The 143,461-nt window shown below is 40.6% G+C and overlaps 3 protein-coding genes across 4 annotated transcripts; 2 read left to right on the top strand and 1 right to left on the bottom strand.

The window, feature by feature from the left end:
- Window positions 1-57,424: 57,424 nt before the first annotated feature.
- Window positions 57,425-66,229, top strand: ANKRD1 (ankyrin repeat domain 1). The gene is made up of 9 exons (XM_010117564.2): window positions 57,425-57,504; window positions 59,108-59,287; window positions 61,181-61,318; window positions 61,409-61,516; window positions 62,200-62,298; window positions 63,429-63,527; window positions 63,671-63,769; window positions 63,935-64,033; window positions 65,300-66,229. The coding sequence occupies exons 1-9, from the start codon at window positions 57,478-57,480 to the stop codon at window positions 65,408-65,410; spliced, it is 960 nt and encodes a 319-aa protein (XP_010115866.2). The 5' UTR covers window positions 57,425-57,477; the 3' UTR covers window positions 65,411-66,229.
- Window positions 66,230-68,540: 2,311 nt separating this feature from the next.
- Window positions 68,541-87,124, bottom strand: RPP30 (ribonuclease P/MRP subunit p30). Its single transcript, XM_086752608.1, has 11 exons — window positions 87,014-87,124; window positions 85,982-86,037; window positions 85,600-85,656; window positions 84,818-84,892; window positions 84,213-84,284; window positions 78,425-78,514; window positions 76,197-76,313; window positions 72,657-72,686; window positions 72,196-72,233; window positions 71,035-71,114; window positions 68,541-68,987 (listed from the first exon to the last, which is right to left on the bottom strand). The coding sequence occupies exons 1-11, from the start codon at window positions 87,093-87,095 to the stop codon at window positions 68,878-68,880; spliced, it is 807 nt and encodes a 268-aa protein (XP_086608734.1). The 5' UTR covers window positions 87,096-87,124; the 3' UTR covers window positions 68,541-68,877.
- Window positions 87,125-94,042: 6,918 nt separating this feature from the next.
- Window positions 94,043-128,775, top strand: HTR7 (5-hydroxytryptamine receptor 7). 2 transcript variants are annotated; one of them, XM_086752355.1, is made up of 3 exons: window positions 94,043-94,569; window positions 118,322-119,068; window positions 128,677-128,775. In XM_086752355.1, exons 1-3 carry the CDS (start codon window positions 94,043-94,045, stop codon window positions 128,711-128,713), a joined length of 1,311 nt encoding a protein of 436 aa, XP_086608481.1. In that variant the 3' UTR covers window positions 128,714-128,775. The 2 variants fall into 2 exon arrangements, with proteins under 2 accessions (XP_086608481.1, XP_086608482.1); XM_086752356.1 differs by lacking the exon at window positions 128,677-128,775 and having other exon boundaries at window positions 118,322-119,647.
- Window positions 128,776-143,461: the final 14,686 nt, after the last annotated feature.

Below are 143,461 nucleotides of genomic sequence, written 5' to 3'. Positions count from 1 at the left end.
GGCGGCCCCCAGCGCCGTTCGGGCGCCGCTGGAGCTCCCGCTGGGCTGCGCCGTGGCGGGGCACGGGACGCGCCGCCGCCGCCCCACGGGCTCCGCCAGCGCCCGCCGCCGCCAACCGCCCTCTCTCAGATACTGCGCGGCCGCCGCGTCTGCGCATGCTCGGCGGTCTGGCGGGGGTCCGGGAGGCGCATGCGCCCCGGCGGTTGCGCATGCTCATTGAGACGGGGAGGGTAGCGCCCAGCTGCTGCCCGTTCCTGGCCCTCACCGCCCGCCGGAGGCCGGTGGCGGAGCCGGTGTGGGAGCGAGGGGCGGCGGGCTGGTTTCGGGCAGCTCAGCTCAGCTGGCGGAGGGGCCGCAAGACCGTCGTCCGCCCCGCTCTGACGTGGGGGGAAGACGTGACCGAGTGGGGACCGGCGGAGTTGTCCGCCGTGGCGGCCGCGGCTCCGCTCCCCTGCCCTCTCCTGGAAGCGTTATGTAACCGGTGGTTTCTGTCGCCGCCCCGCGCCGAGAGCCCGGGGGCGGCGGGACGCTTCGTCTGTGCGGGGAGAAGGCATTAGTGCCACCGCTTCTGTCGGCGGCCGCGTCTGGGGACGGCGGGCCTCGCCTCGGGCTGCGGTTCCCTACCGGGGGCACTTGCCCTCTCCGGCTCCTGCCCGAGGACCGGCCCCCGCCATGTAACGGGGGCGGCCGGGGAGCGCCGCTGCCCCTTTCCCGCCTCTCCCCGGGCAGCTGCGGCCCCCACAGGCCCCCGCTGGTGCCGTCCTGGGGCTTCACTTGGTGACAAGAGCAGGACGTTGCCCCGCGGTTAGGGACAGCGACCCTCGTGCTCCTGGCGCACCGGATCAGGAGAACTTCAGAGTCTGGGTGGTACGCAGGCACCGTGCTTCAAGCGTGCATCGTCAAGCGGCGAGGTTTACTGTTCAGTGAACAGCTGCTGCACAGAAATAACGGTATTAATCCTGTGTGTGTAGGTAAAAGGCCATTGCAGCAACGGGTGTTTTCTCCTTAGTTTATTTCTGCTGTGCTGATTGTGACTCATATCCTTGGTAATTTCCAGTGGAAGAAGTAATTAAGAAGAAGAATTAATAAGACCATAACACGATTGGATGACATTACTCATGTATTCATTACTTCTAATTAAGCAACTCTTTTTACTCCCATCCCAGAGTCAACAATGGCAATAAATGTAATATCAAAATATACATCACGAGAGCTCTTTGCAATAGGAATCCCCAGTTTGCACTCAGTATGCACCACAGGAATTTCCCTGACTAATTTTTACATGAGTAAGCTTCTCAGTCAAGTTTTCCTGAGATTTAATAATAAAGCACTCAACTTCCCCATGCGGGTAACAGAATCAATATTCCTGGTAACCTGCTTCATGTTGCCTCTTGCATGATGTTTAGGATAAGGTCTCTTGCTAGAACCATTTCCATGCCAGCCAGTAGAGCAGCTGGCCAGCAATCAGGGCTGCTGATGCTACCTTACAGCTGAGCATCCACCTGCAAGTTAGCACCTTGCACAGTTTCAGCTTCCATTCTTAGATGGAAAGGAGGAGAGTGGTTTTGAAAGACACACTTTAATCTCTCCGTGATGCTTTCTAAGTAGCACTGCATTAAGAAGACATATTATCTAGGGAAGAGTTCTTTTGTGCCTACTTAGAATCATAGAATCATAGAATAGTTAGAGTTGGAAGGGACCTTCAACGGTCATCTAGTCCAACCCCCCTGCAAGAAGCAGGGCCATTCCTGACTAGATCAGGTTGCTCAGAGCCTCATCCAGCCTGGCCTTGAACGTTTCCAGGGATGGGGCATCCACCACCTCTCTGGGCAACCTGTTCCAGTGCTCTACTTGCTTAAATCTTTTTTCCTTTTTAGCCACTTCAGGTCTTCCTGGGAGCACTTACCAGGATATCTGAGTTTAAGATGCTTTAGCATCATCTGACCAGATCGCAGCATAACATTTATTTACATATCAATGTGCCCTGTCAGTAAGTGGATATTCTGAGGCTTTGCTGGTCAGACTAGTGTTCATCTTTACCATCAAGTCAGCTCTTGGTTATTACTGGGTTTGTGATAATCAGCCAGATTCGTGATATCAGAGCAGTGTATTCAACTCCTTTGAGTTTATACTCAACAGGGTTCACACAATGCACAGAATATTTTTAGAGATTAAAAGAAACTTCACTGAAAATAAACTGGGCTGTCTAAGCTGTTGAATCAGGCTCCAGATGTCTCTGAATTGTTTTACCTGGGTCATATCCTTAAAGGTTTTGGCGGGTTTTGTTTTGGGGAGAGGTTGGTAAGTAAAACTTCTGGCTATAAGCTATCATTTACAGAAAATAGAGAATCATGAAAGAACAGTTCCAAAAAGAGACAATGGTTCTTTGTTTATCTGAAAAAAAGGGCAGAAAAAGAACAAATTCCTTCCTAGTCCTTCCTGTACGTGAAGGTACCTGAGCACTCAATGATTTTACTGGAAAACAAATCCTTCATTAAAACTTCTGAGAGCTCCCCTGTTTCTGGGAGGTATGATAGCACTACATTATAACACCTAGACAGAGGGCTGGCAGTGAGGAACAACTGATGCCTGCACCAGAGTCACGTAAGAAACCGTACCAGAAGATAACAATATTCAAGGTATTGTTACAAGCAGAGAATGTAGCTACCAGTGATGGTCTAGACATGGCAGGATAGAGCTCAGAGCAGATTAGCCTTTTTTTTATTTACTAAGACAGCAAGGAAAGCATGCAATAAAACCAACACAAAACACAATTCAGTATTAAGATCGTTCTCTCACCAAACATTCTGTCTACCTAAATGATGGACATGGGTTTCCCCTTTCAAAGTTTTCTTCAGAGTCAAGAGGGCCACAGATTTAAATGTGAGTACATACATATAATATGTAATTGTAAATTTAGATGAAAGCTTATCTTCTTACATGTTTGCTTAGCTCCTAGGAGACACCAAATAGCGAGAGATTAATAAAGCACAAGAGTTGGTACCACTCGCTCTGTTTGTTGCAATGTAAGACATAAAGGTCTAAATCTATTAAGTCGCTGTGAAAACCTCAAATACAGGTTCCAGTTTTATTTTGTGTCTTAGATGATACTGAATTTTTAGTGTAAATAGCTTTTACAGCTTCACAGTAGACTTCACATACAGCAGAAAAGGGTTTGTCTGGTTCAAGACTCAGTTTTCTAATTATATTTCTTTCACTTCCTCTGCTGATTTTATTTCTAGAAGAGTGAGGAGCCTTAAACTACTTCCCTGGGTCTCTCTTTTTGATCCCAAGCTTTTTGACATGTAGGTGTTTCCTCAAAATGGTGGTTTTTACAAGCTGTCAGCTAATTGTGATTAGAGCAACAGTCACATCTGGATCTCTTCTTCTGATGATGCATCTTTGGAGAACTGGCATGAATGTGGTTCTCAACTGTAAAATATGTGGTTGGGAAATATTTTTTTAAAACTAAAATAAGCAAAATCAAAGTATTTAACTTGTTTCTCAGCAGTTGCTACATTTAGGGCTGTAAGTTAACTTACAAGTCATTAGCAGATTCTGTCTGTCAAATAAGCCTACGTAATTTCTACTGAAGGACAAGAGGAAGCCATAACCTTTTGGTATACATTTATCTTTCAGATCCCTGGCTCTTCGTTTCTGACTTAATATACATAAGTCTCAGTGGGTGCCCTCCCTACCTCCCCGGGAATATTGCCAGGGTACATTTTTCCATTTCCAAAACTTACACAGGAATTGGAATTCATGGCTTTAAAATATCTAGCATTAATTATGCAGCTTTCTTAGGAGCTCCCACTTGCTAGAGTGAGTGATGAGGCCCTCTCCTCCTTTCATCTAGAATTTGACTACTAAGCTATCTTATTTGCTAGCAGAGTACTAGGGCACTCCATGACTACTTCTCTTCAAAGAGAGAGCATCATCACTCTTGACTCCCTATTTAGAACCATTATGCTATTTTAAATACTATTTAACGCTATGATTTTGCCTTTCAGGCATTTCAGTTTCATTCATTGTGCACGTTACCTTGTCATATGCAATAGACTCTCCAAGCAAGGTTATCAGTTGTTTACCAGTCAGCTAAGGGCACCCTTGGGTTTTAGTTTTACCGAGCACAGCTTAGTGGTACTCTGATTCCAGAGGATCAGCGAGACTAAATTGTGAATTCTGCTTTTTGGTGGATATTTTCAACTTAAGCAATGTTTTATTTCTATGGTATAAATGCTGAAACACACTGACATATGAATTACATGGCAAAAAAGAAGTGTTCTCTTGCCTTTGGACTAGACTGAGAGAGTTTTCACTCAGTTGCAGAGGGGAAGGAAGAGGTGTAAAACACCTGCTCAGCCTGGCTTCAGCTCCAGCAGGAGAAGTTGCCAGATCTCTCTGTCTTCTGTCAGCTGGAATAGCTGCCTCATTCCAAAGCTGCTACAGAGCCTACCACAAGAAAATGTAAGAGTTTACTTTCTCCTCAGGACAACACTGTTGAGATCAGTGGGCATGTTTAATATAATTGATTGGTGCATTGTAAATAACTGACAAACATAATCTAGCCAATGTCTGGTACTAAAGACAAACGGCTCTAGTGTTGGAGCAGATCATAAGCATAGCTACAGAAACACTGGGGCTGGACCCTCAACCGGATCTTCAGCACTCCTGCAAAGGCAGCAGAGCCTCCACAGACCTGGTCTAGCACTTTTGAGGCAACTCCTATCTCATCTCCAGTCACACCATTCCAGAAACTTCCTCTATTTCTTTCCCTTTCACTACTTTTTTAACTAAACCATGCTCTATAGCTTAGTATTATTGTGAATCATTTTAGTTTAAATGTCAGGGAAAAGTTGTTCCCCAGCAGTAGTTTAAATTTTGTCATTTGATGCAATATGAACTAAGGTGTTGTTACATTATAAGAGACTAGTAGAACATGTCATTTTGTAGGCAGGATAAAATACCTGTGAGTGACTATGGGGTTTATATATTTAGGATGGAGCAGTTGAGGTCTCCATGTAGATAACTAGAGCTGTGGCTACTGGAGATTTCCTTTGCAATGGGATGCAACAGTACAAGGAGAAAAGGAAAAAGAAAGACTTGTGTGGCAAATCCATCCCACAGATCAGAGATCTTCCTTGAGTTTCTTTAAAAAGAAGCAGCTGCTAAGAACTCTTCCCACAGGACAGAGCACAGATGGGTAGAAAAGTTCCTATATGAGAAGCTTTTCTAATTATTAAGACTCAACCTGTTCCCTAGCAAGTACTTAGGATGACACAACACATACAATATTATATTAAAAAATACCCATTTTTTTAGCACATACTAATGTGTGCAGTATAAAACTGCATTTTTTTTTCTGCCCCATAGCATGACATATTTTATACAATTTTTATCCCCTCTGCGTGTATCTGATGGCACCATCACTTGGAATAGAGTAACATTCCTTCAGAATGCAAGGATCCAGCAGTTTTTAATCCTGAATGATTTTTAAAACTACTATTAAAACATACCTGAGTAGTCCAAACAGTTACTATTGAGAGCTGAGATTATTGTTAGGGAATATATATGTATTTTGAAAATGAGTCAGTGAAAGATTTACTTATCAGGTGGTAGCGTACTAGTGTATTTTCTTGGCAAACTGAAAAGATTTTCAACCAAGAGATAAGGAAGGAGAATTTCACAGACCGCTCTTTCTGCATCTAATCAGAATGGTTACCAGGATATTTTGGTTTATCAAATGCATAAAAATTCTCCCACTATGTGAAATTTTTCACTCATTAAAACATGAAGAGTCTATAGCTGCAAATCTGTGCAGGAAAAAATACAGTGCTTCCATAATTTGATTTGTCATATTCAAAACCAGGTGCTGCATAGTTCCATAATGGTATATTGAGCATTATTTATTTTTACCTTGTTTTATTTAATGAGGTGCATGATCTCTTTATTTTTGAGTTCTGCTATTTACAGATGAGTTTATAGCAAACTGAAAATGTTTTAGCCACACGTCCAGTTGTTATTTCTCCTGACTTCACTTTGCTTAGGCAGAGCTGCCTCTGTCCTGGCAGCTCACCTGCAGCTTCATGGTAGGCAATGAGAGTAATCACAGGTGGCTTTTATTTGTTCAAGACAGACATGTCAACACCTTGGATTGCTACACTGAATACTTCACAGAAAACCTTACATATCCTGTTCTTTCAATTAATTTTCAACTTTGCATATGGAAAGCTGGCATCAGTATGGCTGCTGGGAAACATGGGGACACCCTGACATTCCTCAATAAACTGCATACAGGCAATTGCCTGTAAGATAGTCAGAGAAAAACCACAGAATTGCAGAAACACTCTGCCCATCAGATTAATGAAAAGAAGTTTCTTGCCAGAGGAGCATGCCCAAGACAACCATCTCTCACCTCTGGATGTTTAGTCTATAAAGATTAGGGAAGGGAGGCCATGCAAAAGTACTTCTCTCATCACATACCCCCTTCCTGCTGCTTTTGAATATGAATTACTTTCTTTGTGAGCCAACAAGTTGTTTTCTGAGTAGCAGGACTGCGGCTGCCTGCTCCCTACCCATTTTTGTCGTACAGACTGATGCTGCCCATTTTCCCAGTGCTCCCAGGTGCCTATTTCCCCTACAGGTATAGCACACAAAGCATCACCCACTGCCCTTCTGCATCCCTTACAGCTCTCCCCCTTGGAGCTAAGCACATGTCAGGGACTAGCTGGACTAATCACCATTGACTGGGGTGGCATTAATCTGGGTCACTCCCCTCTGACCAGTTGCTGTTTTTCATGAAGCCTCCAGGAACTTCATGTTCTCAGTCTCTCCATCAAACATAGCTGAACTTGTCAGTAAATTCAAACATCATTAGGGAAGGGAAGCCAGCAGATGGACAAACTGTGGGATTGTAGGTCTTATTTCCTTCAAACGCCCAGGTGAACTCCAGTTAGATCTAGCCTTAAGAATTTCTCGTAATACTAACCAAACACTTTGCTAAAATGCTGGTTAAAAGTTCAAACTACATTTTCAGTAATCTTTGATAAACAGATTTTTTTTTTTTAATTAAAAATCAAAGTTTTGAGGAAGAGCTTTGAGCACCAAATTTACAGATATCCTTAGTGACAAATCAATGGAAGCAGGTGGACATCTAAACTGAACATTGCATCTATTTTCACACAGCCAAAGCTGTAAATAGGAAGAATCTACAAGAAGAATTGGTGAAACTGAAAAACTTTACACCCCCAAATTTTATGTAATGGAAATTTCAAGATCTCATCTAAATTCCTGCCAAATTCAGGATCCATATGCACTGCTGTGGAGTTAATTTGAATTTTGAATTTAAGGTGTTACTTCTTCACTGGTGTACAGCACATTTGATAAAGACAGATTCATAGTTGTAGAGATGAAATGAGAAAGAGCAGCAGAGCATGAGGAAACAAAGACTGTAAAAAGAAGAGCAGTAGAGGGAAACACGATGCACGTCAGGTGCCTGTATAATTTAGGTTCTCAGCTGCACTGGCAGCTCCTCTACCTGTTGGAGTTAGCTGCAGGTACAGTGGCAGCAGCAGGCTTTTTCATGCGGTTAGGGGATTTCATTCACAAATTCTGGAGAGGGAAGTCAGGAAAAGTCAATGCCACTTTTTCTATCTGGCTGCCCCCAAGATCACGTGAATGAAATCTGCCAATGATGCTAAAGATCTCACCAGGCTGGATGACTGTGTAATTACTGCAGTTTCCTTCTTCCTCCCCCTGTGTTTAGTTTATGTGTTCTCTGCTACACTTTGTCCAGCCCCACATATCCTTAGTTACTGATAGAAGTCACTAATTTTAAACATACTAGTTAAGTGCATTAGAGAGAATCATGTAGACAAATGAGAGGGAAAAAGAAGCCTTCATAGTTGCTTAGGTAAAGACATTGGTGGAAGAGTAAATAAAAACGTGGATGCATAAACCATCTGGTGAACTGCATGGTGAGAAGTGGGTAGGTTCTGCTTACCCAGAATGATATCCTCATTTACAGTCTTATACCCCTACTGCGATAATCTAATTCAAGGAGGCATTTTGGAAGTGCAAGGAGAAAGGGCACCTGTTAAGTATAAATCCAAGTTTTGCATAAGGTTTTCTTCCTTTAAAAAAACCTGTGTTTTGTCTATGTATGTTCCTAAAATAGAAGGAAAGCTATCAAATACCTGTGAAACCTATTAAAAAGCCCTCATACATTAGAAATTAAAGAAATATCTTGTTCCTGACTGATTATTTCCTACGTGGAACTAAATAATTATCATAATCCACCATAATTGTCAGTAATTGCCACCACACAAATAAGCTGGTTTAGTAACTGACATATAGGTAAAGCTTTATCAACTCTATTTATGTATAGGCAGAAATATGATAGAATCAGAATTTTAAAACAAATATCCAAAACCAGGTATTTTTACTTTCAAATAATTTCACTAATATTTTAAGGTTTACATTTACAGATGGAGGTGAGCAAATTTTGCTGTGACTTTGGACTTCTTTCTGCTTGGACGAGCCCCTTGGTGATGTGCAGATACCTCCAGGGCAGCCCCTGCTGCGCCATGCTGAAGGAACTAGGAGAACCTGTGACTTGGAATGCAAAACAACACCTTCTTTCTTATTAGAAAAAAAAACAAAACAAGTACTGATCTATTTATTATCACTTTGACTCAAGAGGTTGTTTGGACTTTAAAGCCACTTATGAGAAACAACTGGAGATAGGTGAGTCCTTGCTGTGGTACCACAGCTGCCTCACTCGGCGAGGTGAAGAAAGAAGCGTGCAGATGTGACAGGATACACTTTCACTGGCGTTAGCTATGCTAACCCTGCCTGGTAGACAGAAGGCTTCTGTTTCCAAAACAGATCTTGGGCACACTTCATCAGCCCAAGTTTAATCCCTCCTGACAGCATGTCTACTTTAATGCCATCTTTCTGTTTGGGAAATTTCACCCATCTTTCCTCAACAGCTTTTACCACAGAGTTCCTAGGTGAATAGACCTAGGGGTGTGAAGTGTGCTGGACTGTTAGCAAGAGAGGTCAGATTACTTCATCTAACAGATCGGATGCAAGTCCCACATGATATTCAGCTAAAGGAGTGGCTTCATGACTAGTGTGATTAGGTGATGCAGTTCATACATGCTTTATGCTTAGCCAGACTCTTGAGGCTGATAGTAACTCTTGGTAGCCGTTACTGATGGTTTGTTTTCTGAGAACATTCATCCACTATCAAGCTTTTCCCAGTTGCAAGAGACACACCAAATGAGGGCTTTTTTTTTTTTTTTCCTATTAGCAGTAGAGTCCACATAGCTAAGAGCTTAGAGTTGGGTGGGTTTTTTTTGGTTTTGTTTTTTTAAATGGCTCATATAATCGCTCTGGCAATTTCAGTAAGCTCCAGTGTCTTGCTTCCTTCTCCCCCAATCCACAAAGAAGTTCACTGCAGCACACACTGCTGGTAGCCCACACCTCTCCTTTTCAATCCCTGCAGCAGGTCCTCATTTGTTCATCTTTACTCTCTGCAGGGAAGGTACCTTAGCTGCCTTGCATTCATTCTTCATTCAGCAAGATGTGGAACAAATGTTCAGTGACAGCCTGTTGCACGCTGGTTTAATAGTGCATAAAACAGAAAGGCTCCTGATAGCAGCTTTTGGAAATTCAGCATTTTGTATTTAAAGCTATTCAACTTTACAGTAATGCGATGGTTTGTTCTGCAGCTAGATTTCCAGAGATGTGTGGCTTTACATAAAGCAATATTACTGTATTTTTAAGACACTTTTGGATTTCCAGTGTCCTTTGTAAAATCCTAAGAAATACATTTGTTACAGATATTGCAACAGGAGAGGTTAATAATGAAAATATCCCACTAACCTCAACAGAATACTTCCTGCTCCATGTTCTCCAAGCAGTCACAAAGATTTTTGAAGATGCAAAAAACCACAGCAATTTAAATCAATAAAAATGATACATTTTTCTGGTGGATATGTATTTCTAGCTATTGGAAAACTTTAAATGCTGTTTGAGCACTTCATTACCAGACCATGTATCTTCTGAACACTGGTGAAGCTATGTTGCTGCATTAAGGAAAGAGGTGTTTGTATAAGAGGGGAAAACCACAACCAATTTTTCAGACTTGAAGATACTTTGTCTCAAATTTCCTTCTGTCTTCCCAGTCTCTCCCTTCACTCACTTTCCCTGTTACGACTCTAAGCAGTCCCATTTTTTTCAGATTTCTTTCTCCCCAACACAGGTCTTACTTCACTGTCAGTTACTTTCCTCCTGTATTTCTGTTGTCCTGCCATACCTCGGAAGGGTTATGTTTCTTTCCGTAGCCATTAGGCTGCATGGAGGGAATCCCTCCATCTCTTCCTGTGTGACTGGCAAGTGGTTCAGTGCGGTACGAAGAGGCACAGAAGCACCTTTCCTATGAAGATCTTTGGCATCTCCATGCCTGAGTTTCTGCCTTGCCTGCTGCAAGCAGCAGCTTACCATGGGATACCCCATACAGCCACATGCTCTGCCTGCTACATCAAAGAGCTCCATTTTTTCCTGGGGCTGAAGATGGCAGTGCAAACCTATTCCTATCCCTTTCTCTTAAAAGGCCTTCATAGATTTTTTTTTTTTTTTTTGTGTGTGTGTGTGTGTGTCTATCACAGGATAGTTGTTTTCCCAGCAGACTATGCAGAAAGGCTGCAGAATGCAGGTCCCTCTCCCTGCTCAAAGAGCATCCCTGGGATTGCAGGAGAACATATCAGGTCTTTCCAGTTGTTCTCCCTCCTGTTGCACTAATATCCCCATTGGCACCTGGGTCTTCTAAGCCAGCCAGGAGACATTCATGTAAACAGAACAGAAGGTAAAAAGCTACAGAAGCCAAAAGCATTCTTTTACACAGAGTACTTAGATCATTTGGGTGTCAGGCATCATTCCCTGCCTGTATTCAATTCCTGTGAAAGTTTTAAGCATCTCTGAAGACAGCAGTTAGCAGAGTCTTCCTTCTCAAGTTGTACATTAAATATAAAATATGACATTTGAAGAAATACTTTTGTATATAGTTAGTCTCTAATCTTCTAAAAATAAGCCAATCAGATGCAAATCTATTTCCCAACAGCATATAATATGTCATCTTAATATAGGCATCTTTCCAGGCAGTGTGGTTTCCCTAATAGCAAAAACCAGAAAGCTGCCCTCATGGAGGGGAGTAGGAATAATACAACGCTGCTGAAGTAATCCTTCTGCAACACAGTCAAGAAGCCTTTAGATTTTAACTTGCCTTTGAATCCTGGTTGTCACCTGCAACTGGTAGCAAAGCTAATAATGCATCTCTGAGAAGTGGCCTGCTTCAGTGCTTTACTTCCATTTACCTCTGGCGTGCTGGCTGCATTGTTGGAGGGATGCAAGTTGTGACATCTCCAGTCCTTTGTGAACACAAAGGAACTATATACAGGACAAAAACCAATCTCAACTCAACTTTCACCATGCCCAGAGATTTAAGTGAAGCAAAAGATAGGTGACAGATCTTTAAAGAGTCCCCTGCTAAAGAAAACCGGAAGAACCCAAGTGCCTGTTCTTACCTTCTATCAGTACTGTAACTAGGAGGGGAGCAACATGAAAGGGGAACATTTCTGTGCGCAAGCTTTCTCACAGTGGTAGGTGAGAGCAGCAGTTTTGTTTCAGGTATAAAGTATTGTAAGTATAAAATGGGTATGTTCTCAGTTTTACCTTTTAAGACTTTTCCTCAACACGGAAGTAATAGTGGAAACACTGGTTTTGTGTATAGAAAATAATAGGAAATCTTCACAATTTTCAGCTCTATAACACTGTAATACATTAAACAATATTTTATAACATATATTTTCTTTGACTTGATTTATGTAATGAAAATACATTTAACCTCTGAGGAAAATAAAACCCAGTAGCTCAACATAAAATAACTGGTGGATTGCTGTGGTGCATTTTCTTCAGAACTACTGAAGTGCTGAACAACAGAATGAGAATTCAAACAGCAGTAATGGGCCAAAAGGTTAATTTCATTCACAGTTTTGTTTATGCAAAAATGCAGCAAAAAATTACCCCCACAAAGGCAAAACCAATGCATAATGTGCAGCAAGGAGTCTTCTCCTTGCAAAGGTAGGTATTTCTACCTTTGCAAATCTCCCCTTGTTCTTGGATGAGCAAAGTGCATTCTGATCTGTCAAAAGCACTCACAGAAAAATGTTTAAGTCACCACAATGCCTGTGACCTGGAACGCCTACCACTTTTTTTTGTTGTGTTGATTAAACTTCATTAGACGTGAAAAAGCTGCATGCCATTGCAAAGGAGGGGAGAAGGCGACACTAACAGGCCACTTTCCAAACAGATTTCCCAGAAACAGAGCAATTAATACAGGGCCCTAGAAATGCTTTCTGTGCAGTTCTATTTGTTATGTCACAGAATGTCAACTGAAAGCTTAATGAATCATGAAATACGGCATTTTTATGATTATGTCTTCACTCCTAATCCAGATATTTCTAAATACACAGGGTATTAGTAATGCACAGACGGCATTTGGCTCTAGCTTCCCCTTGGCCAAGGTCACATAATGCAAAACAAGAAGTTCTGTGAGCAGAGGAGCTAAAGGAGCCTGGATTGCTATGGATTTTACCAGGGTCCCGAGTTCACTGGTAACAAACTAGGTGTGACTTTTAAGTGACATTTTCCTGGATTTGGGATACTCATAGCTCCTCTTGTGTGGAATCTCTTGTGTCTTGTAAGAGCTGAATCCTCAGTTAAGGGGCTTTCCTTTGTTAGGGGCACTCAAAGCTTCTCTCTCTCCCCTCTGTAGCAGGCTCTTGATGTTCATGAATCTGTAATAATATAAATTTCTTGGAGACTGCTGCTGCTCTCCAATTTGGTTAAAATTTGCTAGTGGGTTAAAAGCTGTCACAGCAGGACAGACAGATGCATGACCACATCCAAATCACATCATTGCATAAGCCCTGTTTCCTTGGAAAACCAGATCAAAAATTCCCAGATCCACAAAAAGGAAATTACAGAGAAAGAAAAGAGCAATTTAAAGAGCAATATATTTACAACAGTTAAAAAGCACCTCCTACTTCTATTCACAGCAAATCTACACACATGAAAGAATGTTCTTGAGGCAAATGTTGTTTACAGATTAAGAACATCTTAATGGCTTTCATTTATAACACAATAGTTTCACTTTTTCATACAGTAAACACAACTGACCTTCACTGAGCTACTGTGCTGGGTTTTGGCGGTGGGGAGGCTACGCAGTGGCTTCCATGAGAAGCTACTAGAAGCTTCCCCCATGCTCAGTGGGGCTGGTGCTGGCTGGCCCCAGGGCAGTCCCACTGCTGCTGGCCAGGGCTGAGCCCATCGGTGACAGTGGTAAATGCCTCTGTGATAACGTATTTAAGAAGCGGAAAAACAAAGCAGCAGTGCAGGGAGAGAGTGGGGAGGCACGGGCCTCATCTCTGGCCTCCTGTGTGGGCAGCTGTCTGTGTTGGGTCTGGCGCAGTGGTGGGGAGAGAGGAGTAAGAATATGTGAGAGGAACAACTCTGCAGGCACCCAGATCAGTGAAGGAGGAAGGGGCAAAGGTGCGCCAGGCACAGGAGCAGAGATTCCCCTGCAGCCCATGGAGAAGCAGCCCATGGTGAAGCAGGCTGTCCCCCTGCAGCCCATGGAGACCCACGGAGGAGCAGACATTCCCCTGCAGCCCGTGGAGGACCCCATGCGGGAGCAGACGGATGCCTGAAGGAGGCTGTGGTCCTGTGTGAAGCCTGCGCTTGGAGCAGGGTCCTGGCAGGAGCTGCGGACCCGTGGAGAGAGGAGCCCACGCTGGAGCTGATTTGCTGGGAGGGCTTGTGACCACATGGCGGACCCACACTGGAGCAGTCTGTTCCTGAGGGACTGCACCCCGTGGAAGGGATGAAGGTGTGAAGCACCGCAGCCTGTGGGAAGGACTCACGCTGGAGCAGTTCAGGGAGGACTGTCTCCCATCGGAGAGACCCCACGCTGGAGCAGGGGACGAGCATGAGGAGGAAGGAGCAGCAGAGACAGGGTGTGATGAACTGACCACAACACCCATTCCCCATCCCCCTGCACTGCTGGTGGGGAGGAGGTAGAGAAAATCAGGAGTAAAAGCAAGCCCGGGAGGAAGGAAGGGTTGGAGGGAAAGGTGTTCTTAAGATTTGGTTTTGTTCCTCATTATCCTACATTGATTTGGTTGTTAATAAATTAATTTTCCCCAAGTCAAGTCTATTTTGCCCACAACAGTAATTTCTGAATGATCTCTCCTTGTTCTTATCTTGACCTTTGAGCTTTTCATTATATTTTCTCCCTCAGGGAGGGGGAGTTTGAGCAAGCAGCTGTGTGGTGCTTAGCTGCCGGCTGGGGCTAACTCATGACAGCTACCAAAGGACAGGCTTCATCATCATAATATCAATAAGGCAATACATTGCATTAAAGAAGTGTTATCTAGTGAATTACATTTCTTATTGTAGAAGTAAAAAGACATCAATAAATGTCCATCTTAATTTCTAAGTATTTTTCAGAGACAACTAAGTCAGGTACAAGTATTTCTGTTCAGATAAATAGGAGAATGAGGATTCAATCTCTTTAAAGATTTTTTTTTCCTATCTTGTAAACTATACAGTTTTCTTTTACACAGTACTTTTCACTAGAAAGAGGATCAAAGCAAACTTTCAGAGAACACCTCCTTGGTTCTGCAGAAGCTTTGCTTTGGAAAATTGTCTTTGGACAATTTTATTCCCTTCCTTTTCCATCCCTGTAAGCTACTTTCTGTAGTTTCAACAAGTTGTTAGTCATAACAAGTTATCGAACCTGGAGGGTATTAGCTCTGCAGTGAAGCAGAAACAAGTAATAGATGAGGTTCTCTCCGCATAGCTTCATCACATGAATCACAGCACCCCAAGTATATTGATCAACTTACTTTAAAAATATCATCAAATTGTTAGTTCAAACAAAGATATATTTCTGATGAAAACTCTTAATTTGACATCTCTTCCACAAGAGGACATTACGTTGTTCTAGGAACATTTGTAGAGGTGATAGAGGACAGGGTTTTATGGCACCAGGAAGGCACGTTTGCCCTAAATTAAGAACTGTAATGCTAATTATGACATGAGAACAATACTTGTAGTCCTCTCCCAGCTTTACACACAGCTCCCATCCTTTCTTTTGTCTTTCCTCCTAGCTGTAGTTCTCCCGTCCCTCCCCTTTTCTTTGCCTCCTTCTCAGCCACCACTATGGAGCAGAACAGCAACTCAGACACTGTCAGAGAGCGTTCAAACTGCCCAGCAGCTGGTGCGGATGCTCCGTCATCCCCACACCGGAAGAGCAGTGCTGTGCGGTGTGATCTGAGCTACTGTGTCTCTGCAGAAAGAGTGACACTTGCTATTTGCATACATGCCAGGATTTTGCATAAACTGAAAAAAGCTCACTGTTGTTTCCACTGAAGTGAGCTTAGGTGGATGATGCTCAAAGGTAAACAAGTCTTCAGCTGTGGAACCCATCCCTGCCAGCTTTTACAGCTTTTTCCACTGCAGCTGCTGACATGACTGCCTGCACTGCACGAGCAGCACTTGAGCGCAGCAGCACTTGAGGGTGCAGCAGCACTTGAGGGGCTCAGTTTAGGGAGGCTGGGCTAAGCGCTAGTGCAGGTTAACAAACAGGAGGTAGGGCATTTGTAAATACTTGAGTTAATAGGTAGGTTAAATTTGATACTGGGAGAAGAGACTATAAACCCAGAAGTTAAGCAATCTGTATTGTCACTCAGAGGAGAAAATTACATTATTCTTTCCTTGCTTCTGAATTAGCTACAGCCTCAGTACTAATTTTTAATTCTCAAAGTTTGCTCCTTGCAATATATTCTGGCTCAATTCAAGTCAAGACTTCAGTAATGGAACGCTCTTTACCTTACAAGCAATACAGACCTCTGCTATCAAACATATTTGGAGTCTCATTTTTTCCCAGGGGTGTAACAGCACAGTTTTTCTCACCAACTGTCCAGGTATATGTAAATAGTCAGTTGTGAAGTTTGTGTGTTCAGAGAAGAGCTAGCAAAGTGACAGTTTCCAGGAGTAATGTAAGTGCTCATTATAAAGGTAGCTTTTATCACAACAATCATGCTTTGTCTTTTTAGCAGACAAGCTGTACTGATTGCCGCGGGTTTGTTTTTCTGTTGGCCTCCTCTCCCAGGGAAACAAAATCCCCAGCAAGCAGCAGCAACTGCTGTAATTGCCGAGAGCAGAAATAAATGCACATTCAAGACTGATCTGCTAATAACCTTTACCCTCCTTGCCCTCAGCCCAGCCCATTATCTGTGTTTTATATTAGTTACATGGAAGCCTAAAAGTAGCTAGACAATTCTGAAACCTGAGCAGCTGAAATCTGTTTCAGTCCCTTCCCGCCAAGGAGCTCTATCCATCTCTGGCAATTACACTATGGTTAAAACCCAAACTTTTTCACTCAACTGAACATGTACATTTTTCAAAATACACACACTGGACTTGGAGGAACCCAGAAATAGCAAGGTATTCATGCAGACAGGAATTTTACTGCTCTCATATACAGGGCATTCGTAACTTTCTTATCACATTTGAATTAGTTTCTCATCTCTAAATGGCAGTCTGCCAGTTGCCTCTATCTCTTGAACTGTTTCTTTGTATGCTAGATCCAATACAAGCATCAGCATGCATTAATATTTCTATTTTTTGCAGTGAACATCAGCTTGTAAAATGACAAATATGATAGCACAAAGCTAGAATTGAATAGAGACTGCTGATGATCAGAATCACATTTTTCCTGGTGAGAAGTGAAAAGATTTTGATGAGATCTAAATGGAGTAAAGTTTTTTGTCATATGCAGCTTTGGGGATTCAGATGAGCACTGATTGGAATTTGCCCCTTTTTTTGTTCATATGAGATGTTAAATATCTCTGCTCAGGACTCATCTTGTTTTCTTGCTAGAGGAGAATATGCTCTTGAGAGACCTTCCCCATCCCCTCCCTTGTGGTTTTATCTCAAGTTCACGTACAAATAGTTGTCTACCATTATTCTACAATTAAACATTCAGACTTGGCACCTTGGCACCAGTCTCCTTTGAGATGGAAGGATACAATTCCACATGCCTTTTAAAAATGAAAAAGGCTCTTTCATTTATACTTTATAGTTTGAACACTTCATAGAGCAGAGGGCTTATTTCTAGCTCAAGATCCCACTCTGGAAATTCCTCCTCCCCTCAACATTTTTCTATTTCCATTCAGCTGTAAGACATCAGGATTCAAATCCTTCCTTTCCCCGTTTTTCTTCCTTCTTTACACAGCAGCAGAGCTCGCAGTATAATCTGCATCAAGTGTTCCTCTTTATTCTGCCTTTATAACAAGAGGCATTTTAAGAGACATGGAAAAAAGTGTAGTTTATACTGCTTACTATAATGGAGCTGAGAGGATGATAGGCAAGAGAGACAGCAACCATGCAAAGCAAGGTTTCTGCAGGAATAGATCTTATAAGTATTTAAGCACAGGACCCTCTATTTCATACTAAGTGATAGCTAGTTAGGGGTATATAATCGAAACTGGCCAAGTATGCAGCTATATTTTAGGACAGCAGAACCTAATTTCTAATTGGAAAAAAAAAATGTTTCAGTAAGTTATTTATTTTAAACCAGAGTTAGAGCAGATAAGATGACAATATTAATTCCTGCTGCTGTCACCAAAAGCTGAGATTGTCAGGTAGGACTGACAAGCTCTTTAATTAACAGTGGGGATCTCTCTTTGGGAAGATCCACCCAGTGCACAAACTCAAATCTAAAAGCTCCTGCTGACTTCAATGGGAGTTAAGCCAATATCAGATGCTTTTCAAAACTAACATCTGAAATGCACCTCAAAATTTTAAGAAAAAAAAGTTTTCACAATAAGGCAAATGAGAACAAAACTGTATCAATGTCTATTTCATGCAGTTAGAAGGCTCACATGGAGAGCCTTGAAACATACTTCACTTTTGATCTGGCTTGGTTTTGTAGCCTTTAGCTTAGTGGATGTGTCCCTTATTCACTCAACAAAGCTGAATTTGAGTTCTGTACAGAATTTGCTGCTAGCTTCAGGATTTTAGTTACCTTCCTAGAATCTGGAAACGATGGGGAAGTAACCCAAACTCTCACCTTTGAATTTTTTTGGGGGAAGCAGAAAGTGCTGACCTTGCTGATTAATATTGTTTAAGAAGCTTTTCACTGTCGTCATGATAAGTAGGAAACAAACTTTCGCTGAGACTTGAAGAAGTGGAAGTAAAGCTCTAATTAATTTCAGGAGAATACAGATAGTCACGTCAGACAATTCTTCTTCAAGTTCAAAAGAGAAGAGACTGAAAAAGGCTTTGACTCATCTGTCATTTATGCTGCCCTAATATACATGGACTACAGAACTCCTTCTGAGAGCAAACTCAGACTAAAGAGGAATTCTCAAAGCTCATTATACGGTACTTGCAAATAAGTTGAAGTACTAAGTCTTTGATTTCTGGAGTTGCCAAACACTGGCTCAAATCCCGACCCCCTAGCACACAGCCTGCATAACTAGGACATACACTGAGGAAATCAACAGGAGAGAGGTTTTTTTTTCCTCCTTAAGAGTTCAGGGCAACAACAGAGCCACTTCACACTTAACCATTCTGTAATTGCATCTCCTATAACTCTCAAACATGTCTTTTCTCCACTGCAATGGCAAGCATGGTCATACATCTGCAGCATCCTACCCTCTTCTTTCCTTGGCCCTAAGCAAACCCTATTAATTACCCTCCATGATGTATAGTGTGGGCCTCCCTGTGCAATAGACCCAGTGCCTGCATGGCTTTGCCCAAGTGTTCAGAGAGATGGTCAGATTTGGGAAGCTGTAATTGCATCTAAAAATATTAACATTTCATTGTCTTATTTTTGTCTCTAACTTAAAGCGCTCCCAAACCCTCAGCACCCTTCTGCAATGCTACATATCAGGCCAATCCCGATGAGCATTTGTTACAACACTGGCCAGGAGGACAGGAACATTTCGATAGGAGCATATTCTCTAGCCAGGCTATGGCATGGGCAACTGCCAGAGCTGTGCCAGTTAAAAGGCAGTTCTTATGCACCTTGAATTCTGAGGAGCAAAAAGCCAGCTAACATTTTAATTCCCTTCTTATTACTGTTTAAAGGTGGGTGTGGAGGTGTTCTGGTTTTGTTAGTGAGGGGGGGCCTAAGGTGGTAGCTTCTGTAGGAAACTGCTAGAAGTCGCTCCCCTTTGTTCAGTGGACTCGGCCGGGCCTAGGGCGGACCCGCTGCTGGCCAAGGCCGAGCCAATTGGTAGCAGAATGTCCCGTGATAACGCCTCTGCGATAACGTATTTAAGTAGGGGAAAACAGGAAAAAGAGGAGAAGATGTGAAGCAGCTGAGCGGGGGGGCAGAGAGGGGGAGGCGCGAGCCTCGTGGGCCTTGCAGGCCTCACCCTCTGGCCTCCCGCCGGGCAGCCGACTGGGCCCAACTCGGCCCGGCCCGGCTGCAAGAAGTGGAGAGGAGATGAGAAGTGAATAAGATGTAAAAAGGATCCTGAGAGACGTCTGCCAGCCTGTTGTGAGGAACGGCTGCAGACGCCAAGGTCAGTTCAGAAGGAGGGGGAGGAGTAATGCGGCTCCTGGCCAAGATTCCTCTGCAACTCGTGGTGACGACCATGGTGGAGCAGGCTGTCCCCCTGCAGCCCATGGAGGTCCACGGAGGGGCAGAGATCCACCTGCAGCTCGTGGAGGACCCCACGCCAGAGCAGGTGGAGGCCTGAAGGAGGCTGTGGCCCGTGGAGGGCCCGCTGGGACAGCTGTTCTAGAGGGACTGCACCCCGTGGAAGAGATGACCCACGCTGGAGCAGTTTCACGGAGGACTGTGGCCCGTGGGAGGGACCCCACGCTGGAGCTGAGGAGGAATGCGAGGAGTTCTTCCCCTGACGATGATACAGCGGCGTAAAACAACGCGTGATGAACTGACCGCGACCCCCATTCCCTTTCCCCCCCCCCGTGCCGCTCGGGAGGGGAAGGTAGTAGAGATAATGTTAAGCCCGGGAAGAGGGAGGGGTGGGGGGAGGTTATCTTGTTCCCTGTCTCATTCTCCTGCTAATTTTAGAAGTAAATGAATAGTTTTCCCCAAGTCGAGTCTGTTTTGCCCGTGACGGTAACTTTAAGGATTTCTCCCCGTCCTTATCTCAAACCTTGAGCTGTTTTTTCTTATATCATCTCCTCCTATTCTCTCGGAGGGTGGGGGGAGCGAGAGAGAGACTGCGTAGTCTGGTCCCGATCGGGGCTGAACTACGACAGGAGGAGAGGGAGAAAGCACTTCTTTCATCTAGAAGTGCTTTTCCAAAGTGATGTAATCTGAATATGGAGGATTAAATCCTCTGCTAACATAGACTGACATAAATAAATTGCCTTAAAGCATTGTAGCTGCATTAGATCTGGCCCAGAGCTTCTTCAGTCTTCTTTTGGTCATCAGATAATGTATCACTAGTTACTTTTGGCATCACCAGGACTTCTTCAATTCATTCCCAGGAGGCAAAAACTAATACTGAGTTACACAACTGAACAGGCGTACTCCATGTGATTTACTATTTTGTGATCACTGAACACTCAATGTACGACTCTGTCTTTTTGTTAGCTTTCTCAGACTGGGCTGCCATAAAACTTAATAGCTGAGTCAAATTTTATAATTATGCAATTAAAATCAGGATGGAAACCTTCCACAATCTCAACAGGAAACAGTCTAAGGTGATAGCTTTGGTGTTTTTCTTAAAATGTACCTCAACTACCTTCTTCTTCTCTCTGGTTTGTTTTTGTTCTTGTGTTTTTTTTTTTTAAATCTAAATAAACCCATACTGTGTGGGCTGTTTACAGATTACCGGTAACATCATCAAGACTGTGTCTGATCGTTATGCTGGGAGCATACTAGACAGAAAGGGGTTTATGCATCTCAAAATGCCCCAGAGGAACCATCCTTTTAGTAAACCTCTTCAGTAGGTTCCGTAGAAACCACATGGGATACCCACCACCAGTGGTTTTCAAGAGAAAAAGTGAGAGGGAGAGACCATCATCAAGCACGTCATCAGTAGGGTTTAAGAATGTAGTCTCTCCTGCTTTGTGGAGGAAGAATGGCCTAGATTCCCCATGATCCCTTCAATCTCAGGTTGTTGGGGTTTTTTAAATGGATAAGGCCTTATTTATTCCTTTAATCCACAGCTGAGTAACTACGGGCTCCTCAAAGGTAATTCACAATTCATTTTGTGGCTGTTTTCTGGATTAGTAATTACATGTAGAAGAAAAACAAGCCTCTTATGAATTATACATAGTTATTGGTTTGATTTCAAAAGCTCTTGACACTATGGGTGTAAGTAATCTAATTAGTCTTTTGTACAACAAACCTTTCCTTTCTTCTAACGAGGACAGTGCATTTTAATTATTATTGTGTTACCAAACCAGGCCACAAATTAAGTAAAACCTGATGCAGGTGGTTGCCCATGTTAGCATATTTCCATTTAATGTAAGCACATTAATGATTAAGTTTGGGGAACACAGTCTGCACGCTCCTTCACAATTTCTGCCTCCTCTTCCACAGCCGGGGCCATGAAAAAAAGTGTCTTTCTGTTGCGAGGACAGCAAGCGTCCAGGAGACCTCGTGCACTTACAGGATGTTGTTACAAACTTGTCTGCAAAGGACCTTTCTTCTGTAGTTCCCTTGAGGGAAAAATAGTGGTGATATATCAAGCTGATTTTCGTGATACTTGGTCATCTGTCTTTCCTGCTGGTGAATAAGGATATATACCACCAGACACTATTGTGGTCACAAAAAGAAGTTGATAACATCTCACTGACCTTTGACTACAGCCCTCACATCCTTTTCTGAGACAAGTACTTCACTATAGTCATTGGGTGCCAGGTTTTTCTTCCCTTATACAGCGGAATAAAAAAAACCAAAAAACCACCCTCCCCTTGTCCTTACAGTTAAGTATTAAGGGCATCTCTTATTTTTCCTTTGAGGTCATAACTTATTAATAGTCTAAAAATACAAAATTTTGTTTCTGCTGCTTACAGCAGATAATGCATCTTTTGTCATCCTCAGCCGTTGGAACTTCCTTGTGTCCTACCAGGTGCAAAGCAACTTTAGTTTTGTTTCTTTCTTCTAATTAGAAAGGAAAAAATAGATCAGCTGGCAATCATTTATAACACAACTCTAATAAGAGGAGCCCAGGGACTATTATTTCATAAAATTAGGGGGCTGTGAAGTTAAGGGCTGGTCTAGCAAGGGATCAGATTTGTACTATGGGTTTACAACGCTAAACTGTGGGCTCAGAAGCCTGAATTTTAAGAGACTTTATGCAGTTTAGCACAGTCCAGAGTGCTTGGGCAAACATGTGTTTCCAGTGCTTTCAATCTAAATTAGCAAAGGAGAGGAGGTCAAAGCTGAAGGAAGAAGCTGTGTTTTGAGTTTGGTGGGTGAGGAACACTGTGAGGGCAGGACAGATTCCCAGGCAGACCGGAGCAGGAAGAGGAGATCACAGCTTAACATGCAGCTGGATATGCTGTGAGCTGGTAGCAGGTAACCTAAGGACAGAGCTGATGACATAGAGTTTAACTTATCAGAACAGTGAAGTTAAGAGTTATTTTTCTTTGACTATCTATGTTGCTTTCCAACAGTTCCGTATGGCAGCTTAGCATTCACTCTCCCTTTAGCATCAATGGCAAGTCTCTGCTGAGGGGCCTTGCATATAGTACTGCATTTTCAAACTTTAAACGATAAATCAAAACAAAAAGGAAACCCTCATGCAAAGATTTTCCTTTTGGGCTTTATAAAACAGAAAACCTGTTCAAAAAAGTTTCCTCTTTCTGCTTTACCATTTTTTTTTTTTGTAAGTGCTAAAATATTCTTATATGATAATATAATTCATAGTATTCCTGACTGTAAAATTCTGTGTCAGCCCAAGTTGTGATTTTAACCTTCCTCCTGAATGGGCAAGGCTAAAAATTAAGTATTTTAATCAATCTATCAAGTAAAAAATTCCACATCTACAATTCAACACTGAAAGAAGTCTGTAGTTTTCTTGCATTATCTTGTTTCACAGCAATTATCAGAATACAAAAAGAATTACTGAATCACTTAGTTTACAAATTTGGCATTCACACCAATGAATGCATAGAAGCTTATTGTTAAATAAGTTAGCTCTGATTAAAGCAAACAACCCTTTTCACCACTGAAACTACATATGCATGAAATCACACACACACACACTTCTCTGCTGTTCTGAAAGCATTGCGAGAAGAGTGCTTTAGGAAGCACATAACAAGTGAGCTGGGACTGCTTTAAGGGTTGCACAGATGTGCAGGCTGGGGACGGAGGCCGTGCACTTCCACAAGAAACCAAACAGTACTGTGCCACTGTATAAAAACTGGAAGAAGTTATGACTTGGATTCCTGTGTGAAAAAAAAACCTCAGGGTACTAAGATTTGACCTGAAGCCAGTACCTGGGACACAACTGCAGCCAGAACCAGAGAAAAAAGCCCCAGAATAAGGCTCGATAAGCTTGATCCTGCTGTGCCCCAGATCCGGCATGGATGCATATTCAAACCACAAAGGAATCCTATTTGTTTGACTAGCATCTGTTTGGCTAGTCATCCTAACACACTGACCTCTCCCATCTTCCAGTGCCCCACAGACACTGGAAAGCTGGTTATGGACCACAGTCAGCACTAATGCTGCACACAACTATATTTATGTTTATTTTTCCTCATCTAACCTGCAGCTTTTGTTCAGCTTTCCTACACAACACTATGGCTTGATCTGCTGCAGTGATGGGTATAAAGGTTGTAGAGGGGACAGGGAGATGTGCTGTCCTGTCCTTAGCGGAGAGCACCGTTAACCTTCGTTGCCCACTGGAAGTTTCAAACAGGGATTTCTATTCTTGTCATTCTGCCCCACAGGCTTGAGGAGAAATGGTTTTGCCAGTGTTTACTGGGACCTCCTCATCCCCTTTTGAATTCTTCCTTCGAGCCTCTTTTGCTTTAGCAGCAACACAAAGCTGACATCTGTTTGGCACCTGGACATGACTGCGCTTGTCCCCCATGCAGTGGTGGCTGCCTACCATCCTGGGGGCCCTGGCTGCTTGTCTCCCTCACCATCACCTATCTGCATGCCCGGAGAGGCAATTCCAACCCCCTGCAACAGCTACTAGCTTTATACTCTGCACCTGGGCAGTACTCAGTGCAACAGGACCCCAGGGAGCAATACCAGCTCTAAGAGTGGTAATCTCAGCCCCATCTGAGGGAAATCAGAGCCTCTCATGGGGCAGACTCTTAATACACATAAAAAGAGCTATCTAAATCTTTAATCAAGTTGGGTCACTGGAGGTTGTTTGAGTTCATCATCCTTTAGATAAAGATTTCAATGCCCAACACGTTCAAAGGCCACAAGACCTACTTCTGGCTGGAGTTCTGCAACTGATATTGGAGTTGAAGTTATGAATACGTTCAGTAAATATTTTGTTGAAAAATTCCTCCATTGGGAAAAGGAAATTGGCAGAGAAAGCTTTCTTGAATTCACTCCAGATTTAAGTTTCAATGGTGACCAAAGAGATAAAAAAAAAAATAAAAATCAGGAACTCAAAATACTTTGACATTTAGCCGACATTTCTTTTGAAAAATGCCAAATGAATGCTAAAACAAAGTAAACATTCTGCTTTTGAGTCAAGTGAAACAGTCACAGGTAAGGACGTCTCTTGCTTATTTTACTGAGAAAACAAATCCAAGAGAATTTTACTTTGAGTCAACTGAACATTTTTCTTGGATATTGCAGCTTAGCCACTGATCCAAAAGCCCCTGCTTATTTAGGCAGCTCTAATTGCAACCCACTCCCTTGGCTTGTTTCTAGAAGCAGAGCTCTGAGGAGGTTTTTGTTGATGCTCAAAGGGGAATGTTTCATAGGCTCAATTATAGGAGAAACTGCATTGATTAAAAGGAAAAACACCTCCATGTACAATTTAAGAATGTAAATTTAAGCTATCCTTTAAGTTATCCTAGTTGCAGAGCCTATTTCAACTGCATGGACCTTCAGGAGAGGAGGTACTCCTTCACTGCCAAGGACATTTGTAGAGCTGAATGAAGGTTAAATGTTTGAATAATAACTTCTCGACAACAGAAGAACTTTCCAAGTAGGGTAGACACCTTTCTCGCACAAAATGTTGATGATTATAATTGGTGGAAAAAGGGGGTAACTCATTGTTTCCACAACACAAATTTTATTGGCAGAAACAATACTTATCAAGCAACTGTATGAAATCCCATATCCTTGGAAGTCTGTCCTTTCAGAATTAAGCTGCTAATATAGTAACTTCAAAATTCATTGGTTTGTCTGAATTTTTGTCCTGCTACCTTAGATTAAGTCCATTTGTAAAAATAATGCACTTGTTCAAATGTAAAGCTACAAGAACAATTTTAGAGTAGCAAAAGCTGACTAACATTAAAAATACATTTGGAGACCAAGAAAATTTATCAGATCCATGAGAAGTGGTGCTAGTGCTGTCATGCATTACCGAGGCTTTTTACTGCAAATTAAGTTGGGATGAGCAGTAATTATTCTAACTTTGGAAAACAAGAAGATACTTTTAACAGCTGATTCAAATACTATTCTCAATCCAACTTGTAGGACTAGTAAAGATTCGACAATAACTCAATAATCCTACGTAGATGAGACACCTGTTGCATTGGTAATTTTACTGCAGCTTCTATGTCTTCTGCCCCTACTCCTGTTTCATATTTTTGTTGCCAGCAGTAAACATATACCCTAATTACTGCAAATAAAGAAAAGTTTAGCTTTGTTGGTCCAACAGAAACTAGGTGCAGTGACTATATGACAGTTTTCAGACAAATAAAAAACCAACCCTCATAATGCATACATCAGCTCTTCTATTTCTGCCTCTTACAAAAGATTTTTACTTGTGCATCTAGTGCTGGATTGTGTGGAAGAATGAATTAAATTTGGCTTTGAATGCAAATCTCAGATCTAGAAGAAAACCAGAGTGACCATTACTGAAGTTTCCTGTTTAATCTTCCCCTTCCGACCACAGAAATTCACTGCACACACGCTTGTGCCCTGTAGCTCTTTTCTTGTACACTCTGCTTTATCAGCTGGTGCTTGGGAGAGGATACCTATTACTTTGAGGTGGCAGCTCATTTCTGCTCAAGTTCACATGAGTTGAATGCATTCCCTTTCCCTCTGCAACCTTAGGCTTTGGTTTTTGGGGGTGGGGAAGAGGAAGGGGATGTCAGCTGGGCTGCTGTAAATTGATTTAAGAAGTTACCTGAAGTATCTCTCTTTTCTCCCCCTTTCACTTTTTGCTTTAAGTTCAAACATGATATTTAAAAAAAAAAAAAGATGACACATGGCAACACAAACTATATTTTCTGTTACATATTACCAACAGATGAACTGCCAGCTGTCACAAACAAGTAACACTTAGCATCATCTTTCCCAGTGAAACTGCTCACGATTACAGTTTTAGTGGTTGTTTTCTAACCAGATTCTGAAATATTTATTTAAGAGTCACTGTTTTGGTGACTATTCCTGGCATTAACTGTAGACTCTAGGATAGCTGCAGAAAAACAAGAACAATGTAGACCTAAATTGACATAGTAGTGAGTTTTAAAAGTGAAATGACCAGTCACAGAACCCTGCCTTGCATCATCCCTCCCGCTTCAGTTTCAGAGGGTGTCAACACACGCCTACAATACTGTGATGTACTTTAGCATGAGTTTACAGCCATGTTATTTTTAGGGAATTGCTGTTGGGTATTAAGTGAAATTCCCCACTCCAGCCAGTCCTAGTTGCTTTATTTAAAGGAAGGAGCTGCTGTGAGCTTCAGTTCCAGTTCTCTGCCTGTGCTGTCCCACTTGCATCCCCAGCTGCTGTTCTGTTTTATGTCCCGCAACTTGTTTATAAATTTGACATCTATCTAATCATTCTGAACTACTTAATAAGAAGTTTGCATACCTGTCACAACAGGTGCAGAGGGAAGAGTCTTGGAATGAAAATACAGAATGAAACATGGAAATGCCATTGAAGACACTAAGCTTTTTTGTAAGGACAGCATGGGAAAAACAGCAACTATTTTTCGCTAGCATAAGGACCATCTGCTTCAAATAGCTACAGATGCCATGCATGAAGTTTTGTCTTACATGGAACTGGAAGAGAAGCTCTGCATCTTTACTGTCAGCATGGGCCATGACCCTGCAAACATGTAAGTACTCGTACTCCCAGAGCAGCCAGTAGATATGAAGCTGGGCAAAGCCATGGGCCTTTTTTAACAAACTAGCACTCCTGTGGCTCCACTTTCCTGCTTTACCATGCTACGATGGAGTGCCTGGCACAAATTAGCAGAGGTTTTTCTGGCAGTCTTTGTATTACAACCGTCACAGGTAGAAGACTGTCAACTTCTCAGCAGCCCACTAACTAGAATTCAGGGGATATAATGATAAACACAATCCTGTTGCTTGCTTGGAGGCCAGTGTTGCCTGCAGGTAGCTGCATTACTATTATTATTTTGAGGCTGTTGCAATAACTGTCCTTTGTGCACAATTACTTCCCTTGCCGAAGGGTAAGCCCTTGCCTCTCATCCTTTTGCAGCGTCAAACCACTACATAAGAACAGTAAGCACAGATCATCAGCACAAATCCAGTAGAACAAGTATAATTTTATGCTTTATTGACTTACTGGAAGGGCTGATTGCTAAAACAACATGCAGATCACCATGATAAAATGCAATTATTTATTTGTATTACTGTAGCACCTGGAAGTCTCAGACAAGAATTCCTGTTGCAGTGCCCAAGGCCTTATTTGAGGGACTTACTCAGCTGTTAGCTAAGTCTTATCCCTTAATGAAGGCAGGCATGGTCATTGTGTGCAGCAGGTTCAAGTGAGAGCAAATTCAACTGCCTGGGACTTTACATAGCTGTAGCTCTATTAATGGATTTGTGCAGCAGAGGATTGTGTGATCGCACAGGAGAAGAGTGTTTACAGGGAAGCAAAGGGCAGAGTCCATGGAGTCATCACAGCAGTCAAATGAGATTTAATTACTTTGGCAAAACATGTATTTTAGGTGTTTTCTCAGTTTATGTCCCCTCTTTTCCACTAAAGTGTGTAATAAAGAATGAGGTAGATGCATAGTGCAGTTGTGGCATGAAAATAATGTAGAAAAATATTTCATTTTCAGAACTATGTAAAACTCTTCATTTCTAGTTGTCTCCATTTTCTTTTCATTTTCCACAGTAATCATCTTCATTCTTGCCGGCTCATCTCTGCAAGTTCATACAGTACCTTAAGTGGAACATCTGCTTATCACTTATTATCTTTCTGCTCATTTATTCAGGGTTCTAATGGAAGCAGGGCTCAAAACAGAAAAAATAAAATTCTTTTCAGTTTTAGTTTATGGAAGGAACATCCTCAGCTGGGAACATCTCAGTTCCTTCCAGAAGGAGCGATCACTTTGGAGCACACCTTCTCAGCAGATAGCCAAGCATACATCAGTGGAATAAGCTACTTTTCTCCTAGTTATCCGTACTTGCTGGAATCTCATATCAACATTTAAACAAAGAATGAATGCCAAACATCACACGTAAGCAACATTAAATGCTTTGCATTTCTTGTCTTATCTCTTCAGAAGTATTTTTAATGGAAAGAAGTATTTCCAATTGTTCATATTTTGGCATTTTATGTTTATTGCAATACTTTTTCTTGGCAGGAAAGCAACTGTTGTCTGCACAGAAAGACAAAGCTATTAGAAGCAATTTATCCACATTTATCTTGGTATTCATCTGGCCCCTGGCTACATGAATGTGCTCTGATACAATAGGATTTAGTAATCTGCAAAAAGATTTAACAAGTGCCAACCAAGAGAGCTCCCTAAACAAACCTGCATACATGACCAATCAAATACACAATTCAAAAATAGAAACTCAGTATAAGGTTAATAGAGTTTTATGGAAAAAGAGTCCTCTGTTTCGTTACAGAAATCCCTGAAGAGGGAAGGAACAAAGGAAACTGCTTGATAAATAGGCATAAAATTTTATCTTGGAATAACTCAGTAACTCAGGAATTCACCTGAGACACCACATACTCAGGTTCAAAACCTTACCATGTCCTATTCTGACAAGAGCTTTGAGCCTGTCTCTTTGGCCATGGAAATACCCTAATCAGCAGCTATCTGCTGTTCTGCTCTTGTATTCTGGTAGTGGCAAGAATTTAAGGAACAGTAAATTTCCATGAAAAGATGAGATGAGTCTGTTTTAGTGAATCAATAATTTTGTATGGGAAGGCAATATATATGTTAAAAAAATCCTTATCAGTTCTACTGTCAATGACTCTAAGGGACTTCAGAGCCAGGGTGTGCAGAGGGAGGCTCTGCTCAGGCATCCTGCAGCAGCCTGAGGCTGCCAATGCAAACTTTCCTGCAAGAGGAGGTCTCTGCTTTGCAGAAAGCTCTTTGAGAGGGTGGCCAAGTGGCTTTTGGGTCCAGTTTAGAGGCAGTAGCAGGAGAAAGACCATAGAAAGCTCCTCAGGAAGATCTAAACAGAAAAACAGGATGAAAACAAGGCAGGTAATAATCTGTCCTAGTGGATATTTAAGATCTGAGGGACTGCAGGAGAGAAAAAGTACCTAGTTCTTTATTTGTAGGTAATAGACTCAGGTTATTTGAGATTCTGTGATTTGGATTTAGGCTTGAGAGAAACAGAGGTGGAGAGAAGATAACATTAAGACTCTGAATTGTAGCAGAGTAAGAATCAAAAAGGGATGAATAGCTAGGTGGCTGCTATATGAAATTTACTGTGGGCAGAGGGGAAAATGGGAAGTAATCAAAGTGAAATTGCCACATGTGCAGCAGCAGAACCTAAAGCATGAGCAATAGAGGCACAAGAAGGAGAATAAGCTTATGTTGGGTGAACTTGGAGTTATTGGAAATTGAAAAACTAGAGTCTTCAGGGAAGGCTTAGCCTCAGTATTTTAAAATGAGAGCAGAATATAATGAGAAGTTATTTGGAATAGAAGGAGAGAAATTGCAGCACCTTCTCTTTTATATTAAAGAAATAACAAAAGAAAGAAGTAGGGAAAGCCAAGGAATAACACTTATACATTTTCATTAATTATAAAGTTATCTTAAAGAAAAAAGATCATCAAAACAGGGTAAGAACAGCCTGCAGCTAATTTTCTGTGAAGATCTTAAGACGCGACATGACCTCTCACTCTTTACTTTGGGCTAAAGGCTGTTGCCAAGCTCCTACCTTCCTTGAGTTGGGCATTTTGATAGCTTCATATCATTACCATAAAAATTACTTTTCACTTGACCTGGAGACAAACAAGACTGGCTTTTACTGCAACAGGAAATACTGGTATTGGTCTTGCAGTGCCGCAGAGGTTGGCAGCAAGAAGTTTTATCCCATCTTACTCAGGGGGCAACACCTTGGGACAAGCATATAAAAGGTTTTATCATCACTCTGATTAGTGTCACAATTTTAATACTACAGCTTATTCGCATGATAATCACAAGGGAGCTTTATTACAAGATCACCAACAATTACTGTTGGAGGCAAAGTGGGGGGGGGGGGGTCCATAATCCACACAGTAGTGCACACTTGAAGCCTGATGTTGGCTGCTGTATACTTAGCAACAATTAAAATTCACTGAATTGAAAAAGTCTGGCTGCCATATCAGTACAGCCTGCTGCAAAAGCATAAGCTGAAGCAATGAGACTTGTCCTGGTGGATATTGACTGTGAAGCTGAGAAAACATAACCTGGAATCATGGGACGTATGTAAGCTTAAGCTAACTGTGTTTTCAGTCAGCCACAGAAAGACTGGAGGCAGCCAGACCAAAGCAATGCCACAGGAAGGACTGCACTGTGGTGATGGGAGCTCTCAGAGCACTAAGCAGCTGTGCATCATGCTTGTATTTTCCATCTCTTTTCCTATGTTCATTATATGGCAAGTATAAAGGCTCAAATTTTGTTCATTATGGGATGTCTCCAATACAAGAGATGTTTAAAAACATTTTCTCCTAGAATAAGTTGCCAGAATGTTTTCCACATTGCAAATCCCTGTATCCTCTAAGCTCTGAAGCCTGTCTTTTGGAAATTAGAAACATTCCCAGGAAGGTTTGTCCCAAGACAGATATCAGCATGGCAAGTTTCAGCCTAAGTAGTTGCTTATAGTTTTCTTAAAATTAATTTTAAGAGGTACCTTATAACAGCCATTTCCCCACTAATCCTTCGTGAGTCAGTTTGCACAAGTTCAGCATTTTCTTACCATATGTCTGCCATCTACAGAGAGTACCTCTATGCCATTCCTATTTCTCCTACCTATCACATCTGGTCTATGCCAGGTTATCAAAGCCCTTGAAACATAATGCGATTAAAGAATGGAAGGAAAAAGAGGAGTTGTTCTGACTAGGACAGGCCAAATCTATGATGAAGACTTTAAGGTAAATATTTTCATAGCCAGTTGTTCACCATTTCAAATGACTCATCCTTAAGAAGATGAATCACTGTCTTACAAACAGGTTGAGGGGAACCTGAAAACAACTTTTGCATCATGAGTAGCAAGCTGACTTCTCTGATAGCTACTGTGCCCTCTCTCTCTTCTCCTCCCACCTCCCATTTTAGACACCTGCTCACCATAGTCTTCGCAGGCAAATTTTCTCCTCTCCACTTTTTCCCTCTTTTACCACACTCAAACCTCATTTTAAAAAACATGGGTGAGTGCTTTCTTTCAGGAAACACTACCACATAGCAAAGCACATTGCTTATACTCTGGTAATGCTTGGAGGCGTGCTTTGTACAGCTGATGCCCTTGACCCACAACCTCTCCATGTGTCGATCCAAGAAGATCAAGACACGCCTGAGAAATCTCATTTAACTTCCAAGAACAATTTCAGAGCTGGATCAACTGTTATATTCTTTTTTTTAAAAATTGAATTTCTAAGATAACCAAAGCAAACTGCTTAATGCCCAAAATAATTGGGCACCAATTACCCAAAGCACATGGATCCATGGAAATCTCTTCAGTGCTGTTCTGTCTAGGTTCCTACATCCAGCTTATCAGCTGAGCATGTTACAGCCTGGCATTGGAAAACAGAGCTAAGGTCTGTCACATGCTGTTCATTCCCATCTCTCCCCAAGACATGTGCAGTAGAGTGCCTTGTTTTGGTAGGTTTTTCTTCCATGAGCATATACATACTGCTATATGTTTGTGTTAAAGGTTGAAAGATGCATGCCTTGTTCTTGGGATTTGTTTTGTTGAAAGCTGCAGTGTTCTCTAGCTTGCAGAAGAACATGTTTCATTGTCTCAGAGAGTGTCCCAGAACAGATTCATCTCCTTTGCAAACTTCCACGTGACAGTGCACTTACTGACCATGGGAGACCCGGAGCCTTGGCTGGCAACTCAGCAGGATGCCAGTTGAAAGAGTCTAAGACAGAAATCCCTGTCCAGTGCTACTATTGCTGAAGTGCATGTGAACATGCTGAAGTAGCATGAATGTGCTGAAGAGCACAGATGCTCTGGGCAGATACACAGGAGCTACCTCTGTGCCAGCTCTGCTGGTGCCTCCAGCACTGTGGGACAGTGTAGGTGTACAAAGCCAGATAAACTTCACAACAGAAGCAACATCCATGCAGGGCAGCACTCAGATCAGCTGGTGTGGTGCTTGTAGCTCTCCTAACAGCTCCACTGCTTTTGGAGTCCAGGGGAATAGTCACACTGCACAGAGCTGCCCCATGTGAAGTCCAGATGACAGTCAATAATAGCTGAGTGTGTGGGGGGGGCGGGGGGGTTAGCTGCGTAGTCTGTTGCGTGAAGCAGATACCTTATTTTGTTCTCAAAGGGTGTATCTGCATCTGTTCCCATCACAAAACATGACCCCCATTCAATTTCTAAAACACTCAGAGGAGGAAATACTAGGAGAGTTGCATGTTAAAAATGAGGGTCTGCAGAAACTTAGAGAAGCACCACAATGTGAAGTGAGTGCAGCAGAAGGATCACTCCCACCCTCAGAAAGCTGGTGTCGGAGAGGTCTCACTTGCTATGCAGTGCGTTGAGATGTTTTGTTCACAATGAGGGGGCCATGTAATAGGGTCGTTGCTGTACAAGACGACGAGATTGAATAACTTCTCATCCCCAGAGTTTGCTAACTGAGCTCTGTTGCAATGTAGTGCCACTCTGGGAAAACCTGAGCTGTTTTCTCCAGCAGGCTATTAATAGAAGTTCCTCTCCCTCTTTCACTGCTGGTTAGGGTGCAGGGCCCTTCTGCCTGTGCCCTTCTCTCCCAAGAAGCTCTGCAGAGCCCAGCAGGGGCAGAACTTCAATTTTTCTGCTCCTGGAACCTAACATCAGCAGACCTCACCTACTCCCCAATACTGAGAAACAAAAGCATTTTCAGCACAACAGCTAAAATTCCCTTTCCTCCTCAACTCCTCAGCTTTCAGCATCTTTTCCTTGCATTGAGCTAACAACAAAGTTTTCAGATGCCAAAGTGTTTTCCAGTTAAACTGAACTGGTTTCCCTCCTCCCAAAGCCATCCTTGACATCTTTCTACTTCACATAGCAGCACCACAGGGCACCAGCTCAAGTCTGTTCTTCTAAAACACCCTTTAAGGCATCTCCCTGCAGATGCCTGAATCTGAACTGCAGATGTCTGCAGGCACAACCTACAGTGGCAGAAAATTAAACTCCCAAGCAACACTGTATGGGTTTGAGAAGGGACCTGCAGTATCTCGTGGCCTAAAGCTAAAGCTGTATAGGCTCTGTCAAAGATTAAAGCAAAGGTTTATGCACTCAGTGGTCAAAGCTGAGGATGGACTCAGAGACTGTTTAAAAAGTAAAAATTCAGTTTATGGTAGGGAAACAAAAAGAGGAATACCACCACGATCTTGCCATGAAATGAGTATGCCCAGTAGGTGAGTATTTACACAAGATGTAGACCACTAAGAATCAGTCCTGTGACCCCTCAGATACCCCTTCTCAGAAGTGAGCTCACCAATATGCTCATACAAGCCTCCAAGATGTACAGCCACTTTACACCAATAGATGCTCCCGCAGCCAGAGCCTCTAGGCAAGTTTCCTTGATAAGTAAAAGCAAAACAGACCCCCTTTCCCTCTCTTCCTCTTGTCCTGGCTCTTACATTTCATGTGGAGCCACAAGAGTTTCTCTAACCTCTCTTCATCCCCAAAGCCTGAAAGTAGGTAATGACTTTAATGAAGTCCCACCAGAACCCCAGAACTGCAGCTGAGCTACCAAAGATGCTACACACAACAGGAGTTTGTGTAGGCCAGTGGTTTGCCTTCAAGGAAGAGAGACTCCAAAAGACTGCAGTCAGGCAGAAAGACGGATCATTCCAGAGGGCCACACTGGTCTGTCAAGCCAGCTTCCTCAGAGCAGAGTACATCAGCTGGCATGAACTTATGCCAGCCTGCGTGAGAAATGAGCCTCCAGAGCAGCATTTGTTATCATCATGCAGAGGAAGCACATCCCTGCAGAGATTTCATGCTTCTTACTATTCACAAGGAACCTGACCAGTTACATTATTATTTCTGCAGCTTGTCACATTCATTTCCCCACCCTCCATCCCTCCTTTAGCACTCTCCCACAGGCGGTGCATTCTCATCGTTATGGAAGCACTGGACTTGCTTGCCTATGTCATAAGTACTTCCAGTTCAATCCCCTACTCATCTTGCTCTGTCTACTCCAGTGGCTTATAAATGGCTTTTTGCTTACTTGTTTTAGGTAAACAGATCACCAGATCATTCTCCTGGAAGCTCTTATAGATATGCCATGTTTGGAGAAGGCAGTACAGAAATAGCTGCATAAAAATGAGATGAGGGGGTCTCTATTTCCTGATGTCATTTTCGTAGCAAAGCAGTCAATATCCCATTCTGCTACAGAGCTTTCCATTGCAAGACCTCAAAGAAGTGGTTTTGACTTAGAAGTAACTGAGTGGTGAGAACTCAGTTAAAGGAATAGAGAGCCTTATCTTCCCATTTCTGCCACAGCCTCACCCTGCAGCCCCTGGCAAGACCTTGGACTTTTTCTTGTTTGCTTGTTCAGCTCTGCTTTCATGTGCCTCCCTAGAAAGGTGGCAGAGAGAGGCAGTGTTAGCAGCCGAGGACACTTTTTTTTCATGGTGCATGTTTAGCACGAGCCTCAGAGCAGTAAAAGCAGATCCTCCTCCATACGCTTATTTTGGGAGCCAATACTTGATCAATCCAAGGCTGTATTCAATGTGTGGTTTTTCTCTAACAAAAACAAAACAAAACAAAAAACTCTAAAGCCATCTACTACTTGTTACCAGTGCTGTCAAGTTGAGTCATTTTTATTACTGTCTTAAAGGGTAGGTGGAAAATCATGTGGATCTTTACTGCTCCAATAAAATGAGCTTTATTACAAGCTGCTATTATCTTTTTGTTCTCTGTTCAGCATATGTTGCAATGCTATCTGACATCCACAATTTATTAATTTGTGTAAAAGAGGTATTTTATAGCCTTGACACAGACACATTGCATTTCCATGAAGAAAACTGATACGTGGGATAAAACAAAACAGCTTCCAGCACCGGTCTTCAAGTCATTGATTTTAATCAGAACTCACTTCTGCAGGGCTGCCTTCAGAGGCACCAGTGAGAAGAGATCTCCATCCCTGGAACTGCATGTGCTTTTCCTCCACAATGTTTGCTGGGCAGGCACCGAAACATGGGTCCACAACTTCCATATCTCAGACCTGCCAGGAGAGCTGGCATATGAGCAGAGCAGATGTAAATGGTGGGACATCAGAGTAAATGAAAACAAGTTTACTTCATTTGCAGCGAAGGAAGAGTGAGGAGAAGGCACTCATGTCTCACTTCATGAGACTTCCAGCATGAAGCCAGTCTAGCCCTGGCTATCATCCCACACTGGTTCAGACTCTCAGCTTCCTTTGCTTTGCAGCAGATCAGCCTGGAGTAAGCAACCCTATGAACAAGGACACTCTCAGATGGTCATGCTGTGTTAGACATTACATGTCTTCATGTGACAGAATTGTATATAGAAAAGAGAATGGAGAATGACAAGAGAGGGAGGAGGGAAAGATTCCTACAGAGCAAGATGGCATTGAACTCCCAATGGTTCCTGCCCAATTCTCTTCAGAGAAATGCATCTCAGTACAATGCTTGTATCAGGGCATGCAGTATTCCAGCTCATCTTTTGCCTTTAAAAAAATTCAAATTAGCAGGTAAATACATGCTTACAGGACAATAACCTGAACCCAGAGTAAGGCAGCCTGGGTTGGGGCTGAATTCAGCCACACCACACCCACCAAGGTGCCCTCAGAGCCATGCTCCTCACATGCCAGCATCAAGGGGATGAGGATGCCTGGGGCAGACAGGGAGTCTAGACTCTCCTGCCCTGGGGTATGTGCAACCCTGCCAAGGCCACGCTGAGACTGTTTAATCCTATTAAAGCATAAGCTGGGAGTACATGATACTCATTAGAAGAAAATAGCTTGCTTTGTTCCCCCCATTATTGATCTCTAAAGGCAGAGCTTGCCACCCCATTTCACTAGCTGAGGAAATCCCACAGCCCAGCTTTTTGCTCCCTTCTGAAGGCACAGGTCTAGGATCCCTGCTCAGCACAAGTGCCAGAGCTGGAGCACATGCATTTCCAAAGCGGATTTGCAAGTATGAGAGCCCAGCTAGTCCTCCAGCTACTGCTTTACAGGCAGACCTCTGCACACAGAGCCCATCCAGAGCCAACAGCCAGTTGTCACTGTCCCCACACCGGCCTTCTCTCTGTTAAAGTAGCAACAGATAAAAGCAGGTGTGTTGTCTTATACCCCTTGTGCTGGATGGTCCTGAATCTCTTGCTGTTGCTGCTAGCTTTGTGTACACACATGAAAGTCACAGGATGCAACCTTTAGGGCAAGGTGGGGAGGAAGGAAAAAAAAAAAATTGACTGGTTGCATAAGTCAGCAAATAAATCTGGTCAAGAAGAGTAATAATTTTTCAAGAAGTGGGGGAAAAGGTATAGGAAGATGGGCTGTGCAAACTCATCCAAATTTATTTGTGTGTGGAAAGCGCAAGAATTCCATAGCACATGAAGAGATCTCTTTTGTAGCATCTAGCTCAAGCACAGGATTCAAAGTTTCCAGTGGTTTTAGCTGTCCTAAACATTAACAAGTTTAACAGATTAAATAAACTATCTGAAACATGAAGAAGTTTTCCTCTTCCAAAACTGGTTTTGTTTTTTTTTTTTTAAATGATATTTGTGCTGCACCGCAGCACTCAGGGTTGATTAGCTATCACCTTACTAAGGAAGTGATGAAATCAGCATTGTTACTTTTATTCATTCCACCTATAATGAGCTGAAGCAATTCCTCCCACTCTCATGCCATTCAGCAAGACGCAGCCGTGCGTATCCAGGTAACCGCTGCTGCGGCCAGCTCTGGGCTGCCAGATGTGTGCCCAGGGACACATCTCCCAGCAGCTCATGAAGGGACAGGGAAGGAAAGAGCCAGCCCTCCCAAAACAGTAACACACCTGCACCTACAGAAGCCAACGTGCTTGTTTGCCCATCTTCCCCAGAGAAGCCTGGTGAGAGCATCCAGATACTGGACTGCTCCCTGTGTACACGAAGCTGTGTAAAGCAGAATAATGGAATAAAACTCAAAGAGAAACAGGAGAACGAACAACAAGGGGAAGAGAGACATATGCATGTAATGAAGAATTAAGTGTGTTTCATTCCTTCATGCATATTTCCTGTCTTGTTTCTCTGCATCCCCAAGTACTAGAGCATTGCCTCCCTGTCTTCTGACGGCAAAAAGCTCTGCCCCTCAGTAATAATCGTAAACCCTGTTATTTAAGGAGGCTACCAGCTGATCCTGCTTCCCTTCCCCCCCCATCAACTGAGCTGTCATTCTCCCCTCCCCCTTGACACTTGCCTCAGGCAGCTCCCCTCTAGATCTTCACTAAGAGTATTAATTCACTGTGCCGCTGAAGAAACCATCACCACAGACCTTTCTGTACTGGCTGTGTTCACTAACAGTTTACATAGACAAAGCAGAAGTCCCTTGCTCCCTATATCCAGGAATGTGCTTTAAAAAAAAGTGGCGTTGTCTAAAACAAAACATGAACATAATCTTTTTTTTTTTCTCCACAAAACAAAAAAAAAAAAAAAAACAAAAAAACCAAACAACATTACACAACACCCTCTCCCCACAGCCAATTGTGAGTGGTTTTTTTCAGAGCTGTGTAGTCAGTTGTTTCTTGAGAAGATGCTTTACATGCTCTCCGAAGCAGTATTCTTACAATCCCACATATCCTCACTGTTGCTATGGAAATCATTCCTCCGTAAGCCAACGTGCAAATGCAGGTCTCATTGCCGAGCACAGAGGCTAAAGGTGGGCATGAGTCAAACTCTTTGCTGTGCGTTATTGCTTCGCAGCCTCAATGCTGCTGGCGATCGGGGGGAAGGAACAGTAAGTGCCTTAATGGGAGCACCTGTAACATGGAGCTCTGGGGAGAGCTAGCGGGGTATTAGCAGACTAGAGGGTCACAGGGAGGCTGAGCCCAAGCACAATTGAGTCATCCAGCTCACCTGCTTTGGGTGCCACAGAAGGGATAGGAGGTACAAAGCATCATTCGTAGCATTTTTAAACATTTGAGGGGGAAAGTAAGTCACAACACACCATCATAGGTACGAGGCAGACAGTATCCTGCCCACGCTGTGCTGGTCTGCTAGTTCAATGTCCTACATCCCTTCTGCAGCCTGAGGGGAAGCTGGGATCAGGGAGGGAAAAGGGGTATAAGGCACTCAGAGTTGCAGTAGGTTTTTAAGAGGAGTGTGGGTTTTTGGAGTGGCCATCTGAGCATTCAAGGGGGCTTTTTGTTGAGTTTTTTGGTGGTTTGTTTTTTTTTTTTTCCCTCCTCATCAAATGAGAAACTAGAAGGCTGCAGCAAGGAAAGACAGATTCATCAAAAAAAGCAAACTTTTTTTTCCCTCCACCCCACTGAAAGAACTGTTCCTGCAGAAGATCAGCAAGTGGTCCATCACACAAACTGAAGGTTTCTATTCACTTCTTATCCCCTTTCTCACTGCTCCTAAAGAAACATAGGTGGCACATCCATCCTCTCTTATTTATCCTCTGCCCTAGGCATTAGGGAACTCTTAAAAGCATAACAAGTGGCTTAGAGTTACAGATTCACAGAAGTTAGTGAAGTTTTTACCTGACTTTTTTTTTTTTTTTTTCTCTTCATGTCCATCACCTTGGGGAAAGGCAGCTAGTTGAAAAACAGAGTCCAAACACCCAAACAAAATCTGAACATCTGCACAACATCTCAGATCATGCAGGCAATAATCTCAAAGCACAACTCCTTTGAGGCACCATTATATATGACAATTAAACACAAACACAGTAAACAGGCTACAGCATACTACTGTAAACAAAGCAAGCAGATCTCCCCAAACTGTAGCCCAAAATAAAGGCAGCACTTACTTCAGTTCAGGCCTAGGGAGGAGGCTGCTATCACCCAAAGCTGCTCCACCCCAGCTTGCTTCCCCATGTGGGACTGGTCTGGTCTCTTCTCCTATGAGCTACCTGCCAGTAGGTCAGCTGGTCAGTGGTCCTTAGTAGAAACACCTGCTAGGGCAGCACAGCTTGTTAGCAGAGTGCAGGGATGGCTGGGATTTAAAACAAAATACAGTTAATGAGTCTTTATAAAGTTTGTTGTAACTCTAACTATTGATGAGCTGTAATGGGTGTTTTTATGTCATCTTTCTGGTTGTAACCAGCTGCATTCAGACTTGATCAATACCATCCTAGTATTCTAATAAACTGTTACAGCATTTTATGAAAATACAGTAATATGCAAATAGCAGTGTTTCCAATTGCTTTAGGAAGATATGCTACAAATGTGAATAAATTACATTAAATCACACTGTCGTAGAGAAGGATCTTGTGACTTATAGGTACTTACCTTATGGAAATCAATACCACCCCATTCTGCAGCCCTGTGGATGGATGTCTTCTGTGTCATGGTATGAACACATATATTATTCCTAAAATGCTTCCAAACATGTGAGTGGGAGTTGGAGAATACAAATGACATAAGAAACGGAAGGATTTTATTTCAGGAACAGGTTAGTATGCTAGAATATGGTATCAGAGATTAGAGGCTATGGATTAGAGATTCACTTTCACTGTCTCGTTAGAAAGGGTGTAAAAGAAACAGGGAAGGAGTAGTAGAGGAATTGCAAAGAGGAATGTATACATTTACATTTATTATAATTAATCACCATTCCTTTTATTTTTAGTGTAATGGTATTCATGATGAATCATGTTGTGAGTGTAAATTTAAGAAATGTAATTGTGAATGGATTTGGTACGATCTGTTGATGACATTCAGAAATGCAGGCACAATGCCAGCGTCACAGAGACTAGGAAGGATTCTTCTCATGTGCATAAAAGCCAAAACCTCAGATCCTCTGTAAATTTAAACTCTGAACAGGTCTCTGAATTTGCTAATCCATTAGGGTAATTTCTTCCTTCCCAGCTGCATAAGTTCATGTGAACTGCTTGTTTGTTGGCGTGCAGTTCGGAGAGTCAGTTTGAGCTAAAACATACCTTAAAAGTATTTGATACTCTTCTTTAAAAGCTGTAAGTGAATTTAGAAATCCAGATCAATCAAGTGATAGATTGGCTTTAATAGTTTTCTAAGGTCGTTTTTACAACAGCAGAAACCCAAACCGAAACCCAACTCAAACTCAGAGATTAAATTCTTGCACATGTTAAGAAATCTTACCCTTTGCAGGGATTGCTTCATTGTAAAATGAAAGATTAAATTAGTACATGAAGAGAGGATGCGCATCTAAGAAGAGCATCAAAGAGAGGGGAAGAGGCATTAGTGACTCAAAGTTGTGCTAACTTTTAGTTTTCTCTTGGGCAGACACAGTTTTTCTGCTTTGCTTCACAAAAGGCTCATTCAGCTATGGCTAAATGATAGAATAATAGAATAATAATAATAATTACCCAAAAAGGACTTTTACCTCTCATCTCTCAATAACAATTGCACCTTAATTTATATCTGTGACTACAAGGAGACACAAAATATACATGCCAGTGCCAAATTCTAGAATTAAACTGCAGGGAAGAAGAAGGACTTCTCAGCATGTGAGGAGCATGTACATCACCCTCCATATGGAGTTGCACCCTAAGGTAGAAAAGCTCTCAGCTCCGATTGCAGTGCTTCTCTGTACTGATTCTATACACATAAATACACTCTAGTAAAGCTCACCATCAACACATCAGACCAAAACCTGTGCTCTCTTGGCTGAGCACTATGCAACTTGGCTCACTTGAACGGCAACACACCCTGCAATATGGATATAGGAAGGGTATGTTCATCTGACTAGACTGTCAGTGAAACCAAATGTTATTCAGCTTTCCCTGCCACTCCCCTTTGTTGCTGGATTTATTTTGTGAGAACATTTGTCCTGTAAACAAGAAAGAAATCATGTGGTTGTTCTTGTCATTTAAAAAATAATCCCAGAAGCTTTTAAAGGTTGGTAGTGCAGCATGTCCTGTCTTTCACAGGAGCAGAACTGGGCTCTAGTGTTTTTTCTGTTACAAAGCAGAGAAAGCAAGTGATTTTTCCTTCTCTTCTGTATGTGCCTTGGCTCCTGAGTTCAAATTTCTGACCATCAAATATAGGTTAAGAGCTGGAGAAAGACAATCATATATGATTATCAGATGCACCAATTCTACTGATTCTGGATGGCAATATGCAGCCCACCACTTCAAGAGGAAACCTCCCGATTATTTGGCTATTGAACATCAGGAAATCCCAGCCAAGTTGTTGCTGTGCACACAGCGGAGTTGTCCCAAATATTGTCTCAAAGTCCAGCATATCCAGGATGTGTCTGTATGTGACACATGATCAGGTCAACTGTGCCACCCACTTGTGTTTGGACTGAAGTGACCTGAAGGTGCTGGGGCCCAAGTGGCAAAGAGGGATCATTTGCTGGTGCAGTGTGTCCCTACCAGGGCTGATGCGTGGGATACATTGCACTTTCTGATCACTGGCATCCCTACCCACTATAGTAGTTTCTCTGAGCTTTACAGCTCATCAGACTGCTTGTAGCATCTCACTTTATCTTAACAAAACTATCTCTAACAAAAATTAGATTTTTGTAAAGTTTCCAAATTCTGGGATTTGGAAAATGGGTTGATTCATGGAAATACTTTTCAGATCAGCTCTGCAGTGTTAACCATTAGAAAGGCGTGCTATTCCCAGAAGATGGATTCAGGATTACTTGAAGAAAGGCATTTCAGAGCAATCTAGCAGAAACTTCACTATGGTCAGTGGCACCCCAGCTACATTCAATCATCAACAGAATAAATCCTCCTCATGTTTTCTCCAGATCATCCCAAACATCAGCACAGAAGGCATGCTGCCTTAGGAAGCACACACTTGCAGGGACTCTGGAATGGGACATGTCTGTCCCTTGTCCTGCTGTGACCTGGAATTGAATGCAAGTCATAGACAGGGCTATTACAGTCACACTTCCTCTCTTGCAGTCAGACACCAGTGGCAGCTACCTGGTTCTGGTTTATCTATAACGTTAGAAGACAGTAACTTGATACAAAGGAGGCATCAGCAGGGATCAGAATTTACTGCTCAGTTACAGCAGTTCCTGGTCTAGGAGGACAGCTCCAGATGATGTTAGGATGACAGCTCAGTATCCTAGCCACAGTGGGAAATACACAATTGTCCCCATGTGACATGAAAGATGACACTGTCCACAGCACACAATTTTAGCCATTAGACATTTGTTATGAATACCTAGCAGCTGTAGCTGGGAATAGTTTCTAGTGTGAAGGGCTTGCATTCCCTGTATAGACAGAGTAAAAGGGAGAGTCAGCAGCTGCTGAGGTTATTAGTCTTCAGCCAAAGCTCTGCAAGTTTCTGACCCCACATGTTTTCCCTGGACTTAGTGGCTCCATGAACGTGCAGCTACAGTGGCTGCAGAGGTGGCGTTGCACTTGCGCTGACAGGGATGTGTATTCACAGCTCTGTGTTCAGCTGAGTTTGTCCACTTCTGACTGATGCTTCTAACAGTTACTTGACTCCTCTTTCTTACTTGGTACTATTATGACTAATAAATACCTCATGTCATTTTTAAAAGACTCTATTAGCAGCTGTTCCCTTTCATGCCTCATACTCAAGCCATCTTAATGAGGTAGGAAGTATGCTAAGCTCGAAGAGTTCACTACAGTAGTTCAGCCTAGCAATAATCTTGCAGATAACTGTCCTTGCAAGCTGGGAAGAGATGATTGTGGAAACCCATCCATGCTTAGAACAAGCAGGATTTGATGAATTTTTCATAGAAGCTGTTTCCATATCTCTCCTCTGAGCAGAACTGGTATTAATAACTTGTTCCTGTCAGCTGGGAAGTCTTGTGGTTGAGTTTTTGTGTTTAGTTGACTTCGGACAAATATTGTCCTGAAAGTGAGGTGAAAAGCCTTAACAGAGAGACAAGCTGTGCACTTCAACATGGTGATGTTTGTGGTCATTTTATTGCATCTAGCAATGCCTTCCATACAGATGCCCTGATTCCTGTGATAGTTCTTCATGAGCCATCTCACTGGCTGACATCACACAGCCAGCAGGACATAAGTGACATCAATTCACTCCGTGCTGGTCAAGGAGAGGGTAAAATGGTTATTTGTCATCTTAAGTGAACTGGGACAACCCAGCTTGAGTCCAGTGTAACTGTGGCACAACTGCCTGCAAAGATGCTGAACGCAGCACCTGTTTTGTGGTTAGTGGGTTTTCAAAAGGCATTGTAGACTAATTTATGATTTTAGGATTTTAATTGAGGGTGATCTTATGTAGCAATGAAATAGCTCTAGGGCTTCTTCTGTTAGCATCAGCTTTGTTTTGGACATACTAGCTTCAGCCAGCTGGCTTTTAGCTTGTCTGAGGTAAGAGGTGATTATGAGGGAAGCTTCAAACTCATCTATGGCATCTCAGGAAACTATGGCTTTTTAGACCATAGCCTTCAACTCATGTAAGTTATGAACTGAAGAGCTTACTACCCGGAAAGAGAAATAGAGCAAATATCCTGAAATATATATAAACCATGGGTAAAACTTACTAGTTAATTCAAAAAACTTTGAATTATTTACTTGAATGAAATGCTGGAAGTACGACAATGTAAAATGAGTTGAAACATCCAATCAAATATGCCTGTAAATTCTGGGTTTGATGTAACTTTTTAAACAAGGTGTTTGTGACTCTACTCTGACAAGTACAGAATTATAACTCCTTCTAACAGGTCTAAAGCCATTAGACATTCAGTGTCTGTAGCAAAATAATGCAAAATAAAACAGAGGTCATGCCTAGGATAACACTTCTCTTTGCAGTGAATAGTTCATTAGGTCTTCTTATGTTTCAATAACCTATATCCCATTAATTCATTTACATTTTATAGCCTCTATGCATAGATTGAATTTATGTAATTTGTGTTTGTGGCTATTTCTGTCAAGACAAAATTGGCAGATCCCTATGCTGTGATTAGCATTCTGTATTTCAAATGTCTGTCAGCAGCTGGTCAAAACGATCAGCTCATAAAGGAACCGGTCTGCCTCAGTTACTGGCTCTTGCACAAGGACACGACTTCTGATTTTCAACATAAAACTCATGATAACCATAGAAACAAAGCAGTTCATATGTGCAGAGTGGGTTTTCCCCCACTTAACTCTCTCAGCTAGTGACAAGTGTGTATGTCCTGTCCTTACATGTTCTTGAGTCCTCGCTGGGTATGGTTACACTGCCCACTGGTGCAGCAAGCATGGGGAAGGGTTGGGGTACAATTTGATGTGATGTGTTATGGCTCTGGGGCTGTATGACCAGATCATGCCTTCAGCAGTGATTAAGGCTCCCTGCTTTAAGCTCACAGTGTGCGTGGCTAAGGTGGTGACTGCTGGAGGACCCTGCATCCACATGGGCAGTGAACCTGTCTCCAGGGCACCCCAGTGTGGGACCTGGCTCCGATCCCCCCAAGGGAGGGACTGCAGGACTCCAAGTGCAGATGCACAGGAAAATTACCAAAAAGAACCCCTCCAGTGCAATACATAACTGATGTAAACAAACCCTAAGAGAGGCGTGTGGTGGTCTCTCTGAAAGTATGCTTGTAAAGGAAAACTAAAAAAGAATTGGGAAACAACAAACATAGCAGGAATTGTTAAAAAACCAAGCATCTGTCCAAATAGATTTTATTCCTTAGCAATTCTGGGAAGAACATGAGTCCAGACTTGAGTTCAGCCTGGAAGTAAACATATGATCATAATGTTCATATGTTCATAAATGATGAACAGTCAAAAAGTCAACAGAACATATCATAAACTTGTATTAATCCTCAGTTCTGTGTCAAGAAATGCTGTGATCACTGAAGTAACTACTTTAAAGAAAATGCATGCCTAAGAGAAAGTACTCATTAAGCTATTAATTGTTGGGATTTTTTTTTCTTCAATACAAGATTATTTCTGCTGAGGTCAGATCTTCCATCCACTACCTCGCTCTATTTTCTCACGCTCTATTTTCTTGCCAGCCGTTTCTCACATTGCCTGCTTTCATATGTATGGAAAAGTCAAATGGTCATGCTCACTTCCTCAAACAAGTGCCTGTGCTGAAAGAAGAGGACGAAGTTGATAATCCAGAATATGTGGAGTGCCACTTGGCCTTTAAATCCCAAAAGGCAGTCTCTAAAACAGAGTAAATAAGAAGTGATTTTTCTGAAAGACTTGAAGTACACCTCTTCCTCTGGCTCTTAAACTGCTAATGTGATCTGAAGTCACATATAAGTCCCTTCCACAGAGAAGCCATGTGAGTGAGAAGTAGGTGAACAAGGTGAGTCACCTGTTGTCACATGTTCCAGCCTTGACTAAGCCTCCACTCTCTAGCGCTGATATAATGTGAAATAAAAGTGCCAAAGATAGAACAGAAGTTCAAATGCTACTTTTTTTACAATACCTGGACACCACCAGGTTTTGAAGTATTTAGTGATTAACCTGAAATAATGCCATAACAGTATAAAATAATTTCTTATGGGTAAACACTGACTTGTCACTAGGAGAGCGAGGGAACTTCACTGGATTTCAAATTCTACTGTATATACTTTGTCAGTCACCTGTATGTTGTATCTCTGGAAAGAATCTGTTACCATGGAAAGGGTGAAATACAAAAAAAAATCCTGCATAGCAATGCTTCTTTGAGCTAAGCCAACGTGCACGTCTTTGTATGGTAATTCATGGTGGGGACCTGAGAAGCAAGGAGAGTGCACAGTCCAAAACAACACATTGGTCTGGCTAATACTGGTGTCCTAGGGGTAGGTATGCCCATCATTACTAGATTAACGCGGTGCAGTAATTAGCTCAGTCATAGAATTGCTTGAATATTAATCTGTTCAGTTATATATCTGTAAGTTTATGCTTTTTAAAAAGTCCATAAACACCACATGGACTGATTCCACCCAGCTGTAACTTTGATATGAACATGGAGGTGCACTCAGGCCAAGAACCTGCAAGTTCCCTGATTCTGTTTCCAAGTTGACACAGAAGTCCCCCACAATTTTGTGGATGGCTAAGTAATTACTACAATCCACTGTGCTTGGTTTTATTTTCAGTAAGAAATGGGCACATCAGTCTCTGAATATATTACATACGATTTTCATTTCACTGGAGTACTTTGGTGCCAAGTCAATGGCTTGGGACAGCCCATCAATACAAAATGCCTTATGTGTGTAAGGCAGACCAGCACTTCACTGCAAGTATGGAACAGCTATGAGACTGCTTCAAAATTACCCAGCCCACTTGCACTGGCAGAGGTTACAGCATTTTCCAGCTCTTAGTCTTAGTCCTTTTTTTTAATAAAAATGTTCTATATATGCCAATGAAACACTATCACTCTGTGAAAGCTGCTACCACATGTCTCTGCCATTATTCTTAGACAATAACAAGCAAGAAAATGTTTATCTACTCCCCACATTCTGAAGGCTCCATTAATAAAGACAACTGAGATCTTCCTGGCTAGCAAATAGCCATATTAATTAATGAATATGTGAAACAAAATACAAAGAAAGCATACACTTGAAGGGAGTATTCATGTGTATGTGAGCGCCTGTAACTCCAGCTGAGACAAATGGGAGATGCACATACAAACAAAAGGGAGAATACATTCACCACGCTGGATGGAAAAAGGCCAGCCTGGAACAGAGTGGAACTCATGGAGGGATTTAAAGCAGGATTACAGATGCCTGTGGCAACTGCTCTCAATGAATTATAGTTAGATCAAAGAAAAATAGAATGCTTTGATAAGAGATTAATAAGTGCCATTCTCAAATGTGCAGTTGTAATTAAAAAAAAAAAAATTACATTTTAACCCCTTACTCAAGGTATTATGTTTTTTTTCCTAGCTTTATTTATGAAGGATATCTGGAACCCTGGGATAAAACCAGCTTTCTCAATGTCTTCATTCTATTGCAGTCAGCCATCAAATAAACACACCATCATTATTTTTATGCATGCACCATGAGTTCTGGTACAGGACATGGGCTTGGCAGGGGGGGTGGTGTCAATTTTAGAAAGACAAGGTGACATGCTGCAGCAAAATGGCAAAGAGATAATCAGGCATCAAGGCTGTTGCTTTCCTTGAGTTGCTAGCTAAGTATTTACCAACTTGTAACAAAGAAGAGAAAAGCAAAATTTCATCTATTTTCTAGAACTACTTCTTGCCCTAGAACATAATGAACACATGCACACTACTACTTATGCAGCTCAGTAAAAAAAAAAAAAAAGTAGTTCTTTGAAAGGTCAGTGGAAAATTAAGCAGTAAAGTCATAAGTTACTACAAATGTTAATATCCTTCCATCATCTTGCATGAAATGTGAAGGTTGCTTCTTTTTTTGTTAACTTACAGCTCGCGTGGGAAGATACATTCTGACTGTTCCCTCTCAGCATCAGAAAAGCGGGCAACCCAACACAGAATCTTCAGTGCCTCTGGGACTGCAGGTGCTTGATGCTGCTTCAGATCAGAAAGGATAGGACTTCTCCAAATCTGAGCACTTTAGTACTGAAGTTGTCTAGAAATTCTGTATTTGGAAAAATCACCTTCACATTACTATTCCACATTTCTAAAAAATTTGTTCAGACAGTAAAAGTAAAATCTGGCATTACAACCTTAATGATTTCATATCCAGGAACTGCTTCATCTACACATTTTAACCTGAAGGTAAAAATCTACCATTTTCTCCCACTAGTTCTTGGTTGTGCAAATCATAAGCAGAGAGTCCTTGGCACTTGCAAGGTGTATTTAGTAGTTAACTTGACTTTCTCAGTCAACTGGCACTGACAGATCTAATGTTTTACTTGGAATTAACTCACACGGCTCAACAGGCTGGAGGTCTGCCTCATAGCTATGTGTTCCTGTGGATGATACTGTAATGCCTTGAGAGGTCTTTCTACAAAACACTCATTTCCAATGAGAAGATGCTTTCATTCTCTCATCAACAATTTGTAGTTGATAAAGAATGTGGTGCTCTTCCTCCCTTAAAAATCCCTGGTGAAAACATCATTTCTAACCTCATCAGCATTAAGCTATACAATTTTCCATGAAATCTGAGACATTAAGCTGAGGGAAGCATGTATGCATACTCTTGGGATTCGCTTCAAGTTTTACTAGAGGTGGTATCACAAATTCAGTGTTTGAAGTCCCTGTGTTTGTGCTTCTGGGATAGAGGCTGCACATGGCAGTAGCCCTCAAAAATCAAATGACCATTGTAGGAAGCAGCATACACCAATAGTGTTCTTATTGCTGGGTAGGTGTTCAAAGCACATGGCAGTGCTTTATTTTGGCTCTTCTCAGCATATTTTTTCTCTAGTTGTTGATTTATTTATTTACTGACTTTTGATCAAAGCAACAATTCTTATATCTTCCATCTGTGCAGGTCGCTGGGTTACCTCGTAGGGATTTCTGATAGGAGGTGACAAATGTCATATACCTTTCAAGTGAATCTTATTTTTTTCTCTCAAAAGAGAGGGAAAGATTTTATTCTGATTTCTATGAACAAACGCTAAAGGAGGAAAGCCCAATAGGAAATTGTGAGAATAGCCACAAATTCATCTGTACCTGGCAACAAACTTGGCAGTCTGGCATGCTGAGCAAGCATGCGCAAAAGAAAGAGTTTGACTGTGACCATGAGTTTGACCTCTGACAAATAAGGCTCAAGAACATTGGAAAGGAAAGGAAAAAGTTTTTCTAGATGTATTTGGGCTGGAAATCAGACAAAGTTGGTTGTCAGTCTGAGATATCCTATACTTCCTCTCTTCAGGAAAGCTGGGAGCCCAGCAGAATTTAGACAGACATGAAATATTTCAGTATTTATCTTCCACTTTCTGCCAAAACAAAGAATTGCAGAGAGACTTTACGAAGAAAACAAAATAACTAGCCAAAACTGTGCTAGGTTTTACAAACTGCAGTTTCTTCGCAAAGATCTGGGTAATTTCTTACTTCCTCCAGACCAGTTCTCCCACTTGTGCTGCTAAGCAGGAAAGCAATGCCCTTTCCCCTCTTCATCATTCAATGTGATATAAAAGCATAAGGTTACTCAACAGAATCAAATGACCACTCACTTGAAATGAAGATAACACAGTGGTCTGAATCAGTGTCAGAGCGTCAGAGAAAGCAGTGACCTCTTCTTTCCATTCAGGTGGAAACATCACTTAATCTGTTCACTTGTACGATTGCCCAGCAAGAAGCTTTGGCCATCAGAAAAGATGAGCATAGATAAATGAGAATGCCCATCAGTGCTCTCAGTTTCTTGATTTTTTTTTCTTGTGTCCATCAGAAAAAGGAAAGTATGTGTCTGTTTTTACATTTCTTCACCACGATATTTAGTGTTTCATTTGATTAATGCTGTCCTGTATCCTCCCCCTCGGTGCCCTGAGGGGAGGAAAAAGAAGGCTCTCCCTGGTGTTTCTACATGTAATCGTGAGAACAGCCTACCCCTACACTGGCTTTGCCACACAGATGGTCTAGAGAGATGTAGAGAAAAAAAACAAAGCTCATAGAAAATTTTTTACAGAGTATGTGAGTTAGATATGGGCAGAGTAGGGGCTTAGTATAGCCTCAGCAAGAGCTGGTTAGTCATAGCCTAGTGACCTTTCTAGCTCCTTAATTTGGATAACAACAGATTTTTCAGGGAAAAGGCCTACCCCGTGGCCTCCTTATCCATCTGGGTCTGGTGTGAAGATGCCTTTGCTGAGAGAAAATAGCTATGGGGGAAATTTTTGGTATTTTCTCTTGTGAAATAACAGCTTACTAAAAATAGTGCCTGCAGATGAATACATTGCAGTTTGCAGGCCCAGAGAAACCAATTTAGATCATTCACTTCTCCTTCCTCCTTTTTAATGCATTCTGTACATTTTCTCCTGAAATAAAACAGAATACAGAAATCCCATGCCAAAGTGTCGTGATGGACTTCTGTAAAGCTTCTGTGTGTTACAAAGCGCACAAGGTTTTTTCCAAGTTCATCATCTGATATAAATTTGCCTCCAATTATGATACTTTAGAGGAAAAGGTGGGTTTGGAGGGGTTGTTTTTTTTTCTGTTTTGGTTGGTTTTTAATTACTCTCTTTTCTAAAATTAAACTCAAATTGCCTTTTTACTATATACAGTTTACCTGTAACATATTGATAAAAAAGGAGAAAATAGATTTTTCCATCTGTGTTTGCAGTCACAGAAATACTTACCCTCTGGTTCCAAGATGATGATCAACATAATATGTTGTAATGTAAATCTAAAGTTGCATCAATGCTTTTCCACCCTCAATGGTATTACGGCAATCAAAGGAGATACTTGCTAAAAATAGCTTGGATACGAATCCAATGGTATCTCACTGCCAATGAAACCTCATCTCATGAAAGCAGGGGAAAAAGCAAATTTAATATAAAGCAGATTTATGAATTTACATTTTTAAATGCAATATGTTAAAAGCAAAAAAAAAACCCCCAAAAAACAACAACAACAACAACAAAAAAACAAACAACCCCCCCCAAAAACAAAAGGGTTGTTTTTTCCAGGTAATAACAATTTTCAAAATCTCCTCAACCTGTTTCTAACATTATAGAAGATGTGGTTTCAGTAAATGAGAAGGAGAGAGGCTGTAATGCCTGAGTGCACATATTACATCAGTGTTGTGACTTACTATAGTTTTGTTAAGAGATTACAAAACCAATGTTATATGAAAACATCTCAGATTTTTAAGTAAAATCCATCTGATTTCTTCTCACCTTTATTCCCTGGGTGCCCTTTTATTCACAAGATGCAGGAACCTCCTGAGGTAGAGCATCCTCTTGGGTTGCATCCAAAGATCTCACAGGCCAGTCTCAGTGCCAGTAAAGCAGAGAAGCTCCTTTTTGTTTTTCCTTAGCTCCCAAGATATTTCAGCTGACTGAAACCGATGAAAGAGAACAATAGGCAGGCTGACCTGATTCGGTTCTGGGAAAACAGGGGGAAGGGTTAACCACAGCTTTATCAAGACAGAATTGGACACATTACATGCAACAAATGCCAATCCATGTGGCTGGATGCAAAGCAGATCATTTTAAACAAGTATCTTTCCACAGCATGGTTGAGAGTAGTATTCACGTGAATGCATTTTACTTGGGTCTTGCCAAAGCATTTCATTTCATGGCATATGTTGGTATCATTAAAAAGCATGCATTATATGGAATTAAAAGGATGCACTTTGGAAGAACTAAAAGCTGGCTCACTGACAGATCGCAAAATGGTGAGAGTAATGAGTGGAACTATTTCCAGCAGATTCCCACAAGGATCAGTTCCTGGTACAACATCGTTTAGTATTTTCATCATGTGTCCAAACAATGATGTAAAATCACTCCCAAGATGGCTGGGGGCTGGAGCACTTACCCTGTAAGAAATGGCTGGGTAAATGAGGCTTGTTCAGCCTGGAAAAGACCAAGTTTCAGGGAAACTAAGAGCAGCATATACAAGGGAGTTATAAAGAAAGCAGAGTCAGGTTCTTTACAAAGGTTTACGGGAATGAGAGATCATGCTCATAAATTGAAACAGGGACAGTTTCAATTGTATAGAAGGAAAAAAAAGTCACTATGAGGATACTCAGGATTTGGATGGCCAGGGAAATTATGAAATCTCTGTCCTTGGAGGTTTTCAAGACCTGACTGAATGAAGCCTTGATCAACTTTATCTGAATCTAATTTTGACCTTGTTTTGAGCAGAAACTTGGACTAGATAACCTCTCAAGGTCATCCCTGTTATCACATTTTATGACTGGAATTTGGTTGAAAAAGGGAAAAGCAATGGTTGAGTGTTATTTGGCCATTGCTGGTAAGCAGCTCCATATAAACTTGCCACCTTTGCGGAGTGGAATTCCCAAATTTGAAGCAGCCAGTTGCAAGTGACCATCACTCCCTCATGAACAGCCCATGAAGCCTGGCACTGCTGTGTGATGGAGCCCTCCTGAGTCTCCTGAGCTGCTACTTTTGCTGTGCAAGTGGAGAGAAGAATAGCGAGGGCCTGGGTTTTTTTCTGCATAAACAAGGAAAAGTCCTGCTCATGCCATGCAGCATTTCAGAGGGATGTTTGTATCGCCCAAAACTATAGTATCCCCTTACATTTACACAGCAAAAAGGCATTGCACTACTGGGATAAGAGGGAGCACTTAGGAGCTTTCAGACAAAGGTAGAGAGACATTCAATAACTGGAGACTTTAAGTTAGACAATTTTAAATTCAATATAAAAATAAAGTTTAAAAATGTCGCAGCTTCTCTGGAGTGAAGCTGAGTTCTCCCTTGCTGCCAGCCAAAAGCACTGGCTGTGCTTTACTGCAGAGCAGTTGGTACCTATGCTGATAGGTACCTGCTGATAGGTACATGACTCAAGTGACCGAGATTTGCAGGCATGCTCTCACCATAAGGATAGTAACTTCTTCTGCAGTTCTCTACTTTAAGCGCTTTTCCCGTCCTGTCTGACTTAGAGTTCTTCTGGAGTATTTATGAATGGCAGAAACTCTTTAGATAACTCCACATTGATAAAGAAAAGCCTTTTTGCAGCAGCTGAGGGAATATTGCACTTCCTTGACCACATGAAAATGTAGTCAGAGGTTACATGAACAGAGCATCAGGATAGGTGTGCTGGAGCAGCAGGACCTTGACCTGTTTTGCTGTCTAGGAAGGCCAAGTAGCCAGTAGATAAACCCATTTGACCATAGATAACAACCCTTCTGGTGTGTTTTGCTGCACTTCCTTGTTAACTGAGACCCATTAATGAGAATTAGCCAGGTTTATGTGTCGAACAAATGCCATCATGATAAAGCTCAAAGCCTCAGATAAATTCAAATCCCTTGTTTTTAAATAGAAATCACAGTACTTTTTTTCTATGTATGTGAAATCCCCAACCCTAACATCATTTGAGGAGGGTTTTTTTAAGCCCTACAGTAAGTGATGCAACTGTTGACTCATTGCTGGTTTGGGTTTTGACACCAGAGGACTCTGCTGGCCAGAGCAGCAACCTGCCAGACTATGACTTCTTTGTTTCTTTGATAACAACTGATCTGAAAAAAAAAATGCAATTATAGCCTCATCCTTTAATTTAATAATTTTTCATATTCTAATTTTGTACTTTAACTTTATATTCCTAGGTAAAATGGTTTGGGGATTTTTTTTTCCCTAAGGAGCTGATGTGTTTCTCTTTAGCAGTTTTATAGACAAAAAAAATACATTGATAAGAAGTCTCCAAGTTTTTTTAAGCAGATGATGTAGCAATTCCCTGACCACTTTAGAAAAAGTAGACAGATATACATATATCACTGTGTTGAAAACGTTAGAGCATGAGTGGCATAATTTGCATGTTAGAGTTAACTCATACCCCAACTGCTTTCTGAGAATAAATATCAGAGAGTATATGTTAGACAAATAAAAGTGTTTCCTATCTTTTATGGAAAACAAACAGCTAAAATGGAGGAGGAAACAAACACAGTTCTTGCAATATACTATTATTTACTGCTTTGTTGTATGTGGATATACGTAAGGCACGCTGGATGCTCACACATACTGAGAAATAAGCCATTACACACCAACAGGTCACTAATCCAGGAGTAAGCCATGGGTTATTGCTTCTTACATGTACCTTGGGTACGAATTTATCCTTGACTGTATACACATGGAACATAGTTTGCTGGATTAACACCCTCTTAGGTGCATAACTACTCCCCAGCAACTGATTTTTTCATACCTTTACTTGTTTAGCGGCAGGAGATGGACAGAGACAGCCAGGCACAATGGCATTCCAAAGGGCAACATCTTCGGATGCAAGGGCAGAGCCAAGGGCAGAGTGCTGGAAAATGTAAGATAGCTGAGTACAGTAGTGACAGCATTGAAAACGTGACAGTAACACACTGGACAAGAGGTAGCAATATCATCTGTATCACATACAATGCTTTCACTCTACCATTAAACACTTTTTTTAAAAAATTACAAAAATTCTTTACACTGTTCAGATAATTTCTCTCTTGATCGCAGGGAACAGGGTGTGCCATATAGTTTTCTCTCTGTCCTGCTGAGCCTATTGCCCTTCTGTGTTTTTCTCTGTGAATTTTTTTTTTTTTTGTGACAATATCCGATTGCCTTAACACCTTGCAGGTCATTGCTCTGCCCTTATCCTTTAGCAGAGCGGCAAGAGTTTTTCATCTTTGTATTACACGTCTCCCAGTGACCATCTGCTATTACCACCTTAACGAGAATTCACTTGTTGAAAGGTGATTAAGTGGTTACAGTCCAGCGCAAGGCTGCAAGCTCGTTATATTACTTTCCCCTCCAATATTAAGCAATAGTGATAAGCATCCGGCCAAGAGTCTTAGCTGATACGAATCAGTGCATTTCTACTATTTCAGTAGGGTTTACATGACATTTAGCTTAAAAGCATTTACCATTAGATGAATTCAGATTTCAGCCTCTGGTTAAAGTGGGTTTCTGTGTGCCACCCTTTTCACACAGAAACTCAGGATAATCAAGGAAGATTCTTTTCTATTCTTTGTTATTCTTTTAGTCATCAGGGACAAGATATTTTAAAAATAATTACTGATTTACCTCTAAGGAAGCTGGGATTTTTTGGTAGCACTCATGATGTGAGAAGCGGGTTTGTGTTTCCCCTCAGAGCACTGAGGTTTACTGTAAAGCGACTCTGGCTCTGGATTTACGTACCATTTGCAGAGGAAGATCTATCCACTTAAACCTTCCAGTTTAGGTTTTGCTGAGTCAGTTTTATATATCAGGCTGTTTAAAATAAAAGGAAAGGAAAAAAAAAAAAGAAAAAGTAAAGTTTAAAAAGAAGAAAGCAAAAACAAGCTTCAAAGTAAGCTTCAAATACAATGGAGTAGTTCACAGCTTCTTAAACAGTTTTTGTTCTTAAAGCAATCCCCTACATTTCTTTTCCCCGCATTAGGTCTCCACTGTGATCTGTTTCCACTAAACGAGAAGAGGTCTTTGCAGCCATCCTGTTAGGGCTGTGGGTTTCGAGACAATCTCCCAAATAAGCATTCCAGAACAAAACAGACTGAGATAAGCTGTTACAACACATTTGTAAACAAGAGAAAGCCAAACCAAGCTGCCTCTTATCACAGAGACATACAGCAGGAGTACAAAACTGCTGCAAAAAAAAAAAAAGCCCGGCAGTGTGATTCAGGATATACCACTCTGGGGGAATGATACCCTGGCTGTACTTAGGTTTGGAAAAAAATGTTCTGAAAGGTTCTCTTGCTGCCACATACTCTATTTTAGTTCTGGGGCTCATCCTCTAATGTCATATATATTCTGAGTAGTAAAGGAACCGCCTGATGTCCAGCTTCATTTCAGGGAAAGGGAGGGCATAGGTATGATGGGCACTAGAAGACAAGTTTGGATGTACTCAGATTACTGGGAGATAGTTCAGAAGAGAGACACCTTGAAAGGTCAGTGTCAGGAACCCAGCACGCTAATGATGCTAATGATATAAACAACACCCAAGATAGTTAGGTCTTGATTTGATGAAGCACTTATGTACATGTTGTACTTGAAGCACCTGAGCAGTTGTATTCATTTCAGCAGGTGACCTGAATGCCTACAGCCAGGCTTGTACCTCACCAGACAGGAGTTCCAAGCATTACGGAACGATAGACCTGATTTTTGTTGGCATTTATCCACACTCTTTAAATGCAAAGATTAGTGTGTCTTCCTTTTATAAAACTGCCTCCTGCTGGTGTTTATCCTCCTGCTTCCAGCCTGCTCTGATTCACGGCACAAGAAAAGCTTTTCCGAAGGACTTAATAACTCCTTTTCCCCAAAACACACACATCATCTGTATATATCTGTCTATATCCCATCTTATCTCCAAAAATGAACAAATAACTTCTGTGCCCCATTCTCTCATAACCAAAATGAAAATATTGCCTGAGAAAACAGTATTAGATTTACCTTTTTTTTTGACATAATAGGACAGAATTTATTATTCTGCTTATGATCACTGACAAAGTCTCAGAAAAATGCAAAGCTTGCTGTTTTGAGATCCTGCACTGATTGTAACTGATCATGTCATAGGCCCTTTTAGCACCAGAGACATCATTCTGGCTTAGTAATCCTTTCAGAGAATTCCTTCTCACAAATATAGAAGATTGCCATCATGATGAGAAAAGGTCTTTCCCCTAAAACTGTTTATCATCCGAGAACAAATAGCAATGAAAAGAATGGCTTTCTGAGACTTAAGGGATCATAATCTGTTTATCAGGAAGATATTACGACAAGTATTGTACATAAGCCACTTACCCTTTCCGGTATCTTACAATCATCTGAATGTCAGTTAAAAAAAAAAAATTAAAAAAAGAAGGTGAAATTATAATGCTGTATCAACAGACAGCTGTCCTAGTGGGCACTGGGAACACAGAATGACTCGCATTGCTGAGCCGTGCGGTCATTGCCAAAGGAACGATGAGCTCACATTTCATTCCGATTCACATACTCGGTGTGGTCAGACTGTAAGGCTCACCCTTCCTCGCCCAACTGACGCCCCCCTCCCTGCCTGGACACCAGATTTGGCTTGTTAACATGTCTGGAATGAGTTGGAGCCTACCTCTCAGCTGGCGAGCCCAAGGGGCATACTTGGATTCCCAGGTTGGAAGATTATCTCATTCAAGCACAGTTCTCCCAAAGATATATAAGCCAAGCTAGCGTGGTGGTCCCTGCAGAGCAGGTCTGAGCACTTGGGAGTTGCAGCCACACAGGAGTACAACCTTCAAACACCAGCAAATATGATGATGATGAAAGTAGAAGAGCTGGTAGGTACAACCTTCTTTCATTTATGCATAATTACTTTTCTTTCTAGACTGTCATACCAGGCTGAGAGAGACAACCTTTGTGGATCATTGAGGTGATCAGGCAGGTTACCAGCACTGCTGTGCTCCAGGTGCAAAACCTGTGCTATAGGTTATCCCACTCTATTCTCACTTTAACTTTTCCTTGGGGAAAGGGGGCTCACCACTGATACAACTACATAGCTGTTTGGATTTTGCATCAGAACACAGTTCACCAGGAAGAAGAGACTGACCAAAATTTAGCTATGTATTTTCCTTTGACCTTGAGTTCAATTTTAATTTTAATTTTTTAGAAGCTGTTAAGTTATGATCACACTGAGTAATTTCAATTCAGTAAGGGACTGGGAGGAGGTATCAATGCAGAGAAACTGAAGTATTTTCTAAATCTAAACTAACAGTTTAGTAATAAGTATTATTTTCTAATAATAATCTAACCGTTCCTGCACCCACTGCTGTTCATGGCATAACAAGTCTTTGAAAAATAATGTCTAAACTAGACCACAAGTAATGGGACATTCTGCTGCAGAGTTTGGACTAAGAATGCCTGATTTGATCAATAAACTGGGAAAACAAGAATGATCCAGTGAAACACTGGAACATCATACAGAAACCACTTTTTTACTCTGATGGCTGTGTTAAGATGGAACTGCCATACAGCTAGTTAATGCTGTCTTAAATTCTTTGACAAGGGCCTGACAGTTTCTTCAGTGGTAAACTCTACAACAAACACAATTTTACAAGGTGATTGAATGGAAAAGAAGTCTAGGACACGTGAATTTACTGAACCACTCTCAAAATAAACAACAGCCTCTACTAAGTTTAACAAGACATCTCTTTGTACACACTTAATCAAGCATCAGAAATATTTCCAAAAGCTATGAAAAGTTGTGCTGCTGCACAGCGTCACATAGCTTCTGCGCAGGAACTACCTTCCGCTATTTTGCTGAGTGCTGTAAATGGGGACTTTGGTACTGACAGCAATGGGTAAAGCTAGCCTTGAAATTACTCAGCAACCCGATTTAACTGCATTGGAGGTGTTTCTATAAAACTGTAAGGTCCCAAGGGAGAAACCCTCTCCTCCCACTCTGTTGGCTTGGTTCCCCTGCTCAGCACGCGCAGGGCGCTGGTGGCTGCTCGGGGTGGCTCTTTCTACTGCAGCCTTTCATGGCCTGCTGAAGACTGACACGTGCTGGCAAGTGAACAAACAAGAAAACCCAGAACAAAAAAGGGGCTCTTCCCAACTGGCTTTTGTCAGTACCGCAGCATGTGGGTCCCAGCGAATCAGGGAGTTAGATGGGGAGGTGGCCTCATGGGTCTGACCCAAGCCCTCAAGATGCCAAGGGGGGAGCTGCTGTGTGGATGCAGATGATCTGCCTGCAAGCGAGGTTGCTCCAGCCATTTGCATACACAGTTAATGCAGGCACAGGCTGAATGAGGTCTGCGCTCTGTCTGTCACCACTCCTGGAGCAGGACAGGAATGACATGTAATCAGCCTCTAGGTAATCCCGGGGGTGACTACTGCAGTCATGAAACTGCTGCTCATATTGTACCACGTTTGCTTTTACAGGTGACTGGGAAGAAAACTGATGATAAAGAGACTGGCAGCTTCCTCCCTGAGGACTTCAAAAATGGAGAGTATGAAGCTGCTGTAAGATTAGAGAAGCAGGAGGACCTGAAGACAGTCCCTGCACACTCACTGACCCGAGGTGATCTGGCTTATGAGAAGGAGAAAAAACTAGAAGCAGAGGTAGGCTCTTGGGTTTTGTGCTTGGCTTTTTATAATCCCATGTGCACTTTCTGCTGAAGCCCTTTGAGTTTTGCCTCTTTCTAAGTTAGAAATACATGCATGGTGAACTAGATAAACCCTTGGGAGATCACTACCAATGGAGGCTGGTCTAAAGTCCATTGAAGGCCATGGAGATCTGCTGACTCCTGTAGCCCATGGATGCAGGCAGTAACACTGTGAAGCAGAACCCAAAACTGCCCCTCTGTAATGTCTGACTGAAACCCTGAGGCTCCTTCCTGCCCAGAGTCACCTGCTGCTCGCTCTCAGTAAGGGGGGAACAGACATAGCCAGTAAGGCACCTTCAGCTTGCACACCTAATGACTGCCACCAAAAATAACTAACCCAAGAAAGATGTCAGAGTGTGTTTTTGAAACCTTACCTTTCATGAAAATATTCTTTTATGAAAACACTGCATTATGCTTACTAGCACATTTGGGAAAAACCATTACAAATGAAAGTGATAATGGTCTACAGAAAAGTACAGTTTTGTATTCCTGGAGCATGACAGTTCTCTCTATATCCCTGATGCTTTTTTTCCTCCCAAAAATAGAGTAGCTGTAACATATTAAACTCTTTGGTGAATAAGTAACCAACTGGTTACTTATTTAAAAATTTAAAGTAATTTGAGAATGGTTACTTATTTAAAAATTTAAAGTAATTTGAGAATGAAAAAGTTTAAGTAGCAGGAGCCATAAGACTTTGTTCTGAAATAAGAAGGGTGGGAAAGTGAGCCTCAGAAACATTAAAATAAACACTATTGACCTTCAACAAGAAGATCATTACTTGCTACAGAGGTTTTTTTGAGTTCCTCTATCCAAAACAACCACAGGGTCTTAAGAACTTTTTGGATTTCCAGTTGATCCACAGCCCACTCAGCCAACATAATTATTTCCCATTAAGTCAATGATCTACAGATCAAACCCTGTATACAGAGAATAATAAAAGAAGAGGTGAAAATAACTTGAATAAGAATTCAGCTGAAAAAAATGTACACCATATGACAGGGTCTCACCAATATACTTACCCTTAAGGATACCATTGGACAGAATCTGTCATCTGTATTCACCCAGAGTTACCCCTTGTTTGTGAATCCCCCTTCTGAAGTCAAGGACAACTCATTGTGCCTGAGATCTTGGCCCTCACTTCAGGCAACACAATCACTCTTGATGTTACCAGTGCCTCACATCGACTTCACGCAGGGACGCTTTTTACAAGCGGGCTCGGAGAAGTCTTAAATGTTTATTGAACTGCCCCTCCAAGGATACTGGGGACATTCTTGCTGTTTACCAAAATGTAACACTTACTGATTGAAATGCTAAAATCAGTGTAAACCTTGCTTTTCACTTAAGGGTGTATTTTTCATCAAAGAGCATTAAGTTACAATAAATCAGAGACTGCATCATAAAAGAGGCTAAAGGCAAAACGCTTGGTGGAAGTCAGTTAAAACTGCAGGGGCTTCCCAGCTCTCATAAGCTGCACATGAGGTTTCTGAAGTTTTTGGGCCAGAAGGAAATACAGTGCTGCTCTGACTCCTAGACTAACACAGACCAAAAATTTATGCTATCTGTCCCACAACATATGGCTGAAGCAGCATTTAGGAAGAGGTCCAATGGTGTAAGAAAAGCTATAGATGATGTAGGGTTTCTCACACACTTAGTAACTTATTCTAATGGTCAATTAGCCCTAGCTGTAAAAAAAAAAAAAAAAAAAAAAAAAAACAAAAAACAATTTATTTCAAAGTTCGTCTAGTCTTAATTGCATTCAGCTGAATAGTAGCACACACTGTCCTGCCACTCTGCAAGGGAGAAGTGGTCACACTCAGCTCAGCTTATGGGCTTCCCTGATTCATTTCAGCTGAAGAAGAAGAAATTAGAGGAGAGGTCAAAGCTTGAAAACTTGGAGGATCTTGAGAAAATTATCCAGCTGAAGAAGAAGAAAAAATGCAAGAAAGTGAAAGCTCCTGTTTTAAAGGAACCCGAACCAGAAGTCCTTGTAAGTTATTTCAAAGTGCCTTCTTCTGGGAAAGCATCAGTGGGGTTTTGCGCCACACGCATTTACACCCTGTATATTTCTTTCCATCAGACAGGACCAGTGGATATACCGACGTTCTTTAGAGCTGCATTGGAGAATAAGTTGCCAGTAATTGAAAAATACCTGTCAGACAAAGGGGATCCAAATGTCTGTGATGAGGTACAATCTTCCTTCTTTCTGCAAAGCCTGCAACAGAACAGACGTTATTACAGAGCAGAAGTAACTTTTACCACTAGGTTTTGTAGCTTCCACACTTTTGGGGAGAAAAAAAGGGTGAGGGGAAGTGTGTAAATGATGGAAGTTTGTTATACTGAGTTTTCTAGTGATAATGGGGCCATTGGGACCCTTCAAAGTAATATTACCTCAAAAGAATCTTTATATTTAAAAGAAAGCTGTTGGTGCCTAGGAGACCCTGATTTTCTGTAGCAGGTGGTCTTACAACCTTGAAGACAACAATCTTGTCTTGAACAGACAAGAAATTTGTCCGCAGAACAACAAAGAAAGTGATGCTGCCTGCCCTCCTACTCCATAATGCATAAGCTGCATTTTCAAAAGGCAGCATAGCATGTTGGATGGGGGAGCTCAACAGACATCGCTTTCAATCTGAATGCCACACTGCAGATATTTCTCACACCCTTTAAAAGGTGCTGGGTAGGCAGCTCTCAGCTATCAGGATGCTATTAAAATTTAGCAGATTTCAGGTCTCAAAAGTATTAGCTCTTGAAAATGAATCAGCATAAAGTATGCATTTGCCATCATACTAGGGAGGTGGGGAGAAAAGATGTAAAAATGTCTCTTTGTGCTGTGTTTAATAACTGACCTTGCACTGTTTTAATTGCCAGTACAAACGCACTGCGTTGCACAGGGCATGCTCTGAAGGACATCTTGAGGTGGTGAAAAAGTTGGTGGAAGCTGGAGCCCAGCTTGAACAGAAAGACATGGTATGCACATCAACTTACACTTCTTTCAAAAAACTGCTCATTATTTTACAAGTGCCAAGAGAAGCACTTACAGAAGTGCTGCTTATAAAAGAGGAGCATCTTTTAAGTTTATCCTTAAAATGACACTGCTGAGAAGAGGCTTCAGGAGGGGGTGTCTGCCTCCCTTTGCCAAAGTGGTTGCTGGAAAACACAGGAAGTGGAGGAACACGTTGGCCAGTAGACCACCATAAACAACAAAGCCTAATGTAGGGTAAGAGAGCTGAGGTCAGGCTACCGCTTCAGCCTGCTAGCAGGTGGTGGAGATACCACTGTCCCACTCACGGATCCAGGGCTCAGGGCAATGTGTACATTCTCCACTGGGATTTCAAGGCTGCAGTCAGGAGAGACCCCTGCTCCTCTGGAATGCTGGCCACGAGGGCAGCTGAGTGTCAAGGGCTTCTGCAGCTGTTTATTTGTTTCTCTGCTGCCAGCTCTTCATCCCTTTGCTAAACAGTTGGAACCAGCCAACCTTGTTCCCCCTCGATTAGCTCAGCGGTGCTCATGGCAGGCGTAAGGAACAGGAGGAACAACAGGCAGAGCCAGACCTGCACAGGACATTCCACCCCTCCTGGCAGAGCTGAGTGCAGAGAAACTGAATTTTGTGGGGGAGAAGGGTTCTGATCCACTTTGTGGATCTGGAAGTTTGGTTTTGTTTTTTTTTTTTTTTTAAAAGAGAGCTGTTCTTTCCCTTCAGCTTCATTTTCTATGCAGTTTAGAATGCAAAAGGCATTGAATAAAAAATACTAAAACTAGCACATACCAGCCAGAAGAACCATACCTGGCTGTTTAAAGATGACTTCTAAGTTCACAGAATGGACAGAACACATCCTCTCTCACAGCAGCGTTGCTAAGATCTCTAAGCAATATGCAGCAAGTGTGAAGAGAGAGAAACTTGCAGTACTAAAGAAATTAGGGCAAAATAAGAAAAGCTGTTACTAGAAACAACTCAGTGATTATGGTGAAGTGCTTTAGGTTAAATTGCATGAAAATTATTTTGGATTGAGTTAGAAATTTGATCAAAATAGTTAATTTTTTTTTTTTAAAATATAACGATGAATTAAATTACTTTCAATTTATTTTTCCTGCTGCAGCTTGAATCTACAGCCCTGCACTGGGCGTGCCGGGGGGGGAACCTGGATGTTCTGAAATTCTTACTGGACAAAGGGATAAACAGAAATGCAAGAGACAAGGTATGTGCTTCTGGGACTCTGCAGCTTTTTTAATTGGAGTTGAAAAGCTGACCCTTACTCCAAGTAGATAATTTTTGGTGGCTGTTCTTGAAGCCGTCTTTACCTGCTCCATGCCACTGACTGCTTTCTCCTCCACCTCTCAGCTGCTCAGCACCCCTTTGCACGTGGCTGTGAGAACAGGTCAGTACGACTGCGGGGAGCACCTCATCGCCTGTGAAGCAGATCTCAATGCCAGAGACAGAGTGAGTACACACAGCTCCTTACCTGTCAGCTATCAGGCAGCATCAAGCTGCTATCTGCCTCGAGAGTTCCACTTGCCTGTAAAAATCCCCAGCTACATGGTTGGGGCTGGACTGTGGCGCTGGCCCAGCGGGACTGACGCTGTGGTCCATGTCTCCTGCCTCTAGGAAGGGGACACACCGATGCATGATGCCGTGAGGCTGAACCGCTACAAAATGATCAGGCTTCTGATTCTGTATGGAGCGGATCTAACTATCAAGAATTGTGTAAGTAATAGCAAAAAAAAAAAAAATGCAGTAATTCAAAATGCTCTAGAATAAGTTTCCCTTCAGAGCAGTTTCATAGGTTTCAAGGCCAGAAGAGACTGTTGTGAACAGACTTAATTAGATCACTTCAGAGTTAATTAAAGCAGAGCTGACACAGGGAAAGTATGACTTGGGGGAAGTCAGGGCAAAGAGGAAAAACCAGTACCCCTTCTAAAACCAGAACCCATTAGCTGCAACTTAAAACACCATCACATCTTTCTGTGATTTAATTACACACAACATATATTGAAAAGATATAAAGTACAGACACTTGCTCTCTGCACAACTCCTGGGCTTCAACCACCACTGAGACAACAAAGACCTTGGCTTGTCAGGGAAATCTCCTTTCTGTTAAGCCTACAGACAATGGCAAGCCTAAGCACTACATCTGGATGACCACCTATTAACCTGACCGGAAACAAATCCCTGTGGCTCACTAGAGCTTCAGTTTAAGAAGCCCCAGATCTGACTCTTTGCTCATAGCCACCGCAACAGCAGCTGCACTGCTGGAGCTCTGAGACCACTTCTTAAAATACAGCACATCACAGCTCCTTTCTCCCAAACCAAGCAGCAGTGGAAGGGACAGAGGGTTTTACCAATGCCAGTCAATGTTTTGGATTGGCAATCAATCAAAACTTAAGAAGGAAGAAAGAAACCAATCACTGCAGCACTTTGTGCTCCCTACTCTCTGCCCACACTCTCTGAAGCAGGGCCATTCCCAGCATCATCACTCATAAGGGTATGGAAACCATGAAAGGTACAGCCCCAAAGGCCAAAGACCTGCTCTCTCAGGCTTAATCTGCACACAAAAGTTGCTCCTGTTTAGTTTAGATGTGGTTTATAACCTAATTAAACCAGTACAAACTCTTATCTGAATTCTCAGTTAAACAGAAGAGTGGCTTATTGAAGCCTCATCTAAATGTATTTTTAATCAGTTTAAACTAGATCAAAAGAAACACCTGCATGCTCTGCTAGTCATGGTATTTGCTAATATGGCTTAGACTCACTGAAACACAGAGAGATTTCATCACCAGTCTGAAGAGGGCTGGGACTGGACCTGTAGAGCAAGAGGACTCTGATCTCAGGGAGGCGAGAGTTAGCGTGACCTTGTGTGTGTGGCAGGGTCTGGCATCAGGCGGACACACTGTAAAAATATTTAGGGAAGAACAAAGGACTCAGTAATCACTGGCTGAAATTAAACCTTCCTTCCTCTGCTTTTTTAACCAGCAAGGGAAAACCCCTATGGATCTTGTTCTTCAGTGGCAGAACGGCACCAAAGAGATATTCAACAGCCTGAAAGACAACTCCTATAAGAGCGTCCATCTAGCCAAGTTCTGAAGAGAGAAACCAGACCACTCCCTTTTGCTGCTTTTCAATGCTTCAAATGAACCTGCAGGAAAATAGCCCTGAACATAGTATTTTTATTGAAAATATTTATGGTACTGGATTATTTGAGGTACCTTCACTGAAAACTGCAAAACAAATATGCAAAGAAATTATCTTAAAAGGCAGGTTGAATGTTAAAATTCCACTGGTTCTAAAATGGCTTTATTTATTACTATTTATTATTTATTTATTTAAGTAATATTTAATGATTCTCAATATTATTGTAGTTTTTTTATAGAGCTTTACATCCTAATGCAATCTTTGCCAGCAAAATAAATCCTTTTTTGTCTTAGATGACAGTATTTCCAACTACATTAGCAACTCCCCTCAAGCCTTCCAGTAGCTCTAAGTAGTGAATACTTGCAACCATTGCCTTATCTCTGCCAAATTCTCACTATTAAAATAATATGTAAAATGTAAAATGAGTGACAGTATGTGGAAGAGCAATGGAGTAAGGTGTACTGAGGTGTCAGGTGGATTTAAAGAAGCAGTTGAGTAATGGGGTTTACAGAGGGTTTGGCGATGGCACCCGATAAAGAGCTCAGGAGAGAGCTCTAACCATCACGTAACTGTTTGGACTGTGGGATTCAGATGCAATGTTATGAAGGTGAGAGGAGACAGTACCAGGAATGGGAATTTTTTTTAAGCTAGACTAGTATGAAGTCTGATGACTGAGGAATGCAAAAATGTATATTTGTAAATTTGTACTGCTTTTTCTGTACATTTTGTACTGATCTATTTCTGATTAAATAAACAGAGTGATTCTTTTTATTTGCTGGAGTGGATTATGGAGTTGTAAGCATGCACAGGGTAATTCTGTCTTTCTTTAAAGGAAGCTCACATATTGGCCGCTGTAAAATTCTTAAAAACTCAAAAAAACCCTCAGCTGCCTAGAGCAGCTAGCCCTTGAGGTACCTCCCTGCTACTGTTAGACAAATGCCATCTCTTACTTATTTTGTTAAATGGGAACACATATACAAAAGTAGAAAGACACTACTTGAGTAGTTAGTAAAATAATGTTACAGTTTTATTCCTGAGTTTGATTTAAAACCTCAGTTTCTCAGCAAGTCAGTACTTACTATGTGGAGCACGAGACAGCTTCATCATCCAAGCCAAGTGAGATGCTGAGTCCTGCTAGGAAAGGCAGGCACCCCTCCCTTTGCTTTAGCAGGAGCAGAACAATGTTAACAGTGCTGCCAGCAGTGGCATCAATGTCCAATTAGGACATTACACCTTGCATTCAGTTAAAATCCTAAAGCCCCACAGCGTGGTGTCCCAGCAAAATATGCCATGCCTTCCTCAACCTGCGTCAGTTGTTTTTAGCCAGCAAAAGCAACATTCCAGTCAACAAGGTGGGGTCAGGAGTGGGCAGCGATGAATAGTTGTTACTGCAGTGCCAATTCTGGAGACTAAGTGAATTTACAGAAACCCCACAGAGCAGCAAGCAGAAGAAATGCCTACTCTACCTGTGCTGGCTATCCTAAACTGAGGCAGACAGCTTCAGACAGATGAGATTTTTCTCACACAAGCACCATAACTCATGAGTGTCACCTTGCCAGCCCTAGGCTTTATTTGTGAACACACTCTTCTCCATAAAAATTATGGCACATCTCCACTCACTGCCCTTCTCTGCAAGCCACTACTTCACTACTTGTTTCTGCACAATTTCCCGGACACTGGAAGCATGCCTTGCAGGAAATAGAAATGACATCAGTGCTGGCTAACTCAGTTTGTTTATCATCCTAACTGAGAAGCAGTTCAATTGTTCAGGCACCAAAGTGGCCAGAGCAAGGCGCTTCAGGAAACCGGGAGAAGAAAACTTTTCAATCAGCTCCTGAAGCACCGTATCTACTTAAAAGGGCAAAGATGCAGACTGTAAATTTTTAAAATCAAGTCAAACAAGTAGCAAGAAGGATCTCTAGCATTAAAAAGCCTCTAGACGCTTTCCATATACTAGTTACCAAACAACTTCTCTCATGCTCAGAGTAGGTTATTCTCTGGACAAAACTGCACCAGACACACTTCTGCTTCTTCTCTGGTGAGAGCATCATTTTGGAGGTAAGTCTGTAAATGATAAACTACTGTGTGTATATATTTTTTTTACATCACAATACCTATAATAAAATAGGCTCAAATCACAATAAGTAAAATAATAACATAAAGCAAAATTATTTCATTATTTGTTGAATGAAGCAAAAGCTGTTGTGACTAACACCAGCATTATATAGATATAGAACTGTTAGTTTACTGAGAATGTAATCTATTCTGCTCAGTCCAGTTACTAAGAGCTCAGCAATGATCCACTGCAAGATTCTGCAATATTTTGTATGCTATAACTTCCACTGCTCAACTTGTTGTCAGATGCAAATAGAGAACTGGAATATTCACAGTAAATCTGGCTCAAGAGTACCTCAAGTACAGTAGCTTACATAATTTTTATATTGGTTTAAAAGAAAACCTTCAGTCAACATTTGGAAGAGCTCTGAAAATGCTCTGCTGATTATTAATCTGTTATGATTGTTTTTTTGGCAGCCAGATTAGATTTACTGAGACATTAACAGGAAAGAAAAGGGAAAGGCAGCAGGCAGCAAAATGAACACACTCAGACCACACTGCCAGACCAGGACGTAAAGAAGGAAATGATGCAGTAAAAATGATGTGACGCGGAGACCGCTCAGGCCAAGGCGTTACACTGCGACTGCAACATACCATGCTGAGCACACGTTCAGTATAACCTTGGGGTCTTCCTTCCCATCTGTGGCAATCATCTCATATTACTGCTCGGTTTTAAGAGCTGCAGGACAAGGATGGCTTTTGGGATGTGTATCTAGCAGGTGAGGTCAGTCAGTCTTACTGTAACACAAATCCAAGATAACACCTAGCAAGTGACAGATGCTGGGATCTTCTTTACAGCCATTGATCACGAAACAGAATGGGAAGCAGATTTTTCTATTTTACTGCACCATTATTCTTCACAGGCCAGTGAAGGTAAATTCACCTACTGGCTTGCACTTGTAAGGTTTAGTACAGAGATGTGTTTAAAACTTGAGAAACCATAAGAGATAGACTTTGAAAGCATGCGTTCTTAGAAACATTTTTAATAAAAAAGGAATGCACTTGTACAACTGAAAATTTCCATATGTTAGAAATGTGTTGAATTTGCACTAACTCCAGAAGACCTAAGACAGGGTGGAGAGTTGGTCTCCCAACCTTGGCCAGAAGCCCAGCATGACCTTTCAGATGTAGTGAACTACCATTCAGTAGTCTCATTCCAACAGCTTTCTGCACTTGAATACCAGAAAAATAATTCTTCTCCTGGCTAAATAAAGCAGTTAGGGAGGAACTGGGATGTCTGGAGAGTGGAGGAAGACTCAACACTGGGTAAAGATGAGATGTCCTGTTGACAACTGGTTCAGTCCTCAAGCTTGAGTCTTAGCTTTTTTGCAGGCTGGCAGTGTTGTTTCTTCCTCTTCAACCTTGCAAGGCTTCTTCACTGTGTACACTACCCCACAGGCACTCTTCCGAGTTTCTGGAATATACAAGCAGAAGCTGTAGTACCTCAAATAAAATTACACTAAGGCATTTAATATGTACTTGTTGCAAGTGTCCATGCCCCAAAGCACAGTTCAACACGGGTAACAGCCAGCCAGACAGCACACACAGCAGGCAAGCAACCTGCATGGGCAGGAGCTGGGAGAATGCTGCCTTATGGAGTGGGGAAACTAAAGGGGGAAATTCAACGTTGGATATAGAATTGCAGCAAACATAATGAAAAACTGAGGTCTGCAGGGGTTGAGGGACTGCAGGCACATAAAACCATAGGAAACCAGGCTCAATCAGTTCAATAGTCATAGAAGGACACATTCTTGAAGCACTTTCAAAAAGTATTTCTGCATTTCTCAGCAAAACATACTATTCTTAAAAATATATTTATTCAAAAAAATGTATTCACATACCCCAGGATTCTTAAACAGACTATGCTGGCACAGCTACATTGGCAGAGGCTCCCCTATACATACCAAGTAAGTGGCTTTATGGTATTCATTTTATTTACAGAACCCTCAGCATTACCATAAAATATTACTGTGTGATGTTATCAAAGTCCTCATATGTCTGCCAAACAACCTAGTGGCCCAGTTCAATTTCAGAACTACTGGTGGGAGTCTTCTCTGCAAAACTTGAGGTAGAAGAGTTTCCCTACAAATATTCTATTAGCAAAGCAGCTCTGCAAGAACCTTGCCAAAATATATCAACTTATACTGGGCTAGTATTCTTCAGGGGACAGGGAAATTACATCTGCTATTTAATTTCACAGATAAGATAGATTATGGTCTTGAGAAATTACATTTAGCTTGACAAAAAAAACCTGCCAGCACACTTTCTCTGTGTAGATGAGTAGCAGGCTGGAGGAGGACCTGGTTCATAGAACAAGAGATCAAAGCCACCTGCTGTGAATTACAGCAGGTTCAAGCCCCACCTCTACTGAAACAAGAGATGCAAACCAAATCCTACTGTGCATTTGAAGCTTAGAGCAACTCAAGTTGTTGGGAAGGTGACTAGAAATCATACCTACCCAACAAACCTTAGCAAAGGCAGAAATCAAGAGCTAGATGCAACTACTCAGTCACAAAGTTAAACTGCCATCAGAATAAAAAAACAAAAACAAAAAAAAAAAATCAAGAAACATTAGGAACCAATAAATAAGCATGTGAAAAGGTGGGTAGAGATGGAGAAATCAGTGCCACAGTGGAAAGCAAGGGTCTAAACTGATTGCTGGAACACAAACTGTGGCATCTCTTTGCTGCACCAACACCAGGACACAAAGTACAACTGGAAACCTTCTGATTTCCAGTGCAGGGGGCCACAAGCTATATTTCCACTTTCTTAATATTAAAAATTGGCAAAGAGAAGAGAGCCACTGTGAATTTCTTATGCTGAGAGCATAAGGAAGCAAGTTTTCTTTTACCAAAATACTTCAAGCTGTCGTACACTATATGAAACATTTTCTTCCTAAGCAGCAAGCACTCAAGAGTATTTGATTTTGCATCAAGTTTGAAATGGTCCACATTGAAAAGCAAGTTAGAAGTAGACCACAGAATGAAGCATCAGAGACGGACATGGCAAGGGTTGCTTCTGCACGCACGCTGCAAGAGGCTAAACACAAAACACATGTATTCAGATTTTCCTGAAGTCAATGACTTCATAGACATAGTTTCTGCTAGTGTCGCTGAGATCAGCATTCAACCCTTTCTGAAACAAGGGGTAGTTTCACTATGTAGGACAACAGGCAGATCTGTGTTTTGGCTGAACAGTTTATGACTCTTTAATGTGGTTAAGCGAGTATTCCAGTACAGACAGCACCATCAGTTCAGACACTGATTTGCTAACATGGCAACAAGGGAACACAAAACACCCTTGTCACACAAGCTCCTCTTCATGATTGGATAAGTGAGCTAAAAACCCAAACTGACTTGTTCTATGAGGTCTTGGGCCTTTTGGAAAATATGCATCAACATGAGCTTAGTTTAACAAATGCAAGTGTTACTTAAATGAGCTTACATGTGCTTTTCACCTACCTCCGTGAAGCACAGTGGCTCTGCAGTTGGTAGACACAGCTGCCTTGGCTTCGCTTTCTGACAGGCCAAACAGCAAACCTCTGTCACCTTTGTTCAGGATCAAAATGCACAGAAAGGAACAAACAGAATGGGGAAGTCTGTCTGCATGATAGGTTTGCTTACTTTACAAATAACTGGGAATTAGCAAAGCTGTAACTCAAAGTGACAGTTTGCACAAGGTTACCTAGAGGCAGGGCACTGAGGCACTCAGTTCTCCTGGCTGCAGTTCCCCAGCAGCCCTCCTGGAAAGCTGCTGGCAGTGTTGCTTTTTTCCAGGCAAGAAACTGTTCTTTTGAAAATAGAAGTCTGTCAATGCAGGAACATTTTTATATGCATAATCAAGTAAAAAAATGACCCTATTGATAATTTCAGTTTTGGGGAAAGGGAACTGTCTGATACAAAAGCATTACACTGAAAAGTTCTCAGCCACCTTGAGCAGGGATGACACCAGATTAGATATGTTAATCTGGGTTGAGCCTAACTGCTCTTAAAAAGAGGCTGCACACCCTCCCACACAGTTCTCATGACTCAGAGCATGCTCCTACCCTTTGAGGGACAGCCCAGATATGCACTTGTGGAGCGGGGAGAGGGGAGTAGTAAAAATGCACCCGAATTCCTAAAAGAAGGGGAGAAAATATGCTCTTCTTGCTTTCTAGAACACAACCACTTAATTAACAGCACATATGTAAGGACTGGAAAATTCAGAACAGAAGTAACCAGCACTCAGGAACTTTTTCTTTCTTAACGTGATTTTATAGCTTCTTCTACCAAAGACGTGGCACCTTGGAGATGATAAGTAATAATTTCTGGTTTGGATCACAGTGTCCATAGTTTTTGTTTTTATTAGTTTCCACACTTACACCTACACAATATCCATGCATATCACAACAAAACATATCCGTAGCTGAACACAGAGATTACTATTTACAGTGACTGCTCATCACCATGACCAAGAGCTGCTGCTCCTTCTGCACCCACTCAGTGCCCCGATTCATTGAACTGGTCACCAACAAGCATCACTGTGTAAAGTTAAAGGAGTGTAAAGGATGGAAGTATTTAAAAAACACTTTGAACTTTCATATGTTAATATTAACTGCTGTCTTTGACTTAGAAAAAGGATACAGATTAGCCACGTCATAAGGACCTCGTAGTTCTAGAGACTAAAACAAATTAAAATTTAAGGTCAGATATGTGCATGTACTCTCTTGCAGGCTGACAGTGTGAGAAGACAGGACAGGGCTATCAGGAAGGCAAGATTAAATGCTATGTAACAGCAAGCTACTGAAGATGCACTAGGAAATCAAGCAAATAGTATTATTTTGAAAACAGAGTCCTCATCTGTGAGAAAACTGTCATGGAAAACACCACAGCAGCAGAAACCCCCCCCACCCAACCAAACAAAAAAAACCTCAAACCCCACAATACAATTATTTGTTAAAACAGATGGATTTAAAAAACCCACAAGATGGCAATCATATTTAAAATTATACTGTTTTATATGTTTAATATATAATTAAAGCTATATTTTCAGACACAGAGAAATCCTCAAATTGTTCTGACTTCAACAAAAATCTGGGACTTACCCTTTCAGCTGCACTAGATATAACAATGTTCTGGAAAACAAAAGAGAACAAACATTCATCTGTCAGGCAGCATCAAGAGGGGAAAAAAAAAATAAATAAAATAAATAAAAAAAAAATCAGCTAGCAGCAAAGACTTTACAAGCATTAGCCAAGTTCAGGCTCAGGGTTGTACCTGATGCCCTCAGATGAAGTGAACTCTAGCAGAGGATCTTAATTTGGGGACATGAATAAACCCAGGTTATCTATCTTCCTGTCCCCTACAGAGAGGCATGGGGACAAGCCATCCCTTGCAGTTACAAATCTCTCACAGACAGATGTGAGTTGAATAAGTGCTGCACCTTTTAGAGGGATAGGCTGAGCAGTATAAATGTCAGGTGACGGCAGCAAGCAAGCACCTTCCAGCCTGTATCTCCCGTAGAGGACTTTAAAGGGACCTTAAGGATAGAGTTGCACACATTGTGTGTAAGAAGTTCCCCCTTTGTTTACACTAGCTGAAAGAGGCCCCACAAAAATGACAACTCAGCCCGAGCTGTAACAGAAATGGACTCGGAAGAGGAGTTCAGGATCCCCTAGAAGCAGCTTACAGATAGTGCCTTTAGACAGTTTGGTGCTTCAGAATTTTCAGCCTGCTCTCTGAGCTGTGGTATAACTCAATCCTAACCTTAGCATTCACATTGGCCTTAAACTCACACTGCTGAGGAATCCTGTCTGCAGTTAGGCAGTGGCATACACTCACTTCCCTCAACACTGGCATCCTCATGAAAATCACCAGGCAGGGAGACATCCTTCCCCCTTCTTTCTCAAACGGTTTCTACAGGATAGGTATGTGACTGCTCGGGGGCTGGCAGATACCACAGCTCAGCTGCCAGGGCTCTTCTGATGTTAAACCTCCAAGGGTGCTCACCCAGGGAAAGATTGTTTTGCACAGGTGGAAACTGCAGCAGCAGCAAAAAAATTCCTTGCACTTTTTATTATACTGAATAAGAGGCTTTGGGAATTCCTGCTTGAGTGGGTGGGAATGAGAACTGTACTGAGGCAGTGAAAGACTTTCCCTCTCTGACGTCAGTACCACCAACACATCACACCACCTCCGGTTACAAGGTGGGGCTTTTGATCCCTTCCCTGCACTGCTTTGCTTGGCCTGCCACTTCCCCAGCACAAAGAGCAGGGCACGCACTGGAAGAAAACGCTCTGTGCGCAGCTGGAACTCAACCTATAGAGAGCTATTTGCATGGAAATGACTGCACGTTCACACTGTGCCAAAGGTTTCCTCATGTGCCAAGGAGGAAAGGATGGGACGGACAACTCTGCCTTAGCATAAGGAAAGCCAGAAGTGGAAGCAATACATACATTAAAGTGACTTAACAGCACACATCATAATGGAGCCTAGGACACTTCTCTCTGTGTAGTTCACCTTTAAAATGACTGCACTATGGATCCCAAGGGTGCTTTTGAGCTTCAGTGGTGCTGACTGCAAGACTTCGCTGGGAAAATTCAAGTCTCCTGCTCTGAGCTGTAGCAACCAGCATCGTCTCCCAGGCTCAGAGAAGATCCCAGAGCAGCTGTGCAAGCTGTCTTGAACCAGTGTGGGATCGTGGTTCACTGCTGTGCATTGGAGATGCACTCCGCCTGATCCAAAGGCAACTGGCTCCCAGTTAGGGGATGGGTGAGACAGGAGAAGAAGACAAGAGCAGACAAGAAAAGCACTGCTAGCGAGTGAGTAAGAGGCAGGCAAAGGCAAATCCAAGGGAAGGGCTAAAGGGAAGAACTCAAAGGCAAAACATTATCTCTCCAGGTACAGGAGAGAGCAGCTGTTCAGTACACTGCTCCGGGCACAGTACCCACACTCAAATTACCAAAACACTGGAGGTGAGGGACTGTGGCTATACACACCTTCTGTCTGGCAAGGCAAGCAGGTCCGTCCCTCATTCCCTGCACATTTTAACATGTTTTAAGGACTCTGTTCAATGCCAGCTCTGAGGACACGAGTAATTTCTGGAAGTTTCTCTGTCCTACTACAACAGGAGGAACAAAAGGATCCAAAAGCTGCTACAACTTCAGCAACTACAGGTTACAGAAGGCGAGAGCTGTGTGCCAGGTGCCAATGCAAGCAGCCTATGGATCAGCCATCTCACATTTGTTAAAAAAAGGCTTTTACATAACTGATGAAGACAAACTGCCAGTGAGAGCTAATAGCCATCTCTGCTGGCCTACCAGGTGCTGCGCCTGGAAGCAAAAAACAAAGGCAAGAAATGAAGACAAGCTAGCGGTCCTCTCTCAGCTCTTCCAGTGCCTAACAACAACTTGCCATGCCCAGTTCCCAGGCACAGATGATGCACTAGATTGACAGAGGCAGAAAGAAAGGGCACTCTGCACAGACCAAGCATCTGAATGTCTCACTTGCTCTGCTTGTGACACAAACTCAGCTGCTGCTCTCCAAATCAACAACCCCATCAGAAATACATAACTGCACAGAGGAAAGGGGAGCACTGGCAAAAATGAATCCCAAAGGAGAGGGGTTTTCTGTGTATGTACCTCATCTCCAAGTCACTATTTTGTGCAATTAAGTCCCACAGCTGGGCTTCTCAGGAAAGGCTGTGCAAATACTCACTTTCTTCTGTAGCACTAAGAGAATTCCTCTGTTTGACCCACTCTGCTGTCCTACAAAATAGGCTGCGAAGCCTGAGAGGAACGGAGGTAATAACAGATCTGCTTTTAATTGGCCTTCCAAGCTGTGTATCTCGCTTCAGACTAGATCTGCAGGGTAATGACAGTTTCGGCTTCTCTGGACTAGCTAAGTGTGGCAAAGGCCATTTCCATCACTTTTAACTTGGATATGTATTATGATATGTTTCCCTGTTAAAAAAAAAAAAAAAAACATGGCCTGAGAAGACCCAGCATTACAGGCAGTTTAGCCTGGCAGCCTAGGAGGAAGTAAGGTATGAAAGCAATGGATTACAGGCGTCTCAGCTGCAAGCACTACTTCTTCCTTGAGTTTCAGTAGCAGGGAAGAATGTAGTTGATCTGACTGCAGCAAAGCTCTGGCTGATAGCCAGCGAGCTGTTGGGTCTGTGTTGTACACTAGGAATTTACTAACTGTTTAACAAAATAAGATTTATACTTTTTTCTTATTATTTTCTACCCCTCATACTGAAGGTATACTATCACAAAAGAGGTTTTGGTCAATCAGAAATATGAAATGGGGGATTTTAAAGAGATGCATGGACTTCAGTTTTAGTGCAAACCTTAGGTCTCTGGCACCCTTTTTTGCCTTTTGTTTTGGGTACTGCATATAATAATAACAGATAGGCTGTTCTGAAAAAAGAATCTAACAGTTTGACAGCTTAAGAAGAAAGCATGCAGTGGTGCATGGCTGGAAGTATCTGGAGCTAGAATAATTGTGTCCTTGTATTAGCAGGCAAAGATTCAGTCACAACTTCAGAAACCCCAACATCAAACTAATTTAAAATGACTCAGCCTGTACAACTCCAGAAGAATTTGAACTGAATTAATTAGCTTGCTTTCACTTTGAGAGCTTACCTTTCCTTTGCAGATCTGCATCAGGCTGATCGCATTTGAAATTGTGTATCTTCTCATTGTCGAGTCTTTGATGGCAGGCGTGTAAAGAAGTTCAAAGTAAATGCCTCGATCTATTGCCTTCCCATGAAAGAGAGTGATCAAAAATCAAAAGGAGAGAAGCATAACAATCTAACAACTGCTGTCTATTATTGATGCAGCTTATTCTCAGTTTAACTGTGTTATACGTGAAAAAATTAAGGTGGAATTGTTCCAGCAAGAGCATAGCATAGCATTGCAGAAGGTGAGGGGAAACGTTTCACTGTACAGCAGATATGTGTACTTGAATCTTGGGATGACAGATAAATGAGGTTTAACAAACAAAGAAATACCAGCCACTTATTAGTTGCAACTGGCTTTCCTCTATCACAGCCTTGAGGCAACCACCGCTGGTCAGAACTAAGTCTTGACATCTTGAGGACCCACAGCGTGCTGTAAGGAAGACCACTGCTTCCCACAGTACCCATGTCTTGCAGATGAGGAATTTGTCTTTGCATAAAAGCAGCAATGAGGTCTCTTTTCTCCTGTCTCACAGCATACTCTGGTATTTGTGACTATGTTAAACAACTGAAACACAGGAGAGGTTCCAAAGAGCAATACTCAATGTATTTTCAGCTGCTTTAAAATCCCTTGCTATCTCTCAAAGTGCCTCACTGAAAGCCTAGCATTCTCGTTTTTGTAAGCACAAAGAGAAAAGTTAAGCAACTTGCTAAAGGACACCGAGTTAACTGTATGTTAGTTAAGATACCATTCAAAACTAGGAGTTCCTAGTTTCCTTGCCTATACTACATTTGCCTGAAACATTACTCTATGCATTATAGTCATATTATAAAAAAATGCTGCAATGTTAATACTGTAAGAGAGTCCGGTAACTGAATACAGATGGAATTAATCCAACTTCTATCCATGCACAACCTCTGAATGCAAGCACAACAGAAGCTATGTACACATCAAATGTTTTATACAGAGCTGGTCCGACATCTGCAAACAAGAAGAGAAGCCTGAATTTATCAAAACCAGACAGGTGATGGCAATACACCAATTTCCAGCCAAGCAGACTTCTAACCTCATCCCCACCACTTCAGCTGCCTGCCAGTCTGTCTGTCTGGCAGCACAACAACCAAAACTGACTGCTCAAGGATGCCCAAAACCAGTCTGACTGACAGACTGCCTTGAAACTGGGAGTGTGGAAGCTGAGTAGCAGCTTGTAAGGAAAATGCCTCCAAATGCAGGGCTCGAAGAGGCACCCAGCTCCTCACCTGGCTGCTGGAGTTTCAGGCAGCTAGGGTACTTTCAAACAACATTTCACATAAAACTGTTTTTCCAAGTGGAATGTTGCAATTTCCAGTCTGTAGGAAATTCTGAAGTATTACTTTCATTGTGTTTCAGGATTAATTCCAGTTAATTTTTAATTTTTATTCTAGGTCAAAAACTTTCTGTAGAAGAGGAAGTATGACTTCTAGCCAATTCCAAACTTAAATTTTAAGCGCTAAGGACTACATCAGACAAAAATGCCCATGTGGAATGAACCTTGACACATACTCAGAGGAAAAAACTAGGTCACCTAAGAGCATGTTCAGATTAAGCTTTCTGGCAAACCACCAACAGTAGACAATTGTATTAACAAAATATTTGATCCATGCTGATAGTCATCTTTTGTCCCACAGCAGATATTTAGCAATTCCACATTTGGTTCATTTGCCAACACATTCCTTTGTCTTAGTATGGATTCAATACAGTTGTCCTCCAAATAACTGGCATGACATCCTTCTCCCAGATTAATACTGTCATTCACATTCTCCTGTCTTTTAAATCACAGGGCTGTTTATCTGTTCTGACACAGCTGTACCACTTCTGGTGTGGGAAGGAGCTTAGTCGGAAATAACACCACATCTCACTGCTTAGCATAGTGATGGCCTTAAGGCTCTGTTTCCATTCCTTGGGAACACCACTTCTGCCCTCTCAAGTGGGTGACAGGAGGGAGAAAAAGAAAGAACATACATCGCTGTGTATTAAATGCTGCAGTGGAGACCTTGAAGTGAAGGGCATCTGAAACAACACTATACATTATGCCAGAAAATAAAAGAACCACTTGGATGGGAATGGTGGGAGGAAAATGGTAGGGAATTCAACTCAGACTGACATTAAATACAGAATTTAACAGCATGAAAACAATTTAGATGTAGATTTACCATATTCACAGGGGGCCTTCGGAAGTAGAATGGCAGCTTTTCTGTTACATTTATGCATACCAGATCCACATCTAGAGTTGTGCAAGCAATCTACAGCGAAGAAATAGGAACAGATTATTAGATATGTCAAAAAACAAATAACCAACTTCAGGTGCACTGATACTCTCCTTTATTTCTTAATGCAACTAATGTCCCTCCAGTGTGAGTTCAGTTTTAGAATGAAGAAGTACTCTGCCTTGCAGGTATGCTAATAAAATAGTAGAGCTACATGTGCACAGCTTGAGCATTTCAGGCTTAAAACCCAAGCCCTCTCTCACTTACAGAACTACTTTTTCAATAAAATAATGACCACTCAAAGGCAAGACTTATTGCTTTGTTCTTATCTGACATAAGACACGCAGAAGCAATGCTGGCTTTTGGCAAAAGAACTCGCAGCTAACGATGGACAACCCCTGTTTACAAAAGGAACAGCCCAGGAACTGCTCTTTACCCCATCAGTCTCTAATTCCAGTGTAGCAACCATTTGTTCTATGGATTAAGTATTTTTACAAAAAGCAACCAAGAAAAGACTGAAATAGAAGCAGAACGTTAGACAGTGACTGGTGGCGCCCCATGCCTGGTACTGGAGGCCAATCCTCAGGGCCTCACTTTCCTGGCTGGGTGGGGAATGTGCAGCCCTTTCCAAAAGCCGCATCTCTGGAGACTTCTCAAGACGCCACTGGAGGTCACAGTGGAAAAGCTTAGCTTTGAACTCACACCATAATCTACAGCCTGTATTAAAAGACAGAAGGAATGAACAAAGGGTGGAGAATCTCCACACTGACGTAGAAGGAGCCCTTGATTTACACATAATCTCACACACACAAGACATGTAGGAATTACATGTGTCTAGCCCATAAAGATGATTACACAGGACCAGATTAATGTCTGTAAGCAGCACTGTAGCAAAGAAGACAAAATGGGCTGAAGATGTTTAGAAGGAATTTTCTATGTGGAGGGGAACTCTCTGCTTTCAGAAACCTGCCAGCAACTGCTCCAAATACACCTGGGCCAGGTGCCAGTCCTTCATCCCTCCTCACACTGGCACGGAAGCGGTGGGGGTTGTGGGGAGTCCCAGGGCTGGACCACAGGGTAGCAGCACTCTGCTCTTAACGCAAGGCAGGCTGTCACTTTGCAAATTAGTCTTCTACCAGTTTGTTCACATGATGTTTGGACGGAGATGAGAGCAGAGGCCCAGCTGTAGGAATGTTTCTTACCTGTTGATAGCACTCCCTCCAAGACAAGAGAGCCACAGCACACATGCAGGCAATTCAAACATCCAGCAAACCACAAGGTTTTTGATGTTAAATTGTCTCTGCGAGGCCATTCAGACTAAACTTTATCTTCATGCCCTACCTTTAGCAACTCTGTTAGGCAGGACACAATTAGAATCTATTGCATCAAATTAGACTTGCATGTGTCAGTTAGCCCTACTACAGCTGGTTTTAATCCTGTTCTTCAGTGGAGTACAAACTGCCACCTAGACCGAGGTGATTTATGGGAACATGCATGAGCAAATAGCTCCGAATCACATCCTAGAAAAGATGTCAGTGAGGCCATAGGAAATTCAGGAAGAGAGAAAGCTGAAAATGAAGGAAAGCAAGAGAACACATCAGAAACATGCAAGTTGCCCTATATGATGAGAAAAAAAGCCTTCCTAATCAGCTCCAGAAACACTGGAAAACTCTTTTCCATTTTGCAAATTAAGCACAGTGGGAAAGGGAGTGACCCAAATGCCAGGATATCTACAGGATTCCAGTGACAAGAACATTTCAGAAAAACACCACCACGGAAAAACAAAATTGAGAGTCATACTTCTCCATAAGGAGGAATTGCTGCACTGGGTGGAAAGTTGGAAAGCAGATTTCTCTAAGCACTCCAACGTTCAGCCTGGCTTTGGCTCCTGGACAAGTCACACATGCAGGCAAGTTAAGCTCACCCTGCCTGCTGAAAGGATCTGAAGCACAAAAACTTCAAACAGAAAATGATACGCATCAGTTTCACAGCCCAGGGCCTGCCTGGCTGCACTGCAGGCAAGAGCCCCATCTGCTGGGAAACTCCAGACAGCCATAAATAAATAAATTTGTCACTGCTTGGATGGCCTGAAGAAAGCTTTGGCAAACATTTTAGGAATAAATGCTGAAATTTGGTTTTGCTTAGACTTAAATAAGCAGATTTTTTTTAGAGACTGGTGATCTACTAATTGCTTACAACAGCAAGCAGAACTAACTAATTTGATTAAAACAGTTAGAAATCTTGAAAAGTAAAATTTTTGAAAAGCAACAGGCACAGACCTTATTACTGGCATGGACTGGGCATTCCTGTTGCAGCCCAAAACAATTCTCTTGGGAGACTTAAAGAAGCAGTATGTTCTACAATTATCTTGGCAAACACCGCTTCCTCATACCCCCAAGGATATAAATTATTTGGAGAATCTGAGCACATCTTTCAGTACATATCACTGCCACACTCAGTCACAGAAAAGCTTTCCTGGCTCATGACAAGAGGGCACAGACTGGTTTTGGGCCATGCTAAAATTAGAGCACATCTCCAACGGTCACATATTTCTTTTAGAAAACCATGAAAAATCCTGTTCTATGGAGAATAATACAAGTGTCAAATTGTTGGTGAAAAAGATTATGCTCTCAAGCAGCCAATTTTAAAATATAAAATTCATTTGTGGGCAGGACCCACCCTAGAAGGCTTTACCCTTAACAGTGAAAGATCCGCAAGTTGTGAAAGCCAGAGGTACATGCTGAAACTCCACGTGTAGTGTCACTTGCACCAGACTCCCTGTTGACACCTCCACAAAATTGACACAGGTCTCCACAGAGAGTTAGAAAACCTAAAAACTTTAAGGAAAAGACAAACATACAAATCTGCCCTGAACACGAACATGTAAGAACGAAGCCTTTCACCCCATGCAGCTTGCAAGAAATGTTTGGGTTCCCTCCCCAGCTCAAAGTGATGCCAGCACGGAAGCAATGAAGACGGTCTCATCGACAATCCTGCTTTCTCCCTAATACACTGCCCATCACCTGCAACAGTGTCAGCTTAAGGAGTTGCTATCTGCATTGGCCTGCCCAGAGCACAGCCATCCTCTTTGTGCCGGCAGAACTATCTGCGTTGCTGAATGCTGCATCAGAGCGGGAAAGCCGATCTGCCTGCAAAATAACTTGGCAAAAACTCTGGTTACTTTTCAGCAGAAAGTGTGTTCCTCAAACCAAACTGCTGTGCAGCTATGCAAGCAGCTGCACCAGCACAGCAGACAGGGACCTGCAGGAATGAGGGGCTGTTTATACCAACTTAAACACTGCTGTGGCTGGATGTCCAACCACAGCAAGCAGAACCCATGATATGGCTGAAAATAAAAAATATCCACCTTTAAGCAAGAGCCTTTTCCCCAAAAAACCTCATAGCATGCTCCTGCTGCTTACCTGACTTCAGGTGCTTGTTTAAAACACACGGTAAACTGAATGAGCTCACTTCTGAAGTCAGATTTTACATTGTTGCCAGAGATCAAAAGAAAGAGGTGGAGAGTGGCCTTCAAAAGTATTTTACAACTATTTGCCTGTCTCATACCCCCAAGAGTCTTATTCTTGCAAGGGAAACAAAAGCAGTCAGAAATGAGTTTTATTAAGCTGTAACTGTTACAATTAATGCTTGAATTCTTCTGCTGAACAATTCTTTAAAGTTCACCTTCTTCCATAGCCTCTTGCTTTCTACCTTACCTGGACAAGTTTTCAAAAACAAGGCAAAATAATTTAGAAAAGCAAAAAAGATAAATATAAGTGTAATGTGTCAAAATAGGTACTCAAAAGCACAAGAAAGTAGCTTTAACTTATTAAAAAAAAAAAAAAAGAAAAAAAAAGAAAACAGACTCAGTTTTATACTGACAAGCTCTCTTTAAGGCACTCCTCCAAAGGGATTCACGTTTGCCATTGGTGTCCCTGTGCCTTTTCCACGCTACTTTAAAAGGTACGCCTGCTTGCTGCCTGCCACGGCTTACAGACATGGGACGCTCCCACCTGCTCTTCCAGTCCAGAGTTAACGTTGTTATTTATGGGCTTGCAACAGGTCAGACATCACAATTTTGGGTTTTGTAAGAAAAACATTCTGACAAAAAGATTACTTGCTTGCACATGCTCCACTTGATCAGACCACTCGCATCAGCTGTTAACAACTATTTGAGACAATTTAATTAAAAATGAGAGACAGATAACAAACACCTGTCACCCAAGAAGCCAGGCTGAAATCATTCTGCCTCGGATGGTCTTTTAAAACTAGGAGTTTTTCTGGTAGGAAGGGTCTATTCAAGACATAGCAGCTACAGATAAAAGTTGGAAGACAATATGGTGCCTGATGCTGTTAGTAACGGCTGAAGAATTACTGCACGTAACTGTATATAAAGTATCACCTCTAAACAGTAAATGTCTTCTTCAGTCAGACACCAGAATGTACCGAACGAGTCTGTGGTCAAATACAATTGTAACACCTTGTTTTTCTAAAATAATAGAAGTGACAGAGTATTGGAGGTTTTGTTCGAAACACTTGCATTTCTATTATCATAAACCAATGCAAGAAACAATAGCACTGGGCTAAAGTCACAAATTAGTCCCAATTAAGGTTTTGAAAATGATTCACATCCAGTATTTTCTCTCACTAGCACACTTGGAGCTACCACTGCTACAAACCCCAGCATCTGTTTGGTAACACTGATACAGCAACACCTTCAAAAGACTCTCAAATTTTGTGGAGCCAGTTTTCAGTTGCAAGTTTGCTCTGAACAGCCAGGATAAAGTTTGAGTAAGAAAATGACTGTCTGCCCTTCAAGTACTTTCCCCCAAGGCTGCTCTACTTTTGTACAGCCTCTATGGTCTTCTCAGCAGGCAAAGTAACAAACATATCATGAAGTCATGGAAGTGAAGCTTCTTTCACTCAGCATGAGCATCTAAAATACTCAAAACAAAATAAACCCAGAAATCTCAGTCTAGCAATGGAGCAAGGATCATTATGTTTCATCAGGCATGTTTACTTTTGGAAATTTTATTTTATCTGTTTGTAAGACACTGTCAAACAGAACTAGCTCTGTCTCATAACGTCTTGCTCCTCTTTTGATTTAAAATAAAGAAATAAAAGGAAAAATTGAAGAAAAAGATTATTCAGACAAACTTCCAAGAGAAGACCTAAGACTAAAAGGAAAAAAGTAACTCTCAGAACCACATTAGTTCTGCTTTAAAACACTCCCACTTTCCCTCGCATTTCACAGACCAGGAACAATTACTGCTAACAGAAGACAGCAAACATGTTTTTGGGAAGCTGTTAGAGTTTGAGAAGTTCAAGACAGAAGTCTTCTACAAGCTGAGAGAGAGTGAGTGTGTGAGAGTGTGTGCATGTATATATATGCGCGCACACACACACAAAAAAAAAGAAGGATGTTTTCTCTCCTCACTAATGAGGAGTACTCAGTAGGGTACAACACACACAAAGGAGACCACAGCGCAGGGGCATACAGGCCAGTCATCAGGTAGACTTTAATCAGTCAACTCAAGGCCTTGCAGCCTCCTGCAAACCCTCCCAACCTTCTTAGTCTATCAACTGACCAGGCAGCTCATGCTGCTTAATCAGGCCCATGACATGCGGACCTGTATAAAATGGGAAATAAAATCAAAACAAAGCATGTACTTAAACTAGCCCAAGGCACTAGAAGTTACTGAACAGGCATTACTGATCAGATGACTGTACTTACATGGAACAGTTTCTCAGTCTTCGGAAATACTGCTATGATGTCATATAATCTTATATTTGCAGATGTTGATCTCTACAAAAAGAGGAAACAATTACTACCTTGAATTCCAGCACATGCCAAAGATATACACAACAATTATGACCAAAATAATGAGAAGAATTCTCCTTTCTCACTTTCAAGTACTAAACCAAAGCCAATAGTCATCCAATTACATAGTAGGTCTCTGCTGTGAGCCATACTGTGAAGTCATTCATTCTCACCTTGAGGCTTGTCCCACTCACCTAGAAATGCACTTACACATTTTGCTTCAATCACATAGCACTAAAACATACACGGACACAAAGTCTTCCAGTTTACGCACAGAAGTCCAAAAATCAAAGAAAAGGAACAGAACTGTTATCCCATATTACCAATGATGAAGAGAAGCCATATGCAGTCTCTGCATCTCTTCATGATCACATTATCTGCTGAAGATGTGATCTGAGAAATTACTGCCAAGTGTCTCATAAAATCTACGAAGTTCTTCCCGTACAATTTCCAAAGTTTAATTCATTCACTGAGAAAAGATATAAAATTTGGAAAATTAATATACTGAATATACTTACTAAGAGATTACAGTGGGAAGGATCAGAAACAACAAGTGTTAGCCGGGTTAAGACTTTTATTCTTTTAGATGTCCCCTACAAAAAAAAAGAAATAATATAAAAGACTTCAAAAGCTCCAAAGCAAAAATTTGCGGTAACTTTCACCCTGTCTGCTACAAAAAGAAAACGGTGCTTTGCTCGTATTTTTGCCTATATTAATTTCTGAAGTCTGTAATTACATTTCCCTATTTTATATTGCTCTGTTTGATATTACACCTGCCCTTTACAGAGAATGACTTACTTGTTTCTCTGAGGAAGGGTCAATAGAAAGGAGAACGAAAGAAATAAAGAAAAAAAGAAAAAGTAAAATCATGCAGAAAAAATGAGTATGTTTAATGTGTTTAATACTGCTGTGGTTCCTCAGACAGGCCACAATTGCAAGCAAAAGTAGCTCCTGAATTAACGTGTCAGTGATTCGAAGTACAGACTTGGTTCATTGTATGTAAATCTTACTCCAGCAAAACCAGGAAGTTACTTACAAAACACAAATTTCAACAATTATACTGTAATTCTTCAACTACAATAAGATTCTAAATTCACACTAAGCAATGTCCAAGATTATGAGAGCCTACTCTAATGTCAGTGTATCGTTCTTCCAATGCTGGCAGTTTTAACAATCAAGCAATGGACAAATTTATCTTTTTTGATTGACATGTAATACACAAAGTCACATATACAAACACACCAAGGTAAAAAATATAACTCGGGATAATAATACATAGATGGAAAGTAATTAGACATACTTGCACAACAGGCAAAGATGGAAACAACTCTGAAGGAGATACTGGCTTGACGATTTCCTTAAAAGAGAACAAAACAAAGTTACTCAAAATATCATACGTTAAGTTTACAATGTAAACAAAAGCCATATTCCAATCCTAAAGAGAAATTTGCCATGCTAACAAAACTATTTCCCAGGGACAATGCATGGATCATATTAAAGGTTGACTCCAGGGCAATTACACTGAATTATAAAATGGGAGTTCTGTCACAAATGCAGACATTCCTACTTGTGCCTAGATGTGCATTTTGCAGACAAAGAAAGCTATTTGGGAACATGTAGTAAGGCATGTAGGTTTACAAGAGAAAAGACACATGAAAACAAATGACCCCAACAACAATTACCTGTTTCTTCTCTTTAAAATCGATGACATGATTAAGAGCAACTGCAGAATATCCCACTGAAAAAGTAAACATGCAGTAAGAATACTTTGTCCAGTAAACTAATGAAAATAAATCCAAACAAAACCTGTTAAACATTCATCACTCAAACGTCTCAAAACTAATAATCATGTGCATATTTATCTCTCACATTATTTTTTTTCCTGAATACTAACTCACCCAAAAAGTGCCTTAAAATAAAAAAAAAAAAATTCTGTTTGCCTTTTAACACACCCCAGCCCTGACAGCTCTTACTCAATGGCAGAGCTTTATGAACATGAGTACTTGGGGCTGGGGTCCCCAAAGATTTTGCCCCAGCTCAGTCCTGTTGATGACTTTCTTTAGGGAAAATCGATAAGGACATTCAGGATAGTTGTTAAAGCTACAGACAACGCAGGGCTGGCAGAGACACAGCCAGAGGAGAAGGCAAGGTGAGCGTTCAGAATGATGCTGACGAAACTGACGAAGGCAACTCAGCAGGGATCAGAGGAAAACGATGCACCTCCCAAAGACATATCATCCCCAAACACTGGACAGGCAGCACCTGGCCGTGCAACAGTTCTGCAGAGAAAAATGTTTAGGCCATCAGAAACTGTAAGGGGAAAAATGCGTCCACTTCGGGGAAAAACCCAACTGTTACCCTGGGACAAGGGTACAACAACCCCTGGGACAACAGGCAGAGGTAGAGCCTGCACGGCACAACACGAGCTCAGCTCTGCGCAGCCCTCGGTCCCGCTCACTGCCCTCGCAGAGCCGCGGGCAGGGCGCGGGGGAGCGAGGGGGAAGGCGGCCGGGGAAGCAGACGGCGAGGCTCAGCCCACACGGGGGGAACACTCGGCCTGGAGACCCAGGCTGGGCTCACACCCGCCCGGTAGAGCTGCCGCTCGCGTCCCGCCGCCCTCCTGGCTGGGCCCAGCTCAGCCCAAACCCTGGCCCTGGCCCCGGCCCCGGCCCGGCCGCCCTCCCCGCTCCGCCGTGCCCGGGGCAGTAACTCACAGTGCGCCGCAGCCTCCAGCAGGCTCTGCAGAGACTTCTTGTCCAGCCCCTGCGGCAGGTTCAGATCGGCGAAGCCGGCCATGCTGTGCGCGGCGGCGGGGCGGGCCGCGGCTTGGCACGGCACCCAGCACCGCCCCTCGGCGGCCCGCGGCAGCCTGGGGCTTGTAGTCCCCTCCGGCCCCGGGCAGGCCGGGTCCGGCGGCCGGCAGGACGGCTGTCGGGCCGGTGGTGCTGTCCGACCGCAGTGACACGACCGCAGCAGCAGACAAAGAGGGAGTGTCACTTCATGGCGGGTACTCTTCGGTCGGAGGTGCTCGGCCACAGGGCTGCGGTGACCCAGGGGTGTCACCCAGCCTGTGTGATGAATTTCTCAGATCTCAGGCGGGGCTCCGAAGATCGAACCTGTTTCCGAAGCAGACCGACCCTGGCTCTGCGGCTGCGGGCAGCTGAAGCAGGGCAGGGCAGGCGCACCGCTCCCGCAGGGCCCTGTCTCGTACCCAGCAGGGGGAGCAGCAGCCCTGCCCGACTGCGTCCCCCGGCTGAGCTCCAGCCGAGTACTGTCCGTACAAAAAGGGAATCCTTTCGAGTTATTGAAAGGTCTTAAAAAAAAAAAAGTGAAATAAAGCCTCAAATTGCCATATCAAGAGATATCCCCTAATGTGCAAAAGGAATTGTAACAGAACAGTAACAAAATACACATTCACTATACAGCGCTGTTACTAAATGCACAAGTATTGTTCTACCGTTGATAAATAACACAGGATATGTAAAATAGAGGTGTTAATTACCACTAGGGTTTTTTTGTTTGTTTGTTTGTTTGACCACTTACAGAAGCTGCTGAAGACAGCAGGCCTGTGATTCCCATCCGACTTCAGGTGCCACTCCAGGGCCTCGGCTTGGCTTTCTCTTTCTTCAAACTGGGCTAAATGTTCACAAAGGGAAGGCTGTGGGGCATCTGGGGCTCTGGATTCTTGACAAGGCAAAAGTGCTTCTAAGAAAGGCCAGGGCATTGATGCTGCCAGCTCCTAGTATGTTCCTGCTTACAGTGTCTGTCCCTGGTGCAGCTTGAGTCAGCTGTGCCTGCAGGCTTGTGGCTCATTTGTACCAAAGAGATCACACAGTTTACAACGGTTGACCAAAACCCAATAGTGGCTGCCTGGCACGTTTCTGGCCTTGCTGTCTGATGAGTTACAAAGACCTGGCATGGTGGTAGCAGAGAAGCTACCTGTGGGCTGCAGAGACTGGACTGGGAGCTCAGGGCAGCTTTGGGGGTTGGTAAACAACAGCCTGTCACATCTCTGTGACAAGGAAAAGACACATCTTTCTGAAAGGGAAAAAAAAAGCAGCTGGGAAACTGCCTTTGTTCCTACCACAGGTATGGCAGCATTTTGCTCTTGACAATATTGTGTCAAGGTATTTCAGTAAAGGAGCTCTGGTTTGGGCTATCTGCGTCCATGAGGTGTTTGCCTGTTAGATCAGCCAGTCCTGCTTCTCTGCCAGTTGTTCAAACAAGCAGCATGGCCTGAATGGTGTTCTCAGGCTTTCCTTCAATGTGTGTGAAAATGGAAGAGCTTGAGGTATTATTTCTCAAGGTCTTATTTCACTGAGTGTATGATGGAACTTAATTTAATTTGCCTTAATGAATGTAAGAAGCAATCCATAAACATGTATCAATTATTTTTGAATGGCCCTATTGCAGCAGTGTTTAGAGACATCAAACAGGATTAAGCAGCTTTTGTGTCTGGCAATATACAAGCTAAATAAGACTTTCCTCAAGGCATTTACAATGGAGAACATTTATACAGATCTTAATGCAGAAGATCTGCAGAGCCCTATTGGGTGTAATGGTGTAAGAATCGGAATATGGAAGCACTTTCAGCATCAGGTATCAGGAACCATGTACTCAGACCAGTGTACAACATTATTTCCTACATTCATTATTCAGATCTTACTGCTTTTGTTTAGGCCAGCCCCAGTGAGCTACTTAAAACATCTTTCTGGTCCTCACTGCTAAGCACAAGCTTCTAATGTGCTTTGTTTCACTGGTGTCCTGAAGTCCTTCTAGTGGAGCCAGATCTCCTCCCTCCGGGTGTTTTCTTTCTCAATACCCTTAGATCTCAGGGCAGTCCTTTCAGTACATTTTTGTGCAGAAACCCTAACAATTCTCCTAATATATTTTAAATGGGCAGCCCATGGTAGCAACTGCTAGATTTTTTTTTCTTTAGTTCTGCGTTTATAGCATTTTTAGGGAGCTAAGATATTAATTTGTACTATCTATCTCAGCAACTAAGTAACATGAACATTACAGTCACTTTTATCATAACTTCATAACTTCAATAACCTCCTTTGTAAAGGTGCAGACTGGCTTTTCAGGGATGGGAGCTCTGTTTTTCTGAGTGACACAGAATTTTTAGCATAAATTTCACTTTAATTGTTTGTTTTCTTTTCAGGTGACAGCTTGCTGTTGTTAGTATTTGCTGGTTCCAAAAAAAAAGGAAGGCATCATTTCACATTTAAGTTGCACAGATGCAAGTATTTATTTTGACAATGATAAAAAATGCCAAAGATGAGAACGGTTACCTCTCTATTTTACTGCCACAGAGTGGTGATGATTTATTTTCACAAAGATAAGAAAAGGCAGAAAAGAAAACTGCAGCTGTAACATCTTTGCTAGAAGTTGGACAAGAGTGTTATTTGCTAAACAGCACATGCTGGGAATAAAAATCAAGATTTCAGAAATATTTGTCCATAGAATTCTAACCAGTCTCTGACAAAATATTCTAAACATTTTGACAACATATTTCCCCAAGGCAGGGGAAATAGATACCTATACTTTATTTATTGCTCCCAACAGCAGGTCCTCATGAGACCTATATTGGTTTCCAAGAAAAGAAGATGAAAGCAAAAGGAAAGAAAAAAAATTACAACAGACATGAAAACAACAGTTTATTAAGATAGACTGGCTCCAGCACAGAAGGACAGAAAAAAAAAAGGAGATGACAAGAAAGGAAAAGAAGGAAAATTTCTGCTCTGTTTATTTATTATATTGCATACTCATGTTGTGTTACCTTCCTGCCAGGCATCCAAAATTAAGAAGGGGAATGTAGCACCACCTTTAAGCTTTTATTCTAAAAGAAGCATGGCTGCTGTTTTCTAGAGGTGGCTGTGTGGGGGAAAAAGTTACCATGCTGGGCTGTCAACGCTTTCTCCTCCACTAGTGAAGTTCTTGTGCTGCACTCCTCAACCCATTTCAGTCAGTGCTCCAAGTTAGCAAAGCCCTACTGTGTCAACAGACTCCGCAAGCACTAAGTCCCCTGGAGAAGGACGAAGGATCCTGGATATAGTGCGTGTTCTTTCAACACAAACACTTTGATAGATACAGTCTGGCCTCACTAAATCAACATGTGCTGGGGAAATTGTATTTCCTTAGCCAGCTCTGACGATGTCTATCTTACTTTACCTCACTAACACAGGGTCAAAGAATTGGTACCAATACCCACTGTTATATTACACACTTAGTATGAATCATAAATGCAAAAGATGTTATGTGATTAACACTATTTCTGGAGCAGGGGAAAAAATAAAACAAAGTAGTTAGTTTTGGAGAGGAAAAAAAATCCAAGAAAAGGTTCCCTTTCCTTTCTTTTTTAAAAATCCGAAACATTTCTATATAACAAAAATGAAATATCAAAGATGAGATTTGCAAATGAAGTACATTATCAGATGTGAATAAAATAATTTAACTTCAATAAGTGCCTGAAGAATGGGGAACAAGGCCCTTAACATGGATTCAGAGGTACACAGAAATGTGAAGAAGCTTTTATACACAGAGAGCCTAAATTACTCAAAGGACAGGATGCTACTAAGCTCAGCCAGAAAACTGGTTTAATTATATTTATTAACATTTATTGATATAATGGCAGGTGAAAAAGTAGTATCTTGGGGAAGTGGGGGGAGAACAAATGCCAACTTGTCATTCTTGACACCCAATCAGCCATTTGTTTAAATTCTGTATACTATCTGGAACAGCAAGTTAGAATTTGTAAATAAGATCACTGAAGACAAAAGTTGGATGTATACTTGGAAGAATCAACTCCTACTTTCATGTATCGTGATTTTAAACACATAGAATAGATGTAGTCCCATGGAGTAATGGATGTTCTTTGCTTTCCCAGACACTGGGGATGTGAAAGCTTGTAAGGCCCTCAAGGAAAGTACCTCACCAGATTCAGCTCAGCTCTGGAAACTGGAATGTTATTCTAGGTGTGTCCCAGTGAAAAACTTTCAAGGAAAAGATTTTAGAGACGTATCAGCTGCTTCATCTTGCCAACGTTTCATGTTTTCTCTGCAATAGTTCATAAACTCCTTTCTATAATGGTACGTAAATTGACTTAAATTTGTTCATCTCCTCAAAGACAAAATTATGAGAGTAAATACAAAGAATGGTAACATATGACCTTTGAGAAGGAAAGAAATCAGGTGATTAACTTCTAATGAACTGGATGGGAATTTAAGGTACAGAAGAAAAGATGAGGCTAAAATCCTCCTTTCATGTTGGAACAGGTAAGAGTAACATGCAAATGATCCTGTGTGCAATCCACTGAGTACACGTAGACAGTCATGTTCCAGAAATGTATTGAAAAGCTGTCAGGAAGAATGACTGATTTAATGAACTGTGTCAACACATTTGCAGGAAGCACTAGATTATAATTTGTTCTACCGTAGTGACATTTTAAGCAACTGAAAAATTGCTTTTACAGTGAGTATTAAACTGTACAATGTTATCAGCTTTTATGATATGAATCTATTTTGAACAAAATTTACCCAGTTCCTATCTGCTTAGCTGTACTTCATATGCTATTTTTAAAAAATGTGCTCACACAACAAGGAAATATTCTCCTTTCTCCATGTTTTGCCTTTAACTTAAGTTGATGTACCCTTGCCATTTCTAAGTATTTGCTTAGTTGGAGAGGAGGGACAAAGAAGTTGCTTTATCATCCTGGAGGAGTAAGTCACCTCAAGCTCAAGGCTCATGAACACATTCTAGGTGGTTAAACAGGGAAAAGTTTTATTGTGAGTGGACACAGAGACGCAAGTAACAAAGTGTAGGAAAATACATAACTGAATAGGAAACCACTTTCAGCTTGATAATGGTCAAAGAGCTGCCCAAGTGGAACTCATCCTTCCCATGAGGAACTTGCCAAATCAAGACATGGGGGTGGAAGGGAAAGCAAGCAACTGAACTCCCAAACCATGCTCACTGCCTGCTGCATTTTTGACCGGGGGACACTGCCTGTGCTCAGATTGTGTCGGGCACATCCAGCCCCAGCCCCTCAGTCCTGTGCATGCTCACGGGGCAGCTGGGCCAGTGCAGAGTCACATATGATGGAAAGCCTGCTTTCAAGAACAGGCAATGCTAACAGAATGGAAGATTCCATTAAAAACAAGAAAAACTGTGAGCCAAGTATGGAAGCCTCAGTTGCTACAGATTTATGTTTCAGCAGTGCCTGTGAGTGTCAGCTGAGATATTTTTCAGATAGCTGGGTACTTGTTAGGTCTTTCTTCAAAGCAGATTTTTACGTCTGTATGATGTGAGCTCATCCTGCAGTCTCTGTTCCTGCTGGGCCACACACATAGTTCTCCCCTTGAGCTGGTGCATACTGAAATAAAACTTGTGGTGGTGTTGCTACCTGCCAGACCTTCCCTCATTCAGATATCACTGACGTTGGTCCATGCTACTGATCCATCTGGGGTCAATGGTCCTGCTGTCATTTCCTTTCTTTCTCTAGTTTATCTGGAGAATTAGAGTCCTCTCGTCTCTTGTTGGAAATACAAGGGGACACTCAGAAGCAGGTGTTTCCTGATTTTAATTCTTGCTGCCTAGCATGTTACCATACCAAGGGGTGTACCAAGGTGTGTAATCTTCTGCTGGCATGCCATGGGTAACTGACAATTCAAATCATCCTGTTTGGAGGTGACAGTATGACTTAAAGGATGGAAGAAAGCTACTGAGTCGCAGAAATGGGCTAGTACCCAGGAGTTCAAGGAATCTCTGCAGGAAAAGCAGGTACTTCAAAGCAATGAGGGTTTGTTGTGTTGGTGGTTTTAACTTTACTGAAAGGGTTACACATGAAATGGTGAATACCTTGAAAATAATGCTATATGAAGAGAAAATACAGTAGTGGGATTCATGTTAATTTAGTAGGAAGAAATCTCAACACTAGGAATCCGTCAGCTTGAAGATACAAAGCAATACTTCAGAGATGACCATGTTGTTGTGGGTAGACCTTCCACGAGCGGCCACTACTATCTGCCCAGGCAGCAGCCGGGGTCCTGCCGGACCCCCATCCTCCAGCGCGTACATTTGGGTGGCGGAGCCAGAGGCCGGGCCGCGCCGGAGCCGGCACGGCGAGAGCCGCCCACCTCGCTCCGAGCACCACAGCTCAGCACCCCGAGCCGCGTCCGCCCGCCCGCAGCCGCTCGGGTGCGACCCCTGTGTGCACAGCGGCTTATACACCGGGGGGGCTCGAAGCGGCCCCCGCGGGGGAGACGCCGGAGCGGCAAGCGGCTGCCGCCGTGAGGCTCTGGAGAAGGGGCGCTCCCCCACGGGCCGCTCAGCGGGGGAGGAGGGAGCGGGGAGGGCGTGGAGCGCCGCCCCCCCCCACCCCGTACTCCCATCCCGTCCACCGCCGCCGTCGGTGGGAAGCCGCAGCCGGTGGGAGCGGGCGGTGCGCGGGGAGCGGCCACCCCCCCCCGCCCCCCGCCCTTCTCCTCTCCCCTCCCCGCGGGCTGGGGGCGATGGCGCCGTACCCACCCCCCGCCCGTCCGGGGAGCGCCGTGGGCGAGTCCGGCTGCTCCGGGGGAAGTTGAAGGAGGCTGGGCTCCCCCCGTGGTAGTGGGGGGGGGGGGAACCGCTCCGCCGGCTGCGAGGGGGCGGGCGGCGCTGGGTGCCCGAGGAGGAGCCCGAGCGCTCCGGGCAGCGGGGAGAAGCCGGCGGGCGGAGGGGCTTCATGGGCGGCTGGCGCCGACATGGTCCTCGCCCTCAACGGCAGCCACCTCTACGGTGACCTCCGGCCCCTGGTCCTGGCGGGCCCACGGGCGCTGGGCGGCGGGAGGATGATCGCCGGCTCCTGGCCCCCGCGCAGCCTGGCCAAGCTCGGCCCGTCGCCCCCCCCGTCGGCGCTGCCCACGGCGAGCCCCCTCCCCGCCAACGACTCCCAGTGCGGGGAGCAGATCCTCAGCTACGGCAACGTGGAGAAAGTTGTCATCGGGGCCGTTCTCTCCCTCATCACCCTGCTGACTATCGCCGGCAACTGCCTGGTGGTCATCTCCGTCTGCTTCGTGAAGAAGCTGCGGCAGCCCTCCAACTATCTCATCGTCTCGCTGGCTCTGGCCGACCTCTCGGTGGCCCTGGCCGTCATGCCCTTCGTCAGTGTGACCGACCTGATCGGCGGCGAGTGGATCTTCGGCCGCCTCTTCTGCAACGTCTTCATCGCCATGGATGTCATGTGCTGTACGGCCTCCATCCTCACTCTCTGCGTGATCAGTATCGACAGGTGAGGCACCCGCGGCCAGCCCTGCCCTCCCGCCGCTCCCCGCCGGACACCGGCACCGCATCGCCGCGGTTCTCTCCTGCCTCCTCCGGGTCCCTGGGCAATGAGCTGCGGGCGAGCTAAAAGCGCGGACGGAGGCCATAGCCAGCCCGGCAGCCTCCCCTGCCTGCGGGAGCCCGACGGAGCGGGCGCTGCCTCCCGCCCTCCCGGGCCGGGTCCCGGCGCATCCCTCCGGGTGACCTCCCCGCGATCCTCCCCGCGTGTCGGAGCCACGCTGGGTGCGTTTGCTCTGGCACGCTACAAGAAACGGGGCAATTACAGCTGCTTCAGAATTTGCAATGTGTGTCTTTAAAATGCTTTGTACCACGGCTAGGTTTGAGCTGGTTCTCCCGAAGCTGGTGACAGCACAACCCCACTGAGTTCAGTCAAGTTTTACCAGATCAGAGAAGGCTCAGGAATTATCGCTGATTAGGGTTGGATCATTATTCTGTTACAATCCCAGAATAGCTCCATTTCAACTGACAGAACCGTTTTTGACAAATAACCTCTTGTTTGAAGGAAAAATGGCTTTCAAATATTTGCTTTTCTAAAAATTTAAAAATCAAGCTATGCTCATTGATGTACAGCTTTTCCCAAAAGATCTTTTAAAAAAGATTTGCGCTGGGGCAATAAGGAGGTGTATCCAGACTGCAGGAGAGGATCTTGGACATGCATTGCTGATCTCCCGCTTGGCCACGTCTGAGCTCCCCTCTGCAGAGGGAGGCCAACAGGTTCCTTTATTCCATGCAGGTCCCATTCTAAAACAAGCTGCAGCCTGTAACTTCCCCCTCTTCCACAGCCTAAATCCTGTGCTGATAATTTTAGTGTGTAGAGGGAGACTCTTTTCATTACAACTCAACACAATTAGCAGAAATTGAAGAATTTCCTAACTAGTCTGTAGGATTAGTTTATCAAGTTTGATATCCAACAGCAGCCTTGACTTCCTACTTCAGGAAGTTTGGGGAAAGAACTCTGCATTAGGTTTCTGCAAAGAAACAGTCTGTCAAAAGAGTTTCCCACAATAACCAGAGGTTGTTTTATGCCAAGGAGCTTCACAGTTTATATTAATTTCAAAACTTTCATTTCTGTATAAGCATCCGCTGCTCCAGTGCTCTCTCTTTTGTGACTGCTGTAATCGCTAGCAGTTATCTGAATGCTGTAAAGCATCCTGTAGCAATGAAATCCACATACAGACTTTGACTGAGTATCTAAGGGTGGGGAGTTTTGTGCTGTTGTTGCCTTTAAATTTGCTGTCTTTTAACTTAATTTCAGTATTGTAAGAAAATACGAACAGGCTTATCTATCTTCACAACATTATTCTCTCTTTTCCTATCCTACCTTTTTTATAATATAGGTGATTTAGTTTTTTGCACTCTGTTCACATAAAGTACTTCCATTCTTTGATTGTTCTTGATGTCCATGTCTGAGCTCTCTGCTTCCATTTCTAATAACCTTGTAAGGCAGGTTAACATAATTAAGCTTTCTTACCCAAGTAAGGAGGTGTGACTGATTCATATAGTAGCACTGAAGGAATTTGGTTTTACTCTTCTTCCTTTCTGAGCTTAACATTTGAGGTCACTGTTGTATGCTGAACAGGGGCTTTGACTGCACTGGTCACAGCGATGATCAGATCTCTTGCTGTCTTCTTTCCACTCTGCCTCCTCTCCAAAATACCAACAAGAGATATAGCTATGTATTTAGACCAGAATACAACCTATTATAAATGACTGATTTTAACTAATAAGTGCTCATTTAAACCAGAATTATTCTGCTCTCATCTTTGCATTCCTACTTCTATCACTGAATGTTTATTGAACATGTTCTCTTCATAATTCATTATACTGTTGTCTACTCCCTACTGAAAATCAAAATTCTGTGAATCATGGTGCTTTAACCTCTGTCATCCAAATCTGTTACATGGGTAAGACAGGTGATACCATAAATGAAAGGAGACAAGCCTTATATTAGCAAAATATCTTAACCACTTGACAATAAAGAATTTTAAAATATCTGTGATTTGTAATCCTATTTAAAAATAAATAATCTTATACTGTCATAACACTGTTCAGTCAGGCTAAAGATTATTTTGGGATTAACTAATCTTTGAATAGTGAATGTGTAAAAAATATGCAAGCCAGGGAGAAATTATGAAAATTAAATGTGAGTGATGAAATGTTGCCAGTGTAGCATTTGTTTTTAATGGTGCTATTTTACCTGCAGTTGTTCTTACATTTAAGTAGTTAGGAAAGCCTTGAGTGATCAGTGAGGGAGATGTATCTCTGAAAAAATGAGTACCTCCAGTACTGTGTGTAGTGCAGGAGCTTGCAAATCACAATGTGTATAGTGCATTAGAGGGTCAGACTGTTTTCACAAGGACCATTTTTCCATGGGTTTGATGGATACACTTGCATGTTTTATATTATCTAGTAGGAGAAGATCTCTGGTGATACAGCCCTGATTATCTCGGTGCAAAGAATACAAACAGGAGATGAACCAGGAAATCCAGCAGCAGAGGAGGAGTGACGGGAGTCCATCATCCCCCACCTCGGCTGCTCTCCGTGGTGCCGTTCAGATACACTTCAACCTCGGCGCGCTTGTAACTGGTCCTGGGGTCACGGGAGACATTTGTTTAGGGAGAAAGGCTAATATAGGACAAAAAGGAAAAGGCAGGGCAAAAAGGAACATTGCTGAAGAATAATTATGAATTGTACTGCCACCTACCTCTTTAGGGCAGTTTAGGAAGCCTTTGATGTGATCCAGTCAAGTCTCTCCTGAAGGGAAAGTTGAGGCTGTTGCAGGCAGTACAGAGATAGCAAATAAGTTGAATATTTTAAAATTTTCATTGTTAAACCACTAGGTTCTTCCTGAAGTAGCTAGGAGAATCAGCTGAAGGTAATTACTACTGAATTAATCTTTTTTTTTGTTATTAAAAAAAGAAGTTACAAACTGTTAGACAAGGTTTGTAAGGAGAGGTAGTATGTTTTATTAGACAAACAAATATAGCTGGTAAAAAAAAAGAGGCTTTGAGGCCTTTCCAGACAGGATGAAATGAGTAAATTGAAGAGGCTTTTTGATTTGTTTCCCTTACACAAATTTGTACTACTCAGCTCATGCCACTGAGAGCCCTGAAATGCCAGCAGCTGGCAGGCCTGTTGCACACAGAGATATTTTGCTGCACAGCCCTCAGTGATGGATGTGTTTTTCAGCTGAATTTATCAGTTGGAAAGCTGTGAAAGATGCAGATTAGCATGGAGTCTGCAAATGGACTGCTTTCATTCTGTTGGAAAAAAAAACTGTCTTTTTTTTCCTAGTCAGACACATCAAACACTGCTCTTACTTTTTAAATCACTTCTACTCTAAGTTGCATAAACGTTAAGACTGCAAAGTATGTGGTAGTATGATATTATGGGGATCTCTAACTTTGTACAAGGGTGCACAAGAAAGAAGCTAGTCTGAAAAGGTCATTTTATTATCCACAAAGAACTAAATTTGTGGAGATCATGAGATAACATCTGTAATGATACCAGGATTTGGACTATTATGCTTTTCTTCAGATCATATCTTTCCTTTTATTTCACAACATGAAATCCTCCACAGATCTTTATCAGGGTGACCTGAGATGAGCATGTTATTTTTGAGGTATCTCTGTCTTATTTAAGCCCCTGCTTTGGAAGAAGGCTATCTGCTTACAGGCAGGTCTGTCAGAACTAAAGCAGATGTGACAGAGAGACAACAGTATTTTTCCCTTTTCAAGTTTCATAAGAATTAATCAGGCAAGACAGCTTGATACTCAGACAATTAGTATGTTTGTTTTTTTTTTTTTTTTTTTTTTACTCCTAAGGTGCCACTTTTCTGGTTCTGAATTAAATAAATTATGCAACATTTAGATTTCTTTATGTTTAAGAGTGAGTGAACACTGGGATTTAATTATGAGGGATGGGTGTAAACCACATCTTAGTGAGTGAATGAACATATAAAGGGAATTAATTGAATTTACACTAGTGGTGGTTGCATGCTGATTCATCATGTTCTTCTGACCCAAGATAGCTACAAAAATCCTATTCTGGAGAGTATCCACTGGATAACTGCATAAGTAGCAATTTTTAATTCAATTTAAAAATAGCTCTTTGGCTTAGAAAGTAATAAAGTAACTACTCAGATATAGTTGACAAATTATAACACTTTCCCCACACCAGCAATGAAACACTTTTTAGGGTACTTCTCCAGTCTGTATCTTCGCCAACAATTTGTGAATATTCCAGACTTCCATTAAATTTATGAGAATTTAGAATTTGTATGCAAATAATACCACAGTGGGTCTTTTTGTTGATCCTGGGATTTTTGTACATGAGGATCAGTACTCTCTCCCTCCCTGTTTGGTATCTTTTGCCATACTCCAGGTAAATATGAGTATTGTGATTCGCCTTAGAATACATCAGTCCCTAAAAGCTCACCCATTTCCAGTGTCCTTGGTACCTGCTTGGGAACTGGGGAGGCCTCACAGTGCCTCACAGGAAGAACTTGGGACGACATGTAAATAAAGACTTAAGCATTTTTCAATAGAATCCAAGTGTCTAAATTCTGCCTACATCCAAAACTTATAATGTGACCTGAAAACCCTGTGAGGGTTCCTAAGTCTAGTGGCACCTAAGAGCATTGTGTGGCTTCCCATTCAGTATGAAACTCTTCTTCTGGGAAGCTAAAAGATGTTATAGAAAAAAAATCTGTAGATTGATTATCCTATTGCTGTTATATACTGGATGCGTTTAAGTAGTGTTACTGAAAGGGAATCCTGAAGTGTGGAGATGCAACAGGATCTAGAGGTGGCAGTTAAAACATAACTGCAATTGATAATGTTCCAAGGTATGGATAAGTAGGCAATTATAGTTCAGTCCATACCAGGAGATTTGCAATTACCCCACATTTATGCGAATACCTTTTCTTGAATTTCGATGTTGTATTTTCCCCCCAGATTTGAAACTACCTTCTGTTTGCTCCTACCAGGGTTTAACAGTGGGTGAATTTTGAAAGTGATTTTGGGGTCCCTAATTCTTAGGGATTCATCTAGACATTTCGAAGGAGCCTGATAGTCCAAGGTAAGGGAACATTGATTCACATTTCCACCAAGCCGGGCATTCTCAAGATATTTAAAAAGTGATTTTTTTTTTCCTGTCAAGCTCACAAAAATAATTTCCATAAGTGAGGTTGGATTTACTTCAAGATTCACAGGAATAATACAATTCTAGAAACACGCCTCTTAGTTTTTGAAGGGAGCTTTCAGAAATAGCTCCTGATAGCAATCACAAAAATGCAAATACATACCATACTAGCATGATAGTGTAGTGTAACCTGTGTACACTGATATCAAACAATATTTTCCTAGAGTGTTTTTTCTTGAACTGAATGAGTATTATAGAATGAAACATCAAAGCATTTGCAGTCATTATACCCTGTTTGAAGCAAGATTACTGTATCACTGGTAGCATGCTCTCACAACCTTCTAGAAGAACAGAAATTAATCAAGGAATGTTCTTTGACTTTTCTGGAATAATTTTCTCTAAAACTTACTTATAAAAATCCTTATAAATTATATAAGGAGAATATCTTATTTCTTTGAAAGAAATGTAGTATTGTAGTATTGTTGAGTTTGAAACATTTTATCAGAAACATTTGTGGCAACTTTTGACACAGAACCTCTCATTTCATCTGCAGTTGATATTGTACTTATGGCGCTGTCTTTCAGCTACAAACATCTCTTTTTTTTTTTTTTTTTTTTTTTCTTTCAGTATATCATTCAAAGATCTGGTCCTTCCTCTGTGGATTAGGAAATCTAAAGAAAAAGCTGGCCATTGTAGGTCTTGCATCACCATAAAAGAGCTGGAGAGTTGTCATACAAGAAAGAATAGGGAGCAAAATTATAAGTTATGGTATCTGAGTGTACAAAGCATGAACATCGCAAAGCAATGCTCGCTGCGGTTTTGTCCTAATGGCCACTGCTATTTATAAGGTGGGGATAATTTCTGTCAGCTGGAAAGCTTACAAGTTTCAGTTTTTCATGTTCTGCTGAATAGACAGCTGTTTCTAAAGGATTGATTCATAATATATCTATTCCTATGTATACTGAAGATAGAAAAAATAGATGAAATTTTTTGAGCAAACTCATACTACAAAGGTTAAGTTTTCCTTTCCAAAAGACTCTAGTAATTAAAAGTTGCAGGGAAAATGTGTTTCTATTCTGTTTGAACTAAAATAACAAAATTAAAGAGTGCAGCAGCTTTGATGTTGTTCTTGTACCTTGCTGTTTACTCAAAAGGCTTTGTATAGAGCATCTAGATTATCTGATACATATGGGTGGTTCTGAACATATTAGCATATATGCAAATCAGGTAATGATTCACCTCTAACAGTAAACAAGTTTTTCTGGGTAGCGTAGAGACAAGAATGAAATTTCTAATAGTGGCAGCTGTTCTAATAACACACAGAACTGAGATGTGCAGAGAAATCAAGTCAGTACTGAGTATATTCTTTCTGTCTTTGTCCTGGCTTCTGCTATCAAATCGTGAGCTAGCACAAGAGACCTCTGAGGAGGGTTAACATCATCATGGACAGCTATTTCACGGCAAAATGGTCATGATTGTTTTAAAAAAACAATCCAAAACACAAAACCAAGGAGAGACCTTATAAAAATAATATTTTTTTTTTAAATTAAAGAGAAACCAGGGTGAAGTCTATTCTTAGAGGTACATTGTGTCTTGATGAAAAAGCTGGCAGCAGAGTTTTTTCCTGAGATATATCAAGGAAATGTTTTTTTTTTTTTGGTACGGTCAAAAGCTTGAAACCAAGTTTTTTAGCTTGTGGAAGTGTAAGTTAAAAATATAACCACAAGAAAAGTTGGTTATCCATTTTTGTTTACAGTTTTTTATGTTCCTTTAAGGAGATTGTGGGAAGTGGAGGTATAAAGCTGTATGAAAGGTAACACTTTTCTCACACTGGGAGCTATTTGTCCGGTAACACTTTTCTCACATTGGGAGCTATTTGTCTTGCAGGTTGAGGAGCAAGCAGTAGGTTGCTGCATATTAACAGTGGTGGAAAAACTGCTTAGGGACCAAGGGAGACTGGGCAGTTTGTTGTGTCTCAGACATTCACTGAGTTGGGTAAAATCAGAACTGGAAGCAAAGACTTGCCTGCAAGGGCACCGTTTTTGTGGGAGAATTGTGTACAGACATTTTACTTCTAACTTGCAATGTGATTAGTTTTCTGTATTTAAACAGATAAAATTTCTAGTTTTCATTTCAATAAACTTTGACTTTTTTGAGTTGAAAACTCTCCAGTCTCTTGGGGAAGAGCTTGTTATTGGTGATCTAGGCAGACACATCATGAGGTCTCCTCCCAGTGACGTGGGATCCAGCTGTGCCATCTTCACTCCCACTGAAGAACACTGATCAGTAATCTTGCTGGCCTTGGAATCATCATTCCTCATCAGCTGTACAAGTCCCCGCAATCACAGATAGGGCCTATTGCTTCCACAAGTTAAATTGAGCCACAGATACAGAGCTTTCTTTCAGTATATTATTTATAAGCTGTTTGCTTTTCATGAGATGTGTGTTAGAGACTGGGGACAGTGTATTTCAACACACACAAAAGATAATTCAAGAAACCCAAGGCTGTTGCCAGTAGCATGTATTTACTAGTTAGGGGACTGTTCCTGTACTGGAAAATGTGGGGATTTGCGAATCAAGGTAAAGAATACTGGCCTAGAAGATTCACACTGATAACAGGTATTTAGAAATTAGCACTAGACATAAAAATTAAAAGGTAGAAATGGAAGGCATAAGCACAGATAACAGAAGTATATGCTGTTATCTAAACTTATTGTAGAATTTGCAGCGTAACTGTCACAATGAAGGCAAACCATGAAAACATATTGTGATCATCACGAAATATTTCAGATACACAGTACCATTTGCCAGAATAATTTTCTGTAAACAGTTCTCCATGTGGGTTGTTAAATTTTGTTTATTTGCTGTATAAGTCAACATTTAACAAATAGTTGAAATCCTAAATCCCTGAACAAAGTCAGGGATTTGTTGCCTGGCCACAAATTATTTGGAAATATTTATACCCGTGACCCAAAACAGCTGCTGACAAGATGCAAAGCTTTTTTTTTTTATAGTCTAATAAGATGGTTGGATGCTAAATATAATACAGCTTTAGCTCTAAAGACTTAATTTTTGCATTGTTATGTGCTGCAGTTTCCGTTTTACCTTAAGAGTCTGCATTTGGAGACCCACTTCTCAGCACAAGCATTTTTAGCAACAATACCGACTGTAGTCTCTTGAGAGTCTATTGTCCCATATTAAAAAGCTATTTTTGCTAAATGAGTTTGGCCATTAGCAGAACACAACCTCTGTGGGGTTTTTTTTTTTTAAAATAACTGAAATTAAAATATCACAGTGGACTGTTTGCCTGTGAATTGAACAACACAAGAAGGAGCTTAACATTTCCAAAGCTTGTTACTTAACATGAAGCTTCTGCACTACTGCCTAAGTGTTGACATGAGGGGAGCATCTTATCAAATATCCCAAACACCTGCAGTTTGCAGTGAGCTCCCTGGGATGTCCATAGAGTAGCTGTGGTGATTCATCCCATGCTGATGCCAAATTTCTGCTCCTAAATTCAAATGCTTGTTTGAAGTTGCAAGCCTGGCAATGAGGACTGGTATTATTGGAAGCTGTAGGCACAGCAATAAATCCTAGGTATTTTAATCTTAATCCACACAAAGTTGATGCCATCACATCTCAGGAGAACCTTTGAGTTGCCAGCTTGCTGCGAAGAAAAGCAAAGGAAAGACATACTCACTGCGAGGCAAGAAGGGCTTCCTTCTGCTGATTCCACTTATTTCACTGCTTTCGTGTATGGAGTAACATCTGTAAAATGAACAGAGAAGAGAGGTCTGGGATTCTTGATAATCTCCAAATCCCACTATCTTTAAAGACTTTGGAGGAAGAGATGGTCTACCATCAGTTGTATCTATTGCTATTTTAGCATAAAGGTGTAACTGGTGATAACTGGTAGTTGGATCTAGCCTCAAATTTTGTCCTTCTGTACAGAAAGCCCGGAGGAAGAGGGCCGGGAGAGAGGAGAAGAGCAAAAACTTTATTCTGTCAGTTGAATGTACTATGTGAAGTGATAGTAGCAGTTTGTGTTGTGTTGAAATATGTTCTCTATTTTAAATATATTTAGTGTTGCAGATTTTGCATGATTTTAAAAAGGAGAAAAATTATGAAAGATGTTGCTGAAGGAAAAGGATATACTGTAGGGGAAGCCTGTTGCGGGCAGGCCCTTGTTCAACAAGACGAAGACGACACATTTTCCTGGCTAATCTCCTTTTTTCAGGTTTCCTGTCTAGAGATCTCTAAGCTTACTTGGAGCCACCTTTACAAAAGTAGACCTGGTGATGTCTGAAATGGGGAGTATGAACTTCTATATTTGGATTCATTTTTACTGAAGCAGGAAAAAGCCAGCTACATGGAACTGCAGGTTGGCAGGTCTGAGCAAGACCCAGGAGGTTCAAAGTTCAGTAGAGTGGAGGACTGGTTAGCTAGAAAGAAGTAGTGTCCATGTGGCCACTACTTTCTTCATTTCCAAACCTGCTGGTATGAATGAATAAATATTATGATAAATGAACCAGTCAATATTGTGGTTGTGAAGGGCTGAATATACAGTTTTATCCACCGCAATTTGGGTTTTGCTGCAGTTGTTTTTCATCACTAGGTATTTCTCCCCTTCAACCTTCTCCTTCAGTTAAAGGGCACCTGGGTCTGTGTATTTAAGGATTCTGAGTGTTACAAGGAGAAGAAATATTTATAAAGTAATATTAAATTCCTACATATTTTCTGTTTCCAGTTTATAGAGGAGAGTCTGATCTGACCAATTTATTTATTGAAATTAAATTCCAAAATATCACTGAATAAGACCTTTTCTGAGAAAAATGACAGTAGACAGGAGGATTACATGTGGAGGGAGAACTTGAGATCTGGTGTATAAGTATGCTGTAAATAAATATGTTAGTTAAAATGAGTACTAAGCAAATAAATGACATATGGTTGAGAGATGTGGTAGCTACAGTAGACCTCACATTCATTGACATGAAAGATGATGAGACTTCCTTCTGTACTGCATACTGTCTGTGCCGCAGACAATATACTGCTAAAATATCAAGAAATGAGAAAGCAAGCTGTTTAGATAAGATAAAGGGAAGGAATCACTTTATTATCTTCTGATAACTCTTCGTTCCAGAACTTTCTGTTGCAAAGGGCTGTGAATAGCAGTTTTCTAAAAGGTTCTTGAATTGCAGATACACAATTTGATCTAACCTCCTGCTTTCTGTCCTTGATACCTTCCCCTGATGCTGTGCTCTCTCCAACTCACTGACTCCCCTTCCAAAACAGGTTATGATTTCTTGATATGATAGGAGCTATTCATATTAGGAAGTGAGACATGCTTTTACCGCTGTAGGGGACAAGCAACTCTAGACTGCATCTTAAAAAAACTGCTGGTATTGTAGGGGATCAGAAGGGAATGTTCTGTTATCAAAATATTTTATGAAATTGAGACGATTTTGCTAGAATTTATTTTTCTAAAGTAACACAAGTAGAGTTATTTCCTGGTGATATCCTCTTTTGATATTTCAGAACAAGCTGGTTCAGTTCATTTGTTTGTATATGAAAAGCAGGGTTCAGTGCACCATTGTGTTTCTAACCAGTCAATTCAGGATAAAAAAAACTTTGGCTTTTTCCTTCATAAAATTCAGGATGAAGGCCAATTTTAAAGTTTTCCTAAAAGACAGCATGGTTCTTTTCATTCTTCACACAGCACTGTCAGTATGTGACTTGAGCAGAGGTACCTTATTCTTCTAGTGCTTTGACTGGAGTTTTACTTAGTTACTCATACTCTGGAAATTTATCACAAAGTCCCTACCTCATGTTTTGGGTAGTTTGGTGGGGGTTTTTTTTGTGATTTTTTTTTATTTGTTTGGTTTTTTAATTGACTCAGCCTTACAAAAATTCCTTGCTTTGTTTGCTGCTACTCTCAAGGAAAGCATCACTGGTCTAAGTTAGTCAGTCCCAATATATTGGTGTTTGAGGAGATGCAGTGTCCTTTTTCATCTTGGAATTTGTTATGAAACAGAATTACTTAAATGCTTTGGCTGCTTCAGTACCTTGTTTACAATCCCAAAGCTGCCATTTCTCACTTTTATTCTGTTAGCGGGTTTTCTTGCTTTCAGACCTCTTTGCACTGAGAGTTCCTTTGTGAGTGGATTACAGTAGTGAAAAGTATATTTTACACTGAACTACAATGACAATATTTTAAAAAATATTTTTCAGGAGAGTGAAATTAAAGCCCATGGTGCCCACTTGCAAGGAACTTCTAGCTGACATTTCCACAGGTAATATAAAGAAACCCAGGCTCTATACAGACTCTACACAAGATGCTTTGTGCATCCCAGAGCTTTAGGAATAAGACTTCAAATTAAAACTGCTTTAAACTTAGATTTTTCTTGTGTATCTAACGCAGTTTATTGATCTACTGTGTTTTTTTTCCTGCTGAGTATGGGCAAAAAAGTTAAACTTCAGGTGAACGTTTACAATTTTTACGTATCTGACCCAATGGAACATAGCAAAATCTTTGTGTGATTTTTGACAAATTCAGATCTGCCTTTAGGCCAGTACAGCGATGGACAAATATCTGAGTACATTCGTTCTGTAACGAGATTCATCCATAATGACTATATAGGTGTTCATTAGAGCTCTTGCAAAATTACTGACATGGAGAAATAAAGAGAAGGATTTGGACCAGGTCCTTCCAGTATTTTTCCTGTCTCTTCAGAGAGAGGAAGAGAAAGAAGGGGGAGGAGGGAACAAGTATCCTAGAGGGAGTTGTTCCTTAAGTGCTTTGTCTGGAGGTAATATGTTTAAATTGTTTGTATTCAAGGAAGGAAGAGAAGGGACATAAATATCAGCACATTTAAATAGCTATTTCCTGAAGATACTTTGTTTTAATACAGTGGTATTATCAGTTCAATGAGCTGTGATTTTTTTTTTATTTCATTCATCACTTATACTGTGCAAGTTTCTAAAATGCTTCATTTAATTGTGCTGAACACATCAGTCATGATTTTCTAGTTAAAGTTGTAGGAGGCTTTCATTTTGAAACACCATTATAACTTTCAAAATAATTCCTTTTAAGCTGATGTTTAGTGTCAATCCAAGCGTGACTCATGTAGTGAAGCTGGAGAAAATCACCTTAGCCATTCCTACTTTATTAAAATCTGACAAGGGTTTTCTTTTTAAAAAGACAGTTTTTCATAGCTACCAAATCAAGCCTCTGCACATTTTAGTTGAAGGTATCTGTTAGCTTACCTCAAGCTACACAGAAAAAAAGAAAAAGGGTTATGCAACTACAGCACTAACCTTGGCTTGTGATGACCCAGTTATCAGGGTCTATAGGTTTATTTTGTGGTTCTGGGCAGGCCACTTAAGCTGCATCTAAAGTAACAGCCCCGTATGCTCAGGGCAAACCTTGATATCAGGTTCCCTGATCACTGAGAGCAGAGCTCTCTCTGCAGCTCCCTGTGCATTTAGGCTTTCTCCTGAGAAAAGCAAGGAGCACAGGAGGCCTGGGTCTTATGCCAGTATGGTGCCAGGGAACAGCCAGAGCACTCAGCTGGGTATGGGGACTTGGGAGTTCTGCATTTTTGCGTTGTTGAACTGGACATCCCTGTACTATTTTGGCAACCTCCTTCTCCTGAGAACCATCTAAAGGCCTGGTGTCCTATCCACAGTCTGGGACTCCACCACTTGTCCTGAGAAGTTCTCCCAGGCTGCCTCAGCTGCATCCACATAGGCACTCCCCTGTGCGCGTCTTCAGGCACTTCAGTGCCATCTCTGAAGGTCTTCCTAGAGTTTGCTCTGCTTTCAATTTGTTCGTAGCACATACATTCTGGGACCCTCCTTGCTGCCAGATACCAAGGGGTCATCTGGTGTGTGTGTGTGTATATGCCTGCACACACACGGGAGGAGAGGATGGCAGGCTGATACATTGGCCAAAATACAGACACAGATCCTGTGGGCCATCACCCTGCCTCATTGCTCACCTAAGCGATGTTTGTGCTGGCGTCTGGCAGTGTACAGAACTGAGAGAAAACACATTGCAATTTTTATTACAGCCTACTTGAATGCTTGCACAGAACAGCATGGTCCCAAGACTGAGGCATGTCTGGTGGTTGTCTCCTGGCACGTCTCCTCTGGCCTGGCTGAAGCCAGCAGGCTGGCCCAGAATCACGAGGGCTCGTCTTTGCCATGGGACACCACCAGTTAGGATATGGGAGGGTGAGAGATCTAAGCTCTGTTAATAAGTTTTGAGTTTAAAAACTAGAATCGTTTCTGAAGGCCGTAAGACAAAAAAAAATTGTTAAAAAGTACCACAGACTGTTAAAACCCTGAAATCTTTATTGGCTTTGACAATACCCCTGAGCATGAGGGACAAGAGGGGTAAATGGGGGAACACAAAAGAGGAAAATGAGGATTTTCCAGTTTCTAATCTGCAGAATATATTATTTTCCATTCCTCTGGTTTTTTGGGGTTTTTTTTTTGTTTTTTTTTTTTTTTTCTCAGTAACTGCTTCTGTTTAACAGAGTAGGGATTTCATCTCAGCTTGTACTTCAAAAAACCACATCTTTGCTTAAAGTTACTCTCCCCCACAGGAAGGCAAAGCAGCAAATACCAACTGTATGGAGTGTGCTTCTGCTTATCAACTGGGCAACGTGGTTTATCCTGATGACATCCAACTCTCGTTTTCCTATACAGCTTAGCCCATAGGATGAAATTAAGTTAAGGGACTTGAACTTTATCTTCAGTTGTATAGGTGGCTCAGGCCAATGAACAAGGAATTAGCTAAGGCTTTAGATCCTCTAAACATGTAGGAATTCGGCAAAAGATTGCGGTTAATGTCCGTCTTCTAACAGACAGTAATTGCCAGGACAGTGAGGTTTATTGTGCAGAAGGTAGAAATGCTTGGGAGTAAGGATCAGAACATGAGATAAACTCCTCAGGCACTAAGGCCATCAGAAAGATGACTCCCAATACTAAAGCGTTCCTCCCCAATTTATTTATAATAAAAGAAGATAGAATAGAGCTACATCATTTCTCCTCCCGTACCTTACCAGTATCCAGTGGTCCAGTCCTTCATCCAATCCGTTCACTTGCTGTTCTAGATTCTCTAGACTGAAAAAAGGAGGACAAACGTAAATAACTCCCAGTACATCTCTGTCTCTTTTTCTCTCGAGTCACATGTAACACCACTAAGCGATATTTCAAAAGTCAAACCTCATCCCTCCTCAGTAACTTTTGAGCTGTATGCATTCATGCTTAAGGTGTCCTTTGCTGCTCCTCAAGCTCACTGCCAGAGCCACCTCCCTCCAGTCTCGGCAAATCATTTACTTTTCATGCTTAGATTCATTTTTCCTCTTCAGACTTAACCAGTTCTGCCCTACTATACAAAAGGCCATGAGATAAAACCTCTTCCCTAGCTTTCTTCCAACCTGAACATCTTTTTTTACTGCACACTCAATCTGAAATAACCATTGCAACACAACCAGACAGAAATAAATAAGAATGTGATTTCTCTTTAATTCTTTTCTAGAACAAAGGTTTTCCTATCTTAGTCTTTGCAGATAGTATCAGAAGGCTAAAATATCTTCTTTACCCCCTCAAAAAGGGGGCCAGGCATCATGTAATAACTAAATAAAATAACTGCATCATACACATGAAGATGAAAAAATAGTCATGTAAGACAGATATCAGTCTACATGTAATTAGATACTCAGGTACAACAGTTGACATGATGCGAATGCACTGCATTTTTTTTCTATTATTCTAAAATATTTTGGAATAATAAAAAGGCACTCAATGTGGAATAAATTGAAATGTGAATTTTAAACAAAATAGTGTTTTCTGATATAAATCACCTTATTGAATAGAGGAACAAACAGCCACTTAAGATATTTTGCTTTTCTTCTTTACTCCTTGATTGATAAAATGACTTAACAACTAGTGTAAATTATACCATAGAGTATGAAGCTGTAAAAGTGTATGAAGGCCTGGCCTTCTAGACTTGTGAAGCAGGTTGTATTTATACTATGAAGTCCATGAAGATTTTTTTAGTAAAGTGAGACATTGCTTAGAAAGCCCAAGAGGCACATCTCTAGGGAATATTCCCCAAACGTTAGTAATAGCTATTGTAAATTGTACTTTATCCTATATTTTGATGACTACATTTTTTTTACTTTTGAAAATAAAGAAAAATTTAGGAAGAGCCTTTTGACCCTCTTTTCACTTCTTCCCCAAAAACTTAGATCAATGTTAAATAAAGGGAACTTGCAAATCTATGGGGGGTGAAAGGGCAGAAGTGGGTCTTATGTCCCCCGACACTGCTATACATTGTCTTTTACAAAAGTATTCAATTATTTTTTTTTATTTTCCTCAACCTTGCACGTCATTGAGCAGTGTAAAGAAAAATTGATTCTTCCTATGTGTGACTTGTCAAGAATTAGAGAGCTTTTGAAGTGTTACATATTATCTATCAAGAAGTGGGGTGAGAGGCACTTTTAAGCTCTGTATATAATTAGTCCTGTGGCACTCAGTAAGCAAACCAGACTTATATACTGGAAACCAGAGATTATGAAACCCATAAAGTTGGAGTTCAGACATTTTGACAAAGTTTAAAAATAGGAAGTCTTCCATTACAACGTGCAACTTAAGTCTAAATACTTTGTGGCCAAAACCTTTTCTGTTTTCAAATGCATCTAGATTCTCGGAGGCTGGTGAAGGATGGAACGAGCTTTCCTTTCTTATGTCTTCTACCTTTACGCCATTGGTGAAGATACAAGAAAGGAAAATATACATGTACTCTTTTCTTGCAAGATGGTTAATAAGAGTGTTTAGTCTATAATATAAAATATTTATTTGGGTAATTACAAAATATTCGCTAAGAAATACATATTATTAACCTTCAGGCAGTGTTGCAAGATAAACATCCACAACTACATGTTGGGACCTTTTCTTTCAACCAGCACATTATTTGCAATGGAAAACCAAAGGCTACAGAACTGATTTGTCAGAAAGCTAAGAACAAGGCAGTCAATGGTGACAGTCATGCAGGGGGAAAATGAAAGGCGAAGAGTGAGGACAGAAATTTGCCAAGGTCTGAAAGAAAGAGAATTATGGTTTCAAAAAATGACGAGTAAAATAATAGAAGTTGAATGGAAAGACATTGCACATCTCTTTCTGGCAATATGGTTATTATGTATTCCTTAAAATAAGAGCAGAATACTTCCTCCGGTCTATGGGATGGATGTCTTGGATCAGTAGGCAAAAATGAAGAGGGAAAAATACAGGAAAAATAGAAATAAGGCAGGGCAAAAAAATGAAGTAAAGAGAGAATGAGAGAAGTAAAAGAATAAAAAATGAGCTAAAATAACTAAGAAAAAGATGAAGCTGTAATGTTATGCAATATGAGAGGAAGAAAGTCCATGAAAGTACAGAGAAACTGAAAGAAATGTAAGAAAGGAAAACGATCTTTTACTATGCAAATTACATTCCTTTAGAATGAACAGATACTTAATTTTGATTGACTTAATCCTCCCCCGCTGCCAGGAAAGCCTACACTTCTTGAGTTCCATCAAAAAGAAATCCCTACAGTGATTTTTGAGAAAAAGTCAGAACATTTACTATGTACAATAACAGTATGTACTGTATTCAATATGTACCCACTCTACCAGTGGGAATGAATATCTTCCTCTTGTAAAGAGAATTTAAGCAAATACATTTAATTGAAAGCAAGGGGAATAATGAAGAGTGTTAACCTTGCTGAAAGTAAAACAAATATTTCATTCTCATTCTTCCAAGTATTAAAATTAAAGTATCACTGTTTCAATAATAAGAATAGTGTTAAATTGTACAAAATGTGAACCATCAGCATCTAAAACAATAGATACCAAACCATACATTTAAAATCTTTCATATTACTTCATTCAGAATCAACTGAAAAGGATGAAGTAGAGCTTTAACCATTCCTAACAAACGCTTTTAAGATGTGGAAGCTGGCCACTGTGCTAAGACTTTCTATAAACTGTATACTAATTCACTACATGGAAAAGGCAACATTTAACTGGCTGGAGCACAGTACTAGTTGAACAGTCTTTTTTTCTCCATGGAGTAATGGTAGGATTTTGTTAGTTCTGCTGTCTCACTCTAACATTGCACAATATTTAATGTTTAGGTTCTAAAGTGATCTAATTAATATTCTGAAAGCTGTCATATATGCAATGAAAGCAGTAACTTTGTTCACTTCTGGGAAGGAGGAAAGTGTTTTAGTGCCTCTGAAATACGCTCCTCTTCCCAGACAATAAACTAGTGGTTATCATGATGTGATTATAAGGCCAGCCTATATTTCAGAAAGGCAGGTATCAGGTATCAACACTATCATACAATAATTAACAAGGTTACTTTTCACATTATAACACCATACTAGCGCACTGTAATGCTTCTATCTCAGCATTTAAGTCTTTTTATGTTTCAATCTCTTTACTTCCATATGTGATAGGAATAGCATTTCCCTGATCAGTCTGTATACCTTATTCTATTTAAAAGCAAGTCTTTGGCATGGAGCATCTCGTGTGTAGCGTAAACGCTGTATATCTGAAGAGAACAATTTCTGTTAGGTGGTTCAACGCTGCTGTAACAGAAATAATAGATTTGATCATTGTTTCAACTTGGTACATTTGCATTTACTTTACTTTTTAATGTATCAAAGTATAAGAAAAAAAAATCCAGCTCGATCACTGTACTAAGGAAAATATTTCTGAACACTGGATAGCTTTTAGGAATGGTGTCATGCTCTTGTTCTTGTGAAGTGTCTCTTAATGTTGCACTGAATTTAACAGAAAAATTATGAAAGATCATGAGAGAATCACAAAAGAAGATCAGTAGATCAGCATCATTCTTCAGAATAACTTATTATTGCAGGTGAATCATTAGACAGGATTCTATAGCTGTGGGTTGGCAAATAAACTAATAGAAGGAGATATGTATTGAAGCCAGAAATCTGCTGTGCTGGAAAAAGAGCACAAAAAAAAAAAAAAGAAGTAAACATTTTTGTGTCTTTGAAATAAAACAGTGTTATGACTCTTTTAAAATACAAACATAGGAAGAACTGAAATGACTTCAGGTTAAGCGCAACTCCTAGTCAAACAGTAAGTGATAATAGAATAGTATGTCAAGATTTCTGGTAGAAATAGCTGTAGTACACCTCTATATCACTTCCAGTACAGTGTTTCTGGTTCTATTCCATAGTAATCCAATCTGCTTCATAAAAGCAAAGTCAGACAGTGAAAGATGCTAATTTGACTCTGGAATAATTGTCTGCTAGATAGGTCAGTGAATTCTGAAAAATGACTGTAGACTGATTAGAACAGAATTCTATCTGCCTATAAAGTACATGGAGACCAGAGACAAAGGAATTACATGTGTGTACTTCAAAATGGCATAAGTGATGCTGATGCCATGGTACACTCAATTTATTAGCGGCTTGGGCAGGAGGCTTCAAAACAGTTTTAATGCTTTTAGCTGATAGGTTTTCTATTACTCTGTCACTTTGCTCACAGTAAGAAGCAAGTCCTTTTACTTTTTTTCTTTACGTTTCCTCCATATAACAGATGTAACAAGGAAAGATTTTGGATACAGGATCCCAAACTGGACGATTCTATCACTATTTTCTTTCTGTTGTTGAAGTTAATTTAGCTGTTAAGTCTCAGTTTGCTTTTTGGATATTTCAAAAGGTGTGAGGACTTGACCTATCTCAAAGTTTCCAATGTAGCTATAAACAATTCACCATTTTTACGGCTTAAATATTACAGCTATCTTTAGCTTCCTCAGGAAAAAAATACAAAGAAAAGGAAATGAGCTTTTCTACTACTGAAAAAAAAACCCAGGTTCATACCACAAATAAAAAAAGTCATGCATGCTTAACCTGAAATGCTACCATGCCTGGCACTGCTGATTTCATTTTTTCTTGGAGGAAAAAATGGAATATTCTTCTACAGCTATAGAATTACTAATCAATTCAGCCACAAGTGGAGAATTATTCACATGAAGATGATGAGAAAGATCTTCCTGAAAAGTTCTTCTAGCAGATGATAAGTAGATGGCTATATGAACTCTCTCCATAGTAACGCAGATAAAGCAAACTACTTTTAGATTTTAAAATATAATAATACCTAGTGGGACACAGTGGCAGTCTAGTTTCCAGTTTAATAATCACTGTGCAAGCAGTAATGTGTGACAGCCATCACAACAAGCAAATAGCTAAGACAAACATAAATGGGAAGAGGGAATACAAAGAATCACAGAGAGAGAAAATGATGTGCCACAAACAGACACCAGGGTCTGTGGATGCCTGTTCCCTCTGCCATATACTATTCTACTTTCCACATGTTACACCTCAACACTTGCTGTAACATTTAGCACATTGAGCACAATGTAATAAGAAATGCCTGTGTGATCTACAGTTCAAATAACAACGGAGACTTTTTTTTAGCCCTGTAGGATAAAACCTGTTCTGTGTGGTGATTGTAATGCCTCAGTATCAAAAAAGCCAGAATGAAAAAACTCACAAACTGAATGACCTCAGGACCAGTCCTATACAGTTATAGTGGTTTTACATTAAATTGTCTATAACAATTCCCTGTCGTTAAATGGTAACAATTTAGAGGTACTGAGAAAGAATACTGGATCACAGGGAGCCAGATTTTTATTAAGCAAAATGAAAGAAAAGACTTATTCACTTACCTCTTCTGTTGTTGGTGTTCATTGGGTGAACATGGCAAATAGCAGTTGTGTACAATAGCTTGTGATAGCACCCCACGAGGAGGGAGCTCTTTACCCCCCAATTACGTTTGAACAGAGCTCCAGAAAGAGGATGCCAAGGGATAATTTTTCCTCCCTAGAGCTGGGCACCCTTGTGCACATCTCACACTTGAATGGGACTGTGGTACAGGAGGCAGTTTCTGATCCTCCAATGGGGAAGAGGAGACACTGAAGAAATCATAAGAAACCAACCCCAAATGGGGATGTGCTTGTGTGTATACAAACATTTGTTTAAAAATAAATTTACTCTGTGCCTCACCATTTGCCTTCTGTTTGGTCTATGTTGTCTGCTCTTATTTTGAGGTCTTTGAGTAAGGGGCTTTTTTTTCCAGATTTCAGTAATGTAGTACAAAAAAAGTTCCCATCACTTTTTTTTTGTTGTTTTATCCACTAGATACTAGTGCTAGGTTCTCCCTACTCATTTTTCCACTCAGTCAGCAGCCCTTCTTCTTGGAATGGTAGCATGACCATGACTGGAGTACATGTCGTGCTTCTCATGGTGTTGCCCCACGGTCATTTGCTGTGGCACCCTGCACTTTGGTGTTTTGCCTACAGCATCAGGCAACGCTGGATGAGAAACGCCATGACCAGTTTATAAGAAATAAGGGCTGTGCATCTGCAGTGCTGTGCTTTTGGGGAGTAACCTAGATAGTGTCCTCACAGTGCTGGGTTTAATATGGCAGAGTCTGTCTGGCAGAGCTACTTCGTCAAGAGACTCAGAAGAGGAAAAATAGGAAATAGCATTGCCCTTCTACAAGTGAGAACTGTGGCACAGTTTCTTCCCCACCAAGATCAAAATGAGCATCTGTGGCATGTAAAAGAAATCCATCTCAGAATAACAAGTCTGAGACACTTCTTTCTTGTGGGGGATAGCTGAGAAACACTAAAGGGGCTTTTTAGGGAAGTTGACTTCATTCTTTCCCAGTAGTAAGGCCTCAAGGTGTTACATATTTTTGAACGATATGTTTTCAGCTGATTTACCTTTAGTCTGGTTTTTTTTTTTTTTGGAAGGTAGTAATTAAAGATTAAACATTACAAAGCACATTTTTGCAATGAATTTGACACAATACTTTTGAAGTTCATGAATCCATCAAGTCTTGGACACTCTCTAGTGTATTAGACAACAGTAGTGATTTACATAATTTTGAAGTTGCAAGTAAGTTTTCAAGGGTAATGGATTTCATATACAGAGATAAAAAAGATAACATTCCCTCATTTATGCCTGCTGACTTTTTTCCCTATCATATTACATTTAGCAAAATGGATAAGGCAGAAAGGATGCTGGTGTATTTTTATGTTAATTAATGCATTTTAATTTCAAATAGTATTTTGAAGCTCAGATAGCTTCCAAAAAAGTAGTGCCAAGGCAAAACTAATGAATTTTAATTCTTTTCAGTATACTTCTGCTTTAATGAATTCTTTTTGTTATATTCTGATGCATGAGAATGCATCAGTAGGCATTCAGAGCATGCATCCTACAGATCTGATTTTTACAGAAATCCAGTTTAACATTTTTAGCTACATAATAAATCTCACCTCATAAGTGTGTTATTTTTAATGACTAATTAGGTAATAGCTAGAAGAATACATGCTTCTGGAAGATGGACCAGCTTTTTAAAGATTTTTTTTTTTTTTTTTTTTTAGAATGACACATTGTAAGTGACAAGTAATCTTTCTGCACAAAGGATGCGTTTAACTCTTTTGTAGCTAAATTGTGCTATTGTCAGACAAATTTTAAGGGTCTGCACTCTTGCCCCAGAAGGGCTGCAACTAATAACTTACCCTTGCTGCAGTTACATTACTTAAAGCAGTATGATATATCCCTCAGGTGGTTCAGCTCTGGAACTTCATTGCATTAGTCCTGCTTTTCTATGTCTTGGAGTGCTTTGAAAAACTCTCCTTGGGAGTGCAAACACTTTCGGCTGTGATGCTGTAAAACAGAAATCTTCATGGGCTGTACAGTATGCCCACAGCTGCCAGAACTGATGTGGTGACTCTAATGCTGATGGTGAGGGGCATAAGAAACAGCCTTTCTTAATAGCATGGTCCATGTATTGCACTGCTCTAATCCCAGACAATTTTGATAACTCTTTTTACAAGGCCCCACTAGGCACAGCTTCACTGGCAAAGTACTGGCCTGCTGTAATGTTCTTGTGCATTGTTCTGGTTTTGCATGCTGTTGAGACATGGTTTGTTGAGGGCACAACAAACCAGTTCTGTCCTTTGTGTAACACTTGCCATGGTAGTAATATGAAATCAATGACGTTGTTGAGAAGGATTGTTGTTACTCATCAGAACAGATCATGAAATTATCCTTCTTTTTATTTCCAGAACTGTAGCATACCTGGGTGCTTGTGTAAAGGAGCAGTGCTGGCTGTAATTTACTGCACTGCAGCAAAATCAACAGTGCAGCATTCCACAGAGCCAGGCAAATACTCATACTTGATTTGCTAGGTGAATAGAGAGAGGAAAAAAATGCTCCCCAAAAAATATTTTTAATCACATTACTATATTTCTTGTTTGTAATCCTCCAAAACCTGCACTGTGTAAACACTGGTATGCCTTGAAACTAAAATGTTGTTCTGGAACCTGATTTGAAACCATTTCTTTTACAAGTAACAAAGTAAATCACACTGATATTTCTCAAAGTTCTTTCTTTTGGGGGGAGGGAAAAAATAACAATTTGAGAAGTTAACGGTAGCTCATAGGTAAGTTCTAGTGAGCAGAAACCAAATTTCAAAGTAAAAATGTTAGGTGTAAAAATAGGAATCTAAATCCATCTAAGAGAAACTTTCTGTAGCTGAAGAGGAAATGAAGAAATGTTCTGTAGTTGAGAGTAAACAAACTTAGGATATTGCTGTCCAGCTACATAGGGCTGCAATGACATTTTTTTGAATTAGAAGAAAAATACATAGTTTAAGCTATCACAACTTAGCAAATATAGAAGTTGTTAACAGACAACATTTTTTTTTTCTGTGAAAATTTGATGTTATAAATTATTTTTCTTGTCTGTTTACAGTTTACTACCTTAAACTTAGGTTCTAGTCAGACTGTTTTTTTCCCAGGTCTTCTTGATCTGACACTTGGATAGATTGCTGGTTTTTTTCAGTAAAAGTTTGAATGTTTAATAAATATAATTTCTTTCTAATTAAATGAGGACTAAAAGAATTATTGTAGTACTGAAATAATCTACTCTTGGCATAAGTTTGCAGTTTGTTGTTCCCATCTGAAACATGAAGGTAAGATTAGTGGCACAGATCTTCATAACTGTTGAATATGTAAGAAGAATGAAGGTGAATGCACGCTTGTTTTAACTTAACCATACACTCAATACAAAAAGTGGTAGGCTTTGTGCAGTGAGCATTCATCTATACTCCAAGATTTCATAAGTTAGCCAAATAAAATTTAGGTTTCAGAATTTCCTTAATTGTCAAAAAAAAAAAAAAAAGGAGTTATCTGCATGAAGACTGTACAAATTCATTGAAATTTAAGTCCATTGTGGCCAATGGAGATTTCCTTCTGGAATAAAAGACCTTTTATACAGAATATCTGCACTATACGTTTTAACATAAAAGACATATGAATTAACAAATTTGAAACAGATGCAAAGAGAGGATTGAAAAATGTAAAATAGAAACCTTAGCCAAAGATGTTTTGGTTTAGGGAGACTGTGAAATAACTTCTATCAGTTAACCACTGCACTCTATAGTAACTCTACATTATTGTTCTAGGTACCTGGGAATAACAAGACCTCTTACGTACCCTGTAAGGCAGAATGGGAAGTGTATGGCCAAAATGATCCTGTGTGTATGGCTCTTATCTGCATCTATCACCATACCCCCACTCTTCGGTTGGGCCCAGAATGTAAATGATGAAAAGGTTTGTTTGATCAGTCAAGACTTCGGCTACACCATTTACTCCACAGCAGTTGCATTTTATATTCCAATGTCAGTGATGCTTTTCATGTACTATCAGATTTACAAAGCTGCAAAGAAGAGTGCTGCTAAACACAAGTTTGGTGGTTTTCCCCGGCCGGAAGAAATGGAAGCAATTTCTATGAATGGAGTTGTAAAACTGCACAAGGAATCTGAAGAATGTACTAATTTTTCACGACTCCTAAAGCACGACAAGAAAAATATTTCCATCTTTAAAAGAGAACAGAAAGCTGCCACTACGCTTGGGATTATTGTTGGGGCTTTCACTGTCTGCTGGCTGCCCTTCTTCCTCCTCTCAACAGCCAGGCCCTTCATCTGTGGTACAGCATGCAGCTGTATCCCACTCTGGGTTGAGAGAACATTTCTATGGTTGGGTTATGCAAACTCTCTCATTAACCCTTTTATATATGCCTTCTTTAATCGGGACCTGAGGACAACTTACCGCAACCTCCTGCAATGCAGATATAGGAATATCAACCGGAAACTATCAGCTGCAGGGATGCATGAGGCTCTGAAGCTTGCAGAAAAGCCAGAATTTGTTCTGTAAGGTCACTCATCCTTCACTAAGATAATTTATTGTTTTATCACATTAGCTTTTTCCCCACAGATTTGAAAGAAGAATTAGAGGAAGAACCAGGCTTCTTGAGCACCGCTAATGCAGTCATCAAGAAACTGGAAGGTAGCACGGTTAATTCTTGTGCAACCCACCAGTCCTAGCGAGCCTGGAGAACAAGACCACCATCTAAAGAATTTGGGTGTGAGAGGGATACCAGAAAGGGGCAGGATAAAAGGTAGTGCAGGATGTCTGATTGGCTAGTGAAAAAAGAGCTAAGTCAGCTTATCCCATTGGTTTTGCCCTTGGCCCCAAACAACAGCTTTTAGTAGGTCTGAATGTTGGATGCATCTTGTGTCCTAGAGATTTTTTGCTGTGATGAAGACCTGAGAATGGTGAAAAGTTCAGTAGAATTAATTGTTTTCCACTTTGTAATGATAAAAATAAACAGTTTAAGAAACAGCTGGATCAAAGAACTTGTATTGCTTAGGAACACTCTTTATCATAAAAAAATATGTCCCTTACATGTTAATTTACTGGATTACCTGGAAATAAACTACTTTGTGGAATTTAATGTTGTCTTTGCACAGCAACTATGGCACTGAAAGAACACATTACACTTCCAGTGTGAATATAAGAGTTTGAGTAAAGTCACATGGACCAACATCTACTGCTGCACACAGTCATGCAGCACAATCAGCTGCAGTGCTGCTGTGCCAGATACACCAGGTAAAGATCTTGTCCTGTATGTTTAACATAACATATATGTCTGGTTACAGAATATGTCTGGTTACAGTTTGTTTCAGGACCTATCTAGTCTTAGTCCATCCTTTCTCTCCTTAATTCTCTTGGCTTTATCAGTTGAGCCTTTCTCTAACCTAGATGGAGACTCTGTCTCTGCTCAAGTTGTTTCTATAGAGGTATGGCTAGTCCTTGTTCCACTTCAGTAGTTAATTTATTGTCTGTTTGAAAGCTCTTTTAGCTTCTTGGGATTTCTTTCCTTTCTGAAGTCAGTAAGAAAAAAAAAAAGTAAGACTTTATGACATTCAGAGGCATCTGGACTTTGTCCTTACAAACTGATTTTGGTCATCACTTCTGCTTAAAATGATTTAAAGCCTTGCCTTGTGTAAGAATCAAGATTGTTGTTTCTAGTTCCAGATGTTTCCCCCACCACTGCAGCTCATCCCAGTATGTGATTCTACTTCTCCTGACTTTGGTAACAAAGCTCTTCCCTCAGTGGAGCAGGGTCAAATATTATAACAATATTTGTATTTAAAATTTAATAACAATAAATGCATTAATTATATTACTATATTAGTAGTAAAGTATTAATAGATAATGCACTGATTATGTAATATGTTACTATAATAACCTAAAATAATAATACAGTTAAAACAACTCATAACAACAAGATGCTTTTTGTGGACCAAGTTTGCACTGCACACCATGTTCCAGATGAAGCATAGGGTGCATTAGTGAATGAAGGCTGTTTCAGAACTCAGCCTACTTTTTCAGGTATCAGGACATCATTGAGGAGACAACATGCTTTCTATCAAATTGCCTCAGCAACAAATCACACTTTAGGCTAACTTCTGTCCCCACTTTCTCATATGCAGAGCCAGAATGTCTTGGATGAATTCAGCAATGTTAATTTGAACGAAGTAGTGAGAAGTTTGTGCCAAATCCCTTGTTCAAAACGTACAGGCATCACTGCAAACTCTTGAGCTTCTAAGTGGCAGATACACAACACCTGGATTAATGTGCTGAGCTATGTGTACTGAAAAAAGCTTAAGTCATTTTAGATCAATTAATACACCAGGATACATACAGTAGGCAGTACATTTTGGCCTCATTTTTAGAGAAGAATCATAGTTTTGTAATAGTAAGAGATAGGCTATATCCAAGTTTTTAGGAGTTTCTTAAAGAAGTTTCAAGTCAATTTGGAATAGTCTGGTTTCTTTTAACTATTCAGAAAGTATTATGTGCAGAAGGACAGAAGAGATTTTGGCCCAAAATATCCACAAACTCTGTACTATGGAGTAGACCTTATGTTAATTCAAGTATGTTTTCCATATTCAACATGAAATTAATGATGTTTCTGACTTTGTTACCTATCAAGAGTAGCATTTTTGAATTCCTAGCATAAGTGAGAAGTTTTCACAGGCCTTCTGTGATTTTTTTTTTTTTTTTCCTATGCGAGTCAGGAGAATATACAAATAAATGTATCTGTGAAGATTCCAAGTGGGATTATAAAATCCTGAAGCTCATGTCAGAATTCTGGGCAGAAGTTTCAGCCATTTTTGTTCTGCAAGAAAGTTTGAGAAGTTGTATTTCCTCCAAATAAGTTCTTTTTTAATGAAATGCATCTTATGAGTCAGAAATTGACATTTGCCCAACTGTCACTAAAGGTAATAGCTTTCCTCAGGGAAAGCATCCTGTAGGACTCCACCTCTCCTCTACCATCTGTTTCAGGTAATAAGAGCCCAGAAAAGAACAAGAGCTATTATGGACTATGTGTCAATCCTTGAAGTTTTTGGAGCTAACAGCCACGTTTAATCTCCTGATACATTCGGGAAGAAACGCGAAGTAACAAAACCCCCAAGATTCTTCATACAGCTAAAACAAAACAGAGCTATGTGGCAAATGGAAGCTGTTGTTAGATGGAGCTGTATTTGAGGGAAAAGGTAAAGAAGTTGAGAAGATTAGAAGAATGTCCCATTATCCAAGCACATGGGTAAGACTGCGTTGAGAAGAGGAAAAAACTTTCAGACAGAGTTCTAACTGAAAGAGGCTTAGATAAGAAGCACAAGAAAAGAATTGCTTGGGTTCAAGAACAAGACTTTTTACTTTTTTAGAAGATAAATAAATCAATTGCATCAAAATACCTAACTGCAGCAGTACCATTTTTTTTTTAATTAGATAATTAACTGCTCATCTGACAAAGGGCTAACATATCAACGGGTGAATGAGACTTCCACATCATCATGTGTGCAACCTAGTACGTGCTGGTACCAGACCCTAGAAGAAATTGTACTTTTGGTCTGAGTGTCCTTTCATGGAAGGTGAATTGGATAGATGGGGTTGTGATAAAAAATGGCGGTAAAAAACTCCCAGAACAAGGCAGAGCATAGAGAGGCCAGCATAATACTAATTGAATGAAAACAGAATAAGAGAAAGACAAGATACTGGAAGCAAGACACAGAAGCAGTTCTAGGTTTCAGACTTGTGATTGGATAGTTACTTTTGGGAAAACATGCAAAAATGTAGAGGCAACAGGGGTATATATCCAAGAATTTGAGGACAGAGATGCAAACCTTTTTAAAATATACTTGTACAATCCCAGTGAAAAGACTGTTGCTCCCTCATTGCTTAAAGGGAAGATGGGCTCTGCAAGTCAGTGCTGCTTTGGATTTAACAAAAGTCTATTTTTTAAAAAAAATATTTTTTAATAGCAGCATGAAGTAAATCTTGGCTTTAGGTAAGACCTGTTGAGATGGAAAAGCAATGAGATCTAAGCTAATCTTTCTTTTTAAGAAAAAATGCACATTGTCCAAATCCACAAACTGTAGTCACCGAAGGATGTGGATGACGGTGACAGCTAACTCTGTGACCCCCCCCCCACTCCTGGGAGGTTTGGAATATTTCCGCTATCTCATCTTTAAGTCACAGTTTGAGGTGTGAGAAGTCCAATGTAAACGACATAGTTTTGAAAAATTGGACAATCTCAGGTTTTCTATGAAGGTAGCTGTCACTTTGTATAACATTTGAATGTCTGACAGGAAAGTCTGGAATGGTTCCTTAGGTGTGCAGGGCAGCACAGTCTGGAAAACAAGAAAGCCTGGAAAAAGCTATCCCGGAGAGTAGGTTTGCCTATTAACTATAGTGCAGAACTGGCCCTACTGTGGCTGGAATTTTTTGTCTGAGGAAACTCAATGCAGCATTTGTTATTAGCTGCAGTACCTACATGCAGTATTTCCGACTAGAAAGCTTTGTCATCTTACTGTATATCCTAGACCATCTTTTGCCAGCCACTAGTTCTTAAATTGGTTTCTATGCACTACAGATTTCTGGATGGTGATGGTGGCAGGAAAATGGGATCAAATTTTGCTTCCTTTTACTAGACTGACAAGTTTTTTCAACAGTCGTGCTTAGTTCATGCACATGTTGTACTTTTTGCTTTCCATGATCTCACGAGGCTGTTTAGCCTTTTTTCTTCCTCTATAGCTCTCTGTTTGGTATTTACCTCTCCTTATTCAGGGAAAGAAGGCATTACCACAGTGTATTTTTAGGTTAGGGCTTTTTTTTTTTTTTGCTTTTCTGGGGAAATATAGCCAGCTATACTGGCTCAGGGGATGAGCACTCAGCTATACCATGCCTAAACACTGGGAGAAACAAGACGATACTGGGAGATGCTCAGGCAGCAATTTCAGAGTAATTACCATAGTCTATGTTCAGAGCTGAGGAAGTCAGGAAGCAGCTGTGCAGCTGCTGACAGCTTCTACACTGCCTCCTCCTCCAGCTAAAGCAAGCAGTCACAGTCTTCAGCTGCAGCCCGAGATCTTCAATTGCTGCCAAAATTATCTAGACATCAACACAGGGAGATGCCAGTCAGACCTTCTTTACTTTATATGTCGCTTTGTTCACCCCTAAAGTGTGTGTAAAGATCCTCAAGAGCAGCCACGGAGTGAATCAGTTCCCTAAAAGGAGTTTTAGTCACAACTGTGGCAGAGATCCTTCCCTTAGCCGACCTTTCAGTATCACAAACCCATTTTACCAAAGATAAACATCAGCTGTGGCCAAAATGAAAGCCAAAGAGCAAAGCTCTGAAACAGGCATAAAAAAAAAAATAACCCTTACACAGCTCATTAAATGGTATCAGCAATAACCTTTCTATAGTTTATCCATAAAGGTAACACTGGCTCTCAGTGGATCCCAGGTGAGGGCATCCTGGATGAACCTTCTTTACTTGGAGCAGTCCTTCCATAGCATGCCCCATGCCAGTAATATAGCAGGCAACACAGGGGTTGCACTTTACCAGGAAGTCCCTAGCATCCTTCTAGTCTCATCCTGCTCGGATGCACCATATTTATGTCTTTTTTTCCTCAATAAACAGGGCACAAAGCAGCTTACAGTAAGGGCTCTAGATGAAGAGACTTAGACTGAGCAGTTCTCCTAAGTGTGAGCAATGCCCTTGGAACAGAATTTGAGATAATGGTTTTGTGAACAGCTTGTTTTGGCTAGTTTTGCAGCTTTCCCTGCCTCCACCACCATCTCTGTTTCTTTCTGTCGGGTTAATTACCCAGAGTTAAATCAGTAACTGTTGTTCAGAGGTTCTCAAGTGTCACATATGACCATATTTCTTCATTGCCATTCCTGCTGACAACTGCCTGTGTAAATGTGGCTGTACTGCCAGACTGGTGCAAACCACTCTCCCACTGAGTCGCGGTTAATCTGCAGTAGATCCAGGCAGTAACAACATAGAGCATTCCCCATGGTATTTTTCCTCCTCACTCAAATAAAACTCAAGGTTTTGATGCAGTGTCAATACATTGTGAAAACTGTACTCTGCTCGCTCACTTCTGACTGCTTTTTTGAGGGAGACTGGCTGTGGTAGAAGCCTCAATTCTTTACATTTTCTCCCAGCTCCCACAGTCTACTAGCCTGTAGCACAGCATTGGCACTTACCAAACTCCTCTGTTTAGCAAGAGTTTTACTGGGTAAGAATAGAAATAACAGAGTAGTAAAATATGTGAATTTATGGTAGCATAATTATTATATGTCTATTGCTTCACACTTCAGTTTCATGAAAAGAAACGCAATATTTTTCATGCTGTGTTCAGATGAAGTACTAGCCAGCACCAACTGCAGAAAGATATGTCAAACAGAGGGGAAAATAAATCTACTACAATGAGACATAGAGAAGGGAATTATTTATCAAGTTAATACTATAAATAATGCAAATAGAATCAATTCGCTGCTTTATGGTGGAAAAATGGATTTCCAGGCAGTCCCTGCTCCAGACACTGCGGTCAGCACAGCATCATTAGAAGAACATTATTGAGGTAAGTTTTGGGATCGCTGACCAAGATGCTGTAGATACAGAACTGAAAGGTGTTTTGAAACAATGCCATTTGTTCTGATGCTTTCCCCTAGCTATAAACTTAGCTTTCCATATTATTTTTCTTACCTTTCAGGAAAAACTATTCAAAGTATAATATTGTCAAAAAATGTGCAAGATCAATGCATTATCAAATCCCGATCACAGTTTGCCTAAGAATCAGTTCTTACCTTTTAAAACAATGTTTCTCAGGAAGATGCAGGGAGAGAGAAGGGAAAAAATTCAGAGACATGGGAAACAGTCTTAACGTGCAAAATTATTAATATCCCAGAAGACACTCACCCCTTATTTCACAGGGTGAGGCAGCAGGAACGGTGAGGACTAGTTTTTTGTTTTGGGGTTTTTTTTTTTTTTGTTTGTGTGTTTTGTTTTTTTTTAAGAGGAGGGCTCAAGTAAATGAATTTTTAAATAGCCTAAGAAAATACTGCATTAAAAGAGCAATCTTTGCAACATGCAAGAAATACAAACTTATATCCCTCTTTACTGATTTTAATCTAAGTAGTTATTGTCAGTGAAGAGTAGTTTCAGCTTCTGTTTGAAGTGAATTAATACTGTTTTCTATACCTGCTTTCTAAGCATTTTCTAAATAGGCCTTATTCTCCTTATTCTGACACCCCTTTCATCTGCCTTGCTGCATTGCCAAACCCCTTCCCATGTAGCGATGTTTCCAATAGCACAGAATGGCTTTTACTTAATGAGAACTGAAAGATGCTTATGATTCCCAGATTAATTTTTCTCTACTGCAAGCAAAAAAAAACCAAAACCAAAAACCAACAACCTAAAACCAAACCAACACCCACCACTGAGATATTGTGTTTTCTTGAAGATATTAATATATGGTTACTGTAGGGGATAATATTTTGATGATTTGTAACTTTATGACTTTACTGATTGAAATTATTGTTTCTGTCATTTTCTGTTATTTGTGATCTTTCACATAGAACTAGCCAAGTTGCTTCAGCAAAAAAAAAATGCATACAGATATATCAAAGTTTCCAGAAGAGACAAATACACTTTTATAAACCAACATACCAGACTGAATAAATATTTTTCTTTTAGTTTTCTATCTACTCAGTCAAAAACCAACAATATTTCATTAATTTAGTAGTTGTGTGGTCTTGCTAGTTCCAGAAAATGGTGTTTACAGTATACTTATTTTTACTTTCTGTGAGAGAAGAAAAATAAAGCCACTGTAGTATACTTAGTTCAGCCTTTCTGGAGAATCTGTGTTTTAAAGCACGGAAAAATATAGCAGAACGCATCTGGGTAAACTCACTAATGTCTCAAAAAACTTTGCGTCTTTGGTAATATAACCAGGATTTCGGCAGGTCTGTGATAAAACAGCAGAGATTCTTCAGTCAAATCTACCATCCTGAAGATGGTTGCTTGCAAGGAAAAGATAAAACTAAGTGAACATTTACTTCCCAACAATGGTCGCAAAAGAAAAACAACTCCACCCAATAACTAAAAACGATGATGATATATTTTTGTAATCTCAACAATTAAGCCGCACAGTGGCAAAATATTACAGCTGCTTTGTACAAATACAGAAATTAATACCTTAATGGTATGTGCTTCCAAACTGAGTAAGAGCTACTTACCAACAATTTTAGAAACTGTTTTCATTGCCTATTTAAGTAATGGAGACTTTCAGTAAGGAGTGTTGGAGCAAGTTGCTGTGGTTTTGTGGTCTAGTAAATAATTTTACCTTAGCATGTGTTTGCTGTAAGAAGGATGTCCGTCTTCTGTATACTAATGTACTATCGAAGACCTATTCGAGATACCTATTGCCTCTCCAAGCTAAGGGCATTAAAGAAGCCCAAATATTTATCCTGACAGAGAAGAAATAACAGAAATAATTAAAAAGTAATATAGGAAACAAATAAGCACAGAGAACTTGAAATCTTTTGGATATTTCAGTGTGAACATGCAGAGAGCCTATCTGTTCCTTTCAGCATACTTATGTTTTTTCTTACCTTGTATACAGTAAGTATTTTTGACAAATCCAGAAATTATATTTCTCTCTTCAAACAAAGCAGTAAGTGAAAATCATGCTAAAGACTTTTAAACTTGCAATTCCAAAAAAAAAAAAAAAAAAAAAAATCAGATATTCAACTAGATAAAGTTAATGCTGTAAAATAACAAATTTTGGGGTTTTTTTTTAAGATTAGTCTTCTCTTTCCAAAATAATCCCGTCACCCCAAAAAACAACAAAGATGATCAGCACCAAATTGTCTTGGAATTACAAAGGTTTATAAAAGCAAACTTTTAGCCATAAAAATGCAATAACCCATCGTCTTGTGTCCATATACTTTCTTCAAAGTTGTTCCTCCAATGAATGCAACACGTGACCAGAAAATAACATTTCCTAAGGCAAATTATATGAAGCCCAGAATTTTATTCTGGCTTTTAAAATGACCTACAATTAGCTAAAATATAACATCTAAAAAAATGCTTGCTTTCCTTTGTATTTAGTTTTGAAGTTGGATATAATTACTTGGTCAGTTCTCAAAAGTTCGTACCTACCTACCTTCCTTTAATTTGAATCCTTTTTTTTTGCCAAGATGTGTTTTCATGTAATGAAATACTTGAAATGAGTGAGAATGCAGGTTTGTCTGTAAAAAGGCCTGCTCCTTATAAATTTACTGATGAGAATAATTCAATGATTTCCATAGGGAGGCTATAATGAGATAAAGGAGTACCTTGCTGCATGCTATAGCCAGGTAGAACTGGAGTTGGGATGCCCTGAAAACCTCTCTTACAAGCTCACAGATATTTCTGTTACAACATTTCAGCCTGGTTACTGGAGAGGATTGGTTCTTCCCTTCCCCAGACTAGAGAAGAGAGGCAGAAATTGTCCCTAATTAATTATAATTAGAGTGATGGTCTTATAGGTAGGATAAAATATAATGTCATTGCAGCTAAGATGTATATTCCATGCAAAGCTTTTGCAGTAATTATTTGTTTATAGACAATGTTATGAAATTGAGGGAGAATTCTTCATTATTGCTTTGGCTCCTTTCTCCCTCTCTTGCGTGTGGGAGGTCTCCATGAGCAGTGACGCTTGTAGGCTTGTGCTTCCACCAGAGGCTGGAAAGCTGGGCCAGATGTGGGGCTCTCAGTAAAATCAGCCACATTTTCTGAAGTCATTTTGGGCTTCTGCCACTAAATTACATAAAACGGACTGGGAACTTCATCAGTTCTCACAGCAACCCAAAATACAATGAGTACAAAGGACTTAAAAAACACCAGAATCCTCTGCTTCCCTCTAACTCCCTCCTTTGTATGGGACCTCTGAGAATTATCTCATTAGCCATGATCTAATTGCCTCGTAAGAAAGAGGCAATTCGATAAAATTTATTTTATCTAATTCAATTTATTTCAGTGGTAAAATTTCAATTTCAATTTATTTCAGTGGTATCTGAATCAGGACTTTTAGTTGCTCCAGGACATCTAATTCATCCACTTTTTTAAAAACAGGAGAAGTTCTGATTTCTCCCGGGAAAAAGAGTCATGATGAAATGTGCATCAAAGCAGCCAGAAAAAACCCAAGCCAGAAGTGGAAGAAGAAAAATGAAGAATTGGCTTCTGAGGAACTGGATAGATTTATAAAATGTACTTCATCTTCTTTTGATGGCAATGTACTAAAAATACTCAATGAGCTCAATACATTACATTAAATGCATTTCTATTGGAAGTAGTCACATCTTGTTTGTTATGAAGAAAAGTGCTGCTGTATACAAATGAAAATAATTTTCTGCTTGAGAAAGCCAAATCATTTCAGCAATAAGAGTTTGGCACATGTATGGGGGAAAAAATGCAACTAAAACTCAGAGATAAAGCACTGTACAGATTTCCACCACATTAAACCATCTAGAAGAGCATTCATTTAGGTTTACCATGCTTGTGAATTGTAACATTGGCATTAATATTCAGGGATCATCAGTGATACTGAATGTATTCTGTTGTACTACAAAAAAAAAGGTTTTCAAGCAAATGGTGGCTCTGTGGATGCTTTCAGGACTTGTGTTAACGAGATGCTATGCACCTAGAATGGGATCAGAAAGGCAACAGTAAAAGACCAATTTTTGTAAAAGCATTCTACTGTACTAAGTAAATGTCTGTTTATTTGTTGAAATACACATGCCTACCCTCAATTACTCTCTAAAAAAGTTAAGGGACAGAATTGGAATACACACATATTACAGCACCATTAATTTACCCATATGATTGCTCTGCTTTAATGTAATTTTCATGATTTGTGAATTTATAAGAAACAATTTTTTCTCATTTTAACTCAAATAGCTGTAAAAGGCTGGAGAATCTCCACAGCACTCTGCTTTTTGTCTTACTGTCTAGCCAGACCAGACTGACAATTAAAACATTTGTTATTTTTAAAAATGTGTTTAAGAAGTGTTATTTCTGCCAATGTTTGGTTATAATTAAAATAACCCCCTTTGACTTGAAAAAAATTAAATAGGCAAGTGTTAATGACCATTTGTCCCAGGGAAAATTGATTCATGGGATCATTCCTTAAATATACCTTTGAACTTTTTTTTTTTTTTTTGAGCTTCTCATATTCATTTCCCCTCAGAGTTTGTAAAATATGCATGGTTATACAATCCACAATGCAGCAGCATATACCATTCCTAAAGGCCATCTTTCTTTACAGGTACATCTCAATGAGCAGTTCCCTTATTCCCACAGCTGTGTGATTTGTGATAAGTTAGTCTCCTACTTGCAATTTAACCCAGACATTGCTGGTAAATCACCCACTGACTACACATGCCATTACAGCTTTGATTTCCTTTGTTTAAATTAATATACAAGTTCACAATAGTTATCTAAATAAGGAGCTAGGCATACCACCACAGGCAAATTCATTACTTATCAGCAAGAGATAAATATGGAATGCAAATCAATCCATGTTAAGCTTATTAAAAACCTATGACAGAGTGCCTAAGCCATCTTGGCTCACTATCCTGACACCCTAAGCTAACTCCTCTAGTTAGCCAAGGGAGCACCACTTTTCACTGTACTAGGTCAGCTTGACTCTTTTCAATACTTCACTGATAAAATTAATCACTGTGAACTCTACATTTGAAACAAAATGAGTATTAGAATTTGCTTTATTTCCCAAAAGGAATGGCACAGCTATGCATTTTACTTGGTTAGCCTTAAATATTTAACAGAAAATGGGACAGTTATTGTCAACAGCAATGGCCAATGGAGCAGTTCTGATTGAATTACATCAGAATACCTTCACAGAAACTCAGCTGAAGTCAAAATTACACTGGCAAATAATATAACTGGACCTAATGAGAAAGGGAGATGATAGATCCAAAAATATAACAGTAAAAAAACCAAAAAAGTATGTTTCATCTTTTAAAAAACCCGAACCTTAAAATAAATGGCAATGGTAATACTCCAAAACTCATTTTTAAGCTTTATGGTCTCACTTGCACATCCATTTCACAAAGGCAATGAAACAAATTTGCTTAGATGAATTAAACTGTCACTTTCCTTGTTCATAATATTATGTCAAGACCTTAACTTCAAGTGAAATGGAAAGATTATACATCACAGGAATAATGTAAACAATTTTTTTTAAACTCCAAATAAACAAATGCTACAGGTGACACTTTTCTGTGAAAATTCACGGGGTTTCTCAATGCTGTTATTTTAAGCCTAAGTGAAAAATTATGTTTTAGGAGAAATATAATGGAGGGGAAAAGGGTCAGAAAGAGCTTTTAGATGTTAAGGATCTACAATTCTAGACAGACATACGTATACATATATATAACACATCCAGAATGGTACTGCCTAATGAAAAGAAGTCAATAAATATATTATTCTCTTATAAACATATGTTTCTTTTAATATGTATTAAATTCCCAGAACCTTGCAGAAATTAAAATATTTTAGAATAAGTTGTGGCATCATGGACATAGTAATTTGCAGTTCTGCCTGATTTTTTAATAAAGAGTTTTTCACCCAGCAGTTTTCAGACACGTAAACAACACAAAGAACATTGGAAGCTACAGAATACTGATAGTTCGTCGTACAAGATGAAGCTCTTTTTTCCTACTGTAACTGCCGGGTCTGTCACCTCTCTCAAACTAACGCACAAACCCACGCAGTAACTAGGAGAGTCAGTACAGGCTAAGTACGTATTCAAGACTGGCAAATAACACATACAATGTTTTGGAGAATTAGAAAAAAAGTAGGGCTGATCAAAAGAAGTCAAGAGATTAAATGGCCTACTGGGATAATGAGTTGAGCTTTCAATAGTTTCTGTAGCCAGTAGTATGTAAGCAGCACATGGACCTGCCTTACGCTGGGATAATCCAAGTCCCTGGGCTGTAGATAGAAGCCCAACAGAGTGAATAATGCCAGAAACAAGCCTCAGACTCACAGCTCTGGATCTGCAGAAGATGCCTTTCTAGCTGGGATGCTAAACATGTTCCGGGGTGTGACAGTAAGCAGTTTGCATTTTCACAGGGCTGCCTTATGGTAGTTATAACAGCATTTGTCAATTTTAATAAACAAAATGAATTTCACAAAAGTTTTGCGAAATCTTTGTTCTTTCACTATGACCCCCAGCCTGTCTTGTTCTCCATATGTATTCTTGGGGTCAACAGACAGCTGAGATATTTAGAGGATCAGTCTTATATGCCCTTTTTATATATCCTCTTGTCCTTCCCTCATCATCTTCTTTTTGTCCAGGCTGATCTATTTACAAACTTAAAGCCTTTTCCTAGCTGCTCCATTAATTCTAGTTGAAAGTTCTTGCTAAGTTAGCTAGTTTTATTCATATGACAAAGTGATTTATTTGCTTCAGACTTGAGCAAAGAAATCCACAAAGATAAAAGAAGAAAGTTTTTCTTATTATCACAAGATGTACTGTTGAAAAAGTTATGTGAAAGGAAGAAAAAACATATCTATGTATAATATGAAAAGTCAGGTGTTCTTGATAATTTTAATAGATAAAAGTGAATTTTATATAATATTTCAGTCAATTGCAGCTTTTAATATACAAAAGTCACCAGAGAATTGAGCTAGAACTCTGTATATTTAAACTCATATAATTTTCCCTGAGGTCTAGTAAAACATAAAGACAGGTAATGTAAGAGACTACTTCCTCACAAATAGCTTACCAAGAAATACAAATACAAGGAAATTAAGCTCTTCAAATTGGAAGTGTCCTGTGCTGAAAATGTTAAATGTCTTTGGTTGTAATTTGAGTCTTATTTGGAAAAAAAAAAAGAAGTGCTGCTGCTTGCACTGCAATTGATTCAAATTTATACAGCAGACTAATTTAGTAGAAAAGGAAATAGGGTTCTTCTGTATTAGGTATTGAGTTACATTATGCTTTTAAAATGTATAAGCCCAGAGGGATATTAAAATGTTAATTTGGATAGCATTTAAAAGGTAATTACTTTTATACAATAAAATAAGAAGTCTACTGAATACTAAAATCCCTGTGTGATGTGCTTTCTTTAGACTAATGCTACAGAAAATAGAGAATCCATTTGTTTAAGTGATTTTAATTTAGATTCATGGAAGACATTCTCATCTACAAAAAAAAAGGCTGTTTTTTTTTTCAGCTTGACTAATTTAAAATCCTTACTCTATAAAAATAACATTAAAGAAAGATACCTAATGCTTGTTGAATAGCACTGAACTGAGAGAGATGGGAGATGATGAAAGGGTGGTTTGGTTTGTTCAGCACAAGCACTGCTACAAAGAACACCGGCTCAGGCCCTAATAAGCAGGTCAAGATTGATCACCCCTAAGCAAAAGCTGATTTCATCTATTCAGGCCTTTTAAGGGAAGGGTAAATACTCAAAAATTTTAGTTGCATTCCAGTCCAGACAAGATTGTTCAAGACCACAAAGGATATTTTGTCCAATTTCTTAAATAGCAATCTAAATATGGATTTGGAATTTCTTCTAGTTCGAGTTAAAGAAGTCATGCAGCATATTGCCTAGTAAATCCTCTGACATTAGTTAGGTTTATTGAAATTGGATGACCTAACATCGCTTTTTAAAAAGTCCAAAGGCCTTGACTAGTGTAATCAAAATTGTTTTCATTTATAAACAAATAATTTTAAATGTTTGTATCTTACTTTCATTCACAGCTAGCTTATTTGTTTCCTTGAAGGTGTGCATATATGAGTACTATATAGCTTTGTTCTTTTCCTTCAAACATTTTTTCCCCATAAATTGCAGACCACTTTCAGAGTTTTTACTGATAGTGGTAGTTCAAATGCCATGGGCTAGGAAACATTGATCTACAACATCTCAATGAAAAGATGCTTTAGATATATCAGACTGTTAGAGTACATACCTGACACCTACGTTATGCTGCTGATGACCTATGCAATGCACAGAGAACATCCATCTTGAGACATCCACAGAAAAGAAAATATTCAGCCATTTCTAATATGTTTTGTTTATACAAGTGTTTTCTTCCTTTTCCCTCTGTTGTATCAGTGCTTATTTCTTTAGCCAACATCTTCTCCTGTAGCTGACTACCTACCTGAATTCTTTTGTTAAAAATACCATGTATCTAAGTTGGGTATTTACTCAAATAAGCAGAGATTATTTCCTGTTGAATCAAAATAAACCAGTAAATGAGACAGCCACATATGATAATTTGATTACTTTTTTCAGCGTATCATAAAAGAGATTTTTAGAAGACAGAGTATTTTGAGATGGCTCTCAGAAAAAGTTTTACGTGTAACCATTTGAGTTCTGAGCAACTTACGGTTTCAGTTACCAAATTCAGAAAAGATGAAACACACAAAGAGCAACACAAACCATGATGGGAAATCACATCAGCGAAAAGCCAGTGAAAGAAGTATTTGAGACAGTAAGCATATATACGCAGTTCTCCAGAACAAATGGAAAACAAACAAGCAGGTTATAGCTGCGTTCTCAGTCTGGAGTTACTTCCCAGCATCTGAAACCAGACGTACACCCAGGGTGTGTACCACACGACCTGAGTGCACGCTTCCTCCCCAGCACTGCTCCCCCTGCTGTGTCCATGGGGAGGGGAGCATGGTTCCTGGGCACCGAGAGAGGTGGGACTACCCCAACGTGCCTCCTGCTCTGATCAGCTCCGGAGGACACCACAAAACATGTCTGCCCCTCAAAGCACAAATTGCAGAGGCACAAGAGCTCAGTGAGGCCTACAGACCTACACTCAAAGTCAGGTCACCAAATTTTTCCCAGGGCACAGCAGGTCACAATTAACCCTCTCTTCTTGGAGAAGTGTCCCCTGTGAACGTTCTCATCCAGCTCCCTCTGAGGAGGTTGTTGGTGGGAATGGAGCAGAGCCAAAAACCCTCACCTTTTCAGTTCTCATCTTTCCGAGTCTAGCTGTCGTTTCACTGAATGGATCTTTGTGCTACCCCAGTTCTTAATTTATTCTTGCCAAGCTGGACATCTATTAACTATTACTTAATTTTGTAGCAAAAATATGAAGCCTTTCGTAAAAAATTTCTGATGAAGTTACAGCCAGGGCAGATGAACTGTGTAAGCTTCTTTCACATGGTGAAACTTAGGTTGATCTATGCTTAAAATGAGAAATGCCAAGAATCTCTTTGCTCTCCTAGGCCATTTACATATGCCCACTCTGTATTCATCAGTTTGACATTTACTGTTCTTATTCTGTCAGCAGAACATTGATTTGATTTTCACTCTTGCTATTACAATATCACAGGAATAATAGCAATACAAGTGGTGCAGTAGATTTACAGATCGAATATAATATGATTTTTGAGGATTAGTTACAGGTAGGAAACTATATTTTAATAACAACTTACAACTGGATAATAATTAGCTAAATAAAAATATTTTATTCATTATCATGATTTATAGATGAATCACTGGAAAAAAATGTCTAACTACAAGCTTATCTCTCATCTAAACGTAATGAAGATTAAGATACAGAGAGTGATCAGTTTCTTGAAAAGGGCAGCAAGGGCAAGAAGCAAGCAAAGAGAAAAACTGCAGAAATGCTGCTGCCTCTTTCAAATCGCTAAGACCTCCCACACTGGAAAAGCTTGCTTTCAAATTTGAGTGTGATAGCAAAGTGAAACCAAGCTCTAGTTTTGCCACACATATGGCCAACAAAAAATAATTTTTGAACAGGAGTAGAGTATATCTAATAAAAACTTACCCTAAAGGTAAGTTACCCAATTTCGTGGGATTGACTGAAATCTTTCTAGAATTATGATCCAATAAAACCCCACCTAGCTGCCACCGCAGCATGAATGTCTCTAAACAGCCACTTCTGTGTTTTACTGTAAGCTCCTGCAAGGCGTAGAGGTCAGTTCCCAAGCCAGAGGACCACAGAGCCAGAGCCAGCACACACGAACAGGAGATCCTCTGCCCAAGTTGCCAATCCAGCGAGCACAGATTGGGAGCCTGAACTGTGCACCCACCAGAACCAGAGCTCTATGTGTCACAGATCCAGTCACCTCCTTTGAGAGACGGTTGTGACAGTGGTATTATCTGTGTTTCTTATAAAACAGTCAGAGCACTTAGCGCATAGAAAATCTGGAATCAAGGCTCACATCAAATCCATCACCTCCTTACTCTCCGAGTGCTCCAGCCAGCATAGTTCAGACTGACAGAAGCATTAACTGTCCCTCCTGGTGAAGATGCTTTGCAGAAGGCAAGTCAATATTAAATGGACCAAAATGAAACTGAAGGGGTACATAACTCCATGACCTAGTGCTTATGATGTTAGTTTACGTTTAAGGAGGTTTTATCCAGTAGATATATTGTGAAAGTACAGTCAAAGTTGTGGATAAAATTCTGGGAGCAGAAATCAGGACTCAATTTTACTGTTTCCCAGATGAGCTTCATCATCCCATCCTACAGAAACAAGCCTCTAGAGATTCTGTTTGGCCCACAGATCTCAAAAGATTTTCTCCATAAAAGAGCATTACTTCAACAGCAGAAAGGGAAACCATTCCACCACCAAGTCAGAAGACCTTGGTAATTGGGTGCTTTATTGAGAGACAGCTGAGGAGCAGCTCTCTTAAGGTAAAGACCACTGTCCATGGCGAGTGGTATGAACACTAATCTTTTTCTATAAAATGCCCACGATATAATTGAAAGAGAAGAGCATAAATACCCATCTCTAGGAATGAACCCAAGAAATAGTAGATATATCCCAGTTCCAGAAAGTAGCTTCAAGTATAACACAAGTTATTACACTGCCTAGTTGAAGGAAACTTTATTGCTCTCAGGTCCCAGCACCTTCTCAGACACCACAGAAGAAGCCTGTATACCTCACATTAGCACTTCATTTTGGGCATCAAGCGCCTAAGAAGTTCAGCCCTGCATTGGATTTGATACAATTATTTTCAATGTATGCTAGCACAAACATGTGGATGAAGTAATGGATATTATATTACCAGCTTTAATTAACTAAAAGAAAACATATACTGTTCTCTCTGAGGATCAACTAAGATGTAATGAAAATTATTAAGTCTGTAGAGCCACTGTGCAGCTAGCAAAGGGATTAAAATAATGTTTTACAGTGAATGATTATATTAATTAGTATAACTTACCAGAGAGTGACTTAAACCTTCGTTTGCAACTTTTCACTTCTGTGTATTTGAATACATATTTCTACCAGCCACAATAGTAATTCCTTTGTTACGATACATTTCGGAGTTATGGTAAATAAGAAAAATCCCCAGTGTTTCTTGTAATTTGCATACAGATAGTGAACTTCTGTAAGATGAAAACCAAAATAAACTAATATTTATTTTTAAGCCACTTATCTAACGTCTTTAATTCTATGTTCATCTTGCTGCTTGAATTACTAGTTCATATTTACTTTTCAAAGGCTTTAATGCTATACGTCCACTAGCTCTTCATATAAAGTACTCAGTGGATACAAAAGTTTTGATCCATTAGAGATATTTTGATCCGTTACTGGTTATTCACTTAAAAATTGAGAAAATTAATTTATTCAAAATCACGCTGAGATAATCAGCAGCTATTTGTTGCTACACACATTAGTCTGCACCTCAGAGCATGCCAACAGATTACAATAAATGCCTTTTCTCTTATAATTGAATCCTACAGGATTACTGTCTTAACAGATCATTTCTTCACAATGTTTCTTAATGTGGTTTTGTGAAGTTATTTTCTAATCCTATAAAATATTGATGTTTTTTATCAAAGTCTCCTATCTTTTAGGACTCTTCTGGAAATTCTTTATCTAAATTAATTGCTATGCTTTACATCTAAGTTCTGTTTGCACTCCCAAAGTCCTCTTCTCCAGGTCAATCCAATACACAGTTCAATCATTCTGTCCTTGACCTTGATCAACAGTTGTCATTTGCCATGCAAAAGTCATATTTATTTTAAAGATATCTTACTTAAGAATATTTATTAATTCAATTTTACTTCAGCAGGACTAGAATCTCTTTTTTTGTCCTATACACTTTATGAAAATGCAGGACAGCTAATTTCCTGAAAAGAAAAAAAAAAAAAAAAGGCAGAATGGGAAGTTAATTCACTGAAGCAAGGTCTGTAAGGAGGAGGAAAGGGCAGATAAACTCAAAGAGGGAGGCGAGAGCGGAATTCCAGTTTAGAGAGAGCTGAGACATTGTGATTGTGCTCTGATTGTTTAGTACAGCGTAAGTTTGGGCTCTCACGTCTACATGCTGGCTGAAACTTCACAAGAGTTTAATAAGAAAGCACTGATATTTTGCCCATTAATGAAAAACTGAGCAGGTGCTATGAATATTCATTGAGCACAACTTGAAAAATATAACTTACAGGGAGGACTTCAGACCAGAGGCACTTATTCAACCATTACATTCATATCAATGTGCTATTACTTGTTTCAGTGAGATTTTAAGAATGTTCTGCACCCTAACACTCAGCATTTGGAACTCATAAAAGAAATTGGGCAAGCTCCATTATTTGGATTTGTCCTAGTGAATTTATCCCCAGTTCCTAGCTATCCACAAAAGTTTGAGTGGCAAAAATACTGTCATGGGACATAACTGAAGAGAACAAAGTACCTGCTGCATATCATATATTAATATTTTACATAGTATAAGCTTGGATGTGGCAGGGTAAGCCTAAGTAACAGCTCCAAAAAGATCAAAATACAATACTGAAAACTTTAGAATTGACAGCAGCTTTTACAATGTGCAGCCTCTTATTCTTCTGCTCCAATATGACTTTTCTGGGTGAAAGACCATTAAGCATAAAAACTTTTATATCAAAGCAAGTTTTAAAATGTTATTTAAAATTATTCCATTGCCACAAAGGAACACTACAGCCTTTAAAATGCTCCCTTTAGGATTGTCCCAGATAATTGACAGAGTGAAGAATATTGTTTCATTTGTTAAATGATCACATAGAAAAGGCTGTAAAATAGATCACATTTTATTTATTTCCATGAATCAACCTACCCAATGAGCTGGTTAAACAGTGCAGCAGGTTGCAAAAAGTATACCTAAAAGAAAAATAACATGAACGAGCTCCAAAACTGTATTTTTCTATCTCCTATAGTTCCATAACTGCAACTCACACAACTACACCTTTTCCATTTAGGCTTCATGCTCTCATCTGCAAGCTACAGTCTGTAGAGCCTAAACTGTGGTTTACTGAACAAAACAGTAGAAAAGACCGACTAGTTCTGATAAACCTCTCTTTATTTGAGAAAATGTTCCTGAGATTACTTGGGATACAAACTCATATGGGTATTTCTGTCCTGCAACTGACATTTGATACATATTTCAATCTTTTAAATTTGTAGTACAGAATTATACTTCTTGGATTTGAAAGGCTTTGAAAGAAACTGGAGCACATCAACCCTTTGTGGATTATAATAAAAACAAACAGCTGACTCTTTTGCCAGTGCCATACAAATTAATCAGCTGGCTGGCTGATTTGAATCCAAGAGAACCCATGAAGAAAATTTGTTCCAGTTGTTGTTTACTAGAAGATGTAGGATCCATTTTCTCCCTCTCACAGGAAGAGAAAACCAGAGCACACATTTGTTTTCATTATGGATTTTTTTTTTTTCAGCACATAAGTAGCTGAAAGATGATGGGCCAATTGTTGACAAAATATGCTGTGGGTTGCATACTTGAGTCTGGGTGCAAACTGTCTGCATCCTGTACACCGTGTTAGCAGCCATTACTAAGTTCTGATTTATGCTGGCGTGAAAGGTCACAAAGGACCATACTACAAAAAAAGTTTCTCCTCCTACACTTCCTTTGATCTCCCATGATGATAATTCAGCACAAAAAAAAGTTATACTTTCAGAAATTAATCTTCTTTCAAAATTATTCTAAAAATTGGCACTTAAAACAAAGTTTAGTGATTGTGCAATATTGTTAAACCAAAATTCTTAAATCATTTAAGATTTAAACTAACAAGCAAAAAAATCTCTGTTTAAAAGACCAGTTTTAGGCTTTGCATTTGTACTTTCTGCTATCTTTCTAAAGGAGTAATTAAGTAATTAAAAATTGGCATGTACTGATTTGCAGATGAACATAGCTTCTACTTTGAACTTGATACTTGCCTTTGCTGACCAAAAGGATCTGATGTAGATGATCAAGAAGTTATATAGTTTAATGCATATGTATTCAGAATCTTAAAATTTAAGTTTTGTAACAGGTGAATGACATTTCTAATTAAAGATTAACAGATCTAAGCTACAAATTAAAGCTGTTTTAACTGATGTTATATGTCAAACTGTTTTAGAATGGAAACAGGAATTTAATGAATTTGAAGAAAACCAATATTTTGTAATTGATTAGTAATGTAACAAAAAGGAGGAAGGATTATAAGCATTTTGCACTTCAAAAACTAACTAATTTATTCGCCTATGGTAATAGGATCTGTATTTAATGAGCTGAATTAATGGTTTCCTAGTGCCTCTCTCCTTCAGTGTTTCAGAACTCACTGGTAATTGCACACTTTATCCATGGATTCAAAAAGGAAAACAATCTTTGCTGATTTTACAGTAAATTAAACAGAGAAAACTCAAACTAGGACATTTTGTCTGAGAACATATTTACCAAAAGCTGGCCGGGCAGTTAAAAACACTGTAGTGTCAGATTTATAGTTTGAGGTTACGATTAAATAGTTCGACCCTCTGGAATGCAGAGTAAACATATATTATGAGCTGGCACTGATAAAATTGTAATTTCTTGAATTTTAAAGGAATGTTCTTACCTAATATTATAGGTTTCAGGATTCACTCCATCATAATTCTTTTTTTCAAGCGTTGTTTAGGATACAGTATCAGAACTAGTTCTTCATAGCCTGTTGAGGCTGACAGAGATTACTGTACAGGTTTTTGCTATACCATAAATGAATACCTCATTGATGTTCGCTATTCAACAGAGTGATGCTATATATTGCAAAGGAACCAGTCGTTTGTGAATGAGGGCTAAGCTAAATCTAAACTCAGTTGTCTGCATGAAACATCCTCTGGGGCCAGAAACTCGACATTTATATTAGCAGGGAAAAAACTGAATTTGTACATAAATCAATAGAACTCAGAAAATTCAGAGATAAATCAAAACCTGCCTCAGTACTCTCCACCATTACTGAAAGTAAAATACAGAGCCCTATAGACTGATAAGACTAAGTTCCAGAGGTTTCTGCATGACTGGGACAAAAGAAGGGTCCTGTGGCCTTACATTTAAGCTTTCTAACTTCTGTCATCAATAAAGCAGGATCTTCAATGTAGGTACATAATGAGCTACTTTGAAGGAGGACACCAAATTGAATTTTCTACAAGCTACTTAATTATTTCCTTTGGGAATGAATGGCATTCTGGAAAAACAAGTTTCGAAAGGGTTAGTTTGTTAACACACGTATTTGTTGTTTTCTTAACTCCACTGTGTTTTGTATCACATTATGAAATTATTTTCCAATAAAGTATAATTATTTGTAATTTGTTACTGAAGACGCAGGAAGTAATATCAATAACTGGTACTTAAATTTCCAGTCAGCATAGATAATTTAACATCTACAGGTTAATTATCAACCCCCTGCTGTCTCCAAGCATAATTATTAGGTCTTTTTTCTTACAGTCACTAGGAGCTCTCTTGCATCAAAATGGTGATTACATTAAATACTTTTCTGGCACAGTATCAAAAAACAAAATCCTCGTTCACCTTCTCTTGTATTGAGCTTGCTGTGTCTTTAGCTCAGCTTGTATTTTCAGGCTCTTTGTGCCAATGATCCCAGACTCAAACTTCACCAGCAGCCCAAGCACAATGCCTCCTGACTGGCTCAGTGCTCAGAATGTGTCAGAACGGGAAAAGCAGGTAAAGATAAAGCCTGCAAACACTAAATATGGCAAGTAGTTTGTTGAAAAGCTTTTCTTTATGAAAGTCTGGGTGAAATCAAATGAGTTCATTATTAAGATGTTCACAACACACAACACTGAGCAATTGAAACACGAACATGACATTCTTGCGCGGCAAAGCCCATGCAAGCAGCATGATAAAGCTGTGCCAGTTTGCTCACCCAACACAGTAGCAAAGGCCAGTGCTCCTCCTGAGCAGCCTCAGGTTCCTCATCGGCTGTGCCGAGCAGCCTTTAGCTGCTTCTGCTGAGTTATCACACGTACATGCTCAGGGGTTGTGTACACACATGAACATAATCTGAGCAAAAAGTTCCATTGGATCTCTTAACTCTGAACAACTGCTGAAAAATAAGCAACACCTGTAATAAAATGGAACAAGATAACATGGCATAAACTGAATATCAAATTCACCTTCATTCAGTTAACAGCATAGACTACAAGTTGTAATAAATCCTTGAATATGAATGCCATAGGGCCCTACATGGCTATACGTACGCTACAGCTTGTACCTTAAGTACCATATACAATTGATCAATGGAATAAAGTAAGCGAAGCTTGAAATTAAAGAATGTGCACATAAGAGTATGACTTAAGATAGAACCAAGGAAACAAGTGCAGGCTGAACTAAAACAGATCAGACACTAAAAGATGAACATGGCTGAAAATAGGAGCATACGGTGAAACCAGAACGGCAAAATTAATGATGCAAAAGATATGAAGACTGATGCAGACTATCAGGAACCTGGAGATTTGACAGAAGAACTAAAATAAAATTGCTGCCCTTCCCAAAATGGATAGAGCAAGCTTGCCAGGGAACTCTCCTACATTTTCTCAGGACTACTTAATACCTTTAAGGTATTGGGCGTCAAATAAGCCTTCCTGAAGATGAGATGAGATGAGATGAGATCTGACTACCACATCAAACATGGTAAAGTTTGACACCATTATTATAGTCCATTCCACCTGACACAAAATCTAGGCAACAACAGAACTCACTGTATATTGAATTTTTATCCAATATTGCTGTTAGGCTTAACTGAGAGAGGAAGTCTTATGAAACTGGCCTCTCTAAAGGATCTAGCATGCAGCACTTTTACACAGTGCAAAGGTCCATGCAAAAGTGAGGTGAGGTAGAAGTCCAATACTGAGACATCTGGGCTCTGGAAAAAAATTTGTATGGATTTATTGCTCTACTTACTGTCTAATCATTTGAGTGTTTTGTGCATATGTGTATTTATGTATGTGTGTGTATTTATGTATGTATAGATATGAATACATATATACACACTCTCTCATATTTAAAAGGCCGGCAAAGAACATTGTTCTGCTTCAGTAAACTATTTAACCATATGTTTAATTCCCTTATTAGTGAGCAAAGCATATAAGCACCTATTTAATCATGTGTCAGTCTCATTGAAATCAATAAGACTAAGTGGAGCTCAAGTGGTCTGATGAAACACAGCTCCAATTAGGCAAAAATGTGGGAAGAAAGGAGAATTAATACAGCTGTATCTGAGACAACTTCTGTTTGTTTGATATTTTCTTTGAGGATCTTATTTCAAAGGCATAAATAAATATAAAAACATTTGTGCAAGACCATAACTTTGAGGTTCTCTCTGCATTAACACAGCAAAAAGCAACTTGGTGGTTATTTCTGATCCAAGAAGTACTTGTATCTAGAGTGTCTGTAATGAAGGTATTAATGGGAGATGGGGAAAGAGGGTGAGCTCCAGTTTAGTAATAAATTTTAAGCTTTGATCCTAGACCAATGGAGTTTTAGGAAGCAAATTTGAAAGAAGATTTTTATCTATTTTTGTAATTTTAGGGGGTTTATCTTTGTAACGTTTAATAATTCTTTCTTTCTCTGTTATCTTTTTGTGTATGCCAGTTAAAT

This window comes from Chlamydotis macqueenii, chromosome 7 (assembly GCF_036417535.1).
Source record: "Chlamydotis macqueenii isolate bChlMac1 chromosome 7, bChlMac1.mat, whole genome shotgun sequence".
Taxonomy (NCBI): Eukaryota; Metazoa; Chordata; class Aves; order Otidiformes; family Otididae; genus Chlamydotis; species Chlamydotis macqueenii.
This window is presented reverse-complemented; position numbering and strand designations above follow the sequence as displayed.

Bases quoted from the DNA above. Each gene is read 5' to 3' on its own strand.
- ANKRD1 (XM_010117564.2), top strand. From the start codon at position 57,478: ATGATGATGATGAAAGTAGAAGAGCTG. The intron at 63,770-63,934 runs GTGAGTACACAC...TCCTGCCTCTAG, and splicing joins ATCTCAATGCCAGAGACAGA to GAAGGGGACACACCGATGCA. The intron at 64,034-65,299 runs GTAAGTAATAGC...TTTTTTAACCAG, and splicing joins ATCTAACTATCAAGAATTGT to CAAGGGAAAACCCCTATGGA.
- RPP30 (XM_086752608.1), bottom strand. From the start codon at position 87,095: ATGGCCGGCTTCGCCGATCTGAACCTGCCGCAGGGGCTGGACAAGAAG. The intron at 76,314-78,424 runs GTAAATCTACAT...TTTCATGGGAAG, and splicing joins GAAGGCCCCCTGTGAATATG to GCAATAGATCGAGGCATTTA. The intron at 72,234-72,656 runs GTAAGTCCCAGA...AATTTGTTTTAG, and splicing joins TATCTAGTGCAGCTGAAAGG to TCTCTAGAACTACGAGGTCC.
- HTR7 (XM_086752355.1), top strand. From the start codon at position 94,043: ATGGTCCTCGCCCTCAACGGCAGCCACCTCTACGGTGACCTCCGGCCC. The intron at 94,570-118,321 runs GTGAGGCACCCG...TTATTGTTCTAG, and splicing joins TGCGTGATCAGTATCGACAG to GTACCTGGGAATAACAAGAC. The intron at 119,069-128,676 runs GTAAGGTCACTC...TTTTAAAAACAG, and splicing joins GAAAAGCCAGAATTTGTTCT to GAGAAGTTCTGATTTCTCCC.